The following is a 144179-nucleotide window of genomic DNA, read 5'->3' on the forward strand; positions in this document are numbered from 1 at the left end:
TTTTGTCACGCTGGATGTTTGAAATAATAAGTAAGTATGATGATTTGAGACATGGTTCTTCAGTAGTGGAATAAAGACATTTAGCACTTAAGTGTTGTAAAGAAATACTGTTTGTAAATACTGTGGTTGTATGATTGTTAATAAAATTGTACATATAGCTATTTTAAATATTGTGTCCTGTGTACAGGCTGCAAGTACATTGAAATTAAGTTGTTTTCAAGTTGTTGAAACAACAACATTAAAAATAAATATTTTCAACTTTCAACCAAAACCAAACAGACTGGAAGTTGGGCACAATCATTTTTTCAACTACATTTTGCTTGGTGGGATATCTTGCAACTGTTCATCACATTCCAAATTATGGAGAGAGAATTTAATTTGGTTGCCAAGGAAGGCCAAACATGAAAGGTTACAACTGTGATGTGTTAAAGGTCCTGAACGGTCACTCTGAACAGTACTTTGTCTCTCATAGCTAACTACCAGAAAGTTTGAAAAGACAGGCTGAGTGGGCAGGAGGCTTATATTCATGAGGTTGCCTTGACTGACAGCTCTTCGAAACGGTTATGTCAAGAAACTTGTATGTAGGGCTGCAAGAAAATCCATCTCAAGCTAATTTGGTAATACAAAAATCAACTCGAACAACATTGAATGATCCTTCTGATGTGGTTCACAGCAGCACTAACAGATGTGTTGACGTGACAAATGTGTCTGAGTTTTGAATGACCCTCCCCCCTTTTGCTCCCTGCTGGCTGAAAACCTAGCTAGCCAGTAACTATAGAGTTAACACCAGACACAGATTAAAAGGGAAATGTCACGCCTTGGTCATTGTATTTTGTGTTTTTGTTATATGTTTGGGTAGGCCAGGGTGTGACATGGGTTTATATGTTGTTTTCGTATTGGGGTTTGTAGTATTTGGGATCGCGGCTAATTAGGGGTGTTGTATAGGCTTGGCTGCCTGAGGCGATTCTCAATCAGAGTCAGGTGATCCTCGTTGTCTCTGATTGGGAACCGTATTTAGGGAGCCATAGTTTCGCTTTGTATTTCGTGGGTGTTTGTTCCTGTCTTTGTGTAGTTTCACCAGATAGGCTGTATAGGTTTCACGTTCCGTTTGTTGTTTTTGTATTTAGTTATTTCATGTATCGTTTCGTTTTCTTCATTCGTCAACCTTGTTGTCAAGAGACTGGACATTGGCAAGAAGGATGCTGGGGAGTGGTGCGCGATGTGCCCTTTTTCGGAGTCTGACCAGAAGACCGCCTCGTTTCCCTCTTTTTCGGAGTCGTTTTCTTGGGTCGCTACATGCGATCCATTCCGCTGTCCTGTTTGTAAGGCAGAACACAGGATCCGCGTCGCGGAAAACTTATTCTTGGTCGTACTGATGGTGAGTTGACGCTGATCTTATATTCAGTAGTTCTTCTCGACTGTATGTAATGAAACCTAAGATGACCTGGGGTACTAATGTAATAAATAACACATAAAAAAACAAAAAACTGCATAGTTTCCTAGGAACGTGAAGCGAGGCGGCCATCTCTGTCGGCGCCGGAAGTAAATATACGCCGGAAGTAAATATAATGTAGTAATGCCTCTAGCACTGGGATGCAGTACCTTAGACCGCTTCACTACTCGGGAGGCCCATTAATGATCTTTTCTGACACCCAACAATAACATTTTGGCACCAGCAGAGTAGCTATCTAGCTATATAAACCACGCCCCCCTGCAAACACGCCTTCTCCAATGTGGGTTACAAGGCGGTACTTATTTAAATTAGGTAAGAGAATAACATGTTACCATTGCTGTATTAAATTGAGAGTTAGGTTGATTTCACATGGGGGAGGGGACCAGTATCTTTATGAAGCTACAGTCATTTTTCATACTTTGGTCATCATACTTTAATCCAATTTAATGAAAAACATGATTTTGACTGTTCATGACCTTTAAATAATAAAATGTTAATGATAATGAAAATGCATCAAATCTGACTTTTCCAGCTTTATTTACACAGTAACCTACAATATCCAAGTGAAAAACCCCTAAAAAACAGGAAAAATAACATATTTGGGTAAGTGAACACCCCACTAAGTTAATACCTGGTGTTACTACCTTTTGCTTGAATTACAGCCACGAGTCTCTTTGAATACATCTCTACTAACTTTGCAGAATTGGTCAAGCTCAGTCAAATTTCATGGTGACTGATCATGAACTGCACTCTTCAAGTCATTCCACGGATTCTCTATGGAATTTAGGTCGGGGCTCTGACTAGGCCACTCAAGGACATTCACCTTCATGTCCTTCACCCATGTTACGGTTGCTGTGAAGGTGTGCTTTGGGTCATTGTTATGTTGAAATGTGAACCATCTTCCCTGGCAGAGGGTTGCAGGTTCTCCTCAAGAATCTGTCAGTAACTGGCACTGTCCATGTTCCCTTCTATCCTGACAAGTGGTCCCGTCCCTCCTGAAGATGAACACCCCCACACTACAGTGCTCTTCTGTAGGCATGGTGTTCTTTGGGTCGAAAGATGTATTGCGTTCAATACAAACATATCGTTTTTGTCAGGATTTGGCCAGGGTTGTTCCGGTTTTTGGTCACTAGATGCCCCCATTGTGCTTTTTGACCTTTTGTTTTCACTTGATCTCCAATATTATTTGCACCTGTGCCTCGTTTCCCCTGATTGTATTTAAACCCTTAGTTTTCCTCAGTTCTTTGCTCTGTGTTTGTATGTTAGCACCCAGCCCTAGTATTCTGTGAACGCTTGTTGATCCCGGTGGACTCTCTTGTGGAATTCTGTTTTTTGTTCTTGTTTATTTATTTTTGAGTATCTTTTGAGGCTTTTTATGCTATACCTACCACCTTGTGGATTTTCCTTTTTGTCTTGGAGGATTACCTTTGTTCTTGTGGAATTCCTTTTGAGGTTGTGGAGTTACATGTTTTCCTGAAGGACTTCACTTTTTACTTCATTAAATACACCGTCTCAAGTACTGCTGTGTCTGCCTCATCTTCTGGGTTCTGCCGACTATTCGTGGCTCAGTTGGTTAAGTGACTATTTCTCCTCCGGAGACCCGGGTTTGTAACCGGGTCCTGCCAGTTTTGAGTTCAGGTCCAAAAAGTTACATTTGACTCTCATCTAACCACAGCACCTTTTGCCACTTGGCCTCAGAATCTTCTATGTGCTTTTTGGCAAAGCTCAAATGAGACTTTATGTGGCTTTTTTTCTTGCCACCCTCCCGTAGGGGCCAGATTTGTGGAGCGCTTGTGATATTGTGGTCATATGCACACATTGACCAGTCTTTGCCATAAAGGCCTGAAGCTCCTTCAAAGTCACCATTGGCTTCTTGGTAGCCACTCTGATCAGTCTCCTTGCCAGGTGTAGGCATGGTGTTCTTTGGCCCGTTCATCCAGTTTGGAGGGAGGGCCTGATCAATGCAAGGTCTGGGTGGTGCCATACGCCTTCCACTTCTTAATAACGGTATTAACTGTGTTCTGAGGGATAGACACAGCCTTTGAATTATTTTTATATCCATCCCAACTTGTACCTTTCCACAACTTTATCTCATAGATCTTTTGAAAGTACCTTTCCATGGTGGATTCTTTGCTTTAAATTGCACTACTAAGCAGTAGAGCCCTCTATGAACTGCTTTTACTCTGAACTAATCAAAGTCGCTACAATTGATCACAGATGGAAGCCAATTAGCTTGAGTTGTGATCTGGAAGGTGGTTGGTTACACCTCAGCAAGTTTGCAATTGCAATTCTAAGGGGGGTGTTTACTTATCCAAATAGGGTATATTACTGTTATACTTAGAAAAATAATTATAAGGTTTATTTCTACATTTTTATACTAGGATATTGTGGGTCACTGTGTGTAAATAAATCCAATTGTATGTGTTTTAATTTCAGGCTGTAAGGCAACAAAAGGTGAACATTTTGAAAGGGTGTGGTGACTTTCTGTACCCACTGTATTATTCCCATGCCTCTCTATTGGTCTCTGCCTACTTACAGGAATCCTCTGAGGATCACTCATCCTGTACCCATCTTCCTCTATCACTCTCTTTACCCTTGTGCTTTGACTCAAGACAGTCAAAGGTCCTGTGTAGCTCAGTTGGTAGAGCATGGCGCTTGTAATGCCAGGGTAGTGGGTTCGATCCCCGGGACCACCCATACGTAGAATGTATGCACACATGACTGTAACTCGCTTTATATAAAAGCATCTGCTAAATGGCATATATTATTAAAAACAGACAAAACTTTGTCTTGCCAGACCTTTCAGAAAGAAGAATTACAAGAACATTTGATTGAAAAAAAACTCTATATTTAAGGACTATGTTAAACATGTTTGTCACAAAAAAGCATTTTCTTTCCCCAATAGGCATTTTTTGTACTTCCCAGTAACATTAACACGTAGGTGTGATTTGACCCCATTGGTCAAAATTATCCCATCAGTCTTTTTCTCCACATGTTGAACACAATGTACGTGTGTGCTTTCTGCAGATGTATTTGTTGCATTCTACACAAGTGGTGCTGGTTTTACTGTCTTGGCGAGGGGGGGGGGACAAGGCCCTGGAACAATTTTGATTACATTGGAAGCTGACAGTCTACCTTGACTTCATTGTGTCCATTCTATAGTATCATCTTTAGACTTCCACGTCCTTCTTCTCTGGATGATGGCTGTTGCGTGCTCTCCCTCTCATCTGATGGACGGGATGGTATGGAAGACCTCTCCTCTGAATCCTCTTCACCAAAGAAAGATTCACAATCTGGATCATCAACAGTATTGTCCTCGATCTCTGAAACCTCTTCTCCTATTTCACTGTCACAGTCCAGAATTTGTGATAAGTCTTCATTGACTGTACATCTTTTGGAGCTCATTTTTGACTGTCTGTCAGAGATCTGCTGCTCTCGCACTGAGAAGGAGAAGCTTGGGAAACTCCCTTTCACCCAAACATAATTATAAAAGTGCAATCAGAACCAGTCAAAGCTAAAAAAAATACGTCAAAGACCCTTGTTTATTTTGGACCTGTGCCAATATCGATACATGAAAGCCTCCGGGTCAAAATGACCCACAACATATTTGTTTACAAAATCTGCACAGACATTCCACAACGCAACACATCAGTGTGTCCACATTTTAAAGTTAGATTCATGACCCTAAATGAGAAAAGTTATTTAATTTCATGGAGAAAAAGAGAGTTTAACTAGAATTTTAGACAACTCAAAAGTGGAAATGGGTAAAACTGACTCACAACATAACAGGAGGGTTAACTGCTTCAGCATACTACACTTTTGGTACTACTCTGATCCTGGCAACCCCAACCTGCCTTTCTCTCACCAGACACACACAACTTTCTCCACTGATACTACACATTCCTTCGTCTCTTCACTCCTATACACCGCAACATGACCATAAGCTTGGCACTTAAAACATCATAGTATTTCAGGAACAAAAAAGCTTTCACAGGAGGGTATTTAACACATCCTAACTTGACCTTGTCGGGCAAAGACTCTGCATCCAAACTTAGCAGGTCAGACTGTAGCTGTGTTCGAATACTCATACTGACCACACGAACCATACTATTTGTGATGTGAATTGAGTATATAGTATGCTTATTGGTCATAGTATGGGTATGGTTAACATGTCAAAAATGCCCAGATGTCGTACTAAATTCGCCAAAATACAAAGTATACATGCAGTGGACACTATTTCTGTGGTTTTAGGGCCCATAATGCAATTCTTCAGAAAATTGGGGTGGCTTCACAACGTTTTCAGATTTGAAGAAAATGGCCGAAAATGTGCAAGTCCAACGAGTATGCCCAGGTCCAACGAGAGCGGATACAAATGCATTGCTTGAACTAATTATGACAAATGTTAAGCAATGTACAGTAATAAAGTAATGACTTTCCAAATAACTTACATTTTACGTTATGTTGGCTGACAATTTGTTTAGCTACGCTATCCTTACAAACCGCAAAGCATTACAGCAGTATGTACCAGTATGTTAGCTAGTTACCTAACATTAGTTGCCTACTACTACATCGAACTTGCCAGGCAGTATATTAACTATCTGCTATCTAACTAACTACCCAACGTTTATTGACGTGATTATTCACATCATTCTTAGCTAAGCTGTTATACTTTTCAATTAACATTGTTAGCTCTGGATATCTACTCCGATTTCAGAGCACTCTTGTTCTGAATAACTAACTGATGAATGTACCAATGCTCACCACCCGTTGCATATGGCTGTTTGTCTGTAAAAAAAAAAAACAGTTAAATTGTTGCCAACAGCAGTTACATTCACCGATGCCCTTGATAACATGAAAACAGCCTAACCACCTCTGCTAGGGCGAGTAAAATGGTCAGAGTGAGGTGTTCTCTCATCTGTGTCTGGAAGTAGCTAGCCAACGTTGGCCAGTTAGCTTTGGTGCTTGACTGCTGTTGAAAGCTCGGATCAACCCTACCCCTCGGCCAGAGCGTCTAGTGTGCGTTCAGATGTTCCGAGAAACGTACAGTGCTCTGTATTTAAGAGCCCCCAGAGCGCACTCTGGCAGTCCAGATTGAATTTACAAACACACCCAAAATCATAAAATGTTTAGCTAGTCATTTGTTATGCTAACAAGCTAGCAAGAGCATCAACTTTCGGTAGACAGGCAAAGCTCTAATACGCTCAATGATACCATTCGTTTACAGAATACTAAAATGAACTAACAGTATGTAGTATATGGTCTGTTAGTATGGGTATTTGAACACAGTTATTGTCTTCTCCATTTCACCACGCTCTCCGCCGAGTTTGCGTCGCACCAAACGGCGGGCGTCACATTATGAATACAATTTATTCATGTAAATGTTTTCCTAGCTATTTATATTACCTGAAGTGTAGGTTAACATTCATACACAAATTCAACACCGCACTATCATCAGTACAGTAGGAGTGAATAACAACAGTGATGATAATAATACCAGAAATTGAGTCATATAATTTAATTTCGAAAATATGAATATAAACAGTTTTAAGAATTTGTGTTCAGCTCACTATCAAGGTGAGTACATGTAGCCAATAGTCTATTATCAACCGGAAGTGCATGGGTGAACTGCTACTACCATCAGCCTCTTGAAAAAAAGTTCATTAAGTTTTCACACCACAACTTTACTGTAGTCTACTCTCCGAAACTGATATGGCTGCAATGAATAGCTGGTTGATTTCATGCATTGTTTTAGTTCATTTCGCTTATTTGGGATCTTGTGATTCGGGCTCTGAAATAGGTAAGAGACGTATTTCTTTTACTTATTTATTAATCATTTTCTCAATTGTGTGCCCATGCAACGATCTACAGTTGTTTTGTTTTTTCAAGATATATGTTTTACAACATTTCTCCCGAATAGACTTCATGTGTCACGAAGCCCGTGCGTAATTTGGATTTCGCAAATTCAATATCACTTGATTGCGCGTGATATCCCCACAGTTGATAAACAGAAAACGGAGTTATGCTACATTCACGTTTTAGTTCGGTTATGTTGTTGCAAATAATGTACCCTCATCATTGTTAATAGTTAATCATAAGGGTTATTGGGTTTGTGCACAGATGTGCATGTCGTACAATCGCATAGGCGGCGCGTGAGTTTGATAAAAAAAAATGCACCTGTAATAAAGCATTCCTTGTATCGCATTTGCAGACGTGTCTAAAATAGCATACTATTCCTAATCTGATGAGTACTGTGGATTAGATAGTGAATTATAATTTAGGATAATAATATAACTCAATCACTTGAAAGCATGGCTGAGCGCGTAGACTTTGGGCCTATGCTAGATACATGTATTATTTCTATGCACGGGTAAAATGTTGCCTTTTATAAACACATTTCATTCAATTCTGCTGCATTTTTAATCCGACAAAAATTATATTTTAGCCTACTCTGCTGACACTGACAAACACGGCGTTATCTGATCCATATAATAGGCCCACGAGAAGGGGAGAAACAAATACAACATGATGTTCATCTAACCTGGAGGAGGAAATGATTCTCTGAAAACAAACTGTCAAGTGGCACTGACCCAACAATGATCAAGAGTGAATATGTGCACTCACCAGGAATATGGCTGATGCTTTCTGCTGATGCCAATAACATAGGCTATATTGGTCACTCAATTAAGTTTTTTTTTTTAAACTAAAAGACAGATTGGTCTTTACACATTTACAGCATAGTCCTGTAACACCTGACTACAGCAACAAACTGTATTTCCAGAATGTACACTGCATTACTGGAAGCACTTAGATTTATAGTGCAAGCATGTATTTGAATAAGGTATGTCAATAGTGATTTTGTAACTTGTATTTCACTGGCCTAAAGTACAATTACCATATTTTGTAACAGTTTAATTAGAATACAATAATTTTGTATTTTCTATTACCATAATAAACTTTCAAGTTGCCCGCATAACTTCAACAACATCCTCAGTAACTTTACCATAACCTTCTTTCTGGCTATGACTGTGATATGTTCTTGTTTATCTTCTTTAGTTTAATGCTGTAAGTCACTCTGGATAAGACCGTCTGCTAAATTACCAAAATGTAAATGTGAAAATTAGCACTTGCGTAGCACTCTGCTGGGTAGGTCTGATCATTTGGTTGCAGATTTGGATGAGGGCCTTTAGCGGGACCTTTGTTCCAGCACGTCCCGAGACGGAACCCAACTCCTCTCCTCAGGACCGTAACCCTCCCAATCCACTAAGTATTGGTGACCCCGTCCCGAGAACGCATGTCCATGATCTTATGTACCTTGTAAATAGGTGCGCTCTCGACAAGGACGGGAGGGGGGGAGGAAGACGAACGGGGGTGCGAAGAAAGGGCTTGACACAGGAGACATGGAAGACAGGATGGACGACGAAGATGTCGCGGAAGAAGCAGTCGCACAGCGACAGGATTGACGACCTGGGAGACACGGAACGGACCAATGAACCGCGGAGTCAACTTACGAGAAGCTGTCGTAAGAGGAAGGTTGCGAGTGGAAAGCCACACTCTCTGGCCGCAACAATACCTTGGACTCTTAATCCTGCGTTTATTGGCGGCTCTCACAGTCTGTGCCCTGTAACGGCAAAGTGCAGACCTCACCCCTCCTCCAGGTGCGCTCACAACGTTGGACAAACGCTTGAGGCGGAGGGAACGCTGGACTCGGCAAGCTGGGATGAGAACAGAGGAGGCTGGTAACCCAGACTACTCTGAAACGGAGATAACCCGGTAGCAGACGAAGGAAGCGAGTTGTGAGCGTATTCTGCCCAGGGAGCTGTTCTGCCCAAGACGCAGGGTTTCTGAAAGAAAGGCTGCGTAGTATGCGACCAATCGTCTGATTGGCCCTCTCTGCTTGACCGTTAGACTGGGGATGAAACCCGGAAGAGAGACTGACGGACGCACCAATCAAACGACAGAACTCCCTCCAAAACTGTGACGTGAATGCGGGCCTCTGTCTGAAACGGCGTCTAACGGGAGGCCATGAATTCTGAACACATTCTCGATAATGATTTGTGCCGTCTCCTTAGCGGAAGGAAGTTTAGCGAGGGAATGAAATGTGCCGCCTTAGAGAACCTATCGACAACCGTAAGAATCACAGTCTTCCCCGCAGACAAAGGCAGACCGGTAATGAAGTCTAGGGCGATGTGAGACCATGGTCGAGAAGGAATGGGGAGCGGTCTGAGACGACCGGCAGGAGGAGAGTTACCCGACTTAGTCTGCGCGCAGTCCGAACAAGCAGCCACGAAACGGCGCGTGTCACGCTCCTGAGTCGGCCACCAAAAGCGCTGGCGAATAGACGCAAGAGTGCCTCGAACACCGGGATGACCAGCTAACTTGGCAGAGTGAGCCCACTGAAGAACAGCCAGACAGTGGAAACAGGAACGAAAAGGAGGTTACTAGGACAAGCGCGCGGCGACGCAGTGTGCGTGAGTGCTTGCTTAACCTGTCTTTCAATTCCCCAGACTGTCAACCCGACAACACGCCCATAAGGAAGAATCCCCTCGGGATCAGTAGAAGCCACAGAAGAACTAAACAGACGGGATAAGGCATCAGGCTTGGTGTTCTTGCTACCCGGACGGTAAGAAATCACAAACTCGAAACGAGCGAAAAACAACGCCCAACGAGCTTGACGGGCATTAAGTCGTTTGGCAGAACGGATGTACTCAAGGTTCTTATGGTCTGTCCAAACGACAAAAGGAACGTCGCCCCCTCCAACCACTGTCGCCATTCGCCTAGGGCTAAGCGGATGGCGAGCAGTTCACGGTTACCCACATCATAGTTGCGCTCAGATGGCGACAGGCGATGAGAAAAATAAGCGCAAGGATGAACCTTATCGTCAGACTGGAAGCGCTGGGATAGAATGGCTCCCACGCCTACCTCTGAAGCGTCAACCTCGACAATGAATTGTCTAGTGACGTCAGGAGTAACGAGGATAGGAGCGGACGTAAAACGCGTTCTTTTAGAAGATCAAAAGCTCCCTGGGCGGAACCGGACCACTTAAAACACGTCTTGACAGAAGTAAGAGCTGTGAGAGGGCAGCAACTTGACCGAAATTACGAATGAAACGCCGATAGAAATTAGCGAAACCTAAAAAGCGCTGCAACTCGACACGTGACCTTGGAGCGGGCCAATCACTGACAGCTTGGACCTTAGCGGAATCCATCTGAATGCCTTCAGCGGAAATAACGGAACCGAGAAAAGTAACGGAGGAGACATGAAAAGAGCACTTCTCAGCCTTTACGTAGAGACAATTCTCTAAAAGGCGCTGTAGAACACGTCGAACGTGCTGAACATGAATCTCGAGTGACGGAGAAAAAATCAGGATATCGTCAAGATAGACAAAAACAAAGATGTTCAGCATGTCTCTCAGAACATCATTAACTAATGCCTGAAAAACAGCTGGCGCATTGGCGAGACCAAACGGCAGAACCCGGTACTCAAAATGCCCTAACGGAGTGTTAAACGCCGTTTTCCACTCGCCCCCCCCTCTGATGCGCACGAGATGGTAAGCGTTACGAAGGTCCAACTTAGTAAAGCACCTGGCTCCCTGCAGAATCTCGAAGGCTGATGACATAAGGGGAAGCGGATAACGATTCTTAACCGTTATGTCATTCAGCCCTCGATAATCCACGCAGGGCGCAGAGTACCGTCCTTCTTCTTAACAAAAAAAAACCCCGCCCCGGCCGGAGAGGAAGAAGGCACTATGGTACCGGCGTCAAGAGACACAGACAAATAATCCTCGAGAGCCTTACGTTCGGGAGCCGACAGAGAGTATAGTCTACCCCGAGGAGGAGTGGTCCCCGGAAGGAGATCAATACTACAATCATACGACCGGTGAGGAGGAAGGGAGTTGGCTCGGGACCGACTGAAGACCGTGCGCAGATCATGATATTCCTCCGGCACTCCTGTCAAATCGCCAGGTTCCTCCTGAGAAGTGGGGACAGAAGAAATGGGAGGGATGGCAGACATTAAACACTTCACATGACAAGAAACGTTCCAGGATAGGATAGAATTACTAGACCAATTAATAGAAGGATTATGACATACTAGCCAGGGATGACCCAAAACAACAGGTGTAAAAGGTGAACGAAAAATCAAAAAAGAAATAGTCTCACTGTGGTTACCAGATACTGTGAGGGTTAAAGGTAGTGTCTCAAATCTGATACTGGGAAGATGACTACCATCTAAGGCAAACATGGGCGTAGGCTTGTCTAACTGTCTGAAAGGAATGTCATGTTTCCGAACCCATGCTTCGTCCATGAAACAACCCTCAGCCCCAGAGTCTATCAAGGCACTGCATGTAGCACCCGAACCGGTCCAGCGTAGATGGACCGACATAAGTAGTACAGGATCTAGATGGAGAGACCTGAGTAGTAGCGCTCACCAGTAGCCCTCCGCTTACTGATGAGCTCTGGCTTTACTGGACATGAATTGACAAAATGTCCATCAAATCCGCAATAGAGGCACAGGCGGTTGGTGATCCTCCGTTCCCTCTCCTTAGTCGAGATGCGAATCCCTCCCAGCTGCATGGGCTCAGTCTCTGAGCCAGAGGAGGGAGATGGTTGCGATGCGGAGCAGGGAAACACCGTTGATGCGAGCTCTCTTCCACGAGCCCGGTGACGAAGATCTACCCGTCGTTCTATGCGGATGGCGAGAGCAATCAAAGAGTCCACACTGGAAGGAACCTCCCGGGAGAGAATCTCATCTTTGACCACTGCGTGGAGTCCCTCCAGAAAACGAGCGAGCAGCGCCGGCTCGTTCCAGTCACTAGAGGCAGCAAGAGTGCGAAACTCTATAGAATAATCCGTTATGGATCGATCACCTTGGCATAGGAAGCCAGGGCCCTAGAAGCCTCCCTACCAAAAACTGAACGGTCAAAAACCCGAATCATCTCCTCTTTAAAGTTCTGGTAATTGTTAGAACAATCAGCCCTTGCCTCCCAGATAGCTGTGCCCCATTCTCGAGCCCGGCCAGTAAGGAGTGAAATGACGTAAGCAACCCGAGCTCTCTCTCTAGAGTATGTGTTGGGTTGGAGAGAGAACACAATCTCACACTGGGTGAGAAAGGAGCGGCACTCAGTGGGCTGCCCGGAGTAGCAAGGTGGGTTATTAACCCTAGGTTCTGGAGGCTCGGCAGGCCAGGAAGTAACAGGTGGCACGAGACGTAAGACTCTGGAACTGTCAGAGAGGTCGGAAACCTGAGCGGCCAGGTTCTCCACGGCATGGCGAGCAGCAGACAATTCCTGCTCGTGTCTGCCGAGCATGGCTCCTTGGATCTCGACGGCAGTGTTACGAGCGTCTGTAGTCGCTGGGTCCATTCTTTGGTCGGATCCTTCTGTTATGCAGGTGAATGAGGACCCAAAAGCGACTTAGCGAAAACAGAGTCTTTAATATTCCACTCGTAATCACGAGAACAGACTGGAGACTCGATCAAAACTGCAGGTTGCCTCGGGAAGGCACTTGAACGTAGCAGACTCAGACACCTGCTCACCACGCAGCATCTGAGGGAAACACGACACGACAGGGCGATACAAAGACACAGCACGGTGAACAATAGACAAGGATCCGACAGGGCAGAAACGGAAAACAAGGAGAAATAGGGACTCTAATCAGGGGAAAAGGATAGGGAACAGGTGTGGGAAGACTAAATGATTGATTAGGGGAATAGGAACAGCTGGGAGCAGGAGCGGGCGATAGAGACTAGACTAAGGCTGGCTGGTTTTCTGCTGTGCGGTATCAGGAACAGGGTTGAGGCCAGGGTTCGCCGATCACCAGAACTAATTTACCCTTCATGATTCATTAGACCTACACTTCGATCAGACCCAGCTGCAGAAAATGATCAGCTAGGTAGAATATTTTCAAAATTGTGGACGCTACTGTATAATGATATAAAATACAGGATATGCAACACATCTGCCACCAACAGGTTTCTGGTCAACAACCAATAAGCAAAGCTTTCTGACAAATTACATCATGGTTTTCACTTTCAACACCGCAATCTGCACAGTTTGGTTGCTGGAATTATATTTTGGACAAACGTGTGCAGGTAGCCTACAGGAGAGTAACCTCATCAGCTTAAAACATTGTGAATGGTTGTGTTTATGCCACACGTAAAAGGTAATACATTTTAAAAAGTGAAATTACAAATATTTAGGCTATTGAAGCATTATGGGTTCTAGGTGCTCAAGAAATAGCCACTCGGATTGGAGAGGAGGCAGAGCATGTGTTAAGCTTTCCTGAATAACTGGGCCTGCTGGGAACATATTTGGTCCACAGGCGGCTGGTGACACCTTTAATTAGGGAGGTTGGACTAATAGTAATGGCTGGAACGGAGTCAATGGAATGGTATCGAACACATCAAATACATATTTTCCATGTGTTTGATACCATTAATTTCACTCTATCCCAGCCATTATTATGCGCTGTCCTCCCCTCAGCAGCCTCCTGTGGTGTGGCCACATTATTGGGACGACTTGGGAGCATGATGATCCGCAACAGACAGTGCATCTCAGGATCAGCAATTAAAATACAGTGAAGACTGGCCTGCTATTATGTCTTTCTATACCTTGTAAACTGTCAAGAGTAGACATTCAACTGATCCAAATTTTAATTAAATATTCAAATCACAGGCCTTTGTTGCTGTTATTCTAATTGCCATGTTCACTGCAGTGTAGAGTAGAATTGTGTACTAATTTGAAACAATAATGCAATTATTTTTTGCAATGTGGTGTTGGAGGCTAGTCTGGGTAGGATACTTGTATTGTCCATAAACAACATCAATAGGGGATTTTTTTGAGCTGCATGTCTCATCACTGTTCTTTCATTCGCAAAGACTTACCATGGCCTCTCCGCTTCTATTGAAAATTGGTGCAGCTTTGGATGATTTTATGTGTGGTATAATTGCTAGTTAGCATATTGCAGATCTGGAAAAACGATCCAACCACCACTTTTCTATTATGAATGGTGGCTAAAGGACAGGATAGACAGTTAGACTGGTAGACTGTATTGACTTGACTGGCATAGTTAGCATGCGGAAAAACGTTGCGCATAAGCAGATAAGGAAATTTGTCTAGGATGGAAAAAATTATACAGTAAAACCTGCAAAATGGTGAATGTAAACCTGGGAAAAAACACACTACTCTCCCTTGTGACCAATAAAAAAAAACCTCCCCAACGCAAAAAAAATACATACATAAAAGTTAGACAACCCTCAACTATTTTGGACCACCTGCCTCCGAAATGGGGGGGGGGGTCATTCAAAACTCTGCAGCTCAAGAGACATGTATTAAAATGTTGTACGTCATTGACGCATTTTTGTTGTTTGCATTGCTTTGCGTATCACCATATTTGTTTGAGATGATTTTTACTGTAACACTGTATCCAAGTTTCTTGACATGGGCATTTCAATGAGCTGTCAGTCAAGGCAAGTTCAAGATTATAAGTTCCCACTCATCCTGTCTTTTCAAACTTCCTGATAGTTAGCCATGAGACCAAAATAACTCTCACAATTTTTAGAATTTCTATCCTCCAAAAATATGATGGGTGGTATTTTAGTCACTGAAAAGGCTATTTTACATGGGAATCAGAAAGACTAGTTCTGGACCTTAAATTTAACACTGTTCCAGTGTTTATACAAGTCCACATTTTCAATATTAATTTAACACTCAGTGTTGATTTAACACTGGAAAATGTGTTGTGTTCATTGAGCCCCTATAAGATTGGTCTTTAACAAGTTTGCCTTTTTATCTACTTACCCACAGGGGCGGCAGGTAGCCTAGTGGTTAGAGCATTGGACTAGTAATGAAAAGGTTGCAAGGTTGAATCCCAGAGCTGAAAAGGTACAAATCTGTCGTTCTGCCCCTGAACAAGTCAGTTAACTCACTGTTCCTAGGCTGTCATTGAAAATGAGAATTTGTTCTTAACTGACTTGCCTAGTTAAATAGAGATAAAAACAGTCAGATGAACTCATTGAAACGACCTAACTTCTTTCATACTGGACACAACAACATAAGAATGATATCCATGAACTCATCTGACTCTGGGTAAGTAGACAAAATCTCACACAATCCCTTTAAGGCCCCTTCAATTGTCTGGTGCGGGTGAAAAGCATAAACAATCTCACTCTCGTTAATTTGAGGGGAAATTTAATTAGCTGTTCACTCAGTGTTTGATGTGGTTCGTTATGCTAAAACCACAGGCCATATGCAAATGGGAATTCCATAGCAGTTTGATTTCAGTAACGTCTACTGTAACTCTGTTGTAATGTATTGTTGTGAGTTTGAGGTAGGCTACTGTTGCTAGATCACATATTTTTCCAAGAGATCTGTAAAAGAGCAACTTTTTGGGGTGGTTCTACCAGTGAAAATGTGTTAGGATTTCAACACTTAGTCAGTGTTCGGCCCCAATTTTCAATTTTTATGGGACAGCCTCCATTTCAATTGACCATAAATCTCACCTGCAGGCAATTTAAGCTGCAGCATGCTTCTTGGGTTTGTTTTGTCCGTAAACCATCTGGTAAACTTTTCAGACCTGCTTAACTACACTCTTAGAAAAGGGTTCCAAAAGGGTTATTTTGCAGAGAGATAGGGTTCAACAAAAAACCATTTTGATCTGAAGAACCCTTTTTGGGAGACAAGGGTTCTTGTAAGGTAAAGGGTTCTACTTAGAACCTTTAACATCCTACACTTTTTTTGGAAGAAATGGATATTTGATGATTCTTTGGAAGGCAAGAAGGATTCTACATAGGACCATATACAGTTGAAGTTGAAAGTTTACATACACTTAGGTTGGAGTCATTATTTTTCAACCACTCCACACATTTCTTGTTAACAAACTATCGTTTTGGCAAGTTGGTTAGGACATCAAACTTGGTGCAGGACACAAGTAATTTTCCCAAAAATTATTTACAGACAGATTATTTCACTTATAATTCATTGTATCACAATTCCAGTGGGTCAAAAGTTTACATACACTAAGTTGACTGTGCCTTTTAAACAGCTTGGAAAATTCCAGAAAATGTAATGGCTTTAGAAGCTTCTGATAGGCTAAGTGACATCATTTGAGTCAATTGGAGGTGTACCTGTGGATGTATTTCAAGGCCTACCTTCAAACTCAGTGCCTCATTGCTTGACATCAAGGGAAAATCAAAATAAATCAGCCAAAACCTCAGAAAAAAATTGGTTCACCCTTGGGAGCAATTACCAAATGGATGAAAGGTACTACGTTCATCTGTACAAACAATAGTATGCGAGTATAAACACCATAGGACCACGCAGCCGTCATACCGCTCACGAAGAAGACGCGTTCTGTCTCCTCGAGATGAACGTACTTTGGTGTGAAAAGTGCAAATCAATCCCAGAACAACAGCAAAGGACCTTGTGAAGATGTTGGAGGAAAAAGGTACAAAAGTATCTATATCCACAGTAAAATGAGTCCTATATCAACATAACCTGAAAGGCCTCTCAGCAATGTAGAAGCCACTGCTCCAAAACTACCATAAAAAAGCCAGGCTATGGTTTGCAACTACACATTGGGACAAAGATCACACTTTTTGGTCTGGTCTGGTCTTCTCTGGTCTGATGAAACAAAAATAGAACTGTTTGGCGATAATGCCCATCGTTATGTTTGGAGGAAAAAGGGGGAGGCCTGCAAGCCGAAGAACACCATCCCAACCGTGAAACATGGGGATGGCAGCATCATGTTGTGGGGTTGCTTTGCTGCAGGAGGGACTGGTGCACTTCATAAAATAAGTGGTATCATGAGGAAGGGGAATTATGTGGATATATTGAAGCAACACCTCAAGACATCTGTCAGGAAGTTAAAACTTGGTCGCAAATGTGTCTTCCAAATTGACAGTGACCCCAAGCATACTTCCAAAGTTGTGGCAAAATGGCTTAAGGACAACAATTTCAAGGTATTGGAGTGGCCATCACAAAGCCCTGATCTCAATCCTATAGAAAATTTGTGGGCAGAACTGAAAAACCATGTGCTAGGAAGGAGGCCTACAAACCTGACTCAGTTACACCAGCTCTGTTAGGAGGAATGGGCCAAAATTCACCTAACTTATTGTGGGAAGCTTGTGGAAGGCTACCCAAAACGTTTGGGCCAAGTTAAACAATTTAAAGGCAATGCTACCAAATACTGATTGAGTGTATGTAAACTTCTGACCCACTGGGAATGTGATGAAAGAAATAGAAGCTGAAATGAATTATTCTCTCTACTATTATTATTTCACATTAAGTGGTGATCCTAACTGACGTAAAACAGGAATTTTTACTAGGATTTCAACTGTATAATATTTCTGAGTATGCTCTATTGCAGGGAGATTTTCAGGATGTTTTGTTTTACTGTAATAGTGTTTTTGCGTGTACATTGATTGATTGATTAATTTTATGCTACAGAAAGATAAATAACATACCGTTTTTTTTTTACTAATACAATCTGGTAGTAATTTGATTTATTGGAACCGTTACTGAGATGGTTGTTTCAGTTTAGATGAGTGAGGGAGTTTCAGTATTCAATATGTCTTACCCTTGCAGTCATTTTGAATGCAAGTTGCAGCTGAGAAACAAGTCCATTTTGGGGATATTCTAACTGGCTGGATTCCAATGGGAATTACACATCGCTTTGCAAGCCAGCGAAATATGATTTGCAGGCCTGATGTGGCCTGTAAACCAGGAGTTTCCTATCACCACTGTGTTCCGGTGTAACTAGGCCCTCAAAGAAAGGCCTTATGAAGTATGTATTGTCATAAATAATTCAATGCGAAGGCTAATAAGGCTGGTGGAACTGTTCATAGATGGTTCCAGGAAGAACCGTTTAGATGATAAAATGGTTTTTGGTAGAAATCCAGAGGGTTCTACCCAACACAAAAAAGGGTTCCCCTAAGGGACAAACTGAAGAACCCTGTATGGTTCTACAGAGCACCTTTTTTTCTAAGAGTGTACAGCAATCAATTTTCTGGCCTGCTGTCGATTGAAAATTGTACTTGTCTTCTCTGCCAGGCAGCTATAAAGGCAGCATATCTGTATCCTTTGCATACAAGCAATATGAACTGATCCAAACAGGGTTGTTATTGTCATGAATGTTTTACTAAAGCTGTTTTCAAAAATAGATTGGTGTTCGTAACGGCACATTGAAATATTAATGCAGCGGAACTTGGAGCTTGTCTGTTTGTGCATGTGGTTATATCATGAAATCTGTTGACTTGGCTCAGTACATTGAACATTGAGGTAATTTTTCTCCTTGTATACATGAGACTGTTTCAGTACCCTCCCCCTTGATTTAAAAAAAAACTTACTGTTGCAATCGCATTCTTGCAAGTAGTAAAAAATCAAAATCCCCTGCACATGTTCTCGCCATTTTATAAGCATTCATAAAACCATTTCAAACTGGAATGAGATGGTTATTAACAGAAGGTGTCATGGTCATGATGAGTATATTATATTGCGGTGGATTCATTTTGTGGTGAATAATTTCAACAGTTAAGTAATATGCTTTTGCAACCAGAATGATACAAATTGAGAAGACATCAGAATAGTAAACCTGTAGAGTGCAAAAAGGGTCTAGGTCTTAAACACCAGCTCTGGTACTATACGGAAAGTGAAAACATTTTACAGTTAAATCAATTCCACAACAGATATTATACAGTGCATTCAGAAAGTATTCAGACCCCTTGAATTTTCCCACCTTTTGTTACGTTACAACATTCTAAAATTGATTAAATAAAATTTTCCTCAATCAACACACAATATCCCATAATGACAAAGCAAAAACAGGTTTGAATTTCTTTTGGTGCAATTGTGTGTGTATGTGTATATATGGCGAATCGCATCTCTGCATGTCTGGCAGACATATCAGTGTGGATGACGGATCACCACCTCAAGCTGAACCTCGGCAAGACGGAGCTGCTCTTCCTCCCGGGGAAGGACTGCCCGTTCCATGATCTCGCCATCACGGTTGACAACTCCATTGTGTCCTCCTCCCAGTGCGCTACGAACCTTGGCGTGATCCTGGACAACACCCTGTCGTTCTCAACCAACATCAAGGCGGTGGCCCGTTCCTGTAGGTTCATGCTCTACAACATCCGCAGAGTACGACCCTGCCTCACACAGGAAGCGGCGCAGGTCCTAATCCAGGCACTTGTCATCTCCCGTCTGGATTACTGCAACTCGCTGTTGGCTGGGCTCCCTGCCTGTGCCATTAAACCCCTTCAACTCATCCAGAACGCCGCAGCCCGTCTGGTGTTCAACCTTCCCAAGTTCTCTCACGTCACCCCGCTCCTCCGTTCTCTCCACTGGCTTCCAGTTGAAGCTTGCATCCGCTACAAGACCATGGTGCTTGCCTACGGAGCTGTGAGGGGAACGGCACCTCAGTACCTCCAGGCTCTGATCAGGCCCTACACCCAAACAAGGGCACTGCGTTCATCCACCTCTGGCCTGCTCGCCTCCCTACCACTGAGGAAGTACAGCTCCCGCTCAGCCCAGTCAAAACTGTTCGCTGCTCTGGCCCCCCAATGGTGGAACAAACTCCCTCACAACGCCAGGACAGAGGAGTCAATCACCACCTTCCGGAGACACCTGAAACCCCACCTCTTTAAGGAATACCTAGGATACGATAAGTAATCCCTCTCACCCCCCCCTTTAAGATTTAGATGCACTATTGTAAAGTGACTGTTCCACTGGATGTCATAAGGTGAATGCACCAATTTGTAAGTCGCTCTGGATAAGAGCGTCTGCTAAATGACTTAAATGTAAATGTAAATATATAAAATTGAGCTCAGGTGCATCTTGTTTCCATTGATCATTCATGATGTTTCTACAACTTCTTTGGAGTCCACATAGTACATTCAGTTGATTGGACATGATTTGGAAAGGCACACACCCGTCTATATAAGGTCCCACAGTTGACAGTGCATGTCAGAGCAAAAACCAAGCCATGAGGTTGAAGGAATTGTCTGTAGAGCTCCGAGACAGGATTGTATTGATGCATAGATCTGTGCAAGCATACCAAAAAATGTCTGCAACACTGAAGGTCCTCAAAAACACAGTGGGCTCCATCATTCTTAGATGGTGATTCCAAACTTCTTCCAAGACTCTTCCTAGAGCTGGCCGCCCGGCCAAACTAGGCAACTAGGGGAGAAGGGCCTTGGTCAGGGAGGTGACCAAGACCCCAATGGTCACTCTGAAAGACCTCCAGCGTTCCTCTGTGGATATGGTAGAACCTTCCAGAAGGACAACCATCTCTGTAGCACTCCACCAATCAGGCCTTAATGGTAGAGTGGCCAGACGGAAGTAATGCCTCAGTAAAAGGCACATGACAGTCCGCTTGGAGTTTGCCAAAGGCACCTAAAGACACTCAGACCATGAGAAACAAGATTCTCTGGTCTGATGAAACCAAGATTGAACTCCTTGACCTAAATAATAATGTCTGAATGAGTGTGCCCCTGGCTATCCACATTTTAAAAACAATAAAATGGTGCCGTCTGGTTTGCACATTATAAGGAATTTTTTAAGTATATTTAAGCAATTACCTTTAATTTGGATTCTTAAGTATATTTTAAACCAAATATTTTTAGACTTTTACTCAAGTAGTACTTTACTGGATGACTTACACTTTTACTTGTAACTTTCTATTAAGGAACTGTATCTTTGACTAACAGGTGCATATCTGTATTCCCAGTCATGTGAAATCCATAGATTAGAGCCTAATGAATTCATTTAAATTGACTGATTTCCTTATGTGAACTGTAACTCAGTAAAGTCTTTGAAATTGTTGCCTTTATTTTTTTGTTATTTACTTTCACTTTCCGGCACTTCTATTCCCTCAGCCAGAGTAAACAAAAAGAGAAATATCCAGTGTAAAACATTGTCATATATATTCAGCTCTATCTTCATCAGAGCGACACAGATACTCAGCAAGACTTTTCCGTCGTTGCAGGAAAAGAAATGTCTTCTCTTGGGAGTCAGTTCAATTGCACATATAAAGTCATTTTTCTCCACTTCCAGACAGGCTCTGCACTGCACAGGGACAAACAGTGGAGTATGTGAGAAAATGGCTGTGCACTTGCTTGACACAGCGTTGAAATGACAAATGTACAGTACTTGGCTGGAGCATCAGCCACAGGTTAATCCCTATGTCCTGTCCACTGTCAATTTACGATGCTATATCTGGAGTAGGGCTGGGCGGTATACCGTGTTTTACTATATAGCAGTATTGATGCACGGACCGGTTTGGGTTTTTACTTTACCTTCTATACCAGTATTTGAATGTTTGGTTTGTTAAAATGTGATATGTCGTGTGTAACGTCCGTTTTTATAGTTGACATTTCTACTTGAGTTCTCTCTCTCTCTCTCTCTCTCTCTCTCTCTCTCTCTCTCTCTCTCTCTCTCTCTCTCCATGCTGTGTTCCTCACAGACCTTCCCCCGCCCCTTATCACTCAAAGAGTGCATTTGTTGTTGCTTGACCACAAGACCATGTTCTGTCTGCATGGTGTGACGGATCAATCAGATTTAGTTGGGTAACATAGATCATTAAGATGCTTTATTTGCATAATATGGTATGTGATATACTTGTCATTAGAATGTATCCTTTTGGACTATATTGTTGGCAGTTGCACTTTTCCCTCAGCTGGGGCTCAGTCACTTGGGACCCAGAGAGGGGAGAGGTCAGGCTTGTCTTTCACATGTCCTTGGTGCTATGTAGAATATCAGAAAGGGAAGAGGACAGAATGGGACATTGTCTTCATATGTGAATGTGTCTTTACCTATTTGTAAACCATGTGAAGGTATGACGTGATTAATGGGGAACCAATTATTTGTCTCCACAATGTCTGTGTGCCAGTCACTCCCACCTTTTCCCATTGGGGGGAGGTGAATGGCATTTTCTGGAAACATTGAATGTCCTCTCTGATCTTACACTTATCCTGGGATAGTGTATGACCTAGAGGCTCACTCCCCTCAGTGAGCTTGTCCAGGAGTGTGGTCAAAGAGGGAGTTTACTTGAGATGGGAGTATCTAGAGTTGATCATTGATATATGCCATTGGATGAGTTGGTGTTTTTGTATTATGAAGTACCAGGAAAGAGATTAGAACCTCATCTGAGGGACCAAACTCAACGGTAATTTATAGCGGATATTATCTGGCTAAAGGATACTCCTTTCAAGAAAAAGTATTTATTTGTGAACAGTTCCTAGTATCTGTTGTTCGTCATATAAGTTGAGAGGGGTGTATCTTGGCTATAAAAGATCTTTGTACTTTTCTGTTGGTACTTTTCAATGGTTCATTATAGAGAGCGTGCATCGTTGAAAGTCAAAAAGGCTATTGCAAAGCTTATTATTAAAAAATATGTAGTTTAACTAATTTGTTAAAGCAGAAATATGCCACTACAATGGTCATTGCAGCACATGCAACAATGTTGATGACAACGATGTTTCCACTTTGCTATAAATATTATACTATTATTATACTATTTATGTTTCTTACATCTGAAAACAGGTATATGTAACGGCATTCGTCTGTTGAAAGAGGAGCGGACAAAAATGTGGCGTGGTGGTTACTCATGTTCTTTAATGAAAATTTGAACGATACATGAAATAACTAAATATACAAAACAACAAACGGAACGTGAAAACCTATAGAGCCTATCTTGTGCCAACAAACACAGAGACAGGAACAATCACCCACAAACACACAGTGAAACCCAGGATACCTAAATATGGTTCCCGATCAGAGACAACGAGAATCACCTGACTCTGATTGAGAACCGCCTCAGGCAGCCATAGACTATGCTAGACAACCCCCCTACTCAACCACAATCCCAATACCTACTAAACCCCAAATACAAAAACACACCACAAAATAAAACCATGTCACACCCTGGCCTGACCAAATAAATAACGAAAACACAAAATACTAAGACCAAGGCATGACAGTATATTGTGTTTTCTAAACTAGTTTTAGATAAATCGTGTTAATCACTAATGCTAATTGTTAGTTAAATGGATAGCTAGGTAGCTAATAAATCTACAGAGTCAGAGCAAACATAGCTAGCTAATAAAGCCTGATACCAGTGCTGTTTTAGGCCTAAATCATTGTTGTTTGTGCAACAGTATCTTCTAAGTCAAAGAGGAATTGGCAAAGCATGAACATGTTGGCTACACAGGCTGCATACCAAACAAAAAGACAGACCCTCTCCCCGAAGCCCTCAAATTAAGTGGACACTTCTGATGATGTATCATGTCGTATGATGAGTTGACACTTGCAGGGCAACGGGCGAGGGAAGAATGAATACAATTTAAATGGCCCGCCCTTGTCCGGAAATTTGTCAGTTGTTCATCCCACGGTTGTGTTTTCAGTCATCATGGAAGCACCGGTAGCTGTTGCACGTGCGCATGCTTTATATAAGCTACAGTCAATAATGATTTAATTTCATATATTGGCTATAAGACAACGCATCCGCAGATGTTGAATGCTAGCCATCTGACGATATCAGGTCAATTGAAAATTACAATGTATAAGTGTGATGTGTGCGCTAGCTAATGTTTCCTAAAGCTAAATAAACAAAAACATCCTTTTACTATACGTGTTAGTACCATCATGTGCATTAGTAGCAAGATTTCAAAATGATTTACATTAGTTTTTACTTACACTTGTATGTTCTTAGTGTATGTACAATCATTGTGAATTGAATTATGGGCTATTTCAGAACTGGAGTGAACAGAATTGTACGCTTACAAATCAAATCAAATGTATTTATCACATACACATGGTTAGCAGATGTTCATGCGAGTGTAGCAAAACGCTTGTGCTTCTAGTTCCGACAATGCAGTAATAACCAACGAGTAATCTAACCTAATGTAACGGCGTTCTTCGTTTGTAGAAAGAGAGTCGGACCGAAATGCAGCGTGGTGGTTACTCATGTCTTTAATGAAGAAAAATGGAACGATACATGAAATAACTAACAAATACAAAAACAACAAACGGAACGTGAAACCTATTACAGCATATCTGGTGAACACTACACAGAGACAGGAACAATCACCCACGAAATACAAAGCGAAACCCAGGCTACCTAAATACGGTTCCCAATCAGAGATAACGAGAATCACCTGACTCTGATTGAGAACCGCCTCAGGCAGCCAAGCCCATACAACACCCCTACTCAGCCGCAATCCCAATAACCACAAAACCCCAATACGAAATACAACAAAACAAACCCATGTCACACCCTGGCCTGACCAAACAATCAACGAAAATACAAAACACTAAGACCAAGGCGTGACACCTAACAATTTCAAAACTACTACCTTATACACACAAGTGTAAAGGGATGAAGAATATGTACATAAAGATAAATGAATGAGTGATGGTACAAAACGGCATAGGCAAGATGCAGTAGATGGTATCGAGTGCAGTATATACATATGAGATGAGTAATGTAGGGTATGTAAACAAAGTGGCATAGTTTAAAGTGGCTAGTGATACATGTATTATGAGATGACTTATGTAGGGTATGTAAACATTATATTAAGTAGCATTGTATCACTTAGAGTGTATGTGTAGCCACCCTAGGGTCACGCACTATCATAAAGCAAATTTTAAACATAAAATACTGTAAAACACTGTCAAAACTTTGAGAAATACGGTAATATGGTATCTCCAAGCCCTAATCTGGAGAAGCAATGCCTGCTCCTGTCAGCTTCTTACTAACTAGCTATCAGGCTATCCCTCACCCTCAATACAAAGTTGGTCAAGCAAAAAAAAAGGTTGTCTCTCATAAGGGCTTCCAATACTTTCCAGTATGTGATTAATAGCTTATAACGTTCAATGCTGTCTTTCAAAATCATTAAGACATGGGTTTGTGTGTATTTTAGGAGTTAAAAATTAACTGAACAAAGGGCCAAAATGCACTTTCTATAGCAGTTGCCAGGAGTAACAGACTGTATGGTGTCACTTAGAGGTTTGTGTTCAGCCATCTAATGCCCCCCTATGTGTCATTCCTCTTCCTATGAGTCAGTTCAGGCTGGTGCATGTCTGAGTTGATACTGATATATTAGTACTTGTACTGAATCTTTTGGGGGGAGTGTATGTAGGCTATTTGAGTCTGTTAGAGCTGATCAGGATTTCACTGAGCATCTGTTAGCGGATAGGATTATGTTATTCCTGGCTGACTTACAAATGATTGCTGAAGTTGAATGCTTTATAGGGATGTGTGTCAGAAATCCATGGTATTTACATGATACTGGCTCCACGAGAGATGTGGCTTGAGTTACTGGAAGACTTGGAAACAAAAAGAGCAATGACCAAGCTGCTTTTAAGATGTGTATGTTTTCCTAGATCGACCTGATTTCCCACTGCACATTACTGACCAGTTTACATACTGCCCCCAAGCCTTTTCCAATACACATTTGCCTAATTAGGCCTAAAGATTTTTGGCAACATCTTCACATTTTTCTGTAGTTAAAATGTCACCCTGTATAGAATAACAAGCCACACTGTGAGAAGTTAACTCATGAAAACAGCAGATCCAGGTCAAGTGTTCTTCTGATGCAGGGATAGAGAGAGATCTGTTCAGACACATGCCTTTGAGGTATCCATGATACAATCAGCCTGACATTCTGCTAAGTGTATAGCCTGCAATACGTTTGAGATAAACGATCTGAACTCTCACGTAACGTGGTAGGGAAAGTCATAGCAAGATGTTGCGCAATGATATACTAAGTGCTCATACAGAACAACTGATATCGGGGAGTGTACAAAAGGTGTGGAAAAGAGGCCTGGTCGAACTAAGTCGGAACTTGCCTTTCACAAGAGATCTGAACAGAGTGAGCAATACGGGCTATTAGTTGTCCTCTATGTAATGTGCTTTTAATTTGGGGTGGGAGTGGTAGAGGCAATGATGTTAGGGCAAGGGTAAGAATTGATAAAGGCCCAATGCAGCTGTTTGATCTCATAATGAAATCATTTCGGGGTAACAATTAAGTACCTTACTTACCCTGACGGTCAAAAAGAAACAAATAGCAAATAGCAAGTTCTCAATCAATAATTTTTCTTGGACTGTCTGGGAGTTTTCTGAGTGTGGAAGAGAGCAAATTTGCAGTTATTGTTGGCAGAGAGGTTTTGAACTAATATAACGCTTGGTGACGTCACCAGGCAAGCCAAAACGCCATCCTACCAAAACAGACTGAAATTTCAGGCGGTCTTTTCAAACAGCTCTTACACGAAAAGGACATTATCGTAACTTACTTTGGCCAAGAAACACGAGCAAAGGACATCTGTTCTCTGTGGAAATCTGTTCTTTGGTCTGGTTCCAACCGCTGTGTCTTTGTGAGAAGCAGAATAGGTGAATAGATGATCTCTGCAAGTTTGGTTCCCACCGTGAAGCATGGAGGATGTGTGATGGTGTGGGATCCTTTGCTGGTGACACTGTCTGGGAATGATTTAAAATTCAAGGCACACTTAACCAGCATGGCTACCACAGCATTCTCCAGTGATACGCCATCCCATCTGGTTTGCACCTAGTGGGACTATCATTTGTTTTTCAACAGGACAATGACCCAACACACCTCCAGGCTGTGTAAGGGCTATTTGACCAAGAAGGAGAGTGATGGAGTTCTGCATCAGATGACCTGGCCTCCACAATCACCCAACCTCAACCCATTTGAGATGGTTTGGGATGAGTTGGACCGCACAGTGAAGGAAAAGCAGCCAGCAAGTGCTCAGCATATGTGGGAACTCCTTCAAGTCTGTTGGAAAAGCATTCCAGGTGAAGCTGATTGAGAGAATGCCAAGAGTGTACAAAGCGTCATCAAGGCAAAGGCTGGCTACTTTGAAGAATCTATAATATTAAACATTTTTTGATTAGTTTATCACTTTTTTGGGTTGCTTCATGATTCCATATGTGTTATTTCATGATTGTATTTTCTTCACTATTATTCTACAATGTAGTAAATAGTAAAACATAAAGAAAAACCCTTGAATAGGTAGGTGTGTCCAGACTTTTAAATATATATAATGCACAGAAAAATAAGGTTTTTGACTGCACTGGGCCTTTAAAGGATTTGCATTAAGAGGAGCTCTTTGAGTTCAACATTTATGTTAGTGACTTGGCATAGTCAACCTTTAGTTTGTCTGTTTCATAGGTCGTATAACTTATCCTGCTTTTATGCTTTTTTTTAATCTCTCTCTCACTTTAGTAACAATGGAAGGCCTGGCCACTTGATAGTGGCTCTGGTTTGAAAGCTTCTCTCCTGATGCCAGAACCCATTTGGAACCTACACCTTTAGCCCTTCTGGTCACACTTACTGCTGCTCTTTTGTGTCCCTCATTGCATTTGTCTCTCCACCATCGCCCCAGTAGTCCAAATGTGTTGATGAAGGAAACCAGAGTCACATAGAATAAATTTACATCTATTGCTAGATTGTCTAGTTATTGGAGAATAGTCTAATCGGAAAAACATATTGTAGGTCATGAGGGTTTTCTGTTTCTTCAAAACAGAAAAGGAATCTGAATCTACCCTGAAAAAATAAACTTTTCACCTGCTTAAGCATATCTTTCAATATTTAGCAACTGAAAGGGATGAGTAGTGGGTGAGGAATGTGCAGGGAAAGGGCATGCTATATTGTCATATTGGATTCTGCTAATCACCTCTGTGGGGACCTCAGTAACAGTAATTAGACTGACATTGTGATGGAGCACAGAGGTACTCTTAAAGGTGTGGGTGTGTGGGTGCGTGTGTTTGCCATATTTTTTATATGGGAGCATGAAAAAGATGTACTTTAAATATAATTTTGGTGTTCTGAAGCTGGGCAAATCATACTCATTGTGGAATTCCATTCAGTTTCACAATGCGTATGTGTTATAGAAAAACAAGTATGTGCTCTAATCTTGGCATTGTGTCATGTTTATCCATCTAAGGAATAGTATTGAATGCAGTTCTGAGTTCCAAAGCAGTTCAGTTCACTGCTAACAAGATACTTTTAGTCATGTAGTGTATATGGACACCTGCTCGTCGAACATCTCATTCCAAAATAAAAGGCATTACAGTTGCGTAGGCGCGATCTTTGAAACTATAGGCTATTTTGCAAAACTCAACACACTAACCACAAATACTTAAACCAAACCAGCAAAACATTATACATCTCGTGCAAAAGCAAACAATTCTTGCAAACAACAAAACTCTTCACTCTTTAAAAATAGTGTTTTTGCGTCAATACAGTACTCACAAACCATCATTTGAATAAGCACACGAAGCACCAACTACGCACTGATAGTATAAATGAAAAATACTTGTTTCTTTTGTTTTTTCTGTGTGCAGTGCAGAGCAGTTTGCAATAAAGTGTTGTCATACATGTAGTAAACACACATACACACAGGTGTCCAAATGTGTATAGTATGGATGTGTATTCTGAACATAACACACTATCAATACAAATAAGGGGGAAAAGTTATATATTTTGTTTCTCAAAATGTTGTAACACTCCTCAAACAACAAAAGTGCAGTAGAAGAAAACAAAAACATTTGTGCTAGAAAAAAAAGAACAGAAAACATTTAGACTACATCTCGCCTTTGTGGGTCTGGCCATAAGACTTCATCCACATCACAAGCGATGTCTTGAGCTAGGCAGCGTGGAAAGTATGGCCTGGATCCAGGCCTGACATGACCCCTGATCCATGTCTCCACAAGCCTCCTCCATTGCCTGTGGAAGGGGTATGCGTTGGTGGGGCTGGCGATCATACACCTTCCAACACCATGCAGAGAAGAATTCGTCAATAGGATTCAAGAACGGAGAATATGGGGGAGATTGAGTGCGATGAAAAGTAGGTGACCTGTAAACCAATTGCGGACCACAGCAGCCCGGTGTAAACTAACATTGTCCCAGATGATAACGTACCTGGGCTGCTCTGGCCCCTGGTCATTAGGGATTAGTTTGTTGTCCAGAAATGTGTGCAGTGTTGTATGGGCCTAGGATTGCATGATGGTGAAGGACTCCGTTTTGACTAATAGCCGCACACATTGTTATCTTGCCACCATCTTGTCCAGGGACTTTGATGATGGCACGGTGTCCGATGATATTTCTGCTGCAGCCCCTTGTTTTTGCAAGGTTGAAACCTGCCTCGCCCACATATATTAGCTCACGATGCACTGCATCTGCTTCTAGCTCCATGACTCTCTGAAAGAGACAAGACAACAATGTAGCACAGTACGAAAAGACAGGGATCAGTCAATATGAATGTAGCACCATACACTTGCAGATCCAGTACCAATGATAGGATAGTATAGCTTACCTGCACATATTCATATCTCGGTTGTTTTACACGGTTAGAGTTTCTTTCGAAAGGGAAACTACAGCTGCTTCATCCTAATTCTATTGTGTTTCAATAGACGAGACAGTGCAGAGAGACTCACTCTTGACGTTTTGGAATATGGTGTTATCTGCCATTATGTGGTCCTGTACTTCTCTGAGTCTGCAGTTATTTTCAATGAACATATTTACAATGTGGGTCTCCTGCTCTGGGGTGAACAGTCAACCTCCTTCACCAGATACTGGTTTTCTTGAGGTTCTGTAAAAAAATAATTGAATGGTTTTAGTGATAGATTCTTCTCATTATGAAATTACAGTACATATTACTGTACCAGTAAAACTTCAGAACTTAAAGTTACTTACCGGTTCTCTTTTTGTAACATCTGGATGATACCTGCATCAGTATAGCTGCTCAGATTTGGTTGAACCCGTTGCTCATCCGATGGTTGTCAATGGTCAACCACAGTCACTCTGATTTCATCAGTTATTGTGTTCCTGTCTCCCCGTTCTCCCACATCCTACTTTTTTTAACCTTTATTTTACTAGGCAAGTCAGTTAAGAACAAATTCTTATTTTCAATGACAGTCTAGGAACAGTGGGTTAACTGCCTGTTCAGGGGCAGAACAACAGATTTTTACCTTGTCAGCTCGGGGATTCGAACTTGCAAACTTTCAGTTACTAGTCCAACACTTTAACCACTATATCCACTTCACCTCTTCCTTCTCCTCCTCCTCTTACTTCTTCACTTCCTCGTCCTCCTCTAGTTCTCACCCCTCTTACTCTCTGTCCAGTATTGGCCTCCATTGTTGTCAAAACCAAATGTTTACCTGTGGCCTATTTATAGTGTGCTCAAGCTCTGATTTGTAAGTGAACTCATTATTTAAAAGTGTTTTTAAATGTGTCAATATGGAAAGGCAATTGGCAAAATAGTGTAGCAATGTAGAGACCAATGTTTACAGTTTTGCTAGAAGTGTGTAATTATTTTGCAAACTGAGTGTAAAGCAGTGAGTTGCGTTTACAGTTTTGAAAAAAGTGTGTTATAAAACATTGGAACATTGCTGTGGGGACTTGCTTCCATTCAGGCTCGAGCATTAGTTTTGAGAGTGCATAGATTTGTCCAAGACGGCTATCAATCGAAAAAGTAGAGCAGTCTTTTCAATCACAAAACATCCTCACAAGCTCAGCCATCCGCACAAAGAGACGCGTGCCATTATTATTATTTTCACGCTGTGAGACATTTTACAACATGACGTCACGACACAGGCCAGTCAATTTCTTCCACAACGATCCTGACAAACCATTTCTGTATGGACCTCGATTTGTGCAGGGGGTATTGTCATGCAGAAACAGGAAAGGGCCTTCTCCAAACTGTTGCCACAAAGTTGGAAGCACAGAGTCGTCTAGAATGTCATTGTATGCTGTAGTGTTAAGATTTCCCCTCACTGGAACTAAGGAGCCTAGCCGAACCATGAAAAACAGCCCCAGACCATTAATCTTCCTCCACCAAACTTTACAGTTGGCACTATGTATTTGGGCAGGTAGCGTTCTTCTGGCATCCGCCAAACACAGATTCGTCCATCGGACTGCCAGATGGCGAAGTGTGATTCATCACTCCAGGGAACGCGTTTCCACTGCTCCAGAGTCCATAGGCGGTGAACTTTACCCCACTCCATCCGACGCTTGGCATTGCGCTTGGTGATCTGAGGCTTGTGTGCGGCTGCTCTGCCAAAGAAACCCATTTCATTAAGCTCCTGACGAACAGTTATTGTGCTGACGTTGCTTCCAGAGGCAGTATGGAACTCGGTAATGAGTTTTGCAACTGGGAACAGATGATTTTTACACGCTACATGATTCAGTACTTGGTGGTACCGGTTGTGTGGCCTACCACATCGCAGCTGAGCGGTTGGTACTCCTAGCCATTTCCACTTCACAATAACAGCACTTACAGTTGACCGGGGCAGCTCTATCAAGGCAGAAGTTTGACAAACTAACTTGTTGGAAAGGTGGTTTCCTATGACGTTGCCATGACGCTCTTCAGTAAGGCCATTCTACTGCCAATGTTTGTCAATATAGATTACATGGCGGTGTGCTCGATTTTTATACACCTGTCAGCAACGAGTGTGGCTGAAATCGCTGAATCCACTAATTTGAAGGGGTGTCCACATACCTTTTGTATATACAGTTGAAGATGGACGTTTGCATACACCTTAGCCAATTACGATGGTCATTATGGCCAGACAGTTCTATTTTTGTTTCATCAGACCAGAGGATATTTCTCCATAAAGTACGATCTTTGTCCCCATGTGCAGTTGCAAACCGCAGAGGCTTCTTCCTTGCTGAGCGGCCTTTCAGGTTATGTCGACATAGGACTCGTTTTATTGTGGATATAGACACTTTTGTAACTGTCTCCTCCAGCATTTCCCATGATATCAAGCAAAGAGGCACAGAGTTTGAAGGTAGGCCTTGAAATACATCCACAGGTACACCTCCATTTGACTCAAATTATGTCAATTAGCCTATCAGAAGCTTCTAAAGCCATGACATAATTTTCTGGAATTTTCCAATCTGTTTAAAGGCACAGTCAATTTAGTCTATGTAAAGTTCTGACCCCCTGGAATTGTATTACAGTGAATTATAAATGAAATAATCTGTCTGTAAGCAATTGTTGGAAGAATTACTTGTGTCATGCGCAAAGTATATGTCCTAACCGACTTGCCAAAACTATAGTTTGTTAACAAGAAATTTGTGGAGTTGTTGAAAAAGGAGTTTTAATGACTCCAACCTAAGTGTATGTAAACTTCCGACTTCAACTGTATATTGAATGTGGAGTCCCTTTTTTCTCATTTCTATTGTTTGAATGTTGATAACCTGCATTGCAGAAAATAAGTACATATTGATCTTACCATTTAATCAAGAGCGCACTTACAGTGTGGATCGGTCTATGGGTGACATCAGACAAAGCTCTTTTTGGTTTCCTATCTATTCCATCGCTTCTACAGTAAAATCACATCCTCTTCAAGGATGGACTCGTTGGTTTGGCAGAAACCATTTTCGCATGGATACTGGATAGTGAATTGTGTCTTTGAAACGCTCAAATATTTCAGGTGCATCTGACTTGTTTGCTTTGTACTTCAGATATTGCAGTCCAAAATCAGCACTATAACATCATAGTAACCTCAAGTATACATTGGTTTACTTTAGAGACTGTAAGCTGCACTCTTGGCTTGCTCTTTTACTTCAGGTGTCGCTTGTACACTTGTTTCAGCTTCTTTGTAACTTTTTCTTGTTGTAACTCAGGCTAAATAGCTGTGTCTATTTAGCACCTTTTTCTTAAGTTGTTAAATTCAAAGGGTTTAATGTGTCATAATGAAGAGGGTTTAAATCATTTAAGGGATGTCCTTGGATGTGCTAGCAGAGCTAACCGCTAAAACTACTGTTACAATGTAGAGGTCCCACGATAGTCCCTCTCAGACTCACTTGGCAGATGGGAGACCTTTTTGAACAAACAAACACGAACAAGTACAAAGAGGTGATTACTCTGCTGATTGCTCAAGGTCTCCTGTGTGCATACAGTATACGAGCTTTGTGTTCTCTTGTTTTGTGAAAACACAACTATAATCCCCATGACGATACCACCATGAAACCAATAATGATTTTCCCCACACACATATTCCAATTAAATAGTGTTATGATAGGAAAGTGGTCAATTATATGTATTCAGTATACAGATAATAACTTTGCTAACTTTACCAAGCTTAAAGGTGCTACACATAGGGTATTTTAGAGTTTTTGCATTGTAATTTAAAAAAAAAAGGTTTAATCATTGTACCATATAAATCCTTGTGAAATATATTTTGAATAACAACAAATATAATTTTACAGCATCAAACAGCTGTAAAAAACAATAATGCTTTATTATTGAAAATATATTTCACAGCGATTTAGATGGTCCATGATTCCCTACCTAGGTTGTGTGCTTTCTGCAAACAATGTGTCCCTTGTAAGATGGGATCAGGAGGATACAGTTGTTGTTGGATTTACCAAATGAAGGGTGAGGGAGAGCTTTGTACGCGTCTCTGTGTGTGGAGTACAGGTGATATCGAATTTTTTCCCCTCTGATTGCACATTTAACATGTTGATGGAAATTTGGTTGAACTGATTTAAGTTTCCCTGCATTAAAGTCTGTGGCCACTAGGAGCGCCGCCTCTGGGTGAGTGGTTTCCTGTTTGCTTATTTCCTTATACAGCTGACTGAGTGGTGTCTTAGTGCCAGCATCTGTCTGTGGTGGTAAATAAACAGCCACGAAAAGTATAGCTAAAAACTCTCTTGGCAAGAATGTGGCCTGCAATTTATCACAATATACTCTACTTCAGGCGAGCAAAATCTAGAGACTTCCTTAGATTTCGTGCACCAGCTGTTGTTTACAAATATGCACAGACCGCCCCCCCCTTGTCTTACCGGAGTGTGCTGTTCTATCTTGCCGGTGCAGCATATATCCCGCTAGCTGAATATCCATGTCATCATTCAGCCACGATTCCCTGAAACATAAAATATTACAGTTTTTGATGTCCCGTTGGTAGGATATTCGTGATCGTACCTCGTCTAGTTTATTGTCCAATGATTGCACGTTGGCGAGTAGTATTGACGGTAACGGCAGCTTTTCCACTCGCCTTTTTCGGGTCCTGACCAGGCACCTGGCTCTGTCCTCTGTACCTGCGTCACTTCCTCTTGCAAATAACGTGTATATCTGCCCTGCCGGGTGTTTGGAGGATGTTTGTTGTTTGTTGAAGAAAAATCTTTGTAAAATCTTGTTGAGTGATCGCTGTTCTGATATCCAGAAGCTCTTTTTTTGCCGTAAGATACGGTTGCAGAAACAATATGTACAAAACATAGCACAATTAGTTGGGCGCCCGTAAAACTGCTGCCATTACCTCTGGCGCCACGTCGACTAGTGTCATCCAAGTCCCTTCCTTTGGGTTACACACTGGTCATCCTTTACAGCGATGCTGCAAATCACTCTTTCTGCCTCTTGTCAAGGGATGTTTCTGGAGATGCCATATCATGGTAGAGCAGTTGCACTAAAGACAACCTATATTGAATCCAAACTCAAGCCCAAATCGGTCAATTGGGATAAGTTATTGAGCGAAGTGGTTACAACATATGCGTCTGTTATTGCATCCCTAGTTGTCCCCATGGAAGAGAGAGAAACTGTCTGAGCAACACCAATACATGAAACATATAATGGTTTTCGTTGTAGACTTCTAGAAAATTAAGCAAGGCTTTGCTTGCAGTTCCAGCAAACAAGACAAAAATGAATGGGTTTGAAGTTAGAGGTCACTAAGGTGTCTGCTAATGAACCTTGCTTTTCTGAAAGTCTCTTGGAGAGCCAAGCACTTAATATCAATGGAAGTGGTAACAGTGTACTCCATGTAGAAAACACTTCACCCAGGCTCCTTTGATCTGTTTTTTTGGGGGGGGATCTCGTTTGGAAAGTGCTTGAGGCATCTTTTATCTCTAATGTCAAGTGAGATAAGCCTTCTTCTATAGCAACCACAGGATGCTTGTGATTATGAGGTCATAATTAGTCGCCTCTGAAAGGTATCCTTTAATTTGTGTGAGATTTTCTCAAGGACCCATGACTCGTGTTCTGTCATCACCGTTATCTATCAATGTCCTTGTATCATTCTGTATCATCTTCCTTTTCTAATACTCTGATTCATAGTTGAATGGTGCTTGTCACCTATTTATTTCTGAGCCTCTCTTCCTGCCTCTCCTCTGCCCATTTCTGTCTTGCTCTCACTACTTCATGCTCTCTCTCTCTCTCTTCTCTCTCTCAACCTTACAGGGAAAGCAGAACCAAACTACTCCATCTTGGAAATTCATATTTCATTGGAAATTAACATGGCCTGTTGCTCTGCCTATATTTTTAGGCTTTGTTTGCACAGCCAGGGATGATGTGCCCTTTACTTTATATACTGTCATTACAGTGATCACACCCAACTCAGCCTACCTTATGACTAGGATGAAAACCTCTCTTGCAACATTTGGTCACATAAATAAATTGTGGTGACACTTGAACCCTCTGTCATAAGGGTGACATAATCGCTGACTCATGTTACTATCAGTTGACCTACCCTTACTTCTTGACATTACAGTTAGACTTATATCTTCATCCACACGATTCATTTTGTTTTGATAATGGTGACTAACTTGGACTTGGAACTACTTGGAACAGTCACTTGGACACACCTTTTAAACCAATCCAATTTGTCTTCTTCAATTTATCATGTTTTGGGGTTATAATATAGTATGCCATCACATTGTTGATTTTGAATGATGTTTGTTTTTTCAGGCCTGACAAATGTCAAGTCTCCTATCTCAATGAAAGTAACGCTTCCTTCCCCCTGACATTTCTCTAAACAAGCTAAGACTGAGCCTCTACTCGGGTCAACCTGCCCATTTTCTTCATTACCAAGAAGTTAGGCACACCACCAGTGTTGAGTAATTCAGCTCATTATCCAAATTAAGAGGCCAAAAATGTGTTGGTACATTTTGTGCCAGGCTCTACAGTACATGTATTGGGGTGAGCTGAAAAAGCTGATCTATTGGTTGGCATCAACCAGGCTTTTTTTAATATATTGTGGGAAGATGAACATAAATAGTCCCAACTCATTGGCATTCAGTGCAAGGGCACATTGGTCTAGTCTTGAGATGCAGACATACTTTGATAGGGAGGGAGGGTGGAAGGGGAGGAATGAGAAGGGGTCTGAAAAATAACGTATGTATGCACTGTACTGTCAAATGAGGTCTTTTGGTGAAGTTTCACTTGATTTTCACGATATGTCCAATTCTGTGTTATTTCAAATAATGAATAGCTTGATTAGGTAGAACACAACTTGTTTACAGTTACTGTGCACCGAGGCTAACTTTTTTCAAGTTTCTAAGATCACATTTTTATGGAAAATAGTCTCTGGTGCAATAACAATGATTTTATTTTTTATTCAGATCAAGTTTTTAGTTGCCCAACATTTGAGGCGATTACGGTTGTCTCTAGGTGTGTTGTATTTTTGGATGGCCCACATTAGCACGGCTGGACATTAGGGCAATAAGTGAAGGAAATACACACTGTCTGTTGTACAGTATTTCTTTTGGCCTCACCAGGCAGATAAAATCAATAGGAACATGCTGTTTTCGCTTTCCTCTTTGGGAAGACTTCTCGTCGCTTATTACACATCTTTGAAAAAACAAGCTGTTTTCCCAGTTTCCACTTAAAAGAAGCACGGTGGAACAAATGAGCAGTCACTTTTTCCCCTCTTTTACTTTTCAAAGATCTTAGGACTGACAAGCGAAGTGACTCCTGTTGCACCCAGGGTGGTGCTGTGTGGGCTGTGAGGGAAAGACCAGGCATGAACTTGTCGTTATTGCCCTGTGCAGTTTGTTCAGGGAGTCTAAGGACAGATGCATGTTTACACTGCCAAAGAGGGCCTAGTGGTACAGAGAAGAAGACAGAATGTGGATTGCCTGCCTGCTGTGTAATTATCCCCTGGAAGGGCCTCTTCTCTCTCTGGTTATCTGCCCGGACAAAGGAATGTAAATAAAAATATCTGGAGTCATACTCTAAAAACATTTAATATCCCCTGCAAAAACGAACCGCCATAAACCCAGAGGTTTGCATTTTTGATTAGTGTTTCCGGCCTCGTTACAAGAAGGAATTGTATCCGTGGAAGAGGTGACAGATTGGAATGCCACGCCTGTGTTCTCATTATCAGCAGGCTGGCGAGAGGGTATTTGTTAAGACAGCTGACCTGCTGTGGGCTGGCTGGGGCCTGAGCAAAATGGTGGGGTTGTGGAGTCTGCAGGTGTTGCTGGGCAGGGAATCCCGCAGCAATTAATAGTTGTCAGGGTGTTTTGCTATCAAACCCTCACAAACAAAGCGACACACGCTGGATGACTGTTGATGTTTGACAAGTTTCGATATAAGAAAGATCTTGATTGTCACGTTGCAGTTGTTTGAATCATTATATGTGTGACCACCTGTATATGATAGAAGGCAGCCATAAGCAAACAGAGGGGTCAACTAACCTGATCTACAATGTGTGGAAAAGGAAAACCCAGTCCCTTTTGGCAGATGAAGATCAGGATGTTGAAAGTTAAGTTATCCAACCACTGGAAAGCAGGCTGTCACTCAACCCCCTCCCATCCCTGATCTGAAGGAACGGTACTTTCACAGCGGGCTGAATCTAGCCCCAGACTGAGATGGTGATTTAACATCTTGATGGCTTGCTGTGAAGATGCTACAGTGTTTTGATACTATTCCAAGTCATCTGTTCCCATGTCTTGTAGAACACGTGGTATATGCGTTTGGTGGAATGCATTTAAAGATCACCGTGAAAGTCACAGCTATACTGTTTAGGGTTTTGTTGTTGAGTGCACTTACTGGAAGTCCGTCTAATTAGGTGCATTTCTTGAGAATTCTGTACATGTTGAATTCTATTCAGGACTGTTGAGAGTTACCAGCGAGGCTGTAATGTCAAATAATTTATCCGAACGCAGTGAGCGGTCTTGAACTACTAAAATTGGAGTCGTTTGGAATGTACCAGAGATAAGTTCTAACCTAGTCCAAAGCCTCAGGTTGAAGCACAGCGATGACCTAAATAACACCAGAGCATTTCCATGGGATTCTGTATATCTGTGCATGGCTGTATGCCAACTTTGGCTTTCTTCCTTTCATAGCAGATGGAGCCCATCCCGAGCTCTTCATTTTCCACGAGTTGTGTGCCCTAAAGAAGGATGAAGGGCCCTGCAAGGTGTTAAAGGAGCGCTTCTATTTCGAAATTGACACGGGCCACTGCGAGTCCTTTGAGTTCGGTGGCTGCAGAGGCAACGCCAACAATTTTGAGACCTTGGAAGCTTGTGAGGGAATGTGCCTGGTGTCTGGTGAGTTGTTGGACCTTTTTCTCTGATTTCTCTGCAGGTCAAATGTGACTGTTGATATGTGAAAAATCTGAAACAAGCATACACATTTTGTTCGGATATTGTAGTTTGTACTTGCTTTACTCTGTTCCCTGGTCAACTTAATCATCAGCCATGTTACCAATGAATCAAAATAGATTAGACATTATCTTTGAGGCAATAAACACAATGACATCATCGACGTAGTTGCTTTGGAATGCAGGTTTTATTGAATGATAGTAAGTAGTTCACAGTGTCCTATCATATGTTAAAATTAGCAATATAGTTTTAGTGCTTTATGGTTTTGGGAGGAACGCTATCATTGTTTTCACTTTGATAAGACTGTCAGACCAAACATTTACTCACAAACACATTCCCATAATGCACACAGTGCCATTTCAAAGAAATATGGATGTTTTTCTTTTAAACTATCAGCCAAATCTATTGGCAAGTGTTAAATAACACTGAAAGAGTGGGACCATATATTCCAGCGTTTCCCAAACTCGGTCCTTGGGACCCCAAGGGGTGAAAGTTTTGGTTTTTGCTAGTGATGGGGAAACTAAGCTTCCTGAAGCCCTTGAGCATTTCCAGACAATTGTGTCAAATAGGTTCATTACGCGAGGCTTTGAGCAACATTGTTTACACTAGTGGCACCTGCTGGTGAAAATAGTTTAGAACAGCCAAATTATTATAGATGACATCGCACACGCAGGACAGTCTTTTTTGTCTTCTACCGAAACCCATACTAAACCAATCAGGTGGTTGTTCGACAAAATGAATCTTTGGATGTCATTGATCATATGCTTCTAATGAAGTCATATAAGCATCGGGATACCGCTTCAAATGTCGTAATTTTGACGCATTACTCATCTCTCCGGTATCAACCGTAACATCACTATTTTCCCCCCTAATACTACACAGCTGATTTAAAGTGATGAAATGCTGATGATTAGTTGATTATCTGAATCAGCTGTGTAGTGCTAGGACAATAACCAAGACATGCACCTCTTGGGGTCCTGACGACCGAGTTTGGGAAACCCTGACATACACACTGGAACCAATGTTAAATTAACACACTACTTAGTGCAGTGGTTTCCAACTCCGGTCCTCGAGTACCCCCAACAGCACACGTTTTTGTTATATCTCCGGACAAACATACCTGATTCAAGTCGTTGAGGGCCTGAGGATAAGTTGACAAGTTGAATCAGGTGTACTTGTCCAGGGCTACGATAAAAATGTGTATGCTTAGGAGTAATCAAGGACTGGAGTTGGGAACCACTGGTTTAGTGTAAAACCTGCCTTACCTTTGAGTGAATTGTGGAGTTTACCACCCATGTCTATTTGTTAGTGACAGAGACATGGTTGTTGCATTCATCACTTTTTGGGACAAATGGACTTCACCAAATGAGATCCTAAGTGAACGTTATCATAATAAATAAAATAAAAAAATAAACATATATATATATATATATATATATATAATGCAACACAATACCAAAAGTGTTTCATAAGGCCTTACTTTGAAGGCCTAGTTTTACTCTAATACAAGGGTCTGAACTCATACACAGCACATCGAACCAAAACCACTCATTGGTGTAACATAACCCCACTCTTGGTGTTAATAACCATTGTTGAATCAAAACCACACCCATCATTGTCTAATTTCTAGCATGCTCTACTGCAGATATATATTTTTTTAAATTGTTTTTGCAGGTAGATTGATTGATTGATTTATCTTATGCTTCATAAAGATGAATAACATACATTTTCTAAACTGATCCAATCAGTTAGATTATTTTGCATCCCTTACTGAAATGGTTGTTCCAGTTTGAAAGGTGTAACGTAAACAAACCGTTCTTTAAAATGTTATGGGTCCTGAACAGTCATTCTGAAAATGACTTTTTCTCTCATGGCTAACTACCAGGAAGTTTGGAAAGACAGGCTGTGGGTGGGGAGCTCATATTTTTGAGCTCGCCTTGACTGACAGCTCTTTGAAATGCCTATGTCAAGCAACTTGGATGCAGTGAGAAGTGTTGCAGTAATATATTCTCAATCAAAGTTGGTGATACACAAAGCAACTCAAACATCGAAATTGCATCAATGATATACAGTGAATTTGGAAAGTATTCAGACCCCTTCCCTTTTTCCACATTTTGTTACGTTACAGCCTTATTTTAAAATGGATAAAATTATATATTTTTCTTCATCAATCTACATCTGGAAGAAACCTGGCACCATCCCTACGGTGAAGCATGGTGATGGCAGGGACTGGGAGACTAGTCAGGATCGAGGGAAAGATGAACGGAGCAAAGTACAGAGATCCTTTATGAAAACCGGCACTAGGTCGCTCAGGACCTGGTGCGGAGGTTCACCTTCCAACAGGACACAGTGAAAGTATGTGAACCCTTTGTAAATATCTTTCTGCATAAATTGGTCTTACAATTTGATCAAATCTAGGTCACAACAATAGACAAACACAGTCTGCTTAAACACACAAACAGCAATTACTTGTTTTCATGTCTTTATTGAACACACCGTGTAAACATTCACAGTGCAGGGTGTAAAAAGTATGTGAACCCTTTGATTTAAATAACTGGTTGACCCTCCTTTGGCGGCAATAACCTCAAGCAAACATTTTCTATAGTTGTGGATCATACCTGCACATCGGTCAGGAGGAATTTTGGACCATTCCTCTTTACGAAACCATTTCAGTTCAGCAGTATTTTGGGGATATCTGGCGTGAACTGCTCTCTTGGGGTCAAGCCACAGCATCGTAATTCTGTTGAAGCCATTCTGTTGTTAATTTACTTGTTTTTTTGGTTCGTTTTCCTGTTGCATCACCCAACATCTTTTGAGCTTCAATTGGCGGACAGATAGCCTTACATTCTCCTGAAAAATGTCTTGATAAACTTGGGAATTAATTTTCCCGTCAATGATAGCAAGCTGTCCAGGCCCCGAGGCAGCAAAGCAGCCCCAAACCATGATGCTCCCTCCACAATACTTTACAGTTGGGATGAGGTTTTGATGTTGGTGTGCTGTGCCTTTTTTTCTCCACAGATAGTGTTGTGTGTTCCTTCCAAACAACACAACTGTAGTTTAATATGTCCACAGAATATTTTTCCAGTAGCGCTGTGGAACATCCAGGTGTACTTTTGCAGACTTCAGATGTGCAGCAATGTTTTTTTTTGGATAGCAGTGGCTTCTTCCGTGGTGTCCTTCCATAAACATCATTCTTGTTTAGTATTTTACGTACCGTAGATTCATCAACAGAGATGTTAGCATGTTCTAAACATTTCTGTAAGTCTTCAGCTGATACTCTAGGATTCTTCTTAACCTCATTCAGTATGTCCTCTTGCAGTCGTCTTTGCAGGGCGGCTACTCCTAGGGAGAGTCGTAGCTGTGCTGAACTTTCACCATTTACAGACAATTTGTCTTATATTCTGTGGACTGATGGACTGAACATCAAGGCTTTTAGAGATACTTTTGTAACCCTTTCCAGCTTCATGCAAGCCCACAATTCTTAATCTTAGGTCTTCTGAGATCTATTTTGTTCGAGGCATGGTTCACATCAGGTAATGCTTCTTGTGAATAGCAAACTAAAAGTTTGTGAGTGTTTTTTAAAGGGCAAGGCAGCTCTTACCAACATCTCCAATCTTGTCTCATTGATTGGACTCCAGGTTAACTGACTCCAATTAGCTTTTGGAGAAGTCATTAGCCTAGGGGTTCACACATACTTTTTCCAACCTACACTGTGAATGTTTAAATTATGTATTCAATATAGACAAGAAAATACTATAATTTGTGTGTTATTAGTTTAAGCACGCTATGTTTGTCTATTGTTGTGACTTGTGATCAGATCAAATTTGATGACAAATTTATGCAGAAATCCAGGTAATTCCAAAAGGGTTCACATACTTTTTCTTGCCACCGTAGACCCTAAGCACACAGCCAAGACAACGCAAGAGTGGTTGTCAAGTCTCTGAATTTCCTTGAGTGGCCCAGCCAGACCCTGGACATGAACCCGATCAAACATCTCTGGAGAGACCTGAAAATAGCTGTTCAGCGATGCTCCCCATCCAGCCTGACAGAGCTAGAGAGGATCTGCAGAGAAGATTGGGAGAAACTCCCCATATACAGGTGTGCCAAGCTTGTAGAGTCACAACCAAAAAGACTCGAGGAGTAATCGCTGCCAAAGATGATTCAACAAAGTACTGAGTAAAGGGTCAGAATGCTTATGTAAATTAGATATTTAAGTTTTTTATTTTTTATCCATTTTAATTTTTTTCTTAGCCAGTTTTTCCTTTGTCATTATGGGACATTGTATGTAGATTGATGAGGGAGAAAAACTGTTGAATCCATTTTAGAATAAGGCTGTAATGTAACAAAAGGTGGAAATAGTCAAGGAGTCTGAATACTTTCCGAATGCACTGTATCTGCTTAGTTCTCATCGCATGCTTCATCGACACTAGAGCATTTGACTATGGCTCCAGTAAGAGTTTCAACTCAGCATCTCTGCACCTCCATTTCTCCTCAATGTAATGTGGTGTATTTTTCTTACCTCCACTTTTCCCTCTCGCTCTCTCTCTTTTTTCTCCAGTCAATTCACCTTTCTCTCCACATCTATTTTACATCTATCTATTCATGACTGTGTCAGCAGCCCACACTATCTTCCTCCATGCCTAAGTATGTATTATCTCTCTTCCTTTCTCCAGCTTTTCAGTCAGTCTCTCTAAGCACTCCAGTCTTAGTGCCACCACTTTTTGTCTATGATTCACAATTTCCCTTTAAGTCAATTGACTGGGTACGAAGGGTCCTTAGTATAGATTTGTATTTTATTTCAGTGAGCAGTAGGTCTCAGTAGCCCATTCCCTACACTGCACTTTCTCACATTTCCCAGCTATCATCTTTTCAAATGACCCAGTAGCTAGTATCCATTTCTCCCCCTTTTCAGTTTCTCAATAATATTCTCTCTCTCTCTGCCCTCTCCATCTCTCTTTGTCCATCTCCCCCCAGCTGACAAGAGTCCCTGTCACCTGGATGAGGCTCCGGGGCCATGCCGAGGTCTGGTGACGCGCTACTTCTTTGACAGCCAGAGCCAGGAGTGCAAGCACTTCTACTACGGAGGCTGCTTCGGCAACGCCAATAACTTCAAGAGTATGAAAGAGTGCCGGGCCAGGTGCCAGAACCCAGGTAGTGCATCGGCATCGAACACTGTTCTTCAAAACACTGCGTGACACCCAAGTAGTCTAAAAGGGACCAACCAATCATATGGTTTGCAAGAAAGATTTGATCAGTGAGGCTAATCAATATTTTCAAATGTAATGAAAAAGGTTTGGACTTACGGCCATAGCAGCACTATCAAGGCTTCTTTTAATAGAAATGTGCTAGGGGAGTATATTACTTCTTCAAAGTGCATTAATGTCATTGTTGTGATGCCTGGGCTTTTAGGCAGTCCTACCTCTTTAAAGGACCAAATACCCACAGGAGAGTCATTTCAATGTAGTTGCCCAGTCGATGTTGCTCTACCTTGCAAATGATCTTGTTGATGGATTTTTTTCAAACCATCAAGTCATGCTTCCTCTTCATTTTGCATTTAGATCGGTTTTTTGGGGGCCTTTTGAGCATAGTTAATTATTTTAGTCCGATTTCAATGAATTTAAATTCATTTATTTACTGCATTTGTCAAAGAAAATATTGGATAAATTGTTCTACTGTGACCAACGCTAGCTGGAAGTCTGTGTTAATATAAATGGACAAACAATGTTAAAAAAAAATGTTTTTATTGACGACAACTCAAAGATAATTACATTTTCATTCTGTATCAGAATCCTTAATCCATCTTCATTGGGCTCAAAATAATTGATCTCTTTAATAAATCTGAATCCATAAGTATAATAACAACTGTATGTTGTACAGTATGTCATATTACAATAGTTCCTCGGTAAACAGGTTTTAACAACAATAAACAGTTTATATTATATTACATTTCTATTACATGCTGTAACTTATTATGTAAGTAAACTCTAATGTTTTGGTTTCATGGCAGAAAACGCCAATGTGGGCCCCTAAATTGGATGTGACTCCTAATTTGGAGGTCACCGTCCCAAAACCCACTAGTAAACCTAATATACAACCTGTCAAAGTAACTGCTAAGACAATGTTTATGTATTTTTATTTCTTAAACAAATGTCTAGTAATTGATTAAAGAAGACAATTAATTGTACAGTAGCACCAAAGATATTTCAGGCAAGCCTAATCTGATTTAACAAAATGGATGTCTTTAAACATAACCATATATTGATCTAATGTTTCAATAATCAGACAAAGTAATTGTTTCATTTGTGCATTAATGTTGCATGTAGCCCTACAGTAATTCTTCATGATACTGAACATAGCCTCAGTATATTAAACTGTTTGTCTAAGAAGCTTTACATTTTCCCAGCATGCCAGTCTGCCCTTCTGTCAGCTCTTCTGATTGGCAGGGCCAGGAAAGTGGGGTTGTGGGGTCTCTGAAGACTATGAACCACAGACACTAAGTGGAAGGGCTGATATCCTGTCAGCTCTGTTTAAGACAATTCTGAGGGAGAGAGGAAAAAGCTGAGGGAGAAGGTTTATAGAGAGAGTAGAAATGACAACACCATGTACCCTTGTGGAACTGTATTGCTACAGTATGTATCTCTTCTGTCATGGTGAGTTGATATTAACTCCTAAGTTAACTACAGTATCACAACTTCTAATACTGGTAAAAGGAAGGGGAAATGCATGCTCCACCATGCTCCAGTCTCATATTGAAAGAAGCATGTGAATATGCTGAATATTTCCTCTTTCAGATGAGTTTGCTTTAAGCACCTCCAACATGCAGCAGAATCTTCAACACCAGGCCACAGGTTAGTACTGTAACCCAGGAATGCAGTCATTTCTCATGTGTACTATTGCACACATACCATGCTGCAACTGCAATAGCTAGGTAAGAGGGACAGTCATTTTATATGCGCCATTTCAGAAGCAGTTAGGTAAACAAGCTACAACGTATAAGGCCAGCATATCCTTCTTCCATGTAACACTGATTCACTGCTATTAAAATGGGAGGGTATGGGTGTATGAGGCGTGAGTAAGTACTTATAGACCACCACTGTCTGATACAGTCACAGCACAGTAAAAAGGGGGCACAGGGAGTCTGCCATCCCTCAGTCACAGACAAGCAGTTATGATTCATGTTACAAAATTCCACCCAGGTCAGTGAATTCAGGAAAGGAGTGTTTCTGTATTCGTATTTGTCATTCCAGTGAAGTGATATAGGATACCTACAGTACTCCCGTAACCCAAGGCTGACATCTTGTGGCTTTTCCACAGTTTGACTCTTGAGGTAGTAAAAACCATGTTTCCTTTGTTGAGGTAAATTTCAAATGTAAAAGAAAAAATAGTAGAATCAAGTACCCACTGGGTATAGATGTCAATTCAATGTCTATTCCATGTTAGTTCAGTGTAATTTCATTGAAATTGTTTAGAAATAACCTTGTTTCAGCCAGTGTGTGCCCAGTGGGTAGTCACTTTTACAGTAGACTACCATTAACCTCATTTCCATAAAGCTAAAATAAAAAAATGCTTTTATTATAGTATGTTCTATCAGAGTTGCATTGGTGATGTAGCCTACACACTTTCTTTAGTGTTATACAATGTGTCTTTGGTATTATGGAGTCATTGTTGTACGCAATTTCAGTTTACTATTGCCTTTGTGTAATTCTTTCAGACTTCAGTCCTCCAGAGTTCTGTCTCAGTACCAATGACAAGGGCACGATGTGTGACAGAGAGGAGAGGAGAACGGGAAGGAGATATGCATACAACCCCAAGACAAAGAGATGTCATTGGTTGCGTAACAGGGGCTGTGGGGGCAACAATAACAACTTTGTCCTCAAGAGACACTGCATGAAGATGTGTATGAAGCCGAGTAAGATTCAAGTTAGCGTTTTCTCCAACACCGCTCCTATAGAGCTACTGGGTGTGCAGGCTTTTGTTCCCATTCAGCATTAGCACACCTGATTCAAATGATCAAAATCCAGACTGAAGACCATGATTAATTGATTATTTGAAACAGGTGTGTTAGTGCCACACTTGTTTCACTCTTTGACCTTTCGTTTAAAAATCAGGTGTGTTTTTGCTAAATAGCATTTACCTTAAGAATGCCATGTTTCTTTCTTGACTTGTGCCATAGAGAAGTGTTTGAAAAGATTGCAACTTGTCATTTGTGTTGTGCCATTTCCAGATCCCAGTCACAAAAGGAAGACCATCAGGATAAAGAAGAACACCAACATCTTATTTCATACTGTCTAAATCAAGGCCTTGTATTAAATCATTCTTACACTACTTTTTAATTACACTTTATTTTTTAATTCTTATTTGACTGTGGTATTATGTGGTCGTCTTAGAGCAATTGTATAAAAGGCTTGTTTTGGCCTATTATGTAATTTTGTTATTTGAACCTTTTAGCTCTTTGTATGAGGAGTGGTTTTGTAATATCAAAATTGTAGACATTTTTTCCCTTGTCACATCCTAAAAACCGGTATATCATTGTCATTTTTTTCCTGAGGACACCAGACAAGTTTGTTTTTATTGACAAATGATTAACATTACGGAACCCAATAGCACTGCACTGCTCATGAAATATAAAGCGTGATCATTTACATTATCAGTGTAAGTATTTAAGATCATTCCTTCATGTGAGTAAATGCACATTACATTTTTTAACATAGTTGGAAAGAACATATATAATCAACCAATTGGAGCCTAAATAAAATGTTGCATAGTCATCCACATTGCATTTCTGGATATTTTCATTCTGTTCAAAGCCCCCTTTTATATTGCATTATGTATGCAATTGGAATTTGCTCCGCTGATAAGACTGTTATTCAGACACAAGGGGGCAGTGTTGTATTATCAGAATAGGCTATCATTTCCATATCGTAGACTCTATACAGGATTCTTAACCCTAACCTCAACCATAACCCTTACCTTAAAGGTCATGAACAGTAAAAATCATGTCTTTCATTCAATTGGAGGATATTTGGATGAAACCAGATAAAAGAATGCGGATCAAAATATAAAAAAATGAATGTTGCTTCTACAAAGTTTGATCATAAAGTTACTGGCCCCCGTCCCCATGTCAAACACTTGGATTCAGGAGGCAGTTTTATTAAGGGGATAGGGTGACCTCACCCTAACTCACATTTAAAAAAAAACACTGATGGTAAACATGATATTTACCTAATTTAAATAAGTACTGCCTTGTAACCAACATAGGAGGTGTGCTTGCAGAGAGATGTGGTTTACATAGCTAGAAAGCTATTCTACTGGTGCCAACATTTGACTGGAGGGTGTTAGCAAATATAATTAAAAGTTTACCTTATTCATCTGTGGTGAAGATCCTTATACTGTGTTTCCCCTTTCATCTGTGTCTGTTGTTAACTAGTTACTGGCTAGCTAGGTCTTCATCTAGTTACTGGCTAGCTAGATCTTCATCTGTGTCTGTTGTTAACTAGTTACTGGCTAGCTAGGTCTTCATCTAGTTACTGGCTAGCTAGGTCTTCATCTGTGTCTGTTGTTAACTAGTTACTGGCTAGCCAGGTCTTCATCTAGTTACTGGCTAGCTAGGTCTTCATCTGTGTCTGTTGTTAACTAGTTACTGGCTAGCTAGGTCTTCATCTAGTTACTGGCTAGCTAGGTCTTCATCTGTGTGTGTTGTTAACTAGTTACTGGCTAGCTAGGTCTTCATCTAGTTACTGGCTAGCTAGGTCTTCATCTGTGTGTGTTGTTAACTAGTTACTGGCTAGCTAGGTCTTCATCTAGTTACTGGCTAGGTAGGTCTTCATCTGTGTCTGTTGTTAACTAGTTACTGGCTAGCTAGGTCTTCATCTGTGTCTGTTGTTAACTAGTTACTGGCTAGCTAGGTCTTCATCTAGTTACTGGCTAGCTAGGTCTTCATCTGTGTCTGTTGTTAACTAGTTACTGGCTAGCTAGGTCTTCATCTAGTTACTGGCTAGCTAGGTCTTCATCTGTGTCTGTTGTTAACTAGTTACTGGCTAGCTAGGTCTTCATCTAGTTACTGGCTAGCTAGGTCTTCATCTGTGTGTGTTGTTAACTAGTTACTGGCTAGCTAGGTCTTCATCTGTGTCTGTTGTTAACTAGTTACTGGCTAGCTAGGTCTTCAGCCAGCATGGAACGAAAGAGGGGACAGCTCCTTCAAAACTTAAATGCAGTTGTCAAGTCAGCACATCCGTCGGTGCTGCTGAAAACTACGCTAGGTGTATAACATTTACATTACATTTACATTTAAGTCATTTAGTCTTATCCAGAGCGAGTTACAAATTGGTGCATTCACCTTATGACATCCAGTGGAACAACCACTTTACAATAGTGCATCTAAATATTTTAAGGGGGGAGGGGGTGAGAAGGATTACTTTATCCTATCCTAGGTATTCCTTAAAGAGGTGGGGTTTCAGGTGTCTCCGGAAGGTGGGGACAGCTGTCCTTCAAAGTTTGTTCCACCATTAAATGCGAACAGTTTTGACTGAGCTGAGCGGGAACTGTCAGTGGTAGGGAGGCACATCCAGAGGTGGATGAACGGTGCCCTTATTTGGGTGTAGGGCCTGAAGAAGGTACTGAGGTGCCGTTCCCCTCACAGCTCCGTAGGCAAGCACCATGGTCTTGTACCGAGCTTCAACTGGAAGCCAGTGGAGAGAGCGGAGGAGCTGTAGATAAAAAAAATATTAACATCATACTTTGATCTGGTTTCCTTCAAATATCATCCAATTTCATGATAAACAGGACCGTTTATAACTAGACTTGAGCTGAAACCACTGCCATCATTATATTTCCCAGCATGCTCTATTGCAGGTTGATTTGAGGAATTGTTTGTTTCAATATCTATGTTTTTACATGTGCATTGATTGAACAATTAGACTTATATTTATTAAATATAAATTATATAAATATAAATTTATTTAATACCTTGCTTTAAACTTTTTAACTTGAATGTCATTTGAATTATGTATGCATAACCAAATAAAATAACCTACAAATTCACAAGGTTGGAAATCCCCACTCTGGCTGGATTTCAATAGGAATTGCACCTCACTTTGCAAGCCAGCATAATGTAACAGGTTCCATAAATAAACCAACACAAGTTAGTTTTAACCATCATTTGGGTTTTCATTCATGTTGGCTTGATCAAGCAGCCGGTCCTTTTTTTAAAGGTCCTGAACAGCCATTCTGATTCCCATGTAAAATAGCCTTTTGAGTGACTAAAATATCACCCATAAAATTTGTTTTGCATATAAATGCTCAAACTTAAAGTAAAAGTATTTGTGGAAAGGTCTGGGACTTCATTGTCTGGTGGAGGGGTTGGGATTGTGGGTGGAGGGGTTGGGATTTGGGTTGGTGGTGGTGGCCCTTGCCCTGCCACCATAGGAATTGGGGCAGGTTTTAAAGAAGTGGCCCCCTTCCCCACTCAGGTTGCAGGATCATGTTACAGATTCTGCGGACGATGGCCATGCAGGTAGCGCCCAGACGGCCAAGTTGGCCGTAGTTCCTGCATCGTTTGGGAATGCCATATAGTGGACCGGAGCATGATGGTACTGGGTGATGTTAGACTCCACCCGCTCCTGTTGCGTCTGGTTCAACTGAACCAGTCATTTTCGTGCCCCAGTCCAGACATTGTCTTCGTCCAGGACCCTCCTAGCCACTGCCTTGAGTGGCAAAATGGTGTAAACCGAACTTCTAGGTCATACTCTTGGATGCTTTTGTTGTGGAATTGGACTGTATAACTATATACTTATGATTATGTGTCTGAGAGTGTAATTACTGTGAAATGGGACTTTTTGTCTTTACAATTTCTGTATTTTAATCTAAACTGTTCTAGTAACTGGGGGGTCTTGAAACTGGCTTCAAATTATTCCTGGCCCTGGAGGTTTCACCAGGCAGTTCTCAAAGTGCATACCTCTCTGTAGAACTGCCCTGCTGAATTCCAGGCGGGTCATGGTTTCTGGTCTGGCGGTTGTTATTGCTGCTCAAGTTGCTCCAGCTGCTCCCCAGCGATTGGCTGTGCTCCGTCCTTGGCAGTCTCCTCGATGGGGATTAGTGCCAGCCTCACCGCGTTGTAGCTGTACATCACTCCTGGGTTCATCTCGGTCATTTTGTTCAGGTTGGGTGGGGGTGATTTGAAGAAGGATGGTGTTGATCTACTCCGGTCCTGCAGGGGGAGGAAGGACAAACCTCAGAGTGAGCAGACACACCTGGAAGCCTGTGACCTTTAGGTCAATGGAGGCACTCCCTTGTGGTCTGCTCACTCCAGGCATAGGTTGGTGTCTTTGATCCTTTCTTCACGCCTCTGGTTCTGGTGGTGATACTGTCTGGTCTTTTCTCTCTTTCTGTTGGTCTTCTGCTGGTTCTGGACAGGTCGGTGGTTTCCTAAGGAGTGCAGATGTAAAAAAAGAAAGGCAGGGGAGGAGGGCTGCAGGCCAAGGGTAGAGGGAGTAAGGCCCGCCTCGGCAGCACTCTACTCACCTCAAGGCCTGCAGTCCGTCATTTCCTCCACAGGCAGCTGGTCTGGTGCTGGGATTTGGGGTGGTCCATGGAGTCAGGTCATGCCACGGTCAGGCCACAGTTACATTTTTGTCTTCCCCAGTTCTTCCAGGATTTCCAGCCTTGTCCGCTGGACCAGTGAGACTGCGCCAGCCGTGGTCAAGACACCGTTACCTTTGCTGCCTCCTGGTCCGTCCAAAGAAAAGGATAATGAGAGAGAGGATAGAGAGAGGGACACAACTCCAGAAAATAACATCCATGCAGGGTTGTGCATAATGAAGAGAAACCAGAGTCAATTGCATCAATAATTATACATCTCCCGTTTTGCATGTTTCTTGTGATGCGTTGACTTGACAACTGTCAGAGTTTTGAACGACCCTTCACCCCTTTTGTTCTATGCTGGCTGAAGACCTAACTAGGCAGTACCTTGCTTTTAGATAGGCATTTTTTGCTATTTCTGTTGATTTTGTTAAGTTTGTATCCTGCAATGTATAATTTTCTTTAAATATTATTGCACAATACATATTCTAGTAGAAAAATATGTACATTATCTTTTACATATTTCAACAAGGTGGGTACTATCACTTTGGGATTTGTGTAAGCTTTTAAGAAACTCATACACTTTTATACAGTTCATTAAAGCAATAAAAACAATTCAACCCTAACTAGTGATACCAGTTCAACAGAACAGATGAACCGGAATGACATTTACTCTCACAGGTGGCCAAAAAGTACATAATTAAATCCACACCCCTACTAAGCCAAGCCTCCAGTCTTCTGATCTGATCCGTTGGGTCCTATCTCAATTACACAGCATCAACTAATCAACCTTGCTCTTTTTTTACAGATGCCTGCAACCCAGCAGTTGGGTCATCCAAACAACCCAACATTTTTTAGAGTGTAAGCCCTCAAAATAAGGCCTCATGAAAAACATTGTAATGTGTCAAATATTAACATTTCCAGGACAACATATTCACATAGAATCTCACTTTTTGAATTCTGTCGGAGTGATAAGATGATGAATGCAACAACCATCTCTCTGTCACTAGCAAATTCAGTCATGTGTTGTAACAATAAAAGTCACTTGAAAGGTCAAGCACTCTGGGAAATATGCAAATGAAGCTTTACATTAAGCAGTGTGTTGATTTAGCAATGTTCAGTGTCCTATAAGGCAGTGGAGGCTGTTGAGGGGAGGACGGCTCATAATAATGTCTGGAACGGCGCAAATGGAATGGCATCAAACACATGGAAACCATCTGTTTGATGTATTTGATACCATTTAATCTATTTTGTTCCAGTTATTTCCACGAGCCCGTGCTCCCCAATTAAGGTGCCACCAACCACCTATGCTATTCGGATCCACATTTTTGGTGTTAATTTAACACAGGGGAATTTGCTGTGTAGCTAATGGCTTCAAGGGTCAGGGTTAGTTGTAGCAAGCCTAAGGCGGTCTGGGTGCAGAACTGGGAATGTGAATTATGGGCCCACCAAGCCTGTTCCCCAGGACTACCATACCACTATCACAACTGACTCACTCACTTACTCACACACACACACACACAAACATTCAGTTGTTTACTTCAGATGGTGTTGTTTAGTAGTCAGACATTATTGTTTAGTTGAAAATGGCCAGTTAGTGGAGTGTAAAAATAGTAATAATATTATTTCTTCCAAACAGAATTTTAAACATGACAATGTTGTTCTCATGTTCTCAATAAAGGCTTTCAATATGTTGTTATATGTCATGATTTATGCATTTTTTTTACTTTAGAATTTCAACCCAAGCCCTATTTACAACTGACGTCAGGGGTTTGCTGGTGGGGTAAATTGTAACATTTCACTCCTTGTATTTGAGACAAAGTCACACCTTGTCCGTTTAATTTAGAGATATATTACCTATACCAATTTGTAGAAGACCAATGTAAGTTGTTCATACCATATTTTTTATGTTGTAGCTCAAACAATCTCAGAGAAATTGACAAAAATGCAAAAAGTGTTGCACCATCCCTAGTCTCCCCTATAGGCTACATATAAGCCTAAATATTTCAATAATATTGAAATCAGTTTCATGTTCATTCAATTTAGTTTTATTTTGCTATTTGGCTACTGTAATTTCTGCCTAAATATATGTCATTATGTGTAGCCTAACATGTGCGCAATGGTATGCAAAATGTTGATTTAGTGCATTATTATAGGCTAAGCATTAGAATAAGCTGCCTGAATATTTGCAGCCAGATGTGATACTATTTCCCTAGGAGCTGATCCGTCGTCAGTATTGTGGAATAATTCTAATGTTAAAATAAGATTTGGGTGGAGACAGATGACCCGAGAGCAGCGCTGCCTTTCTTTCGATCCTATCAGTATCGACGCATGCCTTCAACGACGCACTTTTTAAGTTCCATCGCTATTGGCAAAACGGGCCCAACCCGAGAGACAACCAACCCGGTCTCCCCTACATGTCATCGGCGTCTGTTACGCGTGAATGATGTTAAAGCTTGGTGGGTTCTCCCGAAGCGCTGTAGGCTAATTCGTGATGTAAAAGGAAGTCGGCTAACAATAGTGGGTGGCTTCCAACAACCTGACAGCAGTCCTAGTCTGACACTTTATTCATTGAGCGTTGGGATCCGTTGGGTTTGGTTCACTATCACCGCCCGGAAGGTTGCATTTGGAAAGCTGTCTCTGGAGTGTTTGGTCGGTTTATGTGACTTTCTAAGTCACGTTGTCATTGGATTTTAAGCTCTTGTCATCAGGTAAGAAATATTCGAATAGCCTATGATGGCCATATTTACAGATCTATTTTAAGATGACTATTTTCCAGTTTTATCCATGCATAGGCATTTGCATTTCTCAAATCAATAGCCCATGAATATCCAATTCAAGACCATAATAATCGGAAAGAGTCTGTTGTAATGAGTTACATTTCTGTCGGATTAATATTGTCCTGAAATCGGTGTTTGGATATCAGTGCACTGTCTACATGGATAGACTACTGTATTTCTTGTAGCACTCAAAAATCAATTGCGCACCGCAGATAGGCTAGTCATTTGCAGTAATATTTTGCATAATTACATGGGGAAATGAGAACACAATCAAGAAAAGGCTTGGTCGATACCCCTGTGAGACAGTATTGAAGAAGATCAGGAATTAGGTCAATAACGAGGCTATAGCTTATTACTTGGAATAGCCTATGAATACTTAATCATTAGGTTATGTTAGTGTTAAACGGATTTGTTTCATCTATGACAACCTTTCCAATAAAGAGTTGTAATTTGAATGGAATCGAAAGGATTGGAACAGAAAACATTGCAAGCCCAGTAAGCAAAATTAGTTGATAATGTGTATTTTAGAAATATTTTCCAGACGTTGACATCACCTGCATTTCAGGTGCAGAATGAAAGGTTAGAAATGACCAAAATGTAAATGTAAAACAAACACTAGCAAAGCATGCTGGGTTTTATTATCTAATAAACTCCACACCCAAACAAGTACAAATTTGGATGTGGTGGACCAGATCCAAATTTGAACGAATCATAGACGTCTAAGCTATGTTTTACAAGTTTGAAAATCACAGTACAGTAGGGAACAGTTTAGTACAGTACAGCACAGTAGAACACAATAATACAGTACAATACGGTACAGGACAGAGTTTAATTCAGGGTACAGTACATTACAGTACAGTAGAGTTTAATTCAGAGGGGTATGTTAAAGTACCATATAGTACAGTACAGTACAGTACAGTTGAGATGAATTTATTAGAGTACAGTAGAGTGCAGTAAACACAGTAAAGTACGTTAAAGTAGAGTACAGTATAGTTTAATTCAGTAGAGTACAGTACAATACAGTACAGTTTAATTCAGTACAGTAGAGTGCCGTATAGTTTAATTCAGTAGAGTACAGTCCAGTGTAGTTCAGTGAAGTACATTAGAGTAGAGTAGGGTACAATACAGTACACTAATATCATTTTCTTTACTTTACTGTAAGTCTAGTGTACTCTGTGGTAGTGTACTGTACTTTTCTTTATCGTGAACTGTAATGTACTGTACTGTGCTGCCCAAACTGTACTGTGCTGTCCACCAGCGCTATCTCGGCCTATATTTAGCACAAACGCAGGCTGGTCCAGACATTGAAATCAAAGCCGGTCTAAATCTGAACCAAATATAGACGTCTATGATTGGTTCAGATTTGGTCCGATCCGGACCAGAAATCAACGTCCGAGGACATGACCAAAAAAAGACGTCCAAAAGATGTTGCCTGGTGGTAAATGCTTAGTGGGGGGTAGCCTATCATTAAGGTTGCACTGCAACATGCTTCATTACAGGTTTATAAGGAAGACAACCTACAATATGTAGTTATTTTTTAACTCAGGCTTTATTCAAGATATGTTTTTACAACCTTGTATGGGTCCTTATATGGAACCTTTACAAACTTTATGGTGGAAGCTGCACATAAAGTGTAAGTGTTAGGCAACCAATTCGTTTGAATTTACGCCATGATATGGTAGGTAACCTATATATCCTAAATTGTCATCATAACCATGTTATTCCTAAACAAAAAGTAATTTACTGGGCATTTCGTAAGTGTATACATATTGCTGTTTGAGAATGAGTTGACTGGAGACTTTTTATATTTGGCCTGAACATTGAGTCAAATGAATGAGAATTATTGTGTCACAGATAGCCATCTTGTAATATCATCCACTGTCTTCAGACACAGGGAAAATGGGGTTTTCCACAGACACGGTTACATTTGAAAACAGACATGAAATGCAGACATGTATTTTTACATGGCACAGCACATACAGTTGAACTGAACTTCTACTGACAGCATTGCAGCGGCGTCATTCTTGGTGTACCCGAACACTGTTTGGCACCAGTGCTATCTCAAGTTGTTGTTGAATCAGCTGCATTGTTATGTAAGGCACAGATTGGACATGATGAAATATTGTGGGGAAGCTAGAGGAAAGACCATGATGAAGATGATGATGCTCACATCAGATCTTGGCACAACACGATGAGAAATGCAGAGATATTACTCCTTCAAGGAGAGGATAGAGTCGACATGTAAAAACCAAGTACTATAATGGACACTTTAGACATTGTAAAGCCTTTCCAGATGCATTTTGCTGACACTGTATTCCTCATCTCCCCCCCCCCCACGTCCATAATTTGCACCCTTTTAAACTCACAAGCACTCTCACAAGTCTAATTACTTATTACACATCCACAATAACCCACTAGCATGAAGAAAATAACATGACGCAAAATAGTATTGCTTCTTTCAACATTTATGACATTTTTCATGATTTTTGTTGTGTTCCATTTAAAAGCGTGCTGAGGAAAATATACTGTTTCACTGCATGGACTGGGGATATTCATTAGTTGGACAGCCGAAGAAGGTTCTTCAGTCTGAATATCTCATGCGATGCCAACTGACAGAAGTGTCTAATAAGTCTGCAAGGATTAATGGCCAAGTGTTCGCAGTAAATATACAGATGTAGGATCTTATAATATATAATATATGCCATTTAGCAGACGCTTTTATCCAAAGCGACTTACAGTCACGTGTGCATACATTCTACGTATGGGTGGTCCCGGGGATCGAACCCACTACCCTGGCGTTACAAGCGCCATGCTCTACCAACTGAGCTACAGAAGGACCACGAGACACGTGGTCCTTCTCATTTGAGCCAGTTTGCTACAGCAGGAAAAGAATCCTGCAGCAACAGGAATTTTTTTGGGGGGGATCATAATATAATTAATGGACTTTTTTTTGTAGGGGTTGATATATTTTTCGTTAGGGCCAATCAAGTCTGACATTTTAAAGTGGAAATTACAAACTTCAGAAGCCTTTTTTAACCTTGAATGTACTGCAAGTTATTAACATTTTCTGCTGTGCAGGAAAATGTGTAGCAAAATAAGTGTGATTAAATGAAGATCCGTCATCTGTATGAGCTCACATAGTAAAAGGGGAGTGTTTGTCTTGAACTGTAAAGCATTGGATTTGGATTCCACACCCGAGCAGGCCTGTAGAGTGGCCATTGCATGCTGCCTCGAAGTGGGATATTAAATGTCCGTGTATAATAGGTAACATTGTCTTTAGATGCTCAACCATCTCCATGGCACAGATTATGCTGAGGCATCCAAAAAAGTCAACAAGGAGAACAGTGTTGAAGATTGAAAATGTGTCTGTTTCTCACTCTGGTCTAGCTACAGAATGGACTGTATTTCGGATAGGTTAAGATCAGTCGTTGTTGTCTTACCTAGATATTCACATTACATGTGAATACGAACTCACTGCTCACAATGTTATGAAAAAGTATGCAAAAAATCCACAACATGGGAGGAATAAAAATAAGAAAATACCATTCTTCAAAGACGAATATGATGCATTATCCCAAGAGCTACCTTCGAATCTGACATTGTTCATAGTTTGGTCTGCATAATAGATGAGCTTCTGAACAAATTCCCAACATAAATGTCCCCTCAACACAAATGGCCCCTTACTTTTTCCGATATCTAAACATAATTTGAACCAACAGCTGCCACACAGTTTGAGACAGCATCCTCTCTCCCAGAAGAAGTAAACACCTTCAGGCAGATATGTTAGCTAGGGTATCTTCTCAGGGAGCAGATGCTGTGGATACATGCTGCTGATCTGCAGAGATGATGCTGCTCACTGCTAAACCATCTCCAATAAATCATCTCCCATGTTTTGAAGTAGGGACACACAAACGCAAATGCATTGTGATGCTTTCATCATGCTGGAGGCCCTTGATTGTGTCTGTCTGTCTGTCTGTCTGTCTGTCTGTCTGTCTGTCTGTCTGTCTGTCTGTCTGTCTGTCTGTCTGTCTGTCTGTCTGTCTGTCTGTCTGCCTGCCTGCCTGCCTGCCTGCCTGCCTGCCTGCCTGCCTGCCTGCCTGCCTGCCTGCCTGTCTGCCTGTCTGTCTGTCTGTCTGTCTGTCTGTCTGTCTGTCTGTCTGTCTGTCTGTCTGTCTGTCTGTCAGCCCGTCCGTCTGTCCGTCCATCCGTCTGTCTGTCTGTCTCACACATGCACACATACACTCTCTCCCCCTCTCATTGGTCTCTCTCTCTATCTTTCTCTCTATCTATCTCTGTCTCTCTGTCTCTCTATTTCTCACCAGCCTGTGGTTTAGTCATTAATCTGAGAGCGGGCTAATAACCCCATCATCTCACATCCTGTCTCCATATTTTATTACCCTTCGTATGCATTCAAGTGCATCGGGCCATTATTGAATCCCCCTGTTTAAACAACAACCTTGGCACACATCATATGTTTAGTGTTCCGCTCTCCCTAGGCTTCGGCTATCACATTACACTAAACTACAATGGTGCTGATATGCATCACTCTCTCAAACCTCCCTCTAGTCCTTATATTTCATTCCGAGTCGAAACCCAATGACATTAAAAAGACCCCCCCCCCCAACACACATACACACTCATGTATTACAGACCATTATTTTAGTGAGTGACCGTTGATTTGAACTATGTATGTTTCACTGACAGCCCTGTCGTGTTAACTGGACTTACTGTGTGTTATTGCAACAGTCAGACCCTTTGGACAGCATCTTCTATGCTTGCGTGTGTGTGCTCGGGCTAACGTTTATCTGAGATTGAGGGCTTTTTGAAGAATATAGGACAGTGGAAATCATCTGTGGCCATTTCCAGGGGTGTTCCATGTCGATGCGTGCTAAACAAACTGTCAGCGGCTGACACAACCTTCCTGATTTAGAGGGCGGGAGGTGGCTTCTGATGGGTCACAGAGAGAGACAAAGGGTCCCTAGGAGTTCACTGGATGGGGCGGATACGCATACTATCTCACCCCTGCCCTGGGCAGTATAGCACAAGAGAAACTATTTATTGTGTCAGGCCTATTATTTCCATAAGATTCAACATATTTAGAGAGCTAGCTTGTGTGTCTGCATAGTAGATACCGTAGTCATATAGTCATCTTGTTTTTATGATCTTCAATAGCTGTCCTCCCACTTAGATGTCAATATTGTGGTTTTAACATTTGCCTGTGTGCGTCACAACATCCCTGATTTTGCAATGCTCTGTACACTACTACCCTTTGTAATCCTTTGTACATTGCCTGTACATTTCATTTCCAAGTCCGTATTTGCATACTTTAAATGTCTTGTTCTTTTCCAGTTGACATGTGAACACACTAACGCTACAGTAGCCTACATGAATCTATCATGTGTGAGGGGAATGGTCTCAGAGGTTAAGTCTAGGGCCTATGGTGTGCACGTGTGGGAGGATTCTTTGGCCCCCCAGGTCGAGTTCACAGGCCAGCTAGCCTCCATATAGATCAGGACAGGATCTGTCAGAAAGTCTCAGATGCAACGAGAGACGAATACCCCTTTCACACTGCTGAGCCAAACCAAGCCAGGCTAGCACGAGCGATGCTGGGCTAAACATGGTTTGAATCTGCTCTATATCTGTCAGCTAAATCTGAAGCAATACATCACTTATAAGCGCTCTGAGACCTTTATTTTTGTTGTACACTGCCCCTGTCCTAACAAACGTCATAAATAGGGTGGGCTACTAAAAGTGCCCCCACCAGTTCAGTCCAGTAAGGTTGCCCTAATTCGTTTTCACAGCCACTCTCACCACCTCTAATAACTATGGTTAAGATTTGGGTAGCATGACCCTAGATCTGTAGGTCCTAGGATCAACAAGGACAGCGTCTAGCCTGAGCCCCCATACCCTTGGAATCCCATTTTATTGGCGTAGAATGGGGATGCTAGTCTGCGGATGGGGTTTTTGTATGCTGCTCTCAGGCAGTGGGGTGGATGGAGTGACGTGGTTACACTTTGATGGACATGATGAACTTCTGAGACTACAGAGGGACAAGGGATGGTCCTCTTCCAGTGGGTTGAGAGGTCCACTCACCACGGGTCTTTTCTTTCACTGACCATTATTTATAATAGAATAACTTTATATTTCCCATAGGGAACTTGGGGAATGGTATCCCATGGGAAGCCATGATGAAGGGCTACATGCCCAGTATGTAATTGATGTCTTGTGGAAGTAAACAGACCACAGATATAGAGATTAGATCATAAAGGTAAACAAACAACTTTTCCACAGTGGCTTTTGGCCTAAAAAAAAACTCTTGGGAATGAATGTCAGTGTAATGACTAGACACAACACTACATGCGTGTGCATGTTTGCCCAATGCACTTGACTGCATTTGATCATCAACTGACCTTACAATGTGGTCTGGCCAAGTGGAAAGTATGATGGAAAAATAACTAGTTTTCTTACATGCTACTGCTTCAGGTTCTTTAACTTATTAAACAAGTAGGCTCATGCTTGCTAGGTTAGGCTATTTAAACTAACCTATTGTGTAATTCAAGTCTACATTGAAATCATACCCCTAATATAGAGTTGAACTTTTATTAACACTACAAGTGCTGTGTATGGTGCTACTCGTCCTTTGCTGTATTTATACCTGTGTATTTTTACACATATTTTTCCAGCTGCCCAACATAGCAAACCTTTGAAACCGGATTCTTTCCTGTGTGTGTGTGTGTGTGTGTGTGTGTGTGTGTGTGTGTGTGTGTGTGTGTGTGTGTGTGTGTGTGTGTGTGTGTGTGTGTGTGTGTGTGTGTGTGTGTGTGTGTGTGTGTGTGTGTGTGTGTGTGTGTGTGTGTGTGTGTGTGTGTGTGTGTGTGTGTTTTTCTCCCTTTTGAGCTTCCCCTTGTTTTTCATATTCGCCTGGTAAACAAATTAGATGATTACACATTGCCTTGTTCAAGGATGACATGACATTGTAGGCAGCTCACAGTCGCAGTGAGAAGATAAGTGGTTTTCAGGCAGAAATGTCTGTCTTGTTTTTTTCTTAATTAAGAAAGTAACTACTGTTGTTGCATGAGTAATTTAAAACGGTCTACTCCAAGGCAATACGTGTTTAAGTTGATATTAAAACTTTAAATCTCAGAATATCAGTGCAAAATTGAGGTACAACTGGACGTTCAAGTATGAATAGAAGTAGATGCATTAGGATATATAGTTGCCATAGTGATGTTAATTATAGCAAAATCAAACTCTGACCTGTATACCTGTATTGTCTTATTATCCTGGGCCCGGTTTCCCAAAAGTATCTTAGGGCTAAGTACGTTGTAAGAACCTTCGTAGGAGTGTCGCTAAATCTCAGAGCTGTTTATCCTAAACCATCGTTATTAACGTTGCCCTTGAAAACGCTCGTAATCTAACGCCTGACTTTTTTTTGTCCTGCCACCTCACTTTATACATTAAAGATCTCCGCTAAACATAGAATTACACGGTTTATCCGTCTCTCTGTGATCGCCGATAACTTCAGAATAACGTTGACGACAAATACAAAGTTGCCAATGTTACAAATAAGTGACGTATAAAATGTTGCTTCAAATGAAAACCGAGATACCTGCAATAAAATATCAACAGTAGGCTGTAGCCCTATTTCAATCATATTGAAATACATTTCATGTTCAATCAATTGAGTTCTATTTTGCTATTTCTGATTTGTCTCAATATACACTGTCGACAATTTTATTGAGTTACAGTTCATATATAAGGAAATCCACCATTTGCCTCATGCAGCGTGATACATCTCCTTCGCATAGAGTTGATCAGGCTGTTGATTGTGGCCTGTAGAATGCTGTCCCTCTCCTCTTCAATGGCTGTACAAATTTGCTGGATATTGGTGGGAATTGGAACACGCTGTCGATCCAGAGCATCCCAAATATGCTCAATGGGTGACATGTCTGGAATGCAGGACATGGAAGAACTGGGACATTTTCAGCTTCTAGGAATTGTGTTCAGATCCTTGCACAATGGGGCTGTGCATTATCATGCTGATACATGAGATGATGACGGCAGATGAATGGCACGACAATGGGCCTCAGTATCTCGTCACGGTATCTCTGAGCAGTCTAACGGCCATCGATAAGATGCAATTGTGTTCATTGTCCGTAGCTTATGCCTGCCCATACCATACCCACACCGCCACCATGGGGAACTATGCAAACCACTCGCCCACAATATGCCATACTGTATGCCATCGGCCCGGTACTGTTGAAAATGGGATTCATGCGTGAAGAGCACACTTCTTCAGCGTGCCAGTGGCTATCGAAGGTGAGCATTCGCCTACTGAATTTGGTTACGACAACGAACTGCAGTCACGTCAAGACCCTGGTGAGGATGGCAAGCACACAGTTGAGCTTTCCTGAGATGGTTTCTGACAGATTGTGCAGAAGTTCTTCGCTTGTGCAAACCCACAGTTTCATCAGCTGTCCAGGTGCCAGTTTTTAGAAGATCCTGCAGGTGAGGAAGCAGGATGTGGAGGCGGCTTATGGTAGAGAAATGAACATTAAATTACCTGACAACAGCTCTGGTGGACATTCATGCAGTCAGCATGCCAATTGCATACTCCCTCAAAACTTGAAACATCTACGGCATTGTGTTTTGTGACAAAACCACACATTTTAGAGTGGCCTTTTATTGACCCCCCCAGCACAAGGTGCACCTGTGTAATGGTCATGCTGTTTAATCAGCTTCTTGATATGCCACACCTGTCAGGTGAATGGATTATCTTGGCAAATTTGAAATGCTCACTAACAGGGATGTAAACAAATGTGATCACAACATTTTAGAGAAATAAGCTTTTGGTGAACATGGAAAAGTTCTGGGATCTTTTATTTTAGCTCATGAAACATGGACCAACACTTTACGTTTATATTTTTGTTGAATTTCATGATATGTCAGCTTGGTGTTTGGGGAAACGCATGTTACATCTACAGCCGTTGTAGGAAAGATGCATCAATAAAACACTTGTAAGCCTAAGTTCCATCGCTATTGTGAAACCGGGCCCTGACTGTGTTGTGCCTCATTTTACTTTAGGCACAGTCCTGATATTTCTGCAAGGTACATTACATAGTACTGTATACGTTTGCACTTTAATCTCGTCAAAATGTCAACATCTCTGTAGTTTTAACCTTCGAAGATCCCTTGCAAGTTTATACAAAAAATAAAAAATTAACTTGTTTCTCTTGACACGGAATTTGCATATTTTCCAAGGCCATTAGTATGATGTGTTTTTGAAATGCTGCCTTACTAACAGCATGCTTTACCATTGTGTGTCCAATTGTTATTTAGCAGCAGGGATACCTCCTTGAGACTTCCTCATTGCCAGCAAATGTTGGGAATGCCTTCACTGGCCTTGTCTTAGTTAGCCTCTAGTGAGTAATACAATGGTGGGAAGAATCTTGACTGTGCATTCCAAGCTTTGGTAGGGTTGGCAAACCATCTGCAGGTGGTGTGGGAAGAAACAGAGGCTTTGCATCTGGGTTTGTCATTTGGGTGAAGAGGAAAGTTGACATAAGATCCTCTACTCCCCCCTGCAGTGCCAATATGAAGCATATTTTCTTCCCCCAACACAAGTGTCTGCTTCCCGCTCATCTCCAGAATTATACTGCATGTCTCTGTGGGCCAATTTAGCCAGTTTATGCGATGCATGTCCTTCCTATATTATGGTGGGTAAACATAACACTCATGCCTAAGAAGTTTGGTTCCTCGCATGTCCATTTGTGAAATGGCTCCTCCCTAGCATCTGTGTGCGTTTGTTATTGTTTTCCTTGACATCTGGTAGTGCCCAAGGCGAACTGCGAGTCAACATGATGTGGTCTGTCCATTCTCATGTCCTGCTTACAGGCCAGGAACTTCCATGGTCATATGGGAGGGATTACCGATAGGGTCTGATAACACAGAGTTGCTGCACAACCAGAATGATGTTCCAAGAATGTTCCTAGAGTGTTCTGAGAACATTTTCTTGTTTGCTCCTTTGCTTCTGGGTTGGTTATGAAACAATGTTCAGAGACAATGTTCCCTGACTGTAATTAATTAGTCAGGTATCTTGAAGAAATGAACCCTCATACTACCAACATATTTTACACAGTACATGAATTAGCAACTGGGGTCATTGGAAAAAGCAACAATCATAGCAAAATATCAACATATTTCATGTCAAAACATCATTAGACATGCAAATAATGTTATCTGACTTTTCTTTGTTGTCAAAACAGACTGTTATTTTAGCACAATTACAGTTAATTTGCATATTTTGTCAAATGTAATTCTAAATCGTTCCCTTAAATAATGTGGAGGTTTTTTCCAAGTGCAATCCAAATACAATCAACATACTAAAAAGCGGATTCACCTTCATTTGATGTCAGTATCATTTTTAGAATTTTGAAGTAAATATACATTTTGTCATATTTATGTGGAAAAAACAACTGCCAAGGGTGCTACATCCAACATTTTAAATATAATGTACTTCATTTTATTGACAAAAAGCAATTAATCCAATGATCCTGAGAGACAATTACCAAAAATATGGTTTAATTTTATTTGCTTACCCCACAGCCAGCTTTAGCATTGCTGCTAGTGAAACAATGGGATTGGTAGGGCACATGGCAGGATGCTTAAATGTTGGAATGGAATATTGGAGATAATACAGGAATTATAGTATTTATAAAACATTTCCTGTAGAACAACTATTTTTCTGAGAATACAATACATCACTATGTGCACATTTAGGGGGTCGCTTGTTTCTGTATGACAATTCTACAAAGTATTCATGCCATTGATAGACTTGTATGAGTTGTTTTGACTGCAACTAAGCATATATGTAAGGTAATTGAGATTTTGTACATGGTCATACCTAGTTATAACCAGTTAGAAACATAGGCGAGTACATAAGGTGCTCTATCTCTGCAGGTGATCTAGGAAAAAAATCTAGGAAATAACAGAAAACATAGCATCACTTAATTAATGCGCCCAACATTATAGCTTATTTAGTCAGACCATTCTAGCTCTAGTGAAGAAGAATACTTTTTGATGACATGATGAATGAATCAAACAGACCTGGCCGCGCTTAGGGCTGCAGCACACAGATACAGAACCGGCATGGACACGACATCATGACACACAGCATTAAATAATGCACTGTTTACACAGTTTTTGGTAGCCAACACCCTTATCATATTATCACCAACAGCAACAAGAAAAGTGTCACATCAAAGGTGACAGGCTCATGGTGATGAAAGGACAGCGACCGTAATACCTGTGCACTCCATGGCGCTGAAGGGGAGACCGTTTAGGTCAAACGCAGACACGCTGCTAGACATACGACAGCAGTCACAAACAGCATCAAATAAAGTTAAAGAATAAGCAGCCCTTTTTCTCCAGTAGGCCCCATGAAATCATACCAATACAAAAGCAAAACCATTTCATGTCCATGACATGAACAAACCAAATCTTACTTTCCATTGCAAATATATTTTATTACATACTTTTATTACATACTTTTCAGCAACAACATCCACCTTGAAGTTGATAACAGCTGCCCCACTATCACAACATAAGCTACCTAACAAAGAGTGTGGTTTCATGCACACAAAAATGTGATTATTGTGCATAGTCAGATTCATATAATAGTTATATTAAAACAATGACATGCTTTGCAAGAAGAACGATTTCCCTCATAACTCCGTTTACATGGACACATCTGAAATCAGGCTACCTGATGGCACAATCAAAATGAAAATTTTACCACAGTGAACATGTCATTTTTGGGAAGCATATTTGATTCTGAGTTTGGACATTTCAAGTTTATATGTGAAAACAACTTCCAGGACACATACATTCAGTTGTTTCACTCGAAGCGAAGGAGGGAGGCTCACTTGGCTGGTGCGAGCACATGTACAGATCAAATACACCCGCTGGAACACCGGTTAAGGGGTTTACATGTCTTAATAATTTGAAAGATTGCTCAGAAAGCCAGGTGTTTTAATCAGCGTATGCTTACTTTGACCTTTACATTTACATGAATGTTTTCTCTTGCCCTGTCTTCTTCGTCTTCAAGGTTTTATGACAGACTACAACCTATTAGTGTATTGCCGCAACCTACTGTATTGGCTGTTTATCAGTTGACTACAAATACAAAGTTGCCAATGTTACAAACAAGTGAAGTATAAAATGTTGTTTCAAATGAAAATCGAGATGCCTGCAATAAAATATCAACAGTAGGCTGTAGCCCTATTTCAATCATATTGAAAAACAGTTCATGTTCAATCAGTTGAGTTCTATTTTGCTATTTGTGATTTGTCTCAATATACACTGAACAAAACTATAATATCTACAATCTACAATTGCATTTTATTGATGGTCGTTTGAATGCTCAGAGATACCATGACGAGATCCTCTGAAGAATGCTCTGAACGTTCCCCACTGACATTACACTGACATTACATTTACATTACATTTACATTTAAGTCATTTAGCAGACGCTCTTATCCAGAGCGACTTACAAATTGGTGCATTCACCTTATGACATCCAGTGGAACAGCCACTTTACAATAGTGCATCTAAATATTTTAAGGGGGGGGAGGGGGGGGGGGGTGAGAAGGATTACTTTATCCTATCCTAGGTATTCCTTAAAGAGGTGGGGTTTCAGGTGTCTCCGGAAGGTGACATTACATTATGGATATATATATATATATATATATATATATATATGTATATACACACAGTATATTACTCACCAGGCTCTCATTTAGTCGTTTCATATGTCTCCCCCTCCCCTGTGGTCCGTTCCTGGAATGTGACCATGCTGAAAACGTCCGGAGACATTCCAGGAACCAAAGATCATTTCCCTTCAAGAGACATTCTAGGAACTAAAGGTGATTGATTTGCTCCCCCTTTGCCATCCAAGGGTCCCATATCTCCTAGACATAGTGTTCACTATATTTCATTACAACATAGAGATGGGTCTAGCCAAAAATGGGCTTTGAACAGTGTTTCGCCGAATTCATTCCCTTGATATGACACAGGGTTTGTTAGCAGGTCTTAAAGCCAGCATGTGCATATGCAAATAAACCCAGCCCAGTATGCATATTATCTGCTTTCAATGAAGCTGGACTCAAATTCATTCAACACATCATTCGTCACCTGGAATCCTTATGTCGGGTCCGTAGAAAAGTGTTTCATGGTTACAGCTGATAATGCCTATGCACTCAGCCACCTGTTTCCTTGAATAACTGCCCTGGCGCGTGCTGTTTCTTGTGGAGGAAAGAGTGCCACACGTCATTCACCTGCACACTATCAGGGAAAATGAGGGGACTTTGTCATCAAGGTCCATGCTTGTGTCCCTTGTCTTTGTAATACATTGAAGGAAAAGAGGATGATCTATTCTGCATTGAGCTTCTGTAATGAGTGTTTTTGTTTTGTCCTGGACCTGTATTCATAAAGTGTCTCAGAGTAGCGGTGCTGATCTCAGTTCAGTTATGCCTTTTAGATTATAATGAATGAACAGGGATGGCCTGATCCTAGATCTACACTCCTACTCTGAGGCGCTTTATGAATTCGGGCCCAGGAAGGTTTAATCTGGGTTACTCCAGGCCCAAAAGAAGCCAGAAGTCAGACTGTCCTCCCTTGGCTCCCAGGTGACATCTCCCACTAGTATAATGTTTTAAAGCTGCATGTTGACTGCAACAATGACCTTAAGAAATGGGACAACGGCCTCCTTGTGTCTCCAAGGATCCTCCCTACACAGTTGTTGAACTCAATGTCCAAACTTGTAAATGGTGAAGTCGTTTTTGAAATATGTGAATTATAAAATACACCCACAGTGCTGAATACTGCATGCTTCCACAAAGAAAGATAAGCAACTTCAATATTTTGTCAGTGGACTGTTTTTTTTGTTTACAGATACACACACACACACAGCTCTTATCTAGGTGCTTCAGTAGCCTTTTGCTATTTGAATTCTTAAACAGTGTTGGGAATTATGTAAACATCGCATTGTCCAATGTTTACGGTTGTGTCCTTGCGATTGGTCTGCAGCTGGTGTGCTATTGAACGATAAGTGTAATCGCAGCAGGTCATATTGTGAGAAAAAGACTGCAATGTTTCAGAATTCTCTAAAAAGGGAAATAAATTGCTTCTCTACATGCCATACAAAGAAACTTGGGAAGGATGGTGGCACAAACATCCTGTGCGGGCAGTAGGATGTTTACAACGCACAACTGCATCAACGGACAATGGAGTTGATAAGCCAAGACTGCTCACTCTCTGGCTCCTTCGTTCGCTTGTTGTGGCAGGCGAGAATTCACAGCTGTTCTTCATATTTCCAAGGGATCTCTCTCGGCATTCAGATGTAGAAGAAGTAATGTTGTTCTTGTTACAAAGGCCCGTGACTAACCTCTTCCCTCCCTCCTCCTCTGATGTATGGCTTGTAGAAGACCACCCACTGTCTTCCCCTTCCACAGATGTGTCTAAACAACGATAAAAGTTGTATTACCCAAATAGATCAATAACTGACCTGATACTTGCTTAGCTTATCCATGGGCTGCGTTCAGAAAGAGAAAACGTTCTGTTGTAGCTAAAAATGTAGTGGATGGAGAGGGCATGATTGGCTACTCCACGTGATGAAATAATTATATCTGTTTTGTTATATTAAAACACAATTCTACCTGCAGTGCACATTTCACACTACTGAATGAGTAATTGGTGGTATCTTGTCCTGTCCAAAAATCAGAGCTATATGATGAGCGGAGTTCTCTCTTCTTGATCTCTATAAACTGTAGGTCACTTAGGAGGTAATACATGTTTTAAGTGTTCCTCCATTTGTCTTATAGCGTGCGGCCCCAGACATAGGATTTTGTGGCTATTTCCATTGTAAATAATAGCTGTAGTCTATAGCAACATGATTCACGGGGGCATTATGTGTATTAGGACAGGACAGGGTGGGACAGGGTGGTCCTCGAAAAACACTTTTACAGACACTTCTTCCTGTGAGTTGTGCTGGAAGAGTTTCATTCCAAAATGTTATACTGTATATCCACTTTCAGAAATGTTGGTAAATTATATTTTATTGTTTAAAGTTATGAAAGAGATTGGTGTGTTTTTATGACAGACATGTATCTTCTTGACGCTACCCATCCCTGTCACGGGATCATTTTTGTCAGCAACTGCTGAATAGCATAGCGCAACAGTCAAATAATATTACTTAAAAATATTCATATTCATGAAATCACAAGTGCAATATTGCAAAACACAGTTTAGCCTTTTGTTAATCCACCTGTCGTCTCAGATTTTGAAATTCTGCTTTACAGCGAAAGCAATCCACGCGTTTGTGTAAGTTTATCGATAGCCTAGCATAGCATTATGTACACTTAGCATCAGGAAGCTTGGTCACAAAAATCAGAAAAGCAATCAAATTAACCGTTTACCTTTGATGATCTTCAGATTTTTTCGCTCACGAGACTCCCAATTACACAACAAATGTTCCTTTTGTTCCATAAAGATGATTTTTATACCCAAAATACCGGCATTTGTTTGTCGCGTTATGTTCAGAAATTCACAGGAAAGAGTGGTCATGACAACGCAGACGGAAATTCCAAATAGTCTTCATAATATCCACAGAAACATGTCAAACGTTTTTTAGAATCATTCCTCAGGTAGGTTTTAAAATATATATTCGATAATATATCAACCGAGTGTGTAGGTTTTCAATAACAGTGGGAGGAACAATTGCGGTTTTACTCTGTAGCGCAAAAACTCACTCTGAGAGCCCCCACCTATCCACTTACTCAATGTGATCTTTCACGCTCATTTTTCAAAATAAAAGCCTGAAACTATGTCTAAAGTCTGTTGACACCTTAGGGAAGTCAGAGAAAAGGGAATCTGGTTGATATCCCTTTAAATGTAGGCATGCAAAGGAACAGAAGGGTTTCAAAATAAGAGGCACTTCCTGATTGGATTTTCCTCAGGGTTTCGCCTGCAATATCAGTTCTGTTATACTCACAGACAATATTTTGACAGTTTTGGAAACTTTAGAGTGTTTTCTATCCTAAGCTGTCAATTATATGCATATTCTAGCATCTGGTCCTGAGAAATAGGCTGTTTCCTTTGGGAATGTTATTTTTCCAAACATAAAAATAGTGCCCTCTAGCTTCAAGAGGTTAACATCTACACAGTAATTTGGCCAGTGTTACCTAGTGTCTATTTGTAATTCAGGTGTTACATTATCTCTGTAAGTGTTAAATTAACACTCATTTGTGTAAAAGATTGACAATCATCGGGGTGGCAGGTAGCCTAGTTGTTAGAGCATTGGGCCAGTAACTGTAAAGGCTGCTAGATCAAATCCCCAAGCTGACAAGGTAAAAAGCTGTCATTTTGCCCCTGAAATAGTTTGTTTCAATATCAGTGTTTTTGCATGTACATTGACTGATTAATTCATTGTATGCTACTCAAATATACATTTTAACATTTTAAACTAATCCCATTTGTTACTAGGTTATTCCAGTTGCTTTAGGCCAGGGGCGGGGGACGTACGAGACTGTTTGATCTGGCTCCCGAGCCAATTCATAAATAAAACATTGTTTTTATATAAAAAAAGCTCTAGATGTCGTTTTTCCTCAAAAATAAAATGTAAAACATCCACCCACCCACCTCCCCCAAAAGCCTCATCATCATCGAGCACCTGTACGTCAGAAAAATGGCTACAGTAAATAAAATAAAAGTAGATGTTGAGTTTTCCAAGACAAATGGACAAATTATTTTATTTTTTGTCGAAGTGATATACATTCCTGTATGCCTAGTTTGTGGGGATGCACTTGCAGCAATTAAAAAGGCAAATTTGGAGCGTCATTACAGCTCAAAATATGCTTAACTAAATGACTTGCGAGGACAACATCATGTGTGGTTAAAGTCATTGCTCTTCAGCGGAGTTTGGGTGCCTAACAAGCCTCCTTTACGAAATCTTGTTTTGATGGGGAAAGTGTTATGCATGCAAGTTTTGTGGTGAGCGAGCTTATTGCAAAGAAACTGAAGCCTCATTTGGAAGGAGAATTTGCAAAAGAGTTGCTAGCACCAGACAAAGTTAAATTGTTCCAAAGCCAGCTGTGCCACCAGAGACTCTGGGTTCGCGCCCAGGCTCTGTCGTAACCGGCCGCGACCGGGAGGTCCGTGGGGCGACGCACAATTGGCCTAGCGTCGTCCGGGTTAGGGAGGGTTTGGCCGGTAGGGATGTCCTTGTCTCATCGCGCACCAGCGACTCCTGTGGAGGGCCGGGCGCAGTACACACTAACCAAGGTTGCCAGGTCCTCCGACACATTGGTGTGGCTGGCTTCCGGTTTGGATGCGCTCTGTGTTAAGAAGCAGTGCGGCTAGGTTGGATTGTGTATCGGAGGACGCATGACTTTCAACCTTCGTCTCTCCTGAGCCCGTACGGGAGTTGTAGTGATGAGACAAGATAGTAGCTACTAAAACAATTGGATACCATGAAATTGGGGTGAAAAAGGGGGTAAAAAATGAAAATATATATATATATTTTTTCCCAAAGTGTCAGTTTGTCTCGAAGAACCGTCACGGAGCGGATAAGTGGCATGGCACAAGATATCGAAAAAACATTGAAGGACTGCAAGAAATGTCGAGTTTCCCTCTTTGTCATGTGATGATACGACTGACATCACAAATACGGCCCAATTTGCCATTTTTGTGCATGAGATTACCGCTGAGTTTGGCGCAAGGGAGGAATTGCTGTCGTTGGAAGCCAAGCATTGCACGACCAGAGATGAGAATTTGTTTGAGAGACTTGTCTCAGCCATGAGCAAATTTGAGCTACGGTTTGAAAAATTAAGTGGCCTTACTTTAGATGGAGCGCCAGCCATGGTTGTCTCGAAAAAGGGATTAACTCCATTAGTGAAAAAATAAATGAGTTGTCTCAGTCCAAGTTATTTAATTGAATGCAATTGCATCATTTGAAGCGAAATTAAAGCTGTGGCAAGTCCAACTAGAAAGGGGTTAGTTTCCTACTCTGCAAGGACAAGAGCCTGAAATTACATTGGAATATGACGGTAAGTGTGGAAAGCTCGCCAAGGCATTTTGTGAGCGGTTTAAGGATGTGAAAAGTAAACAACTGGAGTTGAACATATTTGCAACCCTGTTTATTGTTGAATCAGCGGATATGCCGGAAGGCCTACAACATGAAGTCATTGAGCTGCAAAGCAATGACGAGTTCAATGCCAGGTACAACAACCTCCCTCTCCTTGAGTTCTACAAAATGTACTTTAGCGATGAGCATTTTTTCTGTTCTGATGAGACATGCAATTAAATGTGCATCTGTGTTCGGGACGACCTACTGCTGTGAGCAGTTCTTTTCCAAAAGGACTCTTGTAAAAACTTGATTCTGCTCAAGAACCTGGAACCTGGGAAAACCTGGAAAACCAGCTGCGAGTAGCGTCATCTTCACTGCCAGCTGACAGCAAACGCCTCTTCAAGGATAAGCAGTTTCAGCCATCGCATTAGAGTTTGAACAATGAATCATAAAAACAACAACAACATTATTTACAATACTAACTTTTATTTAAATAGGACTAGCACTTTTCTAAATACTCAAGGAGACAAGAAACATACAAGTCATATGTAAACTGAAAAACCAATGTCAGTGATTAAAGTCACATTAAAACATGAATAAAGCAGAAAATAGCATAATATGGCCCCCAAATTAATTTATAAATATCCAAATGGCCCTTGATGGCAAAAATGTTCCCCACCCTTGCTTTAGGCAGTTTCATATCTTAGTCCTTCCAACCTTGCAGTCATTCTGAATGCATGTTGTGGGTGAATAAAATGTCAAATGTTGGATATCCCCACTCTGGCTGAATTCTAATAGGATTTACACATCACTTTGCAAGCCATTATAATGTGAGTTTCATGCCTGAAAACTAGGCCCCCAAAATAAGTACTTGTTATATTGTTATTTAATTTTAAAGATGACATATTAGTTTAAGATCACACTTGGTGATCAAGGACACAGGACTGAAAATTGACGAATGCAACAACCATGTCTCTTTTACTAACAAATACAGTCATGGGGGGTAACTCTACAATTCACTCAAAAGTCAAGGCACTGGGAAAAATGCAAATAAGACTTTACACTAAGAAGTGTGTTTAATTTTACACTGAGAAGTGTGGACACGTATAGATACTGGACCAGTGTTACATTTAACACTCGACAATGTACAGTTTATCACTTGATGGTTTCATTTCAGAGACACAAATAATCATGTTTTATTTGCAAAATGCTATATATCCACCTCACATTCAGAGAAATAAGTAGTACTGCTAGATTTTCCACAGTCAAATGTAACAAATAACTAGAATATTAATAACTATATTATTTATCAATATTTAAAAAATGTTTTTTTTAAATGACTTAATACAGTGTAATAAGATCTGTATGTAAAACATTTACATTTTAGTCATTTAACATTTTAGTCATTTAGCAGATGCTCTAATCCAGAGCGATTTACAGTAAGTGCATTCATCTTAAAATAGCTAGGTGAGACACCCACATATCACAGTCAAATAATCAGGATTTCAACATTTTTATTATGCATAGCAATGGATACACTAAAATCTATTAATAAAAGGTCTGAGAACAGTACTATTTTACAAACACTTGAAGGTACCCATAACCAATCATTTCTGATAAAGAAAATAGACTAATGTGAAAAATTGGTTAACCTAGCGTGGTCCCGCTTCAAATTACATTCAGCTCATAAATGCTTCATAAAGACTCCATAAGAGCTACATCAATGTGTTACAATGCATCTGTGACCGTATGTCATGTTCTATAAAGGGTTCATAAATGTGGAGTAACTGTGTGATATAACCACCATTGTCAAGTGTGACATATCCCACTATGTCAAATATGAGATAAACCTGTGCTTTATAAAGGGTGGCATATGTGCCGCTTAATAAAGGCTTTAGAAATCATATTAAATTGAGGCTTCACAAAGCATTTATAACCCTGTTATGCATCTTGGTAGAGCATTGCAACACCAGGATGGTGTGTTAACACATGACTATTAGTCACTTTGGATAAATTGTACACATTCATTACACTAAGCCCTTTCTAGGATGGCCCAACCTCTTTCCCTCATGGGTGCCCAGCCAATATTGGACCTGACCTCAGCTTGACCCAAAATGCTGGGCTGCAGGATGACATACTCTAAAGTGCAATCATGCACAGCCAGAAAACATTGGTTGGGCCCTTTAAAATCAGTATGTTTTGGGGGGGCCTAATTGTGTGCAAGAGTGTGCAAAGCTGTCATCAAGGCAAAGGGTGGCTACTTTTAAGAATCTCAAATATACAATATATATATATATATATAATATATTTGCTTAATACTTTTTTGGTTACTGCATGATTCTATATGTCTTATTTCATAGTTATTCTACAATGTAGACAATTGTTTTTTTTTTCATTAAGAAAAACCCTGGAATGAGCAGTTGTGTCCAAACTATTGACTGGTACTGTATGTGTTATGAATGACCAAAGATATCTGACTTTAAAATTAGTACAGTGTCATGTGATATAAAGTATTTATGGATGTGTTATGAATGACCAAAGGTGTCTCAATTCAAACAAAGTATTACAGGACACTACATAAAGTGTGAATAAATTAGTGAAAAACTGTTTGCTGAATTATGAATGTTCTCATGATCCACATATTACTGTAGGGTGTGAGAGGTACTTAGATGGATTGATGGACCTGCAGCGTGTGTGTGTGTGTGTGTGTGTGTGTGTGTGTGTGTGTGTGTGTGTGTGTGTGTGTGTGTGTGTGTGTGTGTGTGTGTGTGTGTGTGTGTGTGTGTGTGTGTGTGTGTGTGTGTGTGTGTGTGTGTGCGTGCGTGTGCGTGCGTGCGTGTGTGCGTGCGTGTGTGTGTCAGAGCCGAGATGATTTGGAGTAGTCCAACCTGAGACTACCGCACCAGGTATACCTTTTCTGTTCTCATACTGGAGACCAGGGCTTGATTACAACCTGTTACAATGGTGCCAACATTTTGTGGCTGACCTTTCAGCGGTGGAGTGAGTGAATGTGGCTGGACCCAGCATCTCATGGTATGGCTTGTTATATTGTCAAAGACCTGACTGGGTCCAGCACCCTGCGGTATGGCTTGTTATATTGTTATGTCAAAGACCTGACTGGGTCCAGCACCCTGCAGTATGGCTTGTTATATTGTTATGTCAAAGACCTGACTGGGTCCAGCACCCTGCAGTATGGCTTGTTATATTGTTATGTCAAAGACCTGACTGGGTCCAGCACCCTGCGGTATGGCTTGTTATATTGTTATGTCAAAGACCTGACTGGGTCCAGCACCCTGCAGTATGGCTTGTTATATTGTTATGTCAAAGACCTGACTGGGTCCAGCACCTGATGGCTTGTTATATTGTTGTGTCAAAGACCTGACTGGGTCCAGCACCCTGCAGTATGGCTTGTTATATTGTTATGTCAAAGACCTGACTGGGTCCAGCACCCTGCAGTATGGCTTGTTATATTGTTATGTCAAAGACCTGACTGGGTCCAGCACCCTGCAGTATGGCTTGTTATATTGTTATGTCAAAGACCTGACTGGGTCCAGCACCCTGCAGTATGGCTTGTTATATTGTTATGTCAAAGACCTGACTGGGTCCAGCACCCTGCAGTATGGCTTGTTATATTGTTATGTCAAAGACCTGACTGGGTCCAGCACCCTGCAGTATGGCTTGTTATATTGTTATGTCAAAGACCTGACTGGGTCCAGCACCCTGCAGTATGGCTTGTTATATTGTTATGTCAAAGACCTGACTGGGTCCAGCACCCTGCAGTATGGCTTGTTATATTGTTATGTCAAAGACCTGACTGGGTCCAGCACCCTGCAGTATGGCTTGTTATATTGTTATGTCAAAGACCTGACTGGGTCCAGCACCCTGGCTTGTTATATTGTATGGACTTGTTATATTGTTATGTCAAAGACCTGACTGGGTCCAGCACCCTGCAGTATGGCTTGTTATATTGTTATGTCAAAGACCTGACTGGGTCCAGCACCCTGCAGTATGGCTTGTTATATTGTTATGTCAAAGACCTGACTGGGTCCAGCACCCTGCAGTATGGCTTGTTATATTGTTATGTCAAAGACCTGACTGGGTCCAGCACCCTGCAGTATGGCTTGTTATATTGTTATGTCAAAGACCTGACTGGGTCCAGCACCCTGCAGTATGGCTTGTTATATTGTTATGTCAAAGACCTGACTGGGTCCAGCACCCTGCAGTATGGCTTGTTATATTGTTATGTCAAAGACCTGACTGGGTCCAGCACCCTGCAGTATGGCTTGTTATATTGTTATGTCAAAGACCTGACTGGGTCCAGCACCCTGCAGTATGGCTTGTTATATTGTTATGTCAAAGACCTGACTGGGTCCAGCACCCTGCAGTATGGCTTGTTATATTGTTATGTCAAAGACCTGACTGGGTCCAGCACCCTGCAGTATGGCTTGTTATATTGTTATGTCAAAGACCTGACTGGGTCCAGCACCCTGCAGTATGGCTTGTTATATTGTTATGTCAAAGACCTGACTGGGTCCAGCACCCTGGCTTGTTATATTGTATGGCTATGGCTTGTTATATTGTTATGTCAAAGACCTGACTGGGTCCAGCACCCTGCGGTATGGCTTGTTATATTGTTATGTCAAAGACCTGACTGGGTCCAGCACCCTGCAGTATGGCTAGTTATATTGTTATGTCAAAGACCTGACTGGGTCCAGCACCCTGCAGTATGGCTTGTTATATTGTTATGTCAAAGACCTGACTGGGTCCAGCACCCCACGGTATGGCTTGTTATATTGTTATGTCAAAGACCTGACTGGGTCCAGCACCCTGCATGGCTATATTGTTATGTCAAAGACCTGACTGGGTCCAGCACCCTATATTGTTATGTCAAAGACCTGACTGGGTCCAGCACCCTGCAGTATGGCTTGTTATATTGTTATGTCAAAGACCTGACTGGGTCCAGCACCCTGCAGTATGGCTTGTTATATTGTTATGTCAAAGACCTGACTGGGTCCAGCACCCTGCAGTATGGCTTGTTATATTGTTATGTCAAAGACCTGACTGGGTCCAGCACCCTGCAGTATGGCTTGTTATATTGTTATGTCAAAGACCTGACTGGGTCCAGCACCCTGCAGTATGGCTTGTTATATTGTTATGTCAAAGACCTGACTGCTTGTTATATTGTTATGTCAAAGACCTGACTGGGTCCAGCACCCTGCAGTATGGCTTGTTATATTGTTATGTCAAAGACCTGACTGGGTCCAGCACCCTGCAGTATGGCTTGTTATATTGTTATGTCAAAGACCTGACTGGGTCCAGCACCCTGCAGTATGGCTTGTTATATTGTTATGTCAAAGACCTGACTGGGTCCAGCACCCTGCAATATGGCTTGTTATATTGTTATGTCAAAGACCTGACTGGGTCCAGCACCCTGCAGTATGGCTTGTTATATTGTTATGTCAAAGACCTGACTGGGTCCAGCACCCTGCAGTATGGCTAGTTATATTGTTATGTCAAAGACCTGACTGGGTCCCTGAGCAGCACCCTGGTATGGCTTGTTATATTGTTATGTCAAAGACCTGACTGGGTCCAGCACCCTGCAGTATGGCTTGTTATATTGTTATGTCAAAGACCTGACTGGGTCCAGCACCCTGCAGTATGGCTTGTTATATTGTTATGTCAAAGACCTGACTGGGTCCAGCACCCTGCAGTATGGCTTGTTATATTGTTATGTCAAAGACCTGACTGGGTCCAGCACCCTGCAGTATGGCTTGTTATATTGTTATGTCAAAGACCTGACTGGGTCCAGCACCCTGCAGTATGGCTTGTTATATTGTTATGTCAAAGACCTGACTGGGTCCAGCACCCTGCAGTATGGCTTGTTATATTGTTATGTCAAAGACCTGACTGGGTCCAGCACCCTGCAGTATGGCTTGTTATATTGTTATGTCAAAGACCTGACTGGGTCCAGCACCCTGCAGTATGGCTTGTTATATTGTTATGTCAAAGACCTGACTGGGTCCAGCACCCTGCAGTATGGCTTGTTATATTGTTATGTCAAAGACCTGACTGGGTCCAGCACCCTGCAGTATGGCTTGTTATATTGTTATGTCAAAGACCTGACTGGGTCCAGCACCCTGCAGTATGGCTTGTTATATTGTTATGTCAAAGACCTGACTGGGTCCAGCACCCTGCAGTATGGCTTGTTATATTGTTATGTCAAAGACCTGACTGGGTCCAGCACCCTGCAGTATGGCTTGTTATATTGTTATGTCAAAGACCTGACTGGGTCCAGCACCCCATGGTATGGCTTGTTATATTGTTATGTCAAAGACCTGACTGGGTCCAGCACCCTGCAGTATGGCTTGTTATATTGTTATGTCAAAGACCTGACTGGGTCCAGCACCCTGCAGTATGGCTTGTTATATTGTTATGTCAAAGACCTGACTGGGTCCAGCACCCTGCAGTATGGCTTGTTATATTGTTATGTCAAAGACCTGACTGGGTCCAGCACCCTGCAGTATGGCTTGTTATATTGTTATGTCAAAGACCTGACTGGGTCCAGCACCCTGCAGTATGGCTTGTTATATTGTTATGTCAAAGACCTGACTGGGTCCAGCACCCTGCAGTATGGCTTGTTATATTGTTATGTCAAAGACCTGACTCCCAAAGATGGCTAGTTATATTGTTATGTCAAAGACCTGACTGAGTCCAGCACCCCATGGTATGGCTTGTTATATTGTTATGTCAAAGACCTGACTGGGTCCAGCACCCTGCAGTATGGCTTGTTATATTGTTATGTCAAAGACCTGACTGGGTCCAGCACCCTGCAGTATGGCTTGTTATATTGTTATGTCAAAGACCTGACTGGGTCCAGCACCCTGCAGTATGGCTTGTTATATTGTTATGTCAAAGACCTGACTGGGTCCAGCACCCCACGGTATGGCTTGTTATATTGTTATGTCAAAGACCTGACTGGGTCCAGCACCCCACGGTATGGCTTGTTATATTGTTATGTCAAAGACCTGACTGGGTCCAGCACCCTGCAGTATGGCTTGTTATATTGTTATGTCAAAGACCTGACTGGGTCCAGCACCCTGCTGTATGGCTTGTTATATTGTTATGTCAAAGACCTGACTGGGTCCAGCACCCCACGGTATGGCTTGTTATATTGTTGTGTGCGTGTTTGTGTACTGAGGAACATGTAACTTGGTTCCAGAAGAAAGACACTTTCAATTTCCTGATGTTGGGAACTTTCATTGGGGTAATTGGTGCCTGGTGTAATGTGACTAACATGACTTCTCTTTAGAGCAGGGGTGGGCGTCACAGTTTTGCCTCAGTCCCAGCTAACACACCTCTCCAATAATCACCTAATCATGATCTTCAGTTTAGAATAACATTTGATTAATCAGCTGTGTTTGTTAGGGATGGGGAAAACCATGTGACACCAATCAGGCCCTCCAGGACTGGAGTTGCCCACCCTTACTTTAAAGCCTATGTCATCTTGTAGCACAACATGTCACCATTTATAAAGCACATGTTTATGTCATATTCAACATAGTGGGTTATGTCATCTTTGTCATTGGTGATTATGACACAGCTATGGCACATTTATGAACGCTTTAAAAAGCATCATTCTAAATTGGTGCCGGATATATCCCTCTTCTCAGTCTCAAACAGTCCTTTGAATGTCTTACGAAGGGATATATTGTTAGAATTGTTGGAGTCCGGGTTGGTAGGATGCGTGGGGAATGGGATGGGGAGTTGGGGGTGTAGGCCTATCTCTTTTTGTTTATTTTTCTTTACATGCCAAATTTCTTATTACAAAATCCTGTTTGATTAATGTGATAGTTTCTCTGTATGTATTTCTTACTTTTGTTTTATTTTTGAGTGGCTGCTAACGGGTACATGTTATATAAAATGAAAATATGATTTGATGTTGATATTGTACCTGTAAACCCCCCAACAATACATTTTTTTTAAATGAATTGTTTGAGTCATGGTCATTCATCTTGAAAACATACGACAACTGAATATTTATTTAGAATGTCCAACAATGATTTAATCATCCAAATGGCTTTTGCAGATAGTCTTTAACATAAAGCTAAGCATTTCACTCTTGGTATCTTAAGCTGGTTTGCTGATTAGATAACATGTTTCTGCAAACCTCTCAGTCTATACCCCAGTGGGCAGTTTTACCCTCAGAGATGTGTCATGAAGTAGCACTGCATATCTGAATCTAATCCAAGTTAAACATGGATGCATTCTGTAATCTCAGATAGAGTTCAGTGTGTCAAATCGGAGGGCCTGTAGTCCGGACCTCTGGCATTCTCTATGGAGGTGCCACAAGGTTCAATTCCCGGGTCGACTTTTTTCTCTGGATATGTCAATGATGTTGCTCTTGCTGCTGGTGATTCTCTGATACACCTCTATGCAGAAGACACCATTTTGCATTCTTCTGGCCCTTCTTTGGACACTGTGCTAACAAACCTCTAAACGAGCTTCAACGCCATACAACACTCCTTCCGTGGCCTCCAACTGCTTTTAAATGCTAGTAAAACTAAGTGCATGCTTCAACCGTCCGCTGCCTGCATCCTCTCGCCTGACTGGCATCACTACTCTGGACGGTTCTGACTTAGAATATGTGGACAACTACAAATACCTAGGTGTCTGGTTAGACTGTAATCTCTCCTTCCAGACTCACATTAAGCATATCCAATCCCAAATTAAATCTAGAATTGACTTCCTATTTCAAAACAAAGCCTCCTTCACTCATGCTGCCAAACAAACCCTCATAAAACGGACTATCCTACAGATCCTTGACTTCGGTGATGTCATTTACAAAATAGCCCCCAACACTCTACTCTGCAAACTGGATGTAGTCTATCACAGTGTCACCAAAGCCCCATATACTACCCACCACTGCGACATGTATGCTCTCGTTGGCTGGCCCTCATGTTCATCGCCAAACCCACTGGCTCCAGGTCATCTACAAGTCTTTGCTAGGTAAAGCCCTGCATTATCTCAGCTCACTGGTCACCATAGCAACACCCACCTGTAGCACATGCTCCAGCAGGTATATTTCACTGGTCATCCCCAAAGCCAACACTTCCTTTGGCTGCCTTTCCATCCAGTTCTCTGCTACCAATGACTGGAACGAATTGCAAAAATCACTGAAGATGGAGTCTTATATCTCCCTCTCTCACTTTAAGCAACAGCTGTCAGAGCAGCTTACCGATCACCTGTACACAGCCAATCTGTAGATAGCACACCCAACTACCTCATCCCCATATTATTACTTACCTTCTTGCTCTTTTGCACCCCAGAATCTCTACTTGCACATCATCATCTGCACATCTATCACTCCAGTGTTAATTCTAAATTATAATTATTTAGCCTTTATGGCCTATTTATTGCCTTACCTCCCTACTCTTTTACATTTGCACACACTGTACATAGATTTTCTATTGTGTTATTGACTGTACGTTTCCACAACTCTGTGTTGTTGTTTTTGTCGCACTGCTTTGCTTTATCTTGGCCAGGTTGCAGTTGTAAATGAGACCTTGTCTCAATTGGCCTACCTGGTTAAATAAAGGTGAAATAAAATAAATAAAACATCTGTAATGTATGTTTTATATTGTCATTGGACAGATCCATCCTTGGCTTTAGTCTCAGTTTGTAAAAGGTTGGAGTCAGCCCTTCCAGTACAGCTGGGGGATTTGGCACAGAGGACCATTAGTGTGTGACAGTGCAGCTGATAGTTTCCTGTCTGTTTCCAATTTGCACTTAGCCATACTTTTTTTTACAATCCCAGTTCCAGCATTTCCCTGGTGTAATGGCGTTTTAATTCCTAGCAGACTTGGGAGGCGGGCATCCATTCCCCTGGCTTGGATTTAGGGTCTCTAGAATAGTAGATAGCACAGCGCAGGATTAAGTGAAGTTTCCCATGACCATGTTTGTTGGGCTTTGAGTCGGAAGTAGGCCTTGGATATATTTTTGTTGGGAATTCTTTATGAAAGTGATTTTCTTTCTGTGCACACCGAGTCTATTGAGCATGCGTAGTGGTCGCTAACCTCTGTCGTATTGTGAACAAAAACATTGAATTGTTTGCTGGATGTTGTTGAATACAAACAGCAGTTCTTGAATACAAAACAGCAATTTTCTCCCAGTTATATTTCCTATTATCCTGGGTCAATTGCATTACAGTTTAATATAATTAGCCATGCAACTTGAAGTATAAAAATGTCCTGCTCCTTTAGGCCATTAAGGGTATTTCTGCTCATTTAACCCTGCCACTCAAGTATAGCACTTCTCCCTTCCCATAGCACTTGAGGCTAAATAGACATATTTAGCTAACATATTGTGATATAACAGTTGTATACACAATGGTGGCATGTGTGTCAGGAATGCTCACTCTTCCCTACTGTCTCACTAGAAAAGTCTGTTCCGGCTAAAAGCTAGCAACATTACTGCAAGGTTCAGCCAATGCATCATGCAGAACTCTGACTCTGCAAACATATCTGTACATCTATGTCTTGTTAATCGGATGGATTATTGCTTACAAGTGCTAGATGGGCTCCCCTCGGGTCTATGCATTAGACTCTGAATCCAGAGCAGACGTTTGTACAGACATTTCTTCTTGGCAACCACATTTGGTTAAGATTGAAATTCCCTCATCTTCCCTTGATTTTGAAAAGCACATTTGTTCGACCTGAGGGGCATGTGAATGTTTGAATTTTGTCTCTTAAACTATGCACCAGCCATGCTGCAACCCTTGAAGCATTACCATGTAGCTTTTAATATACACTGCTCAAAAAAATAAAGGGAACACTAAAATAACACATCCTAGATCTGAATGAATTAAATATTCTTATTAAATACTTTTTCTTTACATAGTTGAATGTGCTGACAACAAAATCACATAAAAATGATCAATGGAAATCAAATGTATCAATCCATGGAGGTCTGGATTTGGAGTCACACTCAAAATTAAAGTGGAAAACCACACTACAGGCTGATCCAACTTTGATGTAATGTCCTTACAACAAGTCAAATTGAGGCTCAGTAGTGTGTGTGGCCTCCACGTGCCTGTATGACCTCCCTACAACGCCTGGGCATGCCACTGATGAGGTGGGGGATGGTCTCCTGAGGGATCTCCTCCCAGACCTGGCTAAAGCATCCGCCAACTCCTGGACAGTCTGTGGTGCAACGTGGCGTTTGTGGATTGAGTGAGACATGATATCCCAGATGTGCTCAATTGGATTCTTGTCTGGGGAACGGGCAGGCCAGTCTATAGCATCAATGCCTTCCTCTTGCAGGAACTGTTGACACACTCCAGCCACATGAGGTCTAGCATTGTCTTGCATTATGAGGAACCCAGGAAGAACCCAGGGCCAACTGCACCAGCATATGGTCTCACAAGGGGTCTGAGGATCTCATCTCGGTACCTAATGGCAGTCAGGCTACCTCTGGCGAGCACATGGGGGGATGTGTGGCCCCCCAAAGAAATGCCACCCCACACCATGACTGACCCACGGCCAAACCGGTCATGCTGGAGGATGTTGCAGGCAGCAGAACTTTCTCCACGGCGTCTCCAGACTCTGTCACGTCTGTCACGTGCTCAGTATGAACCTGCTTTCATCTGTGAAGAGCACAGGGCGCCAGTGGCGAATTTGCCAATCTTGGTGTTCTCTGGCAAATGCCAAACGTCCTGCATGGTGTTGGACATCGGGCCCTCATACCACCCTCATGGAGTCTGTTTCTGACCGTTTGAGCAGACACATGCACATTTGTGGCCTGCTGGAGGTCATTTTGCAGGGCTCTGGCAGTGCTCCTCCTGCTCCTCCTTGCACAAAGGCGGAGGTAGCGGGCCTGCTGCTGGGTTGTTGCCCTCCTACGGCCTCCTCCACGTCTCCTGATGTACTGTCTCCTGGTAGCGTCTCCATGCTTTGGACACTACGCTGACAGACACAGCAAACCTTCTTGCCACAGCTCGCATTGATGTGCCATCCTGGATGAGCTGCACTACCTGAGCCACTTGTGTGGGTTGTAGACTTCGTCTCATGCTACCACTAGAGTGAAAGCACCACCAGCATTCAAAAGTGACCAAAACATCAGCCAGGAAGCATAGGAACTGAGAAGTGGTCTGTGGTCCCACCTGCAGAACCACTCCTTTATTGGGGGTGTCTTGCTAATTGCCTATAATTTCCACCTGTTGTCTATTCCATTTGCACAACAGCATGTGACATTTATTGTCAATCAGTGTTGCTTCCTAAGTGGACAGTTTGATTTCACAGAAGTGTGATTGACTTGGAGTTACATTGTGTTGTTTAAGTGTTCCCTTTATTTTTTTGAGCAGTGTAGTATTCCGTGGTCCTGACAAGACCCAATTCTACAAACACTTACATTATGTGTGCAGTACGTGGGATGTCCGGTCCAAACAAAGTGTCCGGGCAAAGCTTCTAGATACTGATTGACATAGCATCCAAGACTCTGTGTTCTGATCCACCTGACAAAGCATTGTGTCCACTGTATGCATTGGGAATTTCAAAATGTAATTTACATGAAAACGATCTATGTGAATTTCAAAATACAAATAGAGCAATATAAAGACTTTTCTCAAAGATTGTTTGGAGTAGTAAATGTATTTAGCTGTTTATATATTTACAATATACAAATACATCAGGACTACAGGATCAGGACTAGAGGAGCAAATGGCAGCTGTACAAGAAATACGCCTCCAAGCCTGTAACATCTGAACATATTAGAGATCAGGTGTTTCTTCACTCTTCCCCAGTCTCCTCTGGTCATCCTCTGGGATTGTGTTGACCTCGCTACTATCCACACTGGCCAATTTGAACTGAACTGGAGTATATGTGCATGCTCTGTGGCCATAAATACTGGTGATGGCACAGCACAGTCCACAGCTGCACTAAGGAGCCGATGTGATGTCCGTGGTTGGAAATAATCCCATGAAGGCGCTCAATCGATTGCATAGGATTTAGGTAGAGCGCAGCAAATGGGTGTACATCTTCATATTGGAGGGAATGAGTGATGAATGAGGGATGGAGATGGAGGGATGATGTTGATTGCTGTAGTGAGAAAATGTGGATCGGTATTTTAATGGGCTTTTTTCCTCTTAGCAGCTCGATAGCCATTAAAGAGTGAATCGTCTGACATGCCGAAAAATAAGATGGACGGTTTCGGCTGGTGTTGGATGGTCATCTGTCTCCTACTGTGCACTCCCACTGATGTAAGAATTGACTCTCTTTACTCTCTCTTTTTCTTTCTCTCTGTGTCTGTCTGTGTTTCTGTCGCTTTCTCTGTCCCTCACACACACACACACACACACACATACAAACGCACGCGCACACATATGCGCAGGGCCACATAAGTGCAGAGAAATGCTCTTTTCATGTCGACTGTCTCATTGGTGGGTTAATACACCGTATAAGATACTGTGTATGTTTACATTTTTAAAAGGCATGCCCAGTAATAGAACGCCACCATTTGCTGGGAAAAAAATGGTGTTTGTATCCTTTTTAATTCTAGTGAATTATCTATGCAGAAAATCTCAATAACTTAGGTGAACGTTTATATTGATGAATATTCAATAAAGTGCATGTGAGATTGGCAAGGGGTCAATATGATGGCATATAGGTCCAGACACTGGTAGGTTAACATGCATTAACTTGTTAACTGATTCTTGTCACTATTGTCCCCATCCATTTATCCCTCTCTGGGGGACTGATCTGTAGAACAAAGAGCAGGACAAACTTCAAATCATTGAATACAAAGCAGTGTATCCTGCTTTTGCGTCCAGTGATCACCTAATGATTCAGCAATAGAACAGCCACAATTTTGTTATTTTGGCATGACATTTTGTTAAGACTTGCAATTTTACATTGCCCCATGGTATTTGGGTTCACATTGGGTGATTTGACATGTCTTTGTACACCATTTACTTTGTTTAATTTTCCATGGAGCTCACATGGATTTAAAGGGAGTCGCTCGGCTCTACATTACGGCCTCTTCCTGTGTCCTAAATGAAGATATGGTGACTGAGCGTTTTTAATCGGTCCCCACGTTGAGTTCAAATATAGAATTCAGACACAACCCTGGGTGTAGACACATTTTAAAAATATACTGTGTTGTTTAGCTATTTGCTTACAGCCAAATGAGTCGACAAACTAATGATGGAGATGACAGACAATCTATATACAGTCCAGTTAATCGAGCTTAAGATGACTTCTATCAAATATGAATGAGGCCTTTTTGATTTTGTGATTAGCAAAAATATTAAATTAATAATGTTTATTAATTCCACTTAAGATTTGCATTTATATGATTCATATGATTGTATGCACACATGACTGTAAGTCGCTTTGGATAAAAGCGTCTGCTAAATGGCATATATACATATATACATATACATATACATTTTCTGCTATTAACTTGATACTGTTCCCTTGGATATTCTATATTTATTCTGTCGTGTGATGCCATGTAATGCTATGTGGGATGTTATGTTACGTAATGCACTGGGTTCTCTTACTTGTAGATCTTTGTTGTGGCTAGCCCAGAGGTGAACGAGACCCAGGAGTACGTACCGGTGAATGTCTACCACGACACAGACGTCACCAGGAAAAAGATTGTGACCGCCCAGTTTGAGTGCTACCAGAAAATCATGAAAGATAACGACCACAACAAAATAGGTAAAATGATCAAAAATGCATGACCTGTGTACAGGCACCACTGTCATTGGCATAGTGGGTCATGGTAAATTATTATTTGTGTGAGGGAAATTGAGCGTCTGACTCCCAAATAGGGAAAAGTTGTCTTGTAGCAAAACGAGGTTGCTACATTGACATACTTATTCTTTATTTATTGTAGAAAATTCTGAAACTAGTACCACTCATTGTGAATGGCAACATCCTCAACCGATTAGGTAGGACAACTTGATTATCGAGTGCTTGTGCTCATGTATGAGTTTGAATCCTAAGTGGGTTCGATTCATGTTGCGCAAGCACTCGAGCTGAGCAACTGATGTCCAACGAGGAGGTATTTCATAGGGAGAAAAAATGCTTGTGTAGTTCATGGCTGACAAGGTTTGATAATCCCACCAGTCTTATTTGTATCCAGGGAATTAACATTAGCCAATCGGCAGGTGAGGAGAGAAAAGGTGCTGAGGGACTGAGAGGAATGCCAATATATCAGTGCTGCAGTAATTTGGTGTCATTTACACAAGGGGCTTTAATCAGCCTCTTATTTCGATGCTAATCTGCTAGTGTTGTGTCTGATTAGCTTTAGGCTTGAGTGATATACCAATTATACCATATACCTGGGTATTTAAAGATACCGACTGTATGATTTTCAATACATTTTCATTTTATTTAACCTTTATTTAACTAGGCTATGTACAGGTGCAGTGATCTGTGAGCTGCTCTGACAGCTTGTGCTTAAAGTTAGTGAGGGAGATATGAGTCTCCAGCGTCAGTGATTTTAGCAGTTCATTCCAGTCATTGGCAGCAGAGAACTGGAAGGAAAGGTGGCCAAATTAGGATTTGGCTTTGGGGGATGACCAGTGAAATATACCTGCTAGAGCATCCAATTTGCTGAGTAGTGTTGGAGGCTATTTTGTAAATGACGTCGCCGAAGTCAAGGATCGGTAGGATAGTCAGTTTTACAAGGGTATGTTTGGCAACATGAGTGAAGGATGCTTTGTTTGAGAAATAGGAAGCCGATTCTAGATTGTGTATTGGAGATGCTTAATGTGAGTCTGGAAGGACAGTTTACAGTCTAGCCAGACATCTAGGTATTTATAGATGTCCACATATTCTAAGTCAGAACCGTCCAAAGTAGTGATGCTGAACGGGCGGGCAGGTGTTGGTAGCAATTGGTTGAAGAGCATGCATTTAGTTTTCCTTGCATTTTAGAGCAGTTGGAGGCCAGGGAAGGAGAGTTGTATGGCATTGAAGCTCATCTGGCGGTTAGTTAACACAGTGTCCAAAGAAGGGCCAGAAGTATACAGAATGGTATCGTCTGCGTAGAGGTGGATCAGAGAATCACCAGCAGCAAGCTGGTGTCAGTCAGCCCAAGAATTGAACCCTGTGGCACCCCCATAGAGACTGCCAGAGTTCCGGACAATAGGCCCTCCAATTTGACACACTGAACTAAGTCTGAGAAGTAGTTGGTGTACCAGGCCAGGCAGTCATTTGACAAACCAAGGCTGTTGAGTCTGGCGATAAGAATGTGGTGATTGACAGAGTCGAAAGCCTTGGCCAGGTTTATGAATACAGCTGCACAGTATTGTCTCTTATCGATGGAGTTTATGATACTGTTTAGGACCTTGAGCTTGGCTGTGGTGCACCCATGACCAGCTCGGAAACCAGACTGCATAGCGGAGAAGGTACGATGGGATTGGAAATGGTTGGTGATCTGTTTGTTAACTTGGCTTTCGAAGACCTTAGAAATGCAGGGCAGGATAGATATAGGTTTGTTGCAGTTTGGGTCTAGAGCGTCTCTCCCTTTGAAGAGGGGGATGACCGTGGCAGCTTTCCAATCTTTGAGGATCTCAGGAACGAAAGAGAGGTTGAACAGGCTAGTAATTGGAGTTGCAGCAATTTTGGATGATCATTTTAGAAAGAGAGGTTCCAGAGTTTCTAGCCCTACTTATTTGTAGGGGTCCAGATTTTTCAGCTCTTTCAGAACATCAGCTATCTGGATTTGCGTGAAGGAGAAATGGGGGAGGCTTGGGCAAGTTGCTGTGGGCGGTGCAGGGCTGTTGACCAGGGTAGGGGTGGCCAGGTGGAAAGCATGGCCAGCCGTAGATAAATGCTTCTTGAAATACTCAATTATCGTGGATTTATCAGTGGTGACATTGTTTCCTAGCCTCAGTGCAGTGGGCAGCTGGGAGGAGGTGCTCTTATTCTCTATGGACTTTACAGTGTCCCAGAGTTTACGTCTCTACAATCTAGCATGGGTAGGATGGTCATCTGAATCAGGGTTAGTTTGGCAGCTGGGGTGAAAGAGGAGCGATTACAATAGGGGAAACCAAGTCTGGACTTAGTTTTAGCCTGCAGCTTTGATATGTGCTGAGAGAAAGACAGTGTACCGTCTAGCCATACTCCCAAACACTTGTATGAGGTGACTACCTCAAGCTCTAAACCCTCAGAGGTAGTAATCCCACAAGTGTGGAGAGGGGCATTCTTTTTACCAAACCACATGACCATTGTTTTGGAGGTGTTCAGAACAAGGTTAAGGGCAGAGAAAACCTGTTGGACACTAAGCAAGCTTTGTTGTAGATCGTTTAACACAACATCCGGGGAGGGGTCAGCTGAGTATGTTATATCTAAGTCAAGGCTCCAGCTATGCATCTGGTTTTCTAACTTGCCAGCTAAGTGGTGAGATGTCAAGATCAACAGCAGAGACATTCAACCCCCTCCTGATCCCTGGTGCAGTGGTGTAAAGTACTTAAGTAAAATACTCTGAAGTACTATTCATGTAGCGTTTTGGGTTTTCTGCACCTTACTCAAAAAAATGTTTTTATTACTTTTACTTTTACTTCACTACATTCCTAAAGAAAATAATCAAAATTTTACTCCATACATGTTCCCTGACACCCAAAAGTACTCCTTACATTTTGAATACTGAGCAGGACAGGAAAATGGTTAAATTCACACACTTATCAAGATAATACGTGGTCATCCCTACTGCCTCTGATCTGGCGGACTCACTAAACACAAATGCAGAATTTGTAGATTATATCTCAGTGTTGGAGTGTGCCCCTGGCTATCCTTTAATTTGAAAAACATTAAAATGGTGCTGCCAGCTTTGCTTAATGTAAGGAATTTGAAGTGATTTATATTTTCTTTTACTTTTGATACTGAAGTAAATTTAGGCAATTACATCTACTTTTGATACTTAAGTATATTTAGAACCAAATACTTTTAGACTTTTACTCAAGTAGTATTTTACTGGGTGAATTTAACTTTTACTTGAGTAACTTTCTATTAAGGTATCAGTACTTTTACATAAGTATCCCAATTGTGTACTTTTTCCACTACTGCCCTGGGGCCGAAATTATATATATTTTTTTAATAGTGCCCCTTGTCTACACTTCCGGTAATACTGTATACCCCGGTATAGTACAGAAATGGTATGACGGTAGGGTCATCTGGATACTGCCCAATCCTAATTAGCATTCAGTCACACCAGCAATCAGCTAGGGGATGTTCGCTTGGAGTCTTGGCTAATTAGCAGTCCGATCACACTTATAATCAGTATTTAATTTTAGGGTAACCCTACAGGTGTAATACCAAAACTTTTTAAAGACCCTAAACATACTTAACTGACTATTTCAAACAAAACGTTTGGAGATGTTTGGGGAAGTATATTTGCCACTTTTCTTTTTTCAATAATGCTTTTGACTTTAGTGTTATATTGATTTATTAAAATGTTTGTGTGGGTGGATGCTACAGTAGGAGGTATGACACATTTTCTTCAGTAGAAGGCCCAATCTTTGTCAGGGAAATGTTTTCTAAAATAAGTCTCCCCATCAAGAGCAACGTCTAGCTCTTCTATTATTTCAAGCGTTATTGTCACCACATGCCAGGGATTGTGAATTTCAATCCAAAGCTTTAAAACCCACATCCCACCCTGTTGTCAAAAACAAAGTCTGAAACTCCCGACTATTAGATAAAAGTGAAGAAAAGTAAATAGTGAGACAAGCAGGGGTATTTTTGTTTTTTCAAATTCAAACCCAAGAAAGGGCATTTGTATTCCTTTCTGATTCAATGTTGTTCCCTAAGATTGATTTTAGTCAACTGGACTTTTTGGTGGATGGAAGACAGTATCAGGAAGCAGTTCTATATTTAGAAATCAGTCTGATGTGAGATGTTTCATTATCTGGGTTTCCACAGTAATATCTCATTGCCACCATACAATTAGGGGCTTAGTCAGAATCAATAGTTGTTAATGCGTTCGTTTTGTACATAACAAACTGATAAGTAGACAAAAAACCACAAAGACATTAGCAACAAGATATTTCAGAAGATGTCTCCAATAACATATGTATTTAATGTCAACAAACAACATTAAAAGGTTTCATATACTCATATACAGCCTGAATTCAAAATGTATTAAATATATTTATTGTGTCGCCAATGTACACACAATAGCCCATAATGAAAAAGTGAAACATAACATAACACATAACACAGTTAATTGCTTTGGCACATTTTTTACAGTATTACTTAATTAAGTGCCTTGTTGAAAATAGGATACATGTTTTTGAATTTTTTTTTGATTATGCTTCCTTCATTTCACTGTCAATTAGGTTATTATTGTGGAGTAACTACAATATTGTTGATCCATCCTCAGTTTTCTCCTGTCATTAAACTCTGTAAATGTTCTAAAGTCACTATTGGGTGGTTTCCTTCCTCTCCGGGAACTGAGTGAAAGGATGCCTGTATCTTTGTAGTGACCGGGAGTATTGATATACCATCCAAAGTGTAATTAATAACTTCACCATGCTCAAAGGGGATTTACTGTATACTTTTTTTACCCATCCAATAGGTTCCCTTCTTTGCGATCCATTGGAAAATCTTGTTGGTTTTTGTGGTTAAATCTACGTTTGAAATTCACTGCTCGACTGAGAGACCTTCAAAACAAATCCAATTGTATTAGTCACATGCACCGAATATGAGCCCGAATACGAGCCACAATGCAGTTTTAAAAAAGATGGATAAGAAAAATAAATAAAAGTAGAGATTGTTGTCCTGGCACCACACGGCCAGGTCTCTGACCTCCTCCTCCTCGTTGTCTGTGATCACTGTTGCGTCATCGGCAAACTTGATGATGGTGTTGGAGTCATGCCTGGCCATGCAGTCATGAGTGAACATGGAGTACAGGAGGAGACTGAGCACACACCCCTGAGGGGCCCCTGTGTTGAGGATCAGCGTGGAAGATGTGTTGTTACCTATCCTTACCACCTGTGGGCGGCCCGTCAGCAAGTCCAGGATCCAGTTGCAGAGGGAGGTGTTTAGTCCCAGGATCCTTAGTTTATTGATGAGCTTTGAGGGCACTGTGGTGTTGAATGCTGAGCTGTAGTTAATGAATAGCATTCTCACATAGGTGTTCCTTTTGTCCAGGTGTGAAAAGGCAGTGTGGAGTGCAATGGAGATTGCATTATCTGTGGATCTGTTAGTGCGGTATGCAAACTGGAGTGGGTCTAGGGTTTCTGGGACAATGGTATTGATGTGAGCCATGGGCAGCCTTTCAAAGCACTTCATAGCTACAGATGTGAGTGCTACGGGTCAATAGTCATTTAAGCAGTTCCTGGGCACAGGCACTATGGTGTTCTGCTAAAAACATCTTGGTATTACAAACTTGGACAGGGAAAGGTTGAAAATGTCAGTGAAAACACTTGCCAGTTTGTAAGCGCATGCTCGCAGTAGACGTCCTGGTAATCCGTCTTGCCCCGCGGCCTTGTGAATGTTGACCTGTTTAAAGGTCTTACTCACATCGGCTGCGGAGAGCGTGATGACACAGTCTTCCAGAACAGCTGGTGCTCTCATGCATGTTTCAGTGTTCTTTGTCTCGAATCGTGCATAGAAGTAGTTTAGTTCATCTGGTTGGCTTGTGTCACTGGGCAGCTCTCGGCTGTGCTTCCCTTAGTAGTCTTGAATGGTTTGCAAGCCCTGCCACATCCGACGAGCATCAGAGCCGGTGTAGTGTGATTCGATCTTAGTCCTGTATTGATTCTTTGCCTGTCTGATGGTTTGTCGCAGGGCATAGCAATATTTCTTATAAGCTTAGGGGTTAGAGTCCCATTCCTTGAAAGCGGCAGCTCTAGCCTTTAGCTCAGTGCGGATGTTGCCTGTAATCCATGGCTTCTGGTTGAGGTATGTACGTACGGTCACTGTGGGGACGACATCATCGATGCACTTCTTGATGAAGCCAATGACTGATGTGGTTTCCTCCTCAATTCCATCGGAGGAATCCCGGAACTTATTCAAGTCTGTGCTAGCAAAACAGTCCTGTATCTTAGCATCTGCTTCATCTGACCAGTTTTTTATTGATCTAGACACTGGTGCTTCCTGATTTAATTTTTGCTTGTAATCAGGAGGATAGAATTATGGTCAGATTTGCCAAATGGAGGGTGAGGGAAAGCTTTGTATGCACCTCTGTGTGTGGAGTAAAGGTGGTCCAGAGATGTATTCCCTCTGGTTGCACATTTAACATGCTAATAGAAATTTGGTAAAACGGATTTAAGTTTCCCTGCATTAAAGTCCCCTGCTACTAGGAGTGCCGTCTCTGCGTGAGCGTTTTCTTGTTTGCTTATGGGGGAATACAGTTCATTCAATGCTGTCTTAGTGCCCTTGATGGTATGTAAACATCTACGTAAAATACAGATTAAATCTCTAGGTAGATAGTGTGGTCTACAGCTTATCATGAGATACTCTACCTCAGACGAGCAATAGCTTGAGACTTCCTTAGATATTGTGCACCAGACGTTATTTATAAAAATCCATAGTCCGCCGCCCTTTGTCTTACCAGACCCCGCTGTTCTATCCTGCTTGTACATCGTATAACCAGCCAGCAACATGTTGATAGTGTCATCGTTCAGCCACGACTCCGTGAAGCATAAGATACCACAGTTTTGAATGTCCCGTTGGTAGCTTAATCTTCCGCATAGATCATATATTTTACTCTCCAAAGATTGCACGTTTGCTAGCAGAATGGAAGGAAGTGGAGGTTCGCCTACGAATTCTCAGAAGGCAGCCCGCCTTCTGGCCCTTTTTTCTCTGCCTCCTCTTCACACAAGTCACGAGGATCTGGGCCTGTTCCTGAGAAAGCAGTATGTAATTCGCGTTGGCCTCGTCAGACTCGTTAAAGGAGAAAAAGGATTATGCCGGCCAGTGTTGAGTAATCGCAGTCCTGATGTCCAGAATTTATTTTCGGTCATAAGCGACGGTAGCGGTACAAAATAAGTAAAAAAATAAGTTACAAAAACATCACCAATAAACAAACAAAAAACATAATCAGTTGGGGACATGTAAAACTTCAGCCTTCTTCTCCGGCGCCATTGTTGACCTTACAAATAATCGTATGTGTGGGGTACAGAGGTGAGGCAGTCATGGAAAAATCATGTTAAACACTTTTATTGCACACGGATTGAGTCCATGCAATTTATTAGGTGACTTGTTAAGCAAATTATTACTCCTGAACTTATGTTTGCCAAAACAAAATGGTTGAATAGTTATTGATTCAAGATATTTCAGCTTTTCATTTTTTATTCCACTTTGACATTATGGGGAATTGTCTGTAGGCCAGTGACAAAAACAATCCAAATTTAATTGATTTTTAATTCAGACTGTAACACAACAACATGTTGAAAAAGTCCAGGGATGTGAATTCTTTCTGAAGACACTGTATGTACTTACATCACATATTGATTTAAACTGCGTATTGGGTTGACCTGCTTCGGTGAACCACAGTGTTGATTAGTGTAACAGACAGTGTCAGTGACCTCACCTCTCAGTGCTCCTGCTTTATTTGAACAGGTTTCTTCTCTGATGGTTTCTATGCTGCAGGACCAGTGTGTAACCGGACTTGGGATGGGTGGCTGTGCTGGGACGACACAGAGGCAGGCTTCACTTCAGAGCAGTACTGCCCTGACTACTTCCAGGACTTTGACCCCTCAGGTAACCTCCGAAGCCCACGGGTGGCTGCTATCAATGTACTTGTATGCATCATTTCCAATTTCCCATATATAGTTTTTTGTAAATATATATTAATTAACGATATTTTCCTTTTTTATTATTTTCCTCTAACCCTACCACCCCTCCCCTGATTGGAGTAAACTAATGGACAACAATACTTAGGCGTCCACTTCCAGCGTATACATACTACATACATTTCACGGACAGTATATTTTACATTAGTTATCTTTTGTTTGTTTGTAGTCCCAGCCTACAGCTACCCTCAACCCCTCCCATCTATCTCTGAAGACCATCCAGGCCCAGCCTTCAGCTACCCTCAACCCCTCCCATCTATCTCTGAAGACCATCCATTTTTCCATTGTGCTGTGATGTTTCATAGAAGTTCTGAAGCTTGTATTTCTCATAGTTTCTACAGATTGTAAATTTAAGATAAACACCTTTGCTAAGAGTATTATTATATTACTGATCGATTGACTATGATTATCAAATCACCCAGCAGTGCTATTTGCAGAGTTGGCTAAATGTTGAATTTTTTTCAGCTATTCCTGAACCTGCGATCAAAAACAAGCTACATATGAGCAGTACCGAAACAAGTGATCTAATGATTCTGTCTCTTCTTTTTTATTTATCACAATTGTGACCGACCTGCTTTGATTCGGTCTAAGGCTGTTTTTGTGGTATCCACAGCATTGGTGACTGCAACTGTGCTGCTGGCAACAATTTTTATTTTGCCAATGTTTACTGCCACCGACCATATTCAACGGGTGTTTGAGCTTTCATAAATTCCTCAGTTATTCTGCACTCTGGCAGTCAGACGAGAGTGCTCTGAAAAATCAGAGTAGATAGCCAGAGCGAATTTACCAGCTGGCTGTCAACAGTTGTCGCAGTGACATTCTAATGAAATGGTTACTTGCAGAATGGAGTCTTTTGTTAAGACATGTAGCGAGCTAGGTAAACAACAAACCATAATCCCAACTCATGACGTTACAGCCCTGTATGAATCTGCAGGGAGCTAACCAATCAAGTTCAATATTAGCTAGCTAAAATTAGGCTGTAACTAGCAAAAGCAAATTGTGCTGAGATACGAATAATAAGATCATACACGTAATTTTAGCCAGTGAGCCAGCCAGCTAACGTTAGCTAACTAACTAACTGTACAATTTAACTTGAAATGAAAATTGCTTTCTGTCAAAATTAGAAACTTGCAATATCTGAAAATGTAGCTCTCTAGACTATTTTACCCGTGCCCTGAAATCAGAGTAGATAGCCAGAGAGAATTTACCAGCTATGTAGACATGTCTGGTAGCATAAATCATATCTAATTTGGCTAACTTTCTATTAAAATATATTGTAGTGAAATAATTTCTTTCTTTCGGTATATATATACTGAGTACTTCACAGTTGAAACATTTGATTGGTAAACTACATGGTAATGTAAAGGTTGTATTCTTTTTTTATTGTATTGTATTTCAAAATGTTGTTTGGTGAATCATGGAAGACTCCATCATTTGTAACAAGTTTCTGTAAATAGTTTTCCGTTCGATGTTGAAGAGAAAAAAATATTTGGTGCATTTTTCCCTATTTTCCTTCCAGTTGGCTTTATTTTTAGAATATATTACACTTGATCTTTCATGAATAAATTGCTAAATTTCTTTTAGTTTTTCCTCAAACTTATTCTGTGCCTTCTGCGTCATGTTCTGTCTTAGAATACTTCTAAAATTGCAGACTCAGGGTGTTCCAGTTCAGTGGTACCAAGTAGATATGCTGTACTAATAAACCTCAGGATTTTGTTCTAGCCCAGCACTAGCACATCTGTTTCAGATTATAATCTAATCATGGTCATAAATCTGGATCACGACCAGTTTTAATCAGTGTGTTAGTGCTGGGCTGGAACAAAGGCCTGCACACCATGTCAAATCAAATCACATTTTATTTGTCACATGCTTTGTAATCCACAGGTGTAGACGAACAATGAAAGGCTTACTTACAGGTCCTTTTCCAACAATGCAGGGTGAAAGATAAAGATAAAAAATAAATACATTGAAATAGTGACACAAGGAATAAATATACAGTGAATAACGAATAAACAGTAAAAATAAAGAGTAAATATAACATGGCTATATACTGGGAGTACTAGTACCGGGTACATTTTCAGAGGTACGAGGTAATTGTGGTAGCTATATGTAAGGGTAAAGTGACTAGGCAACAGGATAGAAAATACACAACAGCAGCAGGGTATGTGGTGAGTGTGAAAGTGCGTGTGTGTGTGTGTGGCGTCATTATGCATGTGTGCATGTGTTATGTGTGTGGGTGTATGCAGTGTGTATGTGTGTGTAGGGGGTGTCAGTGTAAGTATATGTGACTGTGTGGGTAGAGTCTAGTCAAGTGATTGGGTCTTAATGTAGATAGCAGCCTCTCTGAGTTAGTGATTCCTGTTACATATATATAACATTATATGAGGTGGCATTGTTTAAAGTGGCTAGTGATACATATATTACATCAATTTTTTAATTATTAAAGTGGCTAGAGTTGAGTCAGTATGTTGACAGCAGCCACTCAATGTTAGTGATGGCTGTTTAACAGTCTGATGGCCTTGAGAGGAAAGCTGTTTTTCAGTCTCTCGGTCCCAGCTTTGATTCACCTGTACTGACTTAGCCTTCTGGATGGTAGTAGTGGTGTGAACAGTCAGTGGCTCGGGTGGTTGATGTCCTTGATGGTCTTTTTGGCCTTCCTGTGACATCAGGTGCTATAGGTGTCATGGAGGGCAGGTATTTTGCCCCTGGTGATGCATTGTGCAGACCGCACTACCCTCTGGAGAGCCTTGCGGTTGAGGGCAGTGCAGTTGCCATACCAGGCTGTGATACAGCCCAACAGGATGCTCTCAATTGTGCATCTGTTAAAGTTTGTCAGGGTTTTGGGTGCTCGAATTTCATCTACCTTGTTGTCAAGAGACTGAACATTGGCTAGTAGTATACTTTGGAGTGGTGTGCGATGTGCACGTCTACGGAGCCTGGCCAGGTGGCCGCTTCATCGGCCACTTCTGGGGCATCATTGTTTTGGATCACCTACTGGAATTAGCTCCATTGTCCTGGGTGGTGGTCCGAACAGAGGATCTGCTTCGGGAAAGTCGTATTCCTGGTCGTAATGTTGGTAAATTGACGTTGCTCTTATATCCAATAGTTATTCCCGGCTGTATGTAATAAGACTTAAGATTTCCTGGGGTAACAATGTAAGAAGTAATAGATCAAAAAAACTAAATATTGCCTAGGTTCCTAAGAACTCGAAGTGTGTGTACATAGAGTCAGTGCAGGAGAGTTTGTGCAAAAAAAAGTGTATGTGTGTGTTGGAGTGTCAGTGTAGTATGTGTGAGTGTGTGGGTCGAGTCCAGTGTGTGTGCATAGAGTCAATGCCAGAGAGTTAGTGCAAGAACGGGTCAATGCAGGTAGTCTGTGTAGCCATCTGATTAGCTATTTAACAGTCGGTGTAGAAACTGTTCACAGTCCCAGACTTGGTGCACTGTTTTTTAAATTTAACTAGGCAGTTCAAACAAGAACACATTCTTATTTACAATGTCGGCCTACCCCGGCCAAACCCCAACTACGCTGGGCCAATTGGGTGCCGCCCTATTGAACTCCCAATCACAGCCGGTTGTGATACAGCCTGGAATCGTACCAGGGTCTATAGTGAAACTTCTAGCACTGAGATGCAGTGCCTTAGACCGCTGCATCACTCTGGAGCCCAAGTAGCGCATTCTGTGTGGTAGCAGAAAGAACAGTCAATGGCTTGAGTAGCTGAAGTCTTTGAACATTTTTGGGGTCTTCCTCTGACGCCTGGTACAGAGGTCCTGGATGGCAGGGAGCTTGGCCCCAGTGATGTACTGGGGCGTACTCACCACCCTCTGTAGAGCCTTGCAGTTTTCATACCAAGGGTGATGCAGCCAGTCAAGATGCTCTCAATGGTGCAGCTCTAGAACTTTTTGAGGTTCTAAGGGTCCATGCCAAATCTTTTCAGCCTCCCACACAGTTGGCCCAATCACAACTGTATAGGTGTGTGTTGACCATGTTAATTCCTTAGTGATGTGGACACCAAGGAACTTGAAGCTCTCGACCCGCTCCACTACAGCCCCATCGATGTGGATGGGGGCGTGCCCGCCCCTCCATTTCCTGTAGTCCACGATCAGCTCCTTGGTCTTGCTGACAATGAGGGAGAGGTTGTTGTCCTGGCACCACACTGCCAGGTCCCTAACCTACTCCCTATAGGCTGCCTCTCCAGGACGGGAGTAGGAGACCCTTGGTCTAATTGAGTGACATCAGTGGTAGTGAAATTCAACCTACAGTGGGTCCCCCAGGATCAACATTGAAAAACACTGGATTTAAGGCAGATCAATCCCTTTTCCAATGTACTCCTTTGTAATCAAGCCCTAGAGCAGGGATGCCCAACCGTCTTCCTGGAGATCTACTGTCCTGTAGGTTTTCAGTCCAACCCTAATTTAGCGTATCTGATTCAGCTAGTTATTAAGGTCTTGTTGAGCAGCTAATAAGTAGAATCAGGTGTGTTTAAATTAGGGTTGGACTGAAAACCCACAGGACGGTAGATCTCCAGGAAGAGGTTTGGGCATCCCTGCCAGAAGCCTTGTTGCTTTAAAAGCACTTGCAAATTATATTACTTCGAGGAAAGATGACTTCAGAAAAAGCAACTTCAAGTCTGCATTTTGAAGACTGTATTTGATGTGTTTATAGATTCATCTACTTACATTTTGATATAATGCTCTACAGAATTGGTGACAAAAATATGCAGTGACAACGGCCACTGGTTTCTGCATCCCGAGAGCAACCGAACATGGACCAACTACACACGATGCAACGAGCATACTAATGAGGGCAGAATGGTACGTTGCGGCCCAAAAAACAACAACTCTCAAATGGATGTTCCGTTAATTCAAACGCAAGTGCTTGCTGCATGTGAAGAATGTCACTTTGACCTCCTGCAGAAACTTCCAGATGGCTATTTTGATTGAATGGACATTAAGTACTTGAAAATACTCTTTGCTCTTTGATTATCAGGGCTATGGGACTTGCATTATAATTTTGTATTGATTCATCAATGCATTGCCATTATATAGCTGGGTTTAGGGAGTTCGGAACACATACAGTAATATGCTAGGGCAATATGATGCTTATTGTGTCTATTCTCTTTCAGACTGCCATGAATTTATTCTACTTGGCCCTCATCGGTCATGGCTTATCACTGACATCCCTATTAATTTCCCTGGGAATATTTTTCTATTTCAAGTGAGTATAAATGAACCAAACAATAGAACTAATTGAATATTCAAAGGTTTTGTTCCTGGATCTGTTATTAGACACGGACAGTTGATGCAAAATTACTTTTGGTTTTTAACGCCACAATGAAAAAGTCTACACCTTTTCCCCTTTCGTGTAGGAGTTTAAGTTGTCAGCGAATCACTCTCCACAAAAACCTCTTCTTCTCCTTTGTATTGAACTCGGTCATTACCATCATCTGGCTGACCGCTGTGGCGAATAACCAGGAGCTAGTACAAAGAAACCCTGTAAGTGGATGGGTGGGTGGGTAGGTGGATGGATGGATGGGTGGGTGGGTGGGTGGGTGGGTGGGTGGGTGGATGGGTGGGTGGGTGGGTGGATGGGTGGGTGGGTGGATGGATGGATATTATGTGATTGATCATTTTATATGTGTACTATGATATGTACATTTTACAGCCACACACCAATGCAATGGCAGTATACACACGGCTAATTTGCTGCTGCCTTTAGAGATATTCAAAGAGTAAAGCACAGAAGAACTGCATGTGCAACATCCTTATTTTCTTTTTTTCCAGACAAGCTGTAAAGTGTCCCAGTTTATCCATCTTTATCTTTTTGGTTGCAACTATTTCTGGATGCTTTGTGAAGGGATATACCTGCACACCCTCATCGTTGTTGCTGTGTTTGCTGAGAAACAGCACTTGATGTGGTACTATCTTCTCGGCTGGGGTAGGTTTTTGGGGATACCCCCCGTATATGATTTTGATGTGAAGTTTGGATGTTATTTCATGGAAGTAACACTGTTTGTCACGGACAATGGATGTCTGTTGTTTTTCAGGCTTTCCTCTAATTCCAGCATCTATACATGCAATCGCTCGCAGTTACTACTACAATGACAAGTGAGTTACGTTCAGATACTGTATTTTGTACCACAATTGTTTTCAGTGAATTTATCATTTCTTCAACTACAAGCTATTCATACAGTATAATACATCTTGCTGTAATTAGTTTCTATTACAGCTACAAGTATTCCCTACCATGTACCCATTGCCTATTAGAATCCTGTTGGCACACTTCTAGAGCTTTCAATCCAATTTTATGAATATGTTTCCTGTAAGCAGCTCTTGTAAAAAAATCTAATTTAAACCATAAAAGAAGGCGGCAGACCCTGAATGCTAATTTGTCTCTTCCCCTCCTACAGTTGTTGGATAAGCTCCAACACTTCACTCCTCTACATAATCCATGGGCCCATCTGTGCTGCTCTGTTGGTAAGTCTGTAGTAAATTTAGGTACATGCAAATATGATCTATATTCCTGCTTCTCTTGAGTGCAAACTTAAGTGGAAAGGGTTGCAGTGTTCAAGGATATTGTCTATGGACAAAAAGAGACCACACTTTGTTTTTATTCAACTAGCCCAGGAAACAAATATCTAGATAAGTAATTTCACAGAACTATCCTGTAGGTTGATAGATTAGTGACCCGCCCATTAGTCATTCGGCAGAACCACGTGCCTTTGGCATTCTAGGAATGACCTGATAAAACCATTGGTCTGACTTCAAAGGAAACCGGACAATCAAGCATCCTCTTGTAGTTTGCAATTATTTTATTTTGGTCCAATCTGGTATAGAGCTGCATGTCTTATCAGATGTGCTGATGTTTCATTATTTTGAGGAATTCTGCCTGATTTCTCCTTGTTTAGTCAATTTGAGAATTATAATGAATGTTATGTTAATCTGCTCTCCAGTAATACACTTATCCGTGGTTCAGAAACGTATGTATTACCCATAATGCACCATTTTATGACATCAAGAAGTAAACCCACTATTGCTTACAGTCGTGAACAGTAATTCCTTGTTTTTTATGTATGGTGATTGAGGGTTCTTTGGATAAACATATCCTCTGGCTATATTCTGACAAATGTGGCCTTTTCCTCTCTCTATATCCTCCAAGGTGAACCTGTTCTTCCTGTTGAATATTGTGCGTGTCCTGATCACCAAGCTGAAGGTGACCCACCAGGCTGAGTCCAGTCTCTACATGAAGGCGGTGCGCGCCACCCTGATTCTGGTACCTCTCCTGGGGATCCAGTACGTCCTGTTGCCCTACAAACCAGAGGGACGGGTCTCCTCTGAGATCTACGACTACATCATGCACATCTTAATGCATTATCAGGTAAGACTATCTATTCTCTGCTAGTTACCCTAGCTCACATATGACTATAACATTATGCATTTCTAGGCTTACAGTAATGTATCTTTCATGTTTCCAACCAAGGTTAGGGTGACTTTCGTGTATGTTGTGCATGGTAATTTGGCAGATGTTCTTGTCCAGACTGACGTACTGTCGGTAAGTGCATACTAAGGTGTCTGGGGGAGAAAAAGAGAACCGTACCCCTTCTGAAGTAAGCAGCAGTAACGTTCCCATTGCCACAATAAAACTGAAGTAGTCATCTGCAGCCACCGTCTCTTATTATTGGATTAAGACCAGGTCGGCGCCTTATTAGCCTTTGACTCCTGTGTCTTGATCTCTTGGCCTGTGGAAGAAAGTATATGTCATTGTCTGGCAGGGGAGGAGGAGGGTTGAATGCTGCAACTCATGATGAGGTACTGTCAGTGCCTTCTGGTGCCAGGCTGAATCAGCTCAATAAATAATACATTACAACGCCTTTCTCTGTCCCTACTCTCTCTCTGTACCTCTCTCTCGCCCTCGTTTTACATGCTCCTCGAAAGGTCCGCTGCCAAAATGCATCAAAGTTGGCAAAATCAGCCCCACGGCTCGACTGTTTTGGGTGTCTGAGAGCTTGAGACATTCTCCCAGGGCGTTAAAGCGATGGGTTTATAACCGATATGCACTGACTGGGCTCCTTTGTTTGCTTTATTTTCTCAGGGTCTGCTGGTAGCCACCATCTTCTGCTTCTTCAACGGAGAGGTAAGATTCTGACCCACATTCATTTATCAGGTTTTCTGAAATCCCAGATATAGAATTTTAGGTCGGAGGATTCCCTTGCAGCTTATTCACAGGACATTTTGGGACCTTTTCAGAAATGTTGCGACCCTCTCCTCCCCTGTACATTTGAGTCCTCAGTTCCCTGTGCAATCAAGCCAAGGTTAGGCAACTTCCTCTGTGCAAACCCTCCCCGAGAGGTGACCTGACCTGGGGATGCATCTGGGGAAGTTGACCTTCCAGAGCATTTCATGGGAGCTTGTGGGCCTCTGGTGATGATTCTCTCAGATTGAAGATCATTAAAGCATTGGCAGGCATCCAGAGACAGTCACGGGACAGTCCATAGAGTGGTATGAGCAGTGCTGATTTGATTTATTAGGATCCCCATTAGCCGATAGCCAATAGCGATAGCTCGTCTTCCTGGGGTCTGACGTATAACAAAAAAGACATTACAGACAAAATACTTAACAATTTACATACATTTAAAAACATTAACATGTAGTGTGTGTATGCATCTGTCAGTTACACATACAGTTGAAGTCGGACGTTTACATACATATTGAGGGAAGGGGGTCCGGTTACCGTTCAGTCTTCTCCAATCCTTCCGGCGATTGTCCGCTGAGAGAGACAGGGCCATTCGCGGTCAGGCCACTATAACCATTGCAGACTCCTGGTCTATCCATTCAAAAAACAAGGATAGAGAAAGGAACACCATCCCAGAAAATCTCCACCAAGCAGAGATATACATAATGAAGAGAAACCATTTACGGTTTGAGACATGTTGTAAATCTGATTTGTCCCCTATATACAGTTGAAGTCAGAAGTTTACATACACCTTAGCCAAATACATTCCAACTCAGCTTTTCACAATTCCTGACATTTAATCCTAGTAAAAATTCCCTGTCTCAGGTCAGTCAGGATCACCACTTTATTTTAAGAATGTTAAATGTCAGAATAATAGTAGAGAGAATGATTTATTTCAGCTTCACATTCCCACATTCCCAGTGGGTCAGAAGTTTACATACACTCTATTAGTATTTGATAGGATTGCCTTTAAATTGTTGAACTTCCACAAGCTTCCCACAAAAAGTTGGGTGAATTTTGGCCCATTCCTCCTGACAGAGCTGGTGTATCTGAGTCAGGTTTGTAGGCTTTGCTCGCCCATGCTTTTTCAGTTCTGCCCACACATTTTCTATGTGATTGAGGTCAGGGCTTTGTGAGGGCCACTCCAATACCTTGACTTTGTTGTCCTTAAGCCATTTTGCCACAACTTTGGAAGTATGCTTGGGGTCATTGTCCATTTGGAAGACCCATTTGCAACCAAGCTTTAACTTTCTGACTGATGTCTTGAGATGTTTTAATGACTCCAACCTAAGTGTATGTAAACTTCCGACTTCAACTGTACTTGTCAGTACATACACACAACAAGTAGGTCACATTGGGGAGAGGCTGTGTTGCTTTATTTGTTTTTTGAAACCAGGTTTGCTGTTCACTTACACTATATAAGATGGAAGGGAGTTATATGCACTCATGACTCTGCGTAATACTATCGTTTCCTTGAATTGAGAGGGTTTCTTACCAAATGTGTTATTTGTGTTTGGATTGGGGTTGCTTTATGTAACAGATGAAGTGGTCAAGGGTTAATATGGTAATTGTGAATGCCTGGGAGATGGCCAGGAAAACACTGTGTGAGGATACAGTCTTGCAATTAGGGTTCATTCATTACTAGTAATGTATTACTAAATGTATTGATTTATTTTCTGTGTGCTGAATCTTATGGTCGACATCGTGTCTCGGTAGGTGCAAGGGGTTCTGAGGAGACATTGGAACCAGTACCGTATCCAGTTTGGAAGCACCTTCGCCCACTCAGATGCCATGCGGTCTGCCTCGTACACTGCTTCGTCCATCACCGAGGTCCAGGGCTGCTACAGCATCGACAGCCACACAGAACACTTGAACGGCAAGGGGGCCCCCCTCGACATCGAGACCTCCATCTTAAAATCAGAGAACCCGTTCACCTGAAGATAGGAGGACTCTTTTTCGGAATGGTGGGGAAGGGGAGGCTGCAGTTTGTTACTAGGTTTCCTGGGTTAACCGAGGGAGGGGAGAAGGAAGGGATAAACAACAGAAACGATCGGACCCTTGTATACGCACTGAACAAACAAAAAAAATTCTGCTACCTTCGATTAACACATTGAAATGGGCACTTAATCGTTTTATCAGCTTAGTGAGAATCACTTTTTGCCAACCTTTTTCAAGTATCCATGTATGAAGCTTCCTTGCTGCTTTTCAGAGGAAGCCAAATGTTTATATTCTGATAATTTATCTTAAAGCATTCAAGTGTTACACAGTCCTTTTAACATGACTGTACATAAAAATTTAAAAAAGGAGGTTTGACAATCCAAATGAAGATATTATCAGTTCAGATAAAGCCTGGGTGTTTGCCTAAAAGTATTATTTGTGATATGCCAAGCCAAGAACCACCCTTGTCAGCTATTTTTATACACAACAATCTATGCCACTAAGAACTAGGCTCTCTGAGGCTATTATCTGTGTTTCTCTAGCTGAATTTAAGCTCAAGTTAAGGGCAAAGTTACACAGATATACAGTACAGTCCCTTGTTGGTAGTTAATAACTTTTGAAAAGGTACATGCTTTACCATTATCAACTATTGTCATTTATGCCAATATCTGTCCTGTACAACTGAATGTTACTTCAATTATGAAGTTTGGTTCTGGCACTGTTTTAAATCTATGGAATAAATATTTATAGGTTAAACCTTACATTCCCCTCAGTGGCAAACGGTATGCCTATAAAACATTGTGTTCTCTATATGTCTGGCACATACTGTATGTTCATATATTCTAAATTCCATATAATTGCCACTGTTCACTATCGGAATCATTCATGTGAATTTCACTACTTTTTAAATGATTGTTTTCATCCAAATGCTGGAAACGACTCACAATCAGATTATGTAAAGTATGTGGACACCCCTTCAAAATGAGTGGATTTGGCTATTTCAGCCACAGCTGTTGCTGACAGGTGTATACAATCGAGCATACAACCATGCAACATTGGCAGTAGAATGGCTGAAGAACTCAGTGACTTACAGCGTCACACCGTCACAGGTTGCCACCTTTTCAAAAAGTCAGTTCGTCAAATGTCTGCCCTGCTTGAGCTGCCCCGGTCAACTGTAAGTGCTGTTATTGTGAAGTGGAAGTGTCTCGGAGCAACAGCGGCTCAGTCGCGAAGTGGTAGGCCACACAAGCTCACAGAACGGGACTGCCTAGTGCTGAAGCCCTTTGTGAGTAAAAATTGTCTGTCCTCGGCTGTAACACTCACAACCGAGTTCCAAACTACCTCTGGAAGCAATGTCAGCACAAGATCTGTTCGTCGGGAGCTTCGTGAAATGAGTTTCTATGGCTGAGCAGACGCAAACAAGCCTAAGATCACCATGTGCAATGCCAAGCGTCAGCTGGAGTGGTGTAAAGCTCGCCACCATTGGACACTGGAGCAGAGGAAACACGTTCCCTGGAGTGATAAATCACACTTCACCATCTGGCAGTACGACGGACAAATCTGGGTTTTGTGGATGCCAGCAGAACGCCACCTGCCAGAATGCATAGTGCCAACTGTGAAGTTAGGTGGCGAAGGAACCATGTTTTTCATGGTTCGGGCGAGGCCCCTTAGTTCCAGTGAAGGGAAATCTTAACACTACAGCATACAATGACATTCTAGACGAATCTGTGCTTCCAACTTTATGTCAACAGCTTCGGGAAGGCCCTTTCCTGTTTCAGCATGACAATGCCCCTGTGCACAAAGTGATACAGAAAAGGTTTATCGAGATCAATGTGGAAGAACTTGACTGGCCTGCACCTTGCCCTGACTTCGACCGCATCGAACACCTTTGGGATGAATTGGAACGCCAACTTCGAGCCAGGCCTAATCGCCCAACATCCGTGCCCAACCTCACTAATGCTCTTGTGGCTGAATGGGAGCAAGTCCCCGCAGCAATGTTCCAACATCTAGTGGTAAGCCTTCCCAGGAGAGTGCAGGGTGGACCAGCTACATATTAATGCCCATGATTTTGGAATGAGATGTTTGACAAGCAGGGGTCCACATACTTGTGTATGTTGTAAATCTTGCAGTGCAGAAATGCAATTAAGGTGAGTGCTTTATGTACATATACTGTATATATTTACGCTGTATTTACGGGTGTATACGAGGCATTCAAATATGAAGCAGCTGTCATATAGAAGTGTGTGGGAGGTTGTCAGCAGGAAGTTGTTTTTTACAATTTTGATGCTTTTACTGATCATTAGCCATCGGACTGACATTCAAATGAATTGTCTCTGCCATTTCTGCTAGCTTTCCACAAGGGTACAAACAAAGCCATTCCTCAATTTTGCAATTGCACTCTGATAGAGGGTGAATGATGCCTGAATTGCATCTGTAAATTCCTAACAAGGAAAGTTGTTTTGGCCGTCCCAGGCATCTACCACTTGAACATTATAATCATAATTATACAGTGACCGTTGGTAACTAAACAGATACTATTACACAGCACAAGTGTGTGTGTGTGTGTGTGTGTGTGTGTAGTGTGGCATGGAGACAAGAAGACATGTCGATACCAACTCTCAGATACATCTCTATATTAGCTGCCAGTACTTCTGGCAAGTAAATTCCATGTATCCTGTTTCGTAACATTTGTTAGAATGTGACGTGGACTGCAGGACAGTTTCTTATTAAAGAACTTAATGATATCTTAAAACTGTATTCAGAGGTGTTTTCATATTAGAGGACTTTGACATTTGAAGTAGCACTTACTACGAAGAAAAGTATTTTCAAGGATAATGTCTGTATTGTATGTTAAAAATGTACTGTGTATATATATATTTGGAAGTCTACACACCCTGACTCCACTTGACTTGTATGGGTGTAATTTGTATGTGTTTTATTCTTTGGATGTGAAAATATATATTTGTGAAACATTTATTTTTCTTTGTTATTTTTTATATTCTCTATTTCAACAGAAAAAATAAAATATACTGACGTTTTTAAATTTAATAGGAAAGTCACGTAATATTGTGACGTGGAATCTACGTGAAAAATACATTGGATTTAAAAAAATGTATCAATGTTAACTATTGTTATGACATTTGAACATAGACAAACCCTGTATAAAATATGTTGAATTTGTATCTTTAAAACAATGTCAAATTTTCAATGTTTTATCCACTATCAGAAAAAGAAAGGGTTGGGTAGCATTGTTGGGCACTATTCAAACCAACGAGGGTTCTGAACTTTAAAGCCATTTTTCTCAGAATCATCGTAATATCCTAAACTCTCGAAGTATCAATGTTTGAAGGAGAGGTATCTTCTGCTTGGATAGTTCCAACTGTTCCACTGACGTCGTCTGTCTTTAATTCCAGTTTGACTACAAATGAATAATTGATTTGTTGGTTTCACATCTCCATCTCAACAAAAAAATGTACGTAAATGAATAGGACTGAAGTCCATTTAAAGTTTGATTTGATTTAGTCCTAATCTTTAACTTTGATTTTTGTTTCAGATGGATTATTCTTATAATAATCCTGTCATGACCACACTGTTTATGAGTTCCCTATAGATTGTTTTAGAAACCAACAAAAAAGCTGAAAAATTCACTTAACAGATGTGTGTTCATGGGAAATTTAAATTAAATTACTGTTTGGGGTTTTAAGCTGGGTTCCGGTATAGCACTTTTTGTCATTGGCTGATGTAAAAAGGGCTTCATAAATACATTTGATTGATTGATTCTAGTTCTGCAGTCCTGCTGGTTTCAGTTACGTCCTCTGCACTCAATTGATCAATTAATTTTATTGATTGGCTGGAGAGTGCATGCTGGTGTGGGCATTGAGGACTGGGGTACTGCTGGTTTACACAATGATTGGTAACTGACTGCCAGTCACATCATAGCTCTCATGAGCAGCTCTGCCTCTGTAGAGGGGAATTGGTTGGTACAGATTTGGGGTCTTAACTTGAGCCAGTTTTCTACAGCAGGTAAATAATCCTGCAGCAACAGGAAATGTATGTTTTTTGTTAGAGTAAATCAAGTATTTTTAAAAGTGGAAATTGTGGAAATTACAAACTTTAAAAGCATTTTAAAATCTCAAATACACTACAAGTTTGCATTTCCTGCCATGCAGAAAATTCTCAGCAACAAAATAGTGGTACAATTAAGATCCTACATCTGTCGTAACACATACTCAAGCTAGATGTACAGTAACGTACCAGCTTCCCACTTTCTTTATCAACAATGTGGATAGCCATTTTTTAAAGAATGGAACACCTGAACAGGTGATGTGACAAACAGAGAGTGCTTGACAAATGGAGAACAAGTGCCTTTCCTGCTACCCACAGGCTATTGTTTCACTGTATGTTTTATTGTAACCAGAGGAGTTGTGGGGGCTTCAACAACTTGGGCATGCGTCATTCTCTCTTTTTATGCCTACGGTAAAAATGGACTATTAAGTGCTATTGACGGTTTTGAGCTAGTCAGTATTGGATTGTGCCAAAGGCAATAGGTAGATTTGAAGCATCACACTAACCAATCCAATCCAGTACTTTATGCAACTTTATTCCATTTCTATTAGCATTAGCCTAGTAAGTCATTGAGGACACGTTTCATTTCCCAATAACTTACTGGTTGTTATTTCAGTAATTTGCAAATGGGATATGAATACAAGCCAAATGGAAGTCTAACAGTTAACTTAATATACCTCATGAGTTACAAAATGGTTCTCTGAACCTTATTTCTGAGGCAGACCATGCACTTGCTACAAATTATTGTAATTAGCTTTTTGAAACACTGTCATCAATGTAAGTTCCAGATGAAATCACTCTGCACAAGCACTGAGCATTGTCAAGCCGTTTCCTTGTACTGTATGTGTTCTCTCTTTCCAAGCCTCGGTTATAATCAATCAAGCGTGGAAAGAGAAGATAATACACATTGTCATATAGGTTTGCAATACAAAACCTGATTAATTAACCTAATTAATGTTATGATCAATTGAACTTCACTGTGTGTGTGTGTGTGTGTGTGTGTGTGTGTGTGTGTGTGTGTGTGTGTGTGTGTGTGTGTGTGTGTGTGTGTGTGTGTGTGTGTGTGTGTGTGTGTGTGTGTGTGTGTGTGTGTGTGTGTGTGTGTGTGTGTGTGTGTGTGTGTGTGTGTGTGTGTGTGTGCGCGTGTGTGTACACGTTTTAATATATTTATGAGTACCAAAAGAATAGTAAACCAATTAAAATTCTGAGAATGTAGGATATTTTAAATGTCATCACTTGAAAAAAGGCTAATTTAGATTTAGCGGTTAGGTTTATGTTTTGGGTTAGGGTTAGAATTAGGTTAAGGGTTAGAATCACTGCTAGAAAGGGTTCATCTTCATTACACAAATAGTTCTCTGAGGAGTTCAACAGTTCAACACCTTCCTACACAGACCTGGGTTCAAACACCATTTTGAATCATTTCAAATATTATAGCTGGGCTTGATTTGAGCTTGCCTGGTGCAGTGGGACCAATAGAATAGTCACAAAAATGCAAACACCGCCTATCTGGCTCTCACGGCAGGCTAAAGCAAGTGCTGCAATTATTTGAAAGATTTCAAATAGTATTTAAACCCATGTCTACTGCTACACTAGCTTGAAGTTATTCTTCCAAAATGGCAAAAGTTTTTAGTTTAGTTTATTTTATTTTTACAGGGACAGTGCACATTAATCAACGTTTCAGTAAAAGTGCCGGTTTTAGCCAGCCGGCTAATTTTCAACCGCAGTCCCTGGGAAAAAGAGATGTATTCACCACCAATCCCTTTCTATATCACACGTTATCCAATTATAACTCCCCTGTACAGCGAGGTTACTGCTGCTTGACTGGCCACGACTAGCTGGAGTTGACGGCTGAAATTTCAAATGACCGTTTGTGAGATTTTTGCATGGGAGGGGAAACTCAGGCATTATTCAACACTTCCTTATGTGTTCACACCAGTCCAAAATTGAAGGTTTTTAGACCTTCATTTTAAATGGCCGCATAAAGCAAAAAGTTCTACAGTATATTTATTGCTTGAGAGAGAATACTTTCATGTCAGGTCAATGCTCCTGCTGCTAACTTGTCTTCCTGCAGAATGACCTGAATATAGCAGGACTGCCACACCGATGGTTGGTTATAGCAGGACAAGGTTGACTTTGGGCCACTGTCACCTGCGCTTAGCTTCAAAATGTGATGGTAACAGGCGTTACACAAACCACAACTACAGGCTCAATGTAGATGTCTCCCTGCTCTTCAAACCACATAGGTACATACAGTACACATTGTTTTGCTGTTAAATAGTTCTCCAAATGTTCTGTTTAACTCAGCAAATTCTGTTTCAGTGACTCAGATACCCACAGACAGGGCGATGCGTGGGATGAGATTTGGTACAACAAACACAGTTCTCAGCGCCCCATTCTTTTGTTTCATGTTTGCTCTACCTCATGTCATTGCAAATGTGTTCCTCTTGCAAGAGATCATTTCCATTTATTAACACTCGCTCACTTGCTGCTGAAACAGCCAAAAAACCACATGCGCCCAATGCAACCAAATGGCAAAATGCTGCCCTCATCCCATCCAACTTCCTATTGTTCTCAGTGCACTCCATTTGGAGGCTGTTTTCATCCTGCTATGAAACGCCAGTGAAACGTGTCAAAGAGCCACGGTTCTCCCCTCGTGGATCAGTGATCTGAATCTCCCACGGCTCCCTAACGAGCCTTGATCGCTAGGTGCAATGAGTGAAAGGGGGAAAAGAGAGACATCCAGAGGTGTGGAAAAGTGCCAAGAGAGAAATGTCTGTAGAGCTGTGCATTGGAGACTCTGACCTTTATGGTCTCTGACCTTTATGGTACCACTGACATATCTGTTAAATATTGCCCCCCGATTAAGAGTATGAATTTGGGGCCTTTGGAGATGACGGGACAAGAGGAAGTAGTATTGACAGATTGTGTGGTTCATTCTTGAATATCAAATAAATCCATTGCAGTTAGTGGGGAACTTGAGATGTTGATTGCTTTAGAGACCTTTTATTTTCAAGTTGAAAGTAGTGCAAAACCTGTTTTGATGACTTGCGTCCTTATGTATAATTTTAACATAAACAAACATTCTATTTTAGAAAATGATGTTTAACTGAAAGACAAGCCGAAACAAATGTCAAAAAATGCAGGACCATATATAAAACAAGATGCCTGGGTACAAGTCAGCGTGGAAATGATCTAACTAGGCATGGCCTCTCCATGTGCATGGTGTTTGATTAGTAGTTAATGATAGACTGGCCTTCCTATATACTCTGGCCTGACAGAGATTAACCTATCGACGATTGGCCAAACCAAACACATGATCTCATGAGAAAACCAACTGCCGGTGTCCTCCATCAACAATCGGGCAACACCATAATGGCGGTGCCAGGAAAACCCAGTGTTTATGGTCTGGCCACCACTTAAGTGAGGATAACGGAGAGTGGTCCAACCCTACTGAGACTCAGGATGACATCATCTATTGAAGAGTGGTGAAACGTGTTCAGTAAAATGCCATCAATCACATTTGACACACCATAAGGAGGATGGCTTTAAAACCCTAGAAGTAGAGACATTTTCCTCGTTTTGCTTTGTCTAATTTTGGAAAATATATTATTTTGTACATGGACACAGTGGAACACAGAGGACAAACCATGAGTTTGATTTTATGCAACACGTCTAAGAAGGTCCTGACCTGCTCAGGCTCTTGAGAGCTGCAAGGCAGGAAACACAGGATAGGAAGGAGCCAACTTGTATGTTTTTCCTATCTAATCACCCCCTCTCTATGATAGAAGAGGAAATGGGGTGAAGGGAGAGTCTCTGCTCAATAAGAATAATTACAAAGGCTTGTGCTGATAGCTCCAATGTATCCTTAGGAACTGAGCCAACTTGTTATTGAGAGAAAGGTCTGTTTACTTGCGGAACTTTGGAAATGGTTATATGCAAAGTGAACAAGACTTTTTTGAGCAAGAACAGCAATCGCCGGCTTGGGTGCAACTGGACTTCAGCAACTGTTAGACTAATGATTGGACTCTTTTGATTGGCTGATCTAGCCATTATGTAAGCAGGGTTGAGAGGTTTTGTAAGGACACATTAAACCCCCCCAAAGGTCGATGTCTGCACCCCTGCAGAAATCGAATTAGCATAATTATTTTTTAAAGCATAGAAATCTGTCAGTTTAAGCTACAGATGTCTGTTTTTTTTGCATTAGATGCATCTCAACCCACCGTCTATGTAACACTTCCGTGGTGAAAGGTGACAGAGCTAGAGCGATGTTTGTCAGACCATGAGACATCCCGAAAATCGGTCTACTCACAAAATCGTCTGCATCATTCGAACAGTTTAGCCTACAAAAGTACCCCCCACAAGCGTCTTGGGTCTTCTATGAAGTCGGTAATGCCGATCTGCCAACTTCTGTATGTAGCATCCCAAAAATTGGGCTACACACTAATATGAGCCCTCTGTGTGAAGGTTAGACTCTCTCGCACACGTACATGTCAGTTGTTTTGCTCTAGCATGCCCACAGGCCTCGTAAGTCTTGTCTAAAGGACCTCCGGTACCAGTTGAAAACATTTATGGAAGTATACAGTATATGGAGACTGTTAACTGACAAAAAATAAGGGGTTAAATGTAAAATGCTAAATAATGTTAAAACTAATATACCAAATGTTTCCTGGTCTTTCATATATCTTTCAGATATACTTTTGGGGGGACTGTTGTTCCATGTAGTGAATCTATTGTTTTGAGCATTTGTATGGGCTAATAGCAGTAAGGCCAAAAATAATTTTTCATCAAATAATTTGTACAGATTTTTATACTTCAAGGGATCTTAACATTCAAAATCAAATAGCTAAATGATCCTTGGTATGACCTTCTTAAAAAAATCCATATAGTACTCCCCCCTCCTCTGGCTAAGACAGGGCTTAGACTCGTATGGGTTAATGGACTCAATAGCTCTCCCTCTTTAATTGGTTGTGTCTGGAATAGTATAGAAGAGAGCGAATGGTATAGATCAGAATCCTCACAAACCAAATCAATGACCAATTGGCTGATAATATGCCTCCTTAAGTGTGGGACCTTTTGAAGTTAACCAAACAGAGATGGTAACCCTGAACCTAGTAAGAGAAGCTGCTGTACTCCGAATACATTTACTTTCAAATTACAATCCACCTCACACATTTCTGAACCACATCTCTTGGCGGAGGATGGTTTTGTCAATGTAGATTCCTTGTTATTTCCACCTGCTTTATCAATGCAGTTGGATCAATGCAGTTGGATCAATGCAGTTGGATCAACGTGGGGGCACTCTTGGTGGTCGTGGTGTTGTTTACTGGTTGACCGTGGTTTTCTGGGAAGAGTAGGACTCTCCTCTCTCTCTCTCTCTCTCTTTCTCTGCCTCTCTCTTTCTCGTTACTCCCCTCACAGCACCACCCCCTCCCTCCGGAAACACAACAGGGACAGGAGCTGATATTTGAGAGGGTGTTCGGTCGTTACCCCTCTGTCCCTTTGCAGGGGTCACAGCTGCGAAGAAGAGTCAGGTTGGTCAGATTTGTCTTTCCGTGCCTTGGGAAATACCCAAGGGGGATTTGGCGTGAGGTGACCACGGCAATGCACTCTTTGTTTGCCATTTCACAGAGCAGCTATACTAACCCTGTATGTTATCTGAATCAGTGTGCAGGTCACATGCATGTATTATAGATGGTTCTCAAATTAATCAGGTCAGGTCTCTACATATAAATACTTAGGGATATGTTTGGATGATATACTGTCTTTTAAAATGCATATTGACCAACTTTGTAAACGGCAAAACAATCAAGCTCGGCTTCCTCTAGAAACAGGACATGTTTGTCCTCTATAAATAGAAGACAAGTTGTGCAAGCTACTTTTATGTCTGTTATAGATCATGGGGATATTATCTACATGCATGCTACGGCATCAACACTTAAATCGCTGGATGCTACTTATCATTGCGCACTTAGGTTTACTACGGGTACTAGCTACAGAACTCACCGTTGTGTTTCGTATCAAAATGTGGGTTGGACTTCGCCATCCATGAGACGAGGACAACATGAGTGTTTGTCTATAAAGCACTTCTGAATAAGCTACCTTCTTATTTATCATCACTCATCAACATTATAATTATAATTCCTACAACCAGGTCTCAGGCATGGATTACACTTGAGGCCCATGTGGTTTCCACAGAGTTGGGTATGGCTGCCTTTTCCTGTTACGCTACTTGCCTATGGAATAGCCTGCAGACTAAACTTAAACATGAGACTCTTGTCTAATTTTATTTTTGTATTTCTTGTAACTGTTTCGGGTAATGCAAGTTATTGTGCTGTTAGGGGAATAACCTGTGTGTAAATGTAATCTGTTGCTCTATCTGTTGATCGTTTTGTTTGTCTTGTGTAGTTTCTTAATCATTGTACCTAAACTGTATGTGTAAACATGTGTACGCAGGGCCCAGCTGTAAAAGAGACCTTGGTCTCAGTATATGTTCCTTGTTGAAATAAAGGTAGAATTTCTAAAATAGTAGTTTTTATGCCCTTATAAAAGAGGTAATGACATAAACAAAAGTGTTGTCATATCACAAGAGTTGTGCTTCCGTGTGTTATTGTGATGGCTGTTGCACATTTCTAACATGCCACAGATTGTTAAAGCAGGTGTCATCTGCCTTGTATGTCCCTCTGGGTTGAGTGTCTGATAAATGTAACGTCAATTAAACACGATAAGGACATATTCACCCAGGCACAGTTGAAATAAATTGAAGAGCATCAGTTCATCCCCTGAAATAAATAATCATTTGAAATGTCAAGATCAGGCCGGGATGCTTCCCTCATCCCCAGAGGTCGGACCAGCACCATGAATAAATAAAAGCACAAGCAAGAGCATTATCTTTGTGAGCATGCTCCGAAAGCTGGAGCCTAGTTAGGCTGTTTGCTGAGCAATCAATGGCAATTCTTCTAATGGCTTCGGTTGCCAAACAACACGCTGCCCATTTGTCCTCTTAAAAAGGAAAAAGGAATGAGAATGGTAATGAAATATCAGTAGAGGATTACACTTGAAAGCCCAACAATTAGAGTGCCCGAAATAGTTGTGTCCCCCAACCAGTATGTTTGACCTGCACACCCACGGTAATAATTCATGCCTAACGAGGCCCTTTATTATCACGTCCAATGCTATTTGTGTAAACCACCTGATGGTGCCAACCATCTGTTGAGATTTGACCAAGAGAAGTTCTGAAGCAGCGGCCGACCAGCGTCAGCCCGAAAGTTTCTTGAGGACTGTAAGTCTTAAGAGCCTAGCGCTCAAAGACAGGTGTGTCGTAACGGAGGCCCCGTTAACAGAAAATGAGAATTGAAGGATAAAGTATTGCCTTTTATTGTGTTACAAAAATGGATTTAATTGTACTTTTTTCGTCAACCATCTACACAAAACAGTCTGTAATGTCAAAGTGGTTGAAAATAAATCATAAATCAAATAGAGACGTTGCATAGGAATTCGACCCCTTTGTTTAGGCAATACATACATTTAGGCCATTGGTGGAAAAAGTACGTAATACTTGTCATACTTGAGTAAAAGTAAAGACAGTAAAAGTCCCCCAGCAAAATACTACCTGAGTAAAAATATACAAAAGTAAATGTATTTGCTAAAATATACTTAAGTATCAAAAGTAAAAGTGTAAATCATTTCAAATTCCTTATGTTAAGCAAACCAGACAGCACCATTTTCTTGTTTACTATTTTATTGATGGATAGTCAGGGGCACACTCCAACACCCAGACATGATCTACAAACGAAGCATGTGTGTTAGGTGAGTCTGCCAGATCAGAGGCAGTAGCGATGACCAGGAATGTTCTCTTGATAAGTGCATGAATTAGACCATTTCCCTGTCCTGCTAAGCATTTAAAGTGTAACGAGTACTTTTGGGAGTCAGGGAAAATGTATAAAGTACATTATTTTCATTAGGAATGTAGTGAAGTAAAAATAAAAGCTGTCAACAAATATAAATAGTAAAGTTAAGTACAGATACCCCTGAAACTACTTGAGTAGTACTTAAAAGTTTTTTTACTTACGTACTTTACACCACTGAATTTGTCTTAACAAATCACATAATACGTTACATGGACACACTCTGTGTGAAATAATAGGGGTTGATGTGATTTTTGAGTGACTAACCCTTCCTCTGTCCCCCATACATCCAACATGTGTAAGGTTCCTCAGTCTAGTATGGAATTTCAATCACAGATTCAAGTACAATGACCAGGGAACTTTTCGAAAGCCTCACAAAGAAGGGCAGTGATTGGTAGATGGGTAACAATAACAAATCAATAACAAATCAGGGATGTTACCATGAGGACGTTGATGATTTTAAAACAGCTACAGAGTTCAATGTCAACAACATTGTAGTGACTCCACAATAATGACCTAAATGACAGAGTGGAAAGAACAATACCATTTTTGGGGGAATTTAAAAAACATTTCCTGTGATTCAACAGAAAGTTACTGGCTAATGTGCTGCCAATTTACTGTAATTCAGTACCACCCCCACAGAATACAATATCAAATTGTATTTTTTTTGCGCCAAAAACCTTTTGTGGGTGCATGGTGTTGTTGTGGCTCATTAACATATTTTGAGGCGTGCCTTGTTGGAGGCTGTACTTGTTGCACCCGTTAGTGAGAGTGCTGTACCAATTTAAGTGATATGTGGTAGTAGATGCCCAGAAATCAAATGTATATAGAGGACAAATCAGAGTGCTAATAAGTCTCAAACCGTAAATGGTTTCTCTTTATGCATATCTCTGCTTGGTGGAGATTTTCTGGGTTGGTGTCCCTTTCTCTATCCTTGTCTTTGGAATGGATGGACCAGGAGTCTGCAACGGTAATAGTGGCTTGATCGCGAATGGCCCTGTCTCTCTCCAGAAGGACTGGAGAAGATGGAAAGGTAACCCGACCCCCCCCCCCCCCCAGCATTCAGAACTAGCCCTGGACCAGCTACCTGAGGAAAAGACAATGGACGGCTGCCTAGATGAGCCTTACTCCCCCACCTTTCTTTTTCTCCATCTAACCTGCTCAGGCCACCACCAACTAGACCAGGACCAGCAGACCACCAACCCCCGGGAGCAGACCAGACAGTATTAGCACCAGAACAAGAGGCACGGAGGAAGGAGATCACAGGGGAGTGCCTCCATTGACCTACTGGTCACAGGTTTCCAGGTGTGTCTGCTCACTGCTCACACTTCCTCCCCTTCCAGGACCGGAACAGAACAACGACCAGACTAGACAACACCAAGACCAGAACCAGGAACTATTCATCACCATACCAGAACAGGCGTGGTGGAAAGACCAATGATCTAGACCTACTCCCAGAGCGAGCAGGCCAGAGAAGAGTACAATCACTGGTCAGGAACCGGATCAGTACCCGGAGGCACCAGCATCAACCAAGTTTTCTCCCTGCCCCAGCCCCAACACCAGCACAAACCTTGGACACAGTGCCGACCAACCACAAGTGCCACCTTCATCCAGCATCTGCCAGCCCAGATCCCACCCCTTCCGCAACACAAAGACAAAGACACATTGTGGACTGACTGACTGACTGATTGACTGACGGAATTATTCTCCAGATTGTTTTGTTTTTTGATTGTTATGTTTTTGCTTTTGTTTGATTAGATGACCATTTGGTTTGCCTAATTTGAATTGATTGCTTATTGTTTTGAAATGTTTATTATTTTGAATATTAAAATAATGTTGATTGAATTTTAAGTTTACATTTTATCTGTAAAGATTTTTTAAACCAAATTAAAGGTAATGAACAGTCAAAATCAAAAATCAATCTTGCGCTTCAAGGCACAGAGCAGAGCTGTTGTGAAGGAAGTTGTCAATGAAGTGAGTTTGTGTTTATACAAGACCGACCGACCGCCTGCCCCAACCTATAGTCAATCAATCATGTCAATGTGGAGCTACACAGAGTCCTCTGCATTGTTACAAAAAATTGGGAGGCGTACAATTGCATCACATCCTCCATATGGAGCTTACGGACGGAGCCTCCGGACAGCATTTCCGGATCAAGCATAAATCAGCTATGAGTCTCTCTGGACAAGAGCGTCTCCTAAATGACCAAAATGTAAATGTTAAACATGAACATTTGCAAAGCACACTGCTGGGTATTATTCAAATGAGCTCTGCCCTCAAACTATTTGCATTTTTGCATGTCAGGTTAAACTATATGTACAAAATCCTAACTATATTAGGTATAGTACGGTGTCCAGTAGAGGTCAGCTTGGAATCGAAGAAATCCCTGGAATCACGGTGAAATCAGTGGGATCTCGTATTTGCAACACAGGGTTTGAAAAAGCACGTGATCAGATGATGCTTCGGATGTCATTGATGACGTTCTTCTGATAAAGGGAAACACACACCGGCACACTGCTTTGAAGTTAGCTGCTTAGCGATGTCAAAGCATGCCTCGGAGTTCCGGTATCAAACGTAATATCAATAGAAATACCTGTCTCAAATACATGTAACAGAAATACTGCCCGTCGTTGGCACTAGCTACCTGGATTTTAAACCTGCAACTGTTTACTAACCACTGTGTTTCCAGTAATGTACTGTAAATTCTAGAAATACAGCATGGTACAGTAGTCACATGTTCCCGGTAATATGCTGTATAGTTGTGTTACAGTAAAGGTCCTGTACATTTACAGTAATATTGACAGACCTTGAAGAATTAAAACAAAAAAAATAATCGGCAAATATTGCACAATCCAGGTGTGCAAAACACATGCAAAACACATTACCCAATAAGACTCACAGCTCCATTCGATGCCAAAGGTTGTTCTAACATTGATTATTGACCCAGGGAGCTGAATACTTATGCAACGACTATATTCTATATTTATTTCATGTCTATTCATCTTTTTTTTTATTGAATCTTTCTTCCACTTTAACATTACAGACATTTTTGTGTAGATTGTTGATAAAAAAAAATACAATTAAATCAATTGTAATCCCACTTTGTAACAATAAAATCCGAAGAAATCCAAGGGGCCTGAATACTTTTGAAAGGCACTGTAGCTCTCGTGTGTGTGTGTGTGTGTGTGTGTGTGTGTGTGTGTGTGTGTGTGTGTGTGTGTGTGTGTGTGTGTGTGTGTGTGTGTGTGTGTGTGTGTGTGTGTGTGTGTGTGTGTGTGTGTGTGTGTGTGTGTGTGTGTGTGTGTGTGTGTGTGTGTGTGTGTGTGTGTGTGTGTGTGTGTGTCCCAGACCAGTAACTACAGTCTTCTCAGTTGTTGAGATAATATACATGTATGTCCTTGACATGGATTGCTTGGATTGCTCCCAGCTAAAACCACCCACTGGCATCAGGAACAGAGCATTGGGTCAAGTTAACAATGTAGAAAGAATATCAGATTTTTTCTTCTTTTTTGGTCATCCTCCAAAAGGAAACGGTCATTGAGACAGCCACTGAGTATACATTGTTGAGTTAAAGCTAAGTGAAAGATGATCTTAAAGTGGCAGTGCAGTCAAAAACGAGGTTCTCCTGGGTTTTCTATGTCTTTCAACACTGAGGTTGGAACAATACTGTGAAATTGTGAAAATCAGCATAATCCCCTTTTAGTGTAATAGTTGTTTGAAAAGACCGACAAAAATTGTCAGGTCGTTTTGCATGGGTGGGGTTTTGGACCACCTGGTGAAGTTAATAGACCAATAACAAAGAGAGTTTAGAATCTCTCTCCCAATAACAAAGAGAGTTTAGAACCTCTCTCCCAATAACAAAGAGAGTTTAGAACCTCTCTCCCAATAACAAAGAGAGTTTAAAACCTCTCTGCCAATAACAAAGAGAGTTTAGAACCTCTCTGCCAATAACAAAGAGAGTTTAAAACCTCTCTGCCAATAACAAAGAGAGTTTAGAACCTCTCTCCCAATAACAAAGAGAGTTTAGAACCTCTCTGCCAATAACAAAGAGAGTTTAGAACCTCTCTGCCAATAACAAAGAGAGTTTAGAACCTCTCTCCCAATAACAAAGAGAGTTTAAAACCTCTCTGCCAATAACAAAGAGAGTTTAAAACCTCTCTGCCAATAACAAAGAGAGTTTAAAACCTCTCTCCCAATAACAAAGAGAGTTTAAAACCTCTCTGCCAATAACAAAGAGAGTTTAAAACCTCTCTGCCAATAACAGCTTGTTTTCAGGTTAAATACAGAACACTCCCAGACAGTCCTGGTGACATTTTAGTTTGAGAAATTGCTTTTTGCTAAGAAGCATTTTTTTCTCCCTTTTTGACCATGTTAATTGAACAAAAATCACAGCAGGGTACTTTATTGTTACCCAGAAAGGATTTGATAATGAGATTTTTAAAAATGGCTGCATTGAACCTGTAAGTGTTTCAATTGACCAAGCACATTTCAGCGAGAGAAAAAACTACTGTAATTTTTTTTATTAACTGAGAGAAATGATCAACATATTTAAATACACTTTAACTAACATGGATCATCCCACTTCATTTTACAAAGTTACTGACTTAGTTGTAATATAAGACTTTGCCCAAGGAAATCAGAGAGCTTATTAATATAATAATAATAATATATGCCATTTAGCAGACACTTTTATCCAAAGCGACTTACAGTCATGTGTGCATAGATTCTACGTATGGGTGGTCCCGGGGATTGAACCCACTACCCTGGCCTTACAAGCACCATGCTCTACCAACTGAGCTACAGAAGGACCACTTAAGCTTGACACCCAAGGGTCTTGTTCCATTTCTTGCGTCAGTCTTTTACCAAACAATAATTTGCAGGTCTTCGCCTCTGTGTCAGGCATCTATCGGAATATCTGGATAATCCCCCTTCGGATCTGTCAGCGAGTCATATATCAATGTGTGACTTCTTCTCCCTGGGTAAGTACACTGAACAAAAATATAAACGCAACATGAAACAATTTCAAAGATTGTACTGAGATACAGTTCATATACAGAAATCACTCAATTGAAATCAATTAATTAGGCCCTAATCTATGGATTTCACATGACTGGGAATACAGATATGTATCTGTTGGTCACAGATATAGTACCATAAAAAAACGTAGGAGCATGGACCAGAAAACTAGTCAGTATCTGGGTGTGACAACCATTTGCCTCATGCAGCGTGACACATCTCCTTCACATAGAGTTGATCAGGCTGTTGATTGTAGCCTGTGGAATGTTGTCCCACTCCTCTTCAATGGCTGTGTGAAGTTGCTGGATATCGGCGAGAACTGGAACACCGCTGTCGTACATGTCGATCCAGAGCATCCCAAACATGCTTAATAGTTGGTGACATGTCTGGTGAGTATGCAAGAACTGGGACATTTTCAGCTTCCAGGAATTGTGCACAGATCCTTGCGACATGGGGCTGTGAGTTATCATGCTGAAACATGTGGTGTCGGTTGCGGATGAACGGCACGACAAGGGGCTTCGGGATCTCGTCACAGCATCTCTCTCATTCAAATTGCCATCGATCAAACATTTTCATTGTCCATAGCTTATGCCTGCCCATACCTTAACCCCACTGCCACCATGGGGCACTCTGTTCCCAATGTGGACATCAGTAAACAGCTCGCCCACACGACTCCATACACGCTGTCTGCCATCTGCCCGGTATAGTTGAAACCGGGATTCATTGGTGAAGAGCACACTTCTCTAGTGTGCCAATGGCCATCAAAGGTGAGCATTTGTCCACTAAGATCAGTTACGACGCCGAACTGCAGTTAGGTAAAGACCCTGGTGAGGATGAAGAGCATGCAGATGAGCTTCCCTGAGACAGTTTCTGACAGTTTGTCAAGAAAGTATTTGCTTGTGTAAACCCACAGTTTTATCAGCTGTCCGGATGACTGGTCTCAGACGATCCCACAGGTGAAGAAGCCGGATGTGGAGGTCCTGGGCAGGAGTGGTTACACGTGGTCTGCGGTTGTGAGGCCGGTTGGACTTACTGTCAAATTCTCCGAAACGATGTTGGAGGCGGTTTATGGTAGACAAATGAAGATGGAATTCTCTGGCAACAGCTCCGGTGGACGTTGATACAGTCAGCATGCCAATTGCACACTCCCCCAAAACTTGAGTCATTTGTGGCTTTGTGTTGTGTAACCAAACTCCACATTTCAGAGAGGCCTTTTATTGTCCCTAGCACAAGGTGCACCTGTGCAATGATCATGCTGTTTCATCAGCTTCTTGATATGCCACAGTTGTCAGGTGGATTGATTATCTTGGCAATGTGGAAATGCTCACTAACAGGGATATAAACACATTTCTGCAGAGTAGATTACTCCCTGATAGGTCAGAGAGCATGGTTTATTTGTCAAGTTTCACAAAGACAAGAAAAGCTTTGGATTGTAAAGTGGCACCGTTTGCAGCGATTACTCTAAGAAAACCAGGGAAGAGTCTGTAGACGACATGTTCCCCTCCCCTTTAAGTCCCCCCCCCCCTTTAAGATTTAGATGCACTATTGTAAAGTGACTGTTCTACTGGATGTCATAAGGTGAATGCACCAATTTGTAAGACGCTCTGGATAAGAGCGTCTGCTAAATGACTTAAATGTAAATGTAAATGTAAATGTTTGCGGAGCCAGTAGACTGATGACCACTAACAATGGTAACTACTACTACTAGAGTAACTCCTCTATCAGATTAGGAAATATCTGTTCAGGTCACTCCACACTGTCATGTAAGAGGGTCAAGAGCACTATATGCAGCTTTCCTGTGATTGTAAGAGATCACCGGTGAGAGTTTTTTGTTGTTGTCATTACTTGTGGTCATCAGGCTACGTAAGTATGTCAACCTTATCGACTCCCATAAAGGTTAATCATATCTTGTGCATAGGCTATAGATTATATAAGCAACTGCTAATGGAAATTGACCCCGATAGAGAGTTGAAAGAGTTTAAATTCTTCAGCTGTCTAACATTGCTTTCCAATGTAATCACATAGGCATAATCCTGATTTGAGAAGCATGCAATTCAAACGTTCATATAAATCCTAAATCAATAGGATGTGGTTCAAGTGAGACCTCCCTTTCTATTGTGCTGTGAAGAGAAACTAGTGCAGTGCTTTGAAGAACTAGTTTAAACTTGGCATGCCAATGCAAATCAAACAATCCATCATTAATCAAATAGTTGCTTGGATAAAGTTGGTTTATATTCTATGTTTATAAACCGACAAGGAGACAGCTGACATTTATTTAACTTAAGGTATTGTATGTTCCCTTGGACATGCCAACAACAACAAATGGGTTTAATATGCAATCTCGTGGATGTATTTAGATAAGAGCGCTCCATAAACAAGGGAGGGATTATTTACAAATGTCCCCTTGCTCCTCTGCCCTTAGCTCGGAAATGAAGGCAATTAAGATAGTAATGTCAGATTAATGCAGATTGAGACTGCAGCTGTTGGTCTGCATAGAACCTTACCAAGCTTGAGGACATACCTACCAAGCTTGAGGAGAGACCTACCAAGCTCGAGGAGAGACCTACCAAGCTTGAGGACATACCTAGCAAGCTGGTGGAGAGACCTACCAAGCTTGAGGAGAGACCTACCAATCTTGAACAATGGAAATGACTGAATCACGCGTCAGTTCACCTTCTCCCATAGCTATTCCAAAGGTCAGATGGTGATGTGCCTGGAATGATCTTCCCCACTAGGAACATTTTCATGGCTTTCATTAAATGTAGTATTACGTCTGATTGTGTAACAATTCCTCAATAATTCTAGAGAGACAGAGATTTGAAATGGGTGTCCCTCAGCTGGGTTATTCTTGACCCAGCAGTTGGGTCACTTAGTTGAGTTATTGAGCTATGACCAGTTGGCCATGTATTTGAAATATGTATTTTAATTGCATCTGAGTATTTTGGATTATAATGGGCTAAACTGCACTCCAATGTATTTTGTAAGAAGATACTTTCGAAAGCTGTCATTTGTATTTTCAAAATACAAAATACTTTCCTATGCCATTTCTTTATAGTGGTTCACCATTTTGTGGCCTCCTTTCATCCCACACTCACCGGACATTATATCAGCTACACCATCACGAAAATAGATCGCTCCTACAGACACTGAGTCACATGGCCGTGACTTGCTATGCAAAGCAGGCAGACAGGCATCAAAGCATTCAGTTACTGTTCGATTGAGCATTAGACTTAATTCTTAACATATTGCTTTGCAAATTCGCAACACATAATACAAATTGTAATTTGTAACATATCATACGAAATGGGTGACCTCCACAGATGAATACAAACCAAATTAAACATATTATATCATACGAAATGGAGGGTCCCGGATTTACGTACAGAATAATATGAAATGCTCTGAGTCCAGGTTGGTTTGTGACCAGCAGCAATTCTAACCATTCTACTTACACCTCTCTCATCAAAGATCTGTTTTAGCAAACAGGGCTGCCACTGACTGGATGTTTTTTGTTTGTTGCACCATTCTCGGTAAACCCCAGACACTGTTGTGCGGGTGGCCATTTCTGAGATCCTGGATCCGGCACGCATGGCACCGAAGATCATACCATGCTCAAAGTCTAGCTAGGTGGCTAATTTTAGCTAACTGGCTAACATTAAATAGGCTAGTGGTTAGGGGTTAGCCTTAAGGTCAGTGGTTCAGTTTAGGAGTTAGGTTAAAGGGTTAAGGTTAGGGTTAGGTTTAGGGGAAGGGTTAGCTTAAAGGGTCGTTTGATCTAACATAGGCTAATGCGATTAGCATGAGGTTGTAAGTAGCAAGAAAATTTCCCAGGACATAGACATATCTGATATTGGCAGAAAGCTTACATTGTTGTTAATCTAACTGCACTGTTCAAATTACAGCAGCTATTACAGTGAAATAATACCATGCTATTGTTTGAGGAGAGTGCACAGTTGTGAAAATGAAAAGTTATGAAAAAACGAATTAGACACACAACGTAACCACACGAGGCGGCTATAACAGACTTCCTCTGTTGCGACGTCCCTCTAAGGCCCTTCTGCTAGCTTGCTAGCCCCTGCCTGCTAGCTGTCTGAATCGCTGTGTCTCCAGCCCCGCCTAACTACTCACTGGACCCCTATGATTACTTGGCTTTGCATGCATCTCCCTAATGTTAATAAGCGTTGTCCATTGCTGTTCTGGTTAGTGATTGTTGTCTTATTTCACTGTAGAGCCTCTAGCCCTGCTCAATATGCCTTAGCCAACCCTTTAGTTACACCTCCCACACATGCGGTGACATCAGCTGATTTAAATGTCTCTAGAGACAATACCTCTCTCATCATCATTCAATGCCTTGGTTTACCTCCAATGTATTCACATCCTACCATACCTTTGTCTGTCTATTATGCATTGAATCGATTCTATCGCACCCAGAAACCTGCTCCTTTTACTCTCTGTTCCGAACATATTAGACGGCCAGTACTTATAGCCTTTAGCCGTACCTTTATCCTACTCCTCCTCTGTTCCTCTGGTGATGTAGAGGGTAATCCAGGCCCTGCAGTGCCTAGCTCCACCCCTATGCCCCAGGCGCTCTCATTTGTTGACTTCTGTAACCGTAAAAGCCTTGGTTTCATGCATGTTAACATTCGAAGCCTCCTCCATAAGTATGTTTAATTCACTGCTTTAGCACACTCTGCCAACCCGGATGTCCTAGCCGTGTCTGAATCCTGGCTTAAGAAGACCACCAAAACCCCTGAAATTTCCATCCCTAACTATAACATTTAGTTAGCCTGCAGAGTTCTGTTTTACTATCCATGTCTGTACCCAAACAATACAAGATTCTACTTTTTAAAAATCCACCGGTGCCGCTTGCTATAGACCACCTTCTGCCCCCAGCTGTGCCCTGGACACCATATGTGAATTGATTGCCCCCCATCTATCTTCAGAGCTCGTGCTGCTAGATGACCTAAACTGGGACATGCTTAACACCCCGGCCATCCTACAATCTCAGCTAGATGCCCCTAATCTCACACAAATTATCAATGAACCTACCAGGTACATCCCCAAATCCATAAACACGGGCACCCTCACAGATACCATCCTAACCAACTTGCCCTCCAAATACACCTCTGCTGTTTTCAACCAAGATCTCTGCGATCACTGCTTCATTGCCTGCATCCGTAATGGGTCTGCGGTCAAACGACCACCCCTCATCCCTGTCAAACGCTCCCTAAAACACTTCAGTGAGCAGGCATTTCTAAACGACCTGGCCCGGGTATCCTGGAAGTATATTGACCTCATCCCATCAGTAGAGGATGCCTGGTTATTCTTTAAAAGTGCCTTCCTCACCATCTTAAATAAGCATAACCCATTCAAAAAATGTAGAGCCAGGAACAGATATAGCCCTTGGTTCACGACAGACCTGACTGCCCTTGACCAACACAAAAACATCCTGTGGCATACTGCATTAGCATCGAAGAGCCCCGTTGATGTGCAACTTTTCAGGGAAGTTAGGAACCAATATACACAGGCAGATAGGAAAGCTAAGGCTAGCTTTTTCAAACAGAAATTTGCATCCTGTAGCACAAACTCAAAAAAGATATTAGACAATGTAAAGTCCATGGAGAATAAGAGCACCTCCTCCCAGCTTCCCACTGCTCTGAGGCTATGAAACACTGTCACCACCGATAAATCCACTATAATTGAGAATTTCAACAAGCATTTTTCTACGGATGGCCATGCTTTCCACCTGGCCAACCCTACCCCGGTCAACTGCCCTGCAACCCCCACATCAACTCACCCAAGCCTCCCCATTTCTCCTTCACCCAAATCCAGATAGCTGATGTTCTGAAAGAGTTGCAAAATCTTGACCGCTACAAATCAGCCAGGCTAGACAATCTGGACCCTCTCTTTCTAAAATATTCTACCAAAATTGTTGCAACCCCTATTACTAGCCTGTTCAACCTCTCTTTTGTATCGTCTGAGATTCCTAAAGATTGAAAAGCTGCCGCAATCATCCCCCTCTTCAAAGGGGAGACACTAGACTAAAACTGCTACAGACCTATATCTATCGTACCCTGCCATTCTAAGGTCTTTGAAAGCCAAGCTAACAAACAGATTGTGAGTCTGGAAGGAGAGTTTACAGTCTAGCCAGGCACCTAGGTATTTGTAGACCAATACAAATACCACCGTACCTTCTCCGCTATGCATTCTGGTTTCAGAGCTGGTCATGGGTGCACCATGCTCAAGGTTCTAAACGATATCATAACCACCATTGATAAGAGACATTACTGTACAGCCGTATTCATCGACCTGGCCAAGGCTTTCGACTCTGTCAATTCTTCCGTGACCTCCAACTGCTCTTAAATGCAAGTAAATCTAAATGCATGATCTTCAACAGATCGCTGCCACACCTGCCCGCCCATCCAACATCACTACTCTGGACAGTTCTGACTTAGAATATGTGGACAACTACAAATACCTAGGTGTCTGGTTACACTGTAAACTCTCCTTCCAGACTCACAATAAGCATCTCCAATCCAAAATTAAATCTTATATTTCGCAATAAAGCATCCTTCACTCATGCTGCCAAACATACCCTCATAAAACTGACCATCCTACCGATCCTTGACTTTGGCGATGTCATTTACAAAATAGCCTCCAACACTCTACTCAACAAATTGGATTACAGTCCTACAGTGTCATCCATTTTGTCACCAAAGACACCAAAGACCCACCACTGCGACCTGAACACACTCGTTGGCTGGCCCTCACTTCATACTCGTTGCCTAACCCACTGGTCCAGGTCATCTACAAGTCTTTGCTAGGCAAAGCTCCGCCTTATCTCAGCTCACTGGTCACCATAGCAGCACCCACCCGTAGCACGCCCTCCAGCAGGTATATCTCACTGGTCACCCCCAAAGCCAATTCCCCCTTTGCCCGCCTTTCCTTCCAGTTCTCTGCTGCCAATGACTGGATCGAACTGCAATAATCATTGAAGCTCAGACTCATATCTCCCTCACTAGATTTAAGCACCAGCTGTCAGACCAGCTCACAGATCACTGCACCTATACATAGCCCATCTGTAAATAGCCCATCCAACTACCTCATCCATAAACTGTATTTATTTATTTATCTTGCTCCTTTGCACCCAGTATCTCTACTTGCATATTCATCTTCTGCACATCTATCAACCCAGTATTTAATTGGTATATTGTAATTACTTCACCACCATGGCCTATTTATTGCCTTTACCTCCCTTATCTTACCTACTTTGCACACACTGTTTTTATACTTTTTATACTGTATTACTGCATTTTAATGAGAGTTAAGATGTCACCTTGTCCCCTTAACAATGAATACAAGCGTTTGACATGGGGGAGTAACTGTATAATCAAACTTTATCAATGTAGAAGAAACAGTCATTTTTCATACCTTAGTTGTCATATTTGATCTGGTTTCCTTCAAATATCATACATCTTCATGATCAACATGATTTTGACTATTCATGACCTTTAAATGATATGTTTGGGCAATCCAAAGGCATTGCTTTTAGATGGTTATTTTTGGAGAAAATGTCATGTTCAGTTAATTACCCCAAAACAAAATACAAATGACATACTTTTATATGAAATATATAACATTAATATTGAAATATTACAATAACTTGGGTACAATCCCAATATTGGGACATGCATCGGCACTTAAATCAAATTCTTGTGTAAGCCTTTCAAATCTACAAAGTCTCACTGCTCAACCTTAACATGTGTTGACAATACAACAGATTTACCAGAATTACATTAACTTTCACAGGTGGCCAAAAATAACTACCTTAAAGCCACACTCCAGCAAACCACACCTCCAGTCTTCTGATCTGTCCCAGTGGATCATAGCTCAATAACCCAGTATTAATAACCCAATTTAGAGAAAACAATGGGTTGTTTGTGACCCAACTGCCTGGGTCAAAATAACCCAATATGTTTCCGTCCAATATTTAACCAAATTGGGTTGTTTTTAACCCAGCATTTAGTGTACGATGGGAATGAGTCATAGAAACAATGACTAACCTGGCCTACGAATCCACTTCAAGCTGCAGTCAACAGAAGTGGCATAGAATAAGGTTTAAAGTAATGTGGTTGGATCAAAATGACTGGTCCTGTCTCCCACATTTAGAAGCAGTATTTGTAGATTTTGATGTATTTCAGAAATAGCTCACCCCCAAAAACCCTTTTGCAAGTTGAATGCATACACATCTGGAGAAAGGTTCAAACGCTTGGTTTTGGCCTTTTAACTGAACTGAGTAAATGAAATAATGTATGTGTTTTCAGTGGTGGAAAAGGTATCACATTTTCATACTTGAGTAAAAGTAAAGATACCTTAGTAGAAAATTACTCAAGTAAAAGTGAAAGTCACCCAGTAAAATACTACTTGAGTAAAAGTCTAAAAGTATTTGGTTTTAAATATTCCTAAGTATCAAAAGTGAAAGTATAAATTATTTAAAATTCCTTATATTAAGCAAACCAGACCAGATTATTTTCTTGTTTATTTTTTTTTACTGATAGCTAAGGGCACACCCCAACACTCAAAAGAATTTACAAACAAAGCGTGAAACATGAGTCCACCAGATCAAAGTATCAAAGATAAGTATGTGAATTTGACTATTTTCCTGTCCTGCTAAGCATTCAAAATATAATAAGTACTTTTGGGCGTCAGGGAAGATGTATAGAGTAAAAAGTACATCATTTTCTTCAGGGATGTAGTGAAGTAAAAGTAAAATTGTCAAAAATATAAATAGTAAGTTAAAGTACAGATACCCCCAAAAACCACTTAAGTAGTAAAGTATAGTTGCTTAAGTATTTTACACCACTGTGTATTTTTAGAGCATAAGTATTTTATATAATTGATCTTTTCTGGATCTGTGGCTGGGTGTTGGCTCAACCCTGGACATTCCCTAAAATACAGGATATATTGGATATTACATAAAACATAATATAGCTGCTCTATAGCTACAGATTGATTGAAAAAAAATATCTATAAAGATATGATTGGTTGATGCGTCAGATGATATTAATATTAATGCATTAATGCAAATAGGTTCAATATACATCAAAGGATGTGCATTATATCATATGTTCAGCATTTACCTATTTACCTAGTATTTACCTTCATTACTGCATTATAAAACCCGTAATAAAGGTTAAAGAAATATTTAGTCTTTAAACCTTTACATTTGTTGAAATTACAATTATGCTCAGTGTGAAGATGGGCGTCCAACATGACACCCGTACATGGGAGTCAGCATCCACTAGGAGAACTAGATCTGCTGGCTCACTGTGAAGCCTGACAAAAACCACACATCACTGATGTGCAAGTTCAACAGAGTATACAACATTTTAAACATGCAACGACTATCCAATCCAGCAGCCTGTGGGATTTGCATCATCACAACTGAGGGATCATAAGAGTTTTATTACCCCGTTTGTGAAGCATAGTCCCCTGCCAAACATTTTAAAGGGTGCCAACGGACAAGGTTTCTTTGGTTACCGTTACCCAGACTCCTGCTAAGGGAGAGTAGAATGTATGTGTGGCTCAGCAGTTGTCTTCAGTCCCAGTGGTGTCCGAGTGTTATATTCCCAAGACACTTGGTGTTAAAGGGTAACTTATGAAATGCATCCATAAATAATACATTGATCATCTTTGAGGTAAGTGCCTTTGTAAAAGAACAGGGAAAGCAGTTCAAATCAGTAATAGATTATTTGACCTTTGTCATAATCTCTGTAGCACTATCCAAACAAGATTGGTTTGCACTGTCATATGAATGGTAACACATCTGTCGAAGCGTTTAAATGGCAGTATACTGTTTTTTCCACTCATGACAACTGACATGTCAACAAAGTACTATCAATAGTGGCATCTATTTCAGCGTCAAACATAACGTCTGTGATCTCTGGTTTCATAAGGGAACAGAAATGACCTTGGTCAAGACCCGGTCTGCTTGACACAGGAGGTTGGTAGCACCTTAATTGGGGAAAACAGACTGGCGGTAGTGACTGGAACGGAATCAGTGGAATGGTATCAAATACATCAAACACATGGTCTCCAAGTGTTTGATGCCATCCCATTTGCTCCGTTTTGGCTATTATTATGAGTCATTCTCCCCTCAGCAGCCTCCTGTGCTGCTTGAGTATCATATATTTCCGCTCAGGACTGACGTAGAGCATGCATAGGAAAGATGAACCTAGCCTTTGTAAAGCTGCAAAACCTCAGCCACTGTCTCTGCAATGTTCACCGTACCGCAGATAATAAATTATAGTCAATTATGACGCAAAGAACACAAAGTTGCAAGATTGAAGACCTAGGACTCTAGGGAACAATGTATTAACCTTTTTTTGCTATAGGAATGGGGTGCTGAGGAGTGACACGGCAGGTCAAGAACTCGGAATCCCGGTTGCTATGGCAACCTGGTTTTGGGTGGCGCTGCAGGAAGTGTCGGAATCATTATGCCGCAAGGATTCACAGGGCAATAAATTCTAATTCTTCCCATTACAGCATGAGATGACATCAACCCTCCTCTTTGCAGCTCCACTGAATGCATGTTTGTCTGAACTCAGGTTGAAAGAGAATGCAATAATCCTTTTCATACTTCTTATAACAATGGATTTACGATGAGAACAGGGTATTTTAATATGCTGACACTAAAATGAACTTGGCTTGAGCCAGTTGAAATGGTTCCTTTTGACAATATCATCAGAAAACATGCATATTACAATTTGTTTATACAACAACTGCGCTACTAGTGCTGTATAGCCATATCGATATACCCATATTTACTTCCATGTTGGTCAAAAGCAAGCCGAGGTTTGCCATAATAGGCAGGTCATGGGTGTTGTTCTGACATCAGAGCTTTATCGAATGAATGAGGACGTGTGTGCTACATTCTTAGAAAAAAAGGGTTCTTAAAGGGTTCTTCGGCTGTCTTCACAGGAGAACCCTTTTTGGTTACAGGTAAAAACACTTCTTTGGTCCCCGATAGAACAACTTTGGGTTACATGTAGAAATCTCTGTGGATCTCTGTTATTCATTGAATGCTAAACGGTTCTACTTGGAACCAAAAGGGTTCTACTTGGAACGAACATGGTTCTTCGAAGGGTTCTCCTATCTATGGGGACAGCCGAACAACCCTTTTAAGTTCTAGATAGCACTTTCTTTGTCTAAGAGTGTAGGTCAAAGTTGCATCTCAGTAGTCTTCAAATCCGAGGCTCCCCTTTTCCCAATATTCCTGGTAGACATCCTCCATATTGCTTTCCTTGATTTCAGATGTTTTTAGATGCACACTGGGAGTGTGTAGTAAAGAATCATCCATTTCATCAAATGCTCATCTGGCCCACCGTTGGCTTTAGGTCAATCTGGTTGCCTCACATTCTGGGCTTGATTTGAGTGGCAGCCCTGTTCAGTTATGTGTGCCTCTGAAGAAGGTTCCACCTCTAGGAACGAAATGTTATCTTTCTCTGTTTCCTGCCATTGTTCTGCCCCTGCCCCAAATGCCTAAGGCTCTGGAAAAAGGTGGGATGTGGGAGCACAGTTTCCTGTCTGGTTCTGGATTGCCTGCCAAACATCATAGAGGCCCTTAAAGAAAAACCACATGAATTTCACATGTGAACACATTCAATCCCGTGTGATCACGTGATTTAATGTGAAGTTAATGCGATAACATGTGTCAAGATGTGAAGCAACATGTGCCAACATGTGATGCCAACATGTCAAAACATAAAACTACACATGTGACCATATGAGCTCATGTGAAATAAATGTGACAACATGGGGATGCAAAATTTCAACATATGATAACATGAAACTTCACTTGCAACATGTGAGTACAAGAAAACACAATCTAATGTGAAATAAATGACAGCATGGGGATGCAAAATCTCAACATGTGATACCATGACACTACACGTGACAAACTTTGAAAACCCAAGCGCCAAATGTAATTTGAATATTTTACTTTGAAAGGCATAATTTATATTAATTCCATTTAAACAGTTCTGGTCCCCTGCAGGATTTGTCTAGCTCCCGGTTTGTTCCAGGAAACTAGACAAAACATTGTCCCCTGGAGGATTTTGTCTAGTTGCGGTAAAAAAAAGACATTAAATCTACAACTAGTTACTCCATGTTAGAGGACAGTATGCTGCTGCATACTTGGGACTCAATCTCTCTTGGGATTTGAACTCAGAACCTATAGGTTGCTAGCTACCTGACGTACCTACTGTGCCACCAGGTCTGTGGACATAATGGATATTGGCAATAAAACATTTATTTGCCTAAAATTGCAGTAAAAATCTGTTAAATACTGTATATACAACAACTTGGTATTATTTATATAAAATGACAGTATGCTGCTGTATTATGATTTAAATTAGTGTAAATAAACTTGTATAATTTTGTACTGTGACCACACTTGGGACTCAGCTACACCACCAGATCTGTGAGCGTGAAAGAGATATGGCCACAGACTGCTCTTTGTTAAAAGCTGCCCAGAATCAAGTAAATATGTGTTCAATTATCACCACCAACGTAAAATCAACATAAATCGAGCAGTGCTCAAGGACACTTGACGTAGAGTATTGTCGTGACTTTACTTTCATTCATCTGATGACTGTTATTTATCAAATCAACTATGTATAATTGTTTATTTATTTATTTTTTAAAGTTATATATAGGACAAATATATATATATATACACACACATTTTACAGCTTTTCTGCTGCATATACATTACATACATTTTACTTATACATTTTACATATACATTTTACATACATGGTACTTTTATATAAAGCAGTCATATAACAATAACACATTACCAAACATAAGCTCTTTAATCCCAATTCCGATTAAATGTATCATAACAATGAACTCATTTGGAATTTGGGGCACCACAAGAGTGGTTGTTTAAAGAGTAACCATCTCCCGAACTAAAGTCTAAAGGTCTTTACCTATCACTTCCATAAAACAGTCAACGTATTAATCATAATTTCGTATCATATCATCATTCTGAACAGTCATAACTTCCTGTATCTGCAAAACCCTGAGCCTTACTTATGACTCAGTACTACTCGTGCTTCTACACCTGCATTGCTTGCTGTTTGGGATTTTAGGCTGGGTTTCTGTACAGCACTTTGAGATATCAGCTGATGTAAGAAGGGCTATATAAATACATTTGATTTGATGTGATACACAAATTGGTTTAATTATTTATTTACTAGCTAACTAAATGATAACACAGGATAAACATACACACTTAATACATTAGGAAAAGGTCCCTAACGGACTGACACAATCTATGGCAACTTGTTACAAAGGAGATGGATAGGAAGGGAGAGAGAGGGGAAAAGAGACACTTATCGTTGATACATTTTAGGAACTACTCTCACAGTAATCATATACTTTTCACATGAACTGCCGCCCGTTTGGAGTAAGACATCGTTAATGCATTTACGTGTGAATGCCTTCATTCGCCTTTTATCTCTGTCGGAACCAGGTCATTTTAGGAAGGCTGTTGGGCTTTTCCTCTGCAAACTTGTAAGGCTATGATTGTCCAAAGGGTGTTTCTCTGTTGTTCTCCTCTCATTCGCTCATGAAACATCTTTGAAGTTAGGCTAGCCAACCGTGTCAATGGTTCCAGTGAGGTGATGAGAGTAGCGTACTACAGTGATTTGACAGAGTAGTAGAATGGTCCCACTTAAATTCACTTTCGAAGAGATTTTACTTATGACAGCCAATCAGCCGTACCAGTGAGTGTCCGGGAGGTGACGTTATTGTCTCAACCTCGTGTTGAGATTCAGGGTTCAAACCACTTTAGACGTGGGCTCCAACTCCCTATCTTTCCTGGTCTAAATGTTAATTCCTTTACCAATCCATTTATGCACTCTGGTCGAAAGGGACAGTTCCATCAAGCTGACATGCTCTCTGACCTCACTAGGGGAGTGGCTACTTACTGTGCAAAGTTTATAGGAGACAATTTTCTCTTATGGCTCCTAAAATCACATTCCTATCTTAACAAATTAACATTCTTATCTACTTTCATCAACGTTCATATTTCATGCACAACGTAAAGGATGGAGACGTCGTACATGGACTGTATATATTTTCAAGTTACAGTATTTCCTTAATAACACTTTTAATGACATCACAAAATAACAACCCATATGACAGTATTATTCTTTAGCTCGCCTCTGACCATTCCCCACGTTCTCTGTTCGGAATATTTGTCCAGTTTTTGCTTTAGAACGTGTTAGAGTTTCAGCGGGAAAAGTCTCTGGAATCAAAGGAACATTCCTGTGTTAATTTGGAGAGGGATGTTCTCTGGAGCTCCTCTCCTTTAACTTACGACAGGGCGTGATCTGTCAACCCCCGACCAGGTCCCTCCTCTCCCCTCTGTGGGTGAGTCTGGTTACTATCATCCATTGACAAAATGATCTGACCCATTTGGATCCTCACAGGACAGTCATGACAGTATATACAGTACCAGTCAATAGTTTGGACACACCTACTCATTCAAGGGTTTTTATTTATTTGTACTATTTTCTACATTGTAGAATGATAATGAAGACATCAAAACTATGAAATGACACATATGGAAACATGTAGTAACCAAAAAAGTGATAAACAAATTAAAATATATTTTATATTTGAGATTCTTCAAAGTAGCCACCCTCTGACTTGATGACAGCTTTGCACACTCTATGCATTCTTTCAACCAGCTTCACCTGGAATGTTTTTTCAACAGTCTTGAAGGAGTTCCTACATATCCTGAGCACTTGTTCAAATCAAATCAAAAACAATTTGATTTATATAGCCCTTCTTACATCAGCTGATTTATCAAAGTGATGTACAGAAACCCAGCCTAAAACCCCAAACAGCAAGCAATGAAGGTGTGGAAGCACGTTGGCTGCTTTTCCTTCACTCTGCGGTCCAACTCATCCCAAACCATCTCAATTGGGTTGAAGTTGGGTGACTGTGGAGGCCAGGTCATCTGATGCAAAACTCCATCACTCTCCTTCTTGGACAAATAGCCCCTACACAGCCTGGAGGTGTGTTGGGTCATTGTTCTGTTGAAAAACAAATGATACTCCCACAAAGCGCAAATCAGATGGGATGGTGTATCGCTGCAGAATGCTGTGGTAGCCATGCTCGTTAAGTGTGCCTTGAATTCTAAATAAATCACTGACAGTGTCAACAGCAAAGCACCCTCACACCGTCACACCTCTTCCCTCATGCTTCATGGTGGGAACCACACATGCAGTGATCACACGTTCACCTACTCTGCGTCTCACAAAGACACAGCGGTTAGAAGAAAAGATCTCCTCCAGTCCAATTTCCATTGGTCTTGTTTCTTGGCCAAAGCAAGTCTCTTCTTCTTATTGGTGTCCTTTAGTAGTGGCTTCTTTTGCAGCAATTCAACCATTAAGGCCTGACTCATGCAGTCTTCTCTGAACAGTTGATGAAGCATTTATTTGAGATACAATTTCGGAGGCTGGTAAAGGTAAAGACCTTATCCTCTGCAGCAGAGGTAACTCTGGGTCTTCCTTTCCTGTGGTGGTCCTAATGAGAGCCAGTTTCATCATAGCGCTTGATGGTGTTTGCGACTGCACTTCCAAATTCTTGAAATTGTCCACATTGACTGACCATCATGTCTTAAAGTAATGATAGACTGTTGTTTATGTTTGCTTATTTGAACTGTTCTTACCATAATATGGTCTTTTACAAAATAGGAGTATCTTCTGTATACAACCCCTACCTTGTCAAAAAACAACTGTTTGGCTCAAATGCATTAAGAAGGAAAGAAATTCCACAAAGTATATTTTAACAAGGCATACCTCAAAAGCCAAGATAACAAACAGTTAACCAACCATTTCCAATCACACCGTACCTTCTCTGCTATGCAATCTGGTTTCCGACCTGGTCATGGATGCACCTCAGTCATGCTCAAGGTCCTAAACGATATCATAACCACAAAAGACAATACTGTGTAGGCTTCTTCACCGACTTGGCCAAGGCATTCGACTCTGTCAATCACCGCATTCTTATCGGCAGACTCAACAGCCTTGGTTTCTCAAATGATTGCCTCGCCTAGTTCACCAACTACTTCTCAGATAGAGTTCAGTGTTTCAGATCGGAGGGCCTGATGTCCGGACCTCTGGCAGTCACTATGGGGGTGCCACAGGGTTCAATTCTAGGGCCGACTCTCTTCTCTGTATGCATCAATGATGTCGCTCTTGCTGCTGGTGGTTCTCTGATCCACCTCTACGCAGACGACACCATTCTGTATACTTCTGGCCCTTCTTTGGACACTTTCTTAACAACCCTCCAGACGAAATTCAATGCCATACAACACTCCTTCCGTGGCCTCTGACTGCTCTTAAATGCAAGTAAAACTAAATGCATGCTCTTCAACCGATTGCTGCCCACACCCGCCCGTCCAGCCTAGCATCACTACTGTGGACGATTCTAACTTAGAATATTTGGACAACTACAAATACCTAGGTGTCTGGTTAGGCTGTAAACTCTCCTTGCAGACTCATATTAAGCATCTCCAAGCCACAATTAAATCTAGAATTGGCTTCCTATTTCGCAGCAAAGCATCCTTCACTCACGCTGCCAAACATACCCTCATAAAAATGACTACCCTCGACTTCGGCGATGTCATTTACAAAATAGCCTCCAACACTCTACTCAGCAAACTGGATGTGGTCTACCACAGTGCCACCCGTTTTGCCACCAAAGCCCCATATACAGTTGAAGTCGGAAGTTTACATACACTTAGGTTGGATTCATTAAAAAACGTTTTCCAACCACTCCACACTTTTCTTGTTAAAAAACTATAGTTTTGGCAAGTCGGTTAGGACATCTACTTTGTGCATGATACAAGTAATTTTTCCAACGAGTACTTACAAACAGAATATTTCACTCACCTTACAATTCACTTTATCACAATTCCAGTGGGTCAGAAGTTTACATACACTAAGTTGACAGTGCCTTTAAACAGCTTGGAAAATTCCCCAAAATTATGTCATGGCTTTAGATGCTTCTGACAGACTAATTGACATCATTTGAGTCAATTGGAGGTGTAGCTGTGTATGTATTTCAAGGCCTACCTTCCAACTCAGTGCCTCTTTGCTTTACATCATGGGAAAATCTAATTAAATCAGCCAAGACCTCAGAAAAATAATTTTAGACCTTCACAAGTCTGGTTCATCCTTGGGAGCCTGAAGGTACCACGTTCATCTGTACAAACAATGGTATGCAAGTATGAACACCATGGGACCACGCAGCCGTCATACCGCTCAGGAAGGAGACACGTTCTGTCTCCTAGAGATGAACGTACTTTGGTGCATAAAGTTTAAATCAATCCCAGAACAACAGCACAGTAAAACTACCTTGTGAAGATGTTGGAGGAAACAGGTACAAAAGTGTCTATATCCACAGTAACACGAGTCCTATATCGACCTAACCTGATTGGCCGCTCAGCAAGGAAGAAGCCACTGCTCCAAAGCCGCCATAAAAAAAGCCAGACAACGGTTTGCAACTGCACATGGGAACAAAGATCGTACTCTTTGGAGAAATGTCCTCTGGTCTGATGAAACTCAAATATAACTTTTTGATCATAATAAATATAGTTGTGTTTGGAGGAAAAACGCTTGCCAGCAGAAGAACACCATCCTAACCATGAAGCACAGGGGTGGCAGCATCATGTTGTGGGGTTGCCTGCTGCAGGGGAGACTGGTGCACTTCACAAAATAGATGGCATCATGGGACATGAAAACTATGTGGATATATTGAAGCAATATCTCAAGACATCAGTCAGGAAGTTAAAGCTTGGTCGCAAATGGGTCTTCCAAATGAACAATGACCCCAAGCATACTTCAAAATTTGTGGTAAAATGGTTTAAGGACAACAAAGTCAAGGTATTGAGGTGGTCATCACAAAGACCTGATTTCAACCCCATAGAAAATTAGTGGGCAGAACTGAATAAGCGTGTGCGAGCAAGGAGACCTACAAACCTGACTCAGGTACACAAGCTCTGTCAGGAGGAATGGCCCAAAATTTACCAGACTTATTGTGGGAAGCGTGTGGAAGGCTACCTGAAACGTTTGACCCAAGTTCAAGAATTTAAAGGCAATGCTACCAAATACTAATTGAGTGTATGTAAACTTCTGACCTACTGGGAATGTGATGAAAGAAAAAAAAGCTGAAATCATTTTCTCTACTATTATTATGACATTTCACATTCTTAAAATAAAGTGGTGATCCTAACTGACCTAAGACAGGGAACTTTTACAAGGATTAAATGTCAGGATTCTTGAATAACTGAGTTTAAATGTATTTGGCTAAGGTGTATGTGAACTTCCGACGTCAACTGTACTACCCACCACTGCGACCTGTATGTTCTCATTGGCTGGCCCTCTCTTCATATTCGCTGCCAAGCCCGCTCCAGGTCATCTATAATTCTTTGCTAGGTCTTATTTCAGCTCACTGGTCACCATAGCAGGACCCACCCGTAGCACGCGCTCCAGCAGGTACATTTCACTGGTCAACCCCAAAGCCAACTCCCCCTCTGGCCGCCTTTCCTTCCAGTTCTCTGCTGCCAGTGACTGGAACGAATTGCATAAATCACTGAAGCTAGATTCTTATATCTCCATCACTAACTCTAAGCATCAGCTGTCAGAGCAGCTTACCAAACATTGCACCTGTACACAGCCCATCTGTAAATAGCCCACCCAACTACCTCATACCCATATTGTTATTATTTTGTTTGCTCCTTTGCACCCCTGTATCTCTACTTACACATTCATCTTCTGCACATCTATCACTCCAGTGTTAATGCTAAATTGTAATTATTTCGCTCTATGGCCTATTTATTACCTTACCTCCCTAATCTTACTACATTTGCAAACACTGTATATCGATTTTTATATTGTGTTGTTTGAGTCGCACTGCTTTGCTTTATCTTGGCCAGGTCGCAGTTGTAAATGAGAACTTGTTCTCAACTGTCCTACCTGGTTAAATAAAGGTGAAATATAAAAAATATGTTTAAAAAAAATGGAAATCCATTCCAGGTGACTACCTCATGAAGCTGGTTGAGAGAATGCCAGAAGTGTGCTGTCATCAAAGAAAAGAGTAGCCACCACTTTGAAGAACCTCAAATATAAAATCTATTTAGATTTGTTGACACGTTTGTTATAATGAGCGGACCAAGGCGCATCGTGAGTAGAGTTCCACATATTTTCAAAGTGAAACCCAAAACAACAAATAAATAAACAAACGTGCCGTTCGTAGCGCACATAGCGCTGAACAAAAACAATTCCCACCTGCGTTGTGGGAAAAAGGGACACACTAAGTATGATCCCCAGTTAGAGGCAACGATCATCAGGTGCCTCCAATTGGGAACCATACTCACACCAACATAGAAATTAAAGACTGGAACACCCCCTAGTCACACCCTGACCTAAAACACCATAGAGAACCCAGAGGGCTCTCTATAGTCAGGGCGTGACAGTACCCCCACCCCCAAAGGTGCAGACTCTGACCGCAAAACCTGAACCTGGATGGGGAGGGTTAGGGTGGGCAACTAGCGTCGGTGGTGGCTCCGGTGCGGGACGTAGCACCCGCTCAGACCGCGGATCCGGCCATGAAGCTGGGTTGAACGCCATGCCCAGACTTGGCACCGGCGCAGAGGAAGGCTCAGGCCCTGGAGCAGGACTGGACGCCGTGCCTGGACAGGGCACCGGCGCAGAGGAAGCCTCCGGCCATGGAGCGGGACTGGACGCAGTGCCTGAACAGGGCACCGGCGCAGAGGAAGCCTCCGGCCATGGAGCGGGACTGGACGCCATGCCTGGACTGGGCACCAGCGCAGAGGAAGGCTCTGGCCATGGAGTGGGACTGGACGCCGTGCCAGGACTGGGCACCGACGCAGAGGACTCAGGGCTAGTGACACACTCTTCAGGGCAAGTGCAGGGTGCCGGCACAGGACGTACCGGGCTGGGAAGGCGCACTGGAGGTCTGGTGCGTGGAGCCGGCACAGGTTTCACCGGACTGATGACACGCTCTTCAGGGCGAGAAATTTGGCTTGTCACAAAAAACACTCACACATTTTTACAGATGTACAACCGAGAGCATCCTGTCAGGCTATAACACCGCCTGATACGGGACCTGCTCCGCCCACAACCGTAAGACTCTCCAGAGGGTAGTGAGGTCTGCACAACGCATCACCGGGGGCAAACTACCTGCCCTCCAGGACACCTACACCACCCGATGTCACAGGAAGGCCAAAAGATCATCAAGGACAACAACCACCCGAGCCACTGCCTGTTCACCCCGCTATCATCCAGAAGGTGAGGTCAGTACAGGTACATCAAAGCAGGGACCGAGAGACTGAAAAACAGCTTCTATCTCAAGGCCATCAGACTGTTAAACAGCCACCACTAACATTGAGTGGCTGCTGCCAACATACTGACTCAACTCTAAGCACTTTAATAATGGAAAATTGATGTAATATATGAATCACTAGCCACTTTAAACAATGCCATCTCATATAATGTTTACATACCCTACATTACTCATCTTATATGTATATACTGTACTCTATACCATCTACTGCATCTTGCCATCTTGATGTAATGTATCACTAGCCACTTTAATAAACAATGCCACTTGTATAGGTTACATACCCTACATTACTCATATCATATGTATATACTGTACTCAATTCCATCCACTTCATCTTGCATATGCCGTTCTGTACCATCATTCATTCATATATACACTGCTCAAAGAAATTAAGTGAACACTTAAACAACACAATGTAACTCCAAGTCAATCACACTTCTGTGAAATCAAACTGTCCACTTAGGAAGCAAAACTGCTTGACAATAAATTGCACATGCTGTTGTGCAAATGGAATAGACAACAGGTGGAAATTAAAGGCAATTGGCAAGACACCCCCAATAAAGGAGTGGTTCATGCTACCACTAGAGTGAAAGCACCACCAGCATTCAAAAGTGTCCAAAACATCAGCCAGGAAGCATAGGAACTGAGAGGTGGTCTGTGGTCACCACCTCTCAGTTCCTATGCTTCCTGGCTGATGTTTTGGACACTTTTGAATGCTGGTGGTGCTTTCACTCTAGTGGTAGCATGAGACGAAGTCTACAACCCACACAAGTGGCTCAGGTAGTGCAGCTCATCCAGGATGGCACATCAATGCGAGCTGTGGCAAGAAGGTTTGCTGTGTCTGTCAGCGTAGTGTCCAAAGCATGGAGACGCTACCAGGAGACAGGCCAGTACATCAGGAGACGTGGAGGAGGCCGTAGGAGGGCAACAACCCAGCAGCAGGACCGCTACCTCCGCCTTTGTGCAAGGAGCAGCAGGAGGAACACTGCCAGAGCCCTGCAAAATGACCTCCAGCAGGCCACAAATGTGCATGTGTCTTCTCAAACGGTCAGAAACAGACTCCATGAGGGTGGTATGAGGGCCCGACGTCCACAGGTGGGGGTTGTGCTTACAGCCCAACACCGTGCATGAGGTTTGGCATTTGCCAGAGAACACCAAGATTGGCAAATTCGCCACTGGCGCCCTGTGCTCTTCACAGATGAAAGCAGGTTCACACTGAGCACATGTGACAGACGTGACAGAGTCTGGAGGCGCCGTGGAGAACGTTCCGCTGCCTGCAACATCCTCCAGCATGACCGGTTTGGAGGTGGGTCAGCCATGGTGTGAGGTGGCATTTCTTTGGGGGGCCGCACAGCCCTCCATGTATTCGCCAGAGGTAGCCTGACTGCCATTAGATACCGAGATGAGATCCTCAGACCCCTTGTGAGACCATGTGCTGGTGCTGTTGGCCCTGGGTTCCTCCTAAATGCAAGACAATGCTAGACCTCATGTGGCTGGAGTGTGTCAGCAGTTCCTG

General features: G+C 41.5%; 2 protein-coding genes across 6 annotated transcripts; both read left to right on the forward strand.

The window, feature by feature from the left end:
- The first annotated feature begins 7075 nt into the window (after positions 1-7075).
- LOC124043808 (tissue factor pathway inhibitor-like) lies at positions 7076-47560 on the forward strand. 2 transcript variants are annotated; one of them, XM_046362796.1, is made up of 6 exons: positions 7076-7250; positions 38534-38734; positions 43763-43939; positions 45580-45636; positions 46500-46697; positions 47013-47560. In XM_046362796.1, the coding sequence occupies exons 1-6, from the start codon at positions 7163-7165 to the stop codon at positions 47078-47080; spliced, it is 789 nt and encodes a 262-aa protein (XP_046218752.1). In that variant the 5' UTR covers positions 7076-7162; the 3' UTR covers positions 47081-47560. The 2 variants fall into 2 exon arrangements, with proteins under 2 accessions (XP_046218752.1, XP_046218745.1); XM_046362789.1 differs by having other exon boundaries at positions 7081-7250; positions 38531-38734.
- Positions 47561-53682: 6122 nt separating this feature from the next.
- Positions 53683-108207, forward strand: LOC124043816 (calcitonin gene-related peptide type 1 receptor). 4 transcript variants are annotated; one of them, XM_046362819.1, is made up of 13 exons: positions 53685-54075; positions 85411-85517; positions 86826-86979; positions 94831-94971; positions 99765-99877; positions 100189-100280; positions 100432-100558; positions 100847-101000; positions 101110-101170; positions 101473-101539; positions 102222-102440; positions 103155-103196; positions 105012-108207. In XM_046362819.1, exons 2-13 carry the CDS (start codon positions 85443-85445, stop codon positions 105231-105233), a joined length of 1467 nt encoding a protein of 488 aa, XP_046218775.1. In that variant the 5' UTR covers positions 53685-54075; positions 85411-85442; the 3' UTR covers positions 105234-108207. The 4 variants fall into 4 exon arrangements, with proteins under 4 accessions (XP_046218796.1, XP_046218775.1, XP_046218766.1 ...); XM_046362810.1 differs by having other exon boundaries at positions 53686-54075; positions 85408-85517; XM_046362830.1 differs by having other exon boundaries at positions 53687-54075; positions 85408-85517; positions 94861-94971.
- Positions 108208-144179: the final 35972 nt, after the last annotated feature.

The sequence above is a fragment of the Oncorhynchus gorbuscha genome, linkage group LG01 (genome assembly GCF_021184085.1).
Source record: "Oncorhynchus gorbuscha isolate QuinsamMale2020 ecotype Even-year linkage group LG01, OgorEven_v1.0, whole genome shotgun sequence".
NCBI lineage: Eukaryota > Metazoa > Chordata > Actinopteri > Salmoniformes > Salmonidae > Oncorhynchus > Oncorhynchus gorbuscha.

What these genes read in the sequence shown, in the direction of transcription:
- LOC124043808 (XM_046362789.1), top strand. Translation starts at nt 7,163, where the DNA reads ATGGCTGCAATGAATAGCTGGTTGATTTCATGCATTGTTTTAGTTCAT. An exon ending in TGATTCGGGCTCTGAAATAG is followed by an intron (nt 7,251 to 38,530) that starts GTAAGAGACGTA and finishes TTCCTTTCATAG; the next exon opens with CAGATGGAGCCCATCCCGAG. An exon ending in TCTTCAACACCAGGCCACAG is followed by an intron (nt 45,637 to 46,499) that starts GTTAGTACTGTA and finishes TAATTCTTTCAG; the next exon opens with ACTTCAGTCCTCCAGAGTTC.
- LOC124043816 (XM_046362819.1), top strand. Translation starts at nt 85,443, where the DNA reads ATGCCGAAAAATAAGATGGACGGTTTCGGCTGGTGTTGGATGGTCATC. An exon ending in CCAGGACTTTGACCCCTCAG is followed by an intron (nt 94,972 to 99,764) that starts GTAACCTCCGAA and finishes AATGCTCTACAG; the next exon opens with AATTGGTGACAAAAATATGC. An exon ending in AGTTACTACTACAATGACAA is followed by an intron (nt 101,171 to 101,472) that starts GTGAGTTACGTT and finishes CCCCTCCTACAG; the next exon opens with TTGTTGGATAAGCTCCAACA.